Raw genomic sequence first — 144,179 nt, 5'->3', positions numbered from 1 at the left:
AAGTTTGATCAGCCTCATTACCCAAGGAGCATAGAACTTTAAACCAAACAGATCTGAGCCTGATGCAGCTAGTTGGCGTATGAATAAATCCTGTGCGTTGAAGCATTTGCCATGAAGGATACAGAATATCAGAGTCTTCATTGCACCCTCGATCTTGGCATTTGGAGAGTGTCCTTTAATGGGCCAGAGAGTCCGCCGGATAATGTGATAGATGGTCCTGGGCAGGTACTCAAGGTCTTCAACGAAGAACTCTGTGGGATAAGGAGCATCGTGGGGCAATGAGTTCATCATGGAGAGCATCTGACTCATATTCGGTTCAGGCCTCTGAAATATGCTCTCAATAGCTTCAGTGTGTAGCCGACAGCCTTGCTCGAAGAATTCGCCTGGAGTGGGCAGGCCAGTGAGCTCAATGATATCAAATGCATTGGCTTCGTGATGAACATTGCCGGTCATCCACTCTAGGACCCAAGTCTTCGGATCTCTGTTGTATCCTTTGATGTGCAGTGTGGCATAGAATTGTAGCAGGAGCTCTTCGTTCCAATGCTCTTCAACAGTAACAAACTGTAGCAGACCCACTTGTTTGAAGCAATCCAACGCTTCCTCTAGACAGGGCAGACCAGCAATAGCTTCAACATCAAGGCGCTTGTGCGGGAAAATGCGACCTTGGTTGTACAGTATCCAAGAGTAGTAGCTGCGCTGAGGATAGCTCCAGAACCTATCTGATGAAATCCTTTCCCTTGAATAGGGGTTCTTGGAGCTATTGAAGAAAGTATTATCTGCCCTGAAGCCATTGATGTTGAAGGAGCCAGGTGCTGATGCAGGACCTGGAAACCTTGGCAGTCTTGGGATTGGCTTCTGGAACTGAGGCCTGTGCTCAACATGATAGTTGAATTGGGGACCGGCAGCAGACTCAGGAACAGAAGCGGTGGGTTCAGTGGCTTCGCTGTCTTCAGAAGCTTTTGCTGGGGAGGGCTCCACATTAGCTTCATTGTTGGTTGTGGTAGCCTCAAGATTTTCATCCTCCGCTTGACTAGCAGGAGGGTCTGTCACAAGCACGTTCTCCTGGAGAACTGCTTCTTGGTGGAGCAGAGGAGTGGGCTCTTGTGGTACTTCTTCTGCGGCTGATGCAGCCGGAATGTCTTCAGCATAGACTTGAGGCCTTGGACCTTTGCGAAGCCTGCAGAACGCAGACGACGCCTGTGGGGTTGGAGTGGGCTGGGCCTCATAGTCTTCTTCCTCTTGAGGGCGATCCGCCCATGAAGCATCCTGTGCAATTGGCGTCAGTGGACGACCAATGCTGATGAGTTCGCTGTGTTCTAACTGAGGAAGGGCTGCATCATCTTCTACATTGTCACGATGACCAATGTCTTCAGCAGCGATGGGATCAGCTGCTGGAATATCTTCAGCTTCAGGAGCCTCTGTGGAAGCAGGCTCATGAACCGTCAGTTGACGTTCTGCGTCAGGGTGAACCATAGAGATGGGTTCAACTATCAAGGGCTCTGTGGGAGCAGCCCGAGCTTTCTTGATCTTTCTCTTTTTCTTGCTGGGGGCAGTAGGAGAGGCTTCAGAGCTTTTCCTCTTCCTGGCTTCAGGCTCAGCAGTTCTTGTCTTCTTGAGCTCTGAAGCTGTTGACCGGCTCTTTGGCTTCGAGCCAGTCGTTGCAGTTGGGAAGACAAGCGGAACTGCTTCCTGCCTTGGTGCCTCTGGTTCAGCTGGAACAGTCTTCTTCTTTTTCTTTGCGGCCATCTTGGGGTCGATGCCAGGACGCCCAAGTGCCTTGCGCTTCTCAGCCTCATTGTAGGCTTGCACACATCTGTCAGCCAGAGACTTCATCCGCTCACGTGAACCCTGAGCTTCTGCACGCTTCTTCAGAAAGTTTTCCTTTAGCTCATGCAACATGATCTTGAAGCTCTTCACTTCTTGCACGCTGAGCTTGGCCATATTCTTCTTGAACTGAGCCTTTTCATGATCAATTTTCTGCTTCAGTTCAACAATGCGCTGGGCAATGGCAAGTTATGAAGCAATAGCACCTTGGAAGGCGACGCTTAGGCCAACGGGCAGCTGTAGATCATCAAAGCTGATGTTTGGTGTGGCAAACCACTCGTCAATGAAGTTGTGGATGATGGCGACATCAAAGAGAGGCAGATTGTTGAAGATTTCTGCTTCTTCTTTGCTCTTGATGAGTTGCTCAAGAGCGTCATCTCCAAGATCTTCATCACTTGATAGATCAATGACTTCACTGCGCAGGATGGCAGCAACTGTGAGCTCTTTGCCAGTGTGAGACGGAGGCATCTTGTCCTTCTGGTGCCTTGAGACGCGTGATAAGTCTTCAGACTGCACACTGTCTTCAGGAGGTGCAGTCGCCAATAGCTTCGCCTTTGAGATTTTTGGAGAAGGGGCTGGCTTTGAAGCTTTTGGCTTCTTCAACTGCTTAGGCTTCGGCACTGCAGGCGCTTCATCAGACTCAGTGTCAGCTGCAGGCTCATCCACTGCAGTCCCTTGAACCAAGATGTAGGTGATGAGGCCTTCAAGGTTGGCATACGGACCGATGACATTGGGTTCTGCTTCTCGTGTGCCATCTGCCCTTGGTGCTGAGGGACCAGGGTTGAAGTCTAACCCAAATTTCTTCTTGTTCTGCTTCGCTGAGTTTTGGGCAAACTGGAAGTTGCGCTTGAACAGATTGTCGTCACGACACCAGAGTAGTGACGACGGATGTGCATCATCAGGCTGTGGCCCACGAACCATGCATGGATAGAAGCTTTGGCCAATAGCATCATCTCTGGACCTGGGTACAAGGTTCTTGAATAAGATGTCTCCCCACGGTCTTTTGATGGCACTCTTCTTAGCATACTCTTGGGTTGTGAAGCGGTATTTGAACCATTGTTCTGCCCAATAGCGTCGAATCCATTGGATTCGGGTCTTGCACTGACCATAATTCTCTTCAGGATCTGTTTTATACATTTCTGCTAGTTCATCAGGCAGATCTTTGGATGTTCCTCCACGTCACTGTCTGCCCCCCTTCCTTGCTGCTGTTTCTGAAGCCATAAACTTTAACTTGAAAGGCTTCAAGACGTTCAAAGGCTTTTTCTTGCTGGACCAACAGGAACTGGCTTCAGGAGAATTTATGTGATGCTGTAAGAATTCTGCAAATGAATGCAGACTATGAGAACCAAAGGATTCTCCCACGGACATGTACCTGTGACAGCATTAAGGTGCGAGGGAAGGGGAAGAGTTCATATGCATTCTCAGAAGATTTTGAAGATAAATCAGTTTAGAAGACATTGACCTCATCGTGCGAAGACATTCACTCATAGATAAGAAGTTGGTTCCAGATTTGTACGAATCCACAGATCAGTACAAGTGAGGAATCTAACTACTTTGTGAAGCACAAGTGAATATACTAGGCATGTTATGAGATGCAGTTTGAGAGAGATCTAGCTTGTGTGAACAGAAACTACTTGTGGTGGAATGTGACAGATCAATAGGATCAACGGTGCTGTAAAAAGGGAGTTTTATTTACCACACTGAGAACTGCTAGACGGAGCGAGAGATGAGGCCGAGTAGTTCACTCGTCCGTGCCCTAACTTGGCGACGGAGGAGACCTACGGCGACGGCGGAGAGGACGATGTCCGCGGTCGGCGTGAAGACGGCGTCGGAGAGGTTGCGGCAGCGAAGCGCTTCGTCGCCGGCGTCGTCGAGAGCTAGCGGTGGCGCTAGGGTTCGTGCGAGGGTGGAAGAAGAGATAGTTACCGCTGTGAGTGTGTATTTATAGGCACAGGGGCGGCACTGTGCTATTACTCAGGTGCCCCTGGCGATTCGCATCTGAGGAATGCGTGGCCAGTTTGCGGAAGTTTGGGGTTTGTTCCACGTCCCATGCACGCCTGGATTGTCGGGTGGTCGTTCCTGCTTCTCCGGATTTTATGTGGAGGAATGAGCATTGAAAACGGACTTTATGGTTGTCTCTATATCTTCTGCTGACAAGGACGCAGTGAAGACATTCGACAGTTTCAATAGAATGCATATGACTTAGAGAGATAGAGTTTGAGATAGAAAGCATAGAGAAGTTTGGGGTCCGATCACATTCACTTAGTTCAAAAGATTCAACACGAAGACATAGCTATAAGTGAATGTTATAGAGGACAGAACACTAGCATATATATATATATATATATCTATAGTCAACATAGTGAAGATAATCATGAAAATATGTTGAGTTCGAAGCCAAACCAAATGTGAAGACATTGCAAGGTAACGTCATGAGAGAAACACTTCAAAATAGAACGTCTGGTGGTGGCGTTACCCACCGTATAGGAAGTATTAGACCCAGACACGGCGCACAATTATCGTGGCGCTCCGAAGTCAAATTCCACATTAATGTATTCACACTTAGAATGTATGTCTTCATTGATTGAAGATATACTTCACTTCGTGTGTTGCACATCTAAGTCATCAATATGCATAAGGGTTAGGATGTGTGCCTGATCACAGGACATTTGAGGATTCCAGGATATTTAGCTCACACCGTAACTTGCAAAACCTCTTCTCATCCAAGGGCTTGGTGAAGATATCTGCCAATTGCTCTTCAGTGTTGACGTGTATGATATCAATGTCTTCCTTCACAACATGATCTCTGAGAAAGTGATGACGAATTTCAATGTGCTTTGTCTTCGAGTGCTGAACTGGGTTGTTGGCAATCTTGATGGCGCTTTCGTTGTCGCAGTAAAGTGGCACTTGCTTCAGATGAATGCCATAGTCCTTGAGTGTTTGCTTCATCCACAAAAGCTGAGCGCAGCAAGATCCAGCAGCAATGTATTCCGATTCAGTAGTGGAGAGAGATACACAGTTTTGCTTCTTTGAAGACCAACATACAAGTGATCGTCCCAGAAAGTGACATGTGCCTGATGTAGACTTGCGATCAACTTTGTCACCAGCATAATCAGCATCCGAGAATCCAACCAAATCAAACTCTGAGCCCTTTGGATACCATAATCCTAGAGTTGGGGTGTGAGCCAAATATCGAAGAATTTGCTTCACAGCTAAGTGATGCGACTCCTTTGGTGCCGCTTGAAATCGAGCACACATGCAAACACTAAGCATAATATCTGGCCTAGATGCACATAAATAAAGTAAAGAACCAATCATGGAGCGGTATACCTTTTGATCGAACTCTTTACCATTGTCGTCAGGACCCAGATGATGTTTGGCTGGCATTGGTGTTGTGAAGCCTTTGCAGTCTTGCATACCAAACTTCTTCATGCAATCTTTGAGATACTTCTCTTGAGATATGAAGATGCCACTGCGTTGTTGTCGTATTTGAAGACCAAGGAAGAACTTCAGCTCCCCCATCATGGACATCTGATATTGCTCTTGCATCATATATCCAAACTCTTCACTGTACTTCTGATTGGTGCAGCCGAAGATAATGTCATCCACATATATTTGGCACACAAACAATTCACCATCATATGTCTTCGTGAAAAGAGTGGGATCCAGGGAACCAGGTATGAAGCCTTTGCTCTTCAGGAAGTATTTGAGTGTGTCATACCAGGCCCTAGGGGCTTGTTTGAGGCCATACATTGCCTTGTTGAGCTTGTATACCATGTCAGGATGTTTTGGATTTTCAAAGCCAGGCGGTTGTGCAACATACACTTCTTCTTCAATCTTGCCATTGAGAAAGGCACTCTTCACATCCATTTGATATAGAAGTATGTTATGATGATTTGCATAGGCCAGCAGTATGCGTATGGCTTCAAGCCTAGCCACAGGAGCAAATGTTTCATCGAAGTCAATGCCTTCCACTTGAGTATATCCTTGAGCAACGAGACGAGCTTTGTTTCTGACAACTTGACCATGCTCATCTTGCTTGTTGCGGTATATCCATTTGGTGCCTATTATATTGTGCTTCCGTGGATCAGGACGCTTAACCAGTTCCCATACATTATTTAGCTCAAACTGTTGAAGCTCTTCTTGCATAGCTTGAATCCATTCAGGTTCCATGAAGGCTTCTTCAACTTTCTTGGGTTCTGCAATTGAGACAAATGCGAAGTGCCCACAGAAATTTGCCAGCTGAGTTGCCCTTGAACGAGTGAGTGGACCAGGTGCATTGATGCTGTCAATTATTCTGTCAATCTGCACTTCATTGGCAACACGAGGATGTACAGGGCGAAGACTTTGCTCTTGCTGATCTGTGTCGTTGTTGGGAGGAATGTCTTCAGGCTGAGCATTGTCTTCATGTTGATCAGGTGCTGAGATGATAAGTTCTTCTTCAGGATGAGCTTCAGAAGGTATAATCCCTCCAGTTCCCATTAGCTTGATTGATTCACTAGCTGGAATTTCATCTAGCACATTTGGCAGTTGCTCTCTTTGTGAACCATTTGTCTCATCGAACCGCACATCCACTGTTTCAACCACTTTGTAATGAAAGAGATTGAAGACTCTGTAGGAGTGCGAATCCTTTCCATATCCAAGCATAAAACCCTCATGTGCTTTTGGTGCAAACTTTGAGGTGTGGTGTGGGTCCCTGATCCAGCACCTTGCGCCAAATACTCTGAAGTAATTGACATTTGGCTTCTTGCCAGTTAGGAGTTCATAAGATGTCTTGTTCAGAAGCTTGTGAAGATAAACACGATTGATTGTATGGCATGCAGTTTCAATGGCTTCAGTCCAGAATTTTCTTGGAGTCTTGTATTCATCTAGCATTGTTCTGGCCATCTCAATGAGTGTTCTGTTCTTGCGTTCGACGACGCCATTCTGCTGTGGCGTGTACGGAGCTGAGAATTCATGTGTGATGCCCAAGGTATCAAGATATGTATCAAGGCCAGTGTTCTTGAATTCAGTGCCATTGTCACTTCTGATGTGCTTTATCTTGGCGCCGTAATTGTTCATAGCTCGATTGGCGAAGCGTCTGAAGACATCCTGCACTTCAGTCTTGTAAAGGATTATGTGCACCCAAGTATATCTAGAGTAATCATCAACAATGACAAAGCCATAGAGGCAAGCAGTAGTAGTAAAAGTTGAGTAGTGAGTGGGACCAAAAAGATCCATGTGAAGCAGTTCGAAGGGTCGAGTAGTGGTCATGATTGTCTTCGAGGGATGTTTTGCCCTCGTCATCTTCCCTGCTTCACAGGCACCGCATAAGTGATCTTTCTTGAACTTGATGCCCTCGATGCCTATGACATGTTTCTTCTTCGCAAGGGTGTGAAGGTTCCTCATGCCAGCATGCCCAAGCCTCCGATGCCAAAGCCAGCATTCTGAAGCTTTTGCAAGAAGACATACTGCAAGTTGTGGCCCTGCTGAGAAATCTACCACATACAAATCATCTTTCCAATACCCTTCAAACACTAGAGACTTGTCAGATTCCATTAGTACAAGGCAACGATATTTTCCAAATATTACGACCATGTTCAAATCGCAAAGCATTGAGACAGACATTAAGTTGAAACCAAGGGATTCAACAAGCATGACTTTATCCATGTGTTGATACTTTGAGATTGCAACTCTACCTAGACCCAATACCTTACTTTTACCAGTGTCAGCAAATGTGATGTGGCTCTTGTCGGATGGACGTAAGGTTGAGTCCATAAGGAGGCTTCTTTTGTCAGTCATGTGATTTGTACACCCACTGTCAATAATCCATTCTGAAGACTTTGAAGACGCTGGTGTCGTACCCTACAATGCAGTTAGGGGGATAGGCTTCACGAAGAGAATTGTGAAGCAAAAACATTTGACAAACCAGTGGGTTATGAAAACTTAGATCCAGATTAGGACTAATAGGGAGAGTAGCATGCTATTCAGGAACGAAGTACATAATGATGCCATTCGGGCATTTTATCTTGCGCCCTACAAGATTTTTAAGGTCCCCAGCAATAGTGTCAGAAGATTTTGGTTTTCTGCTGGAGACCTTTCCCTGCAAAAGAGCGTTAAGCTTTCTTAACCACCCACATCTTCAAGGGTGGCTTAGAAGCAATAAGTCTAAGTGCAGCATCTGAGAATTTTGGTTTTGGAGCCCTAGCAAACAGTCTAGCAGGCGGACAATAGTACTCATAAGAATAGGCAGAATAGTTTTTGGTCATATGAACATGACGGTTTGATGAACCACTCTCATATTCATATGCCTGAGTATGGTTTCCCTGCAAAACATTTGCGTTAGTGCGACTCAGGTGAGTCCTCTGTCTATATGAAGCCTTTAGACCGTATGAAGCCTTTGGTCTGAGGTTTGTCTTCTTCATGTGAGGTGTCATGAAGACATTCACAGGAAGATTTTCCAGACACTTTTTCGGAACCCAGATCTTCTTCATAGGCGGTCCATTCCTACAGTTAGTACCAATGTACCTGGCAAACACTACACCATTCTGATTTTTAAACAGTACATAGTTTGCATCAAAGGATTCATCAATGATAATGGGGTTAGCACGGGTGAAGCCAGATAAATTGGATGGATCTGCTGAAGGTTCCTTTGCAGCAACCCACTTGGTTTTGGGGTACTGCTCAGGTTTCCAGTAAGAGCCATCTGCATTTATTTTCCTTACGAACCCAACACCCTATTTCCTAGGGTTTCGGTTCAGAATATGCTTCTTGAGGACATCACATAATGTCTGATGTCCTTTAAGACTTTGTACATCCCTGTTTCAAGCAATGTCTTCAACCTAGCATTCTCATCAGCAATAGCAGTGGTATCCTCAGCAGAGGGGTTAGTTACCACATCAACAGTTGAAGATATTGCAACAGCAGTAGCAGTGGAACATTCAGCAACAGAAGTAGCATTATCACGCTCAATGCATTTAAGACATGGTGGTTCAAATCCTTCCTGAGCGGAACTGATCTGTTCGGCGCGAAGTGACTCGTTTTCCTTTTGAAAATCTTCATGAGCCGCTCTCAATTTCTCAAGTTCTTGCTTCCTTTGAAGATAATCATAGGAAAGCTTTTCATGAGTTGTTGAGAGAGTGTCATGACGATCTTCAAGTTCCTGATACTTAACGTGAAGATTTTTTATGTCTTCAATTAAGGATTCAGATCGAGTCATTTCAGCACCCAACAGATCATCGCTTCTGTCTAACAGTTTTTGAATATGTTCCATGGCTTTCTGTTGTTCAGTTGCAATTTTAGCAAGTGTTTTGTAACTGGGTTTTGAATCACAATCAGAGTCATCGTCACTAGATGTTTGATAGTGAGTAGTGCGTTTGTTTACCTTGGCACCGCGTGCCATGAAGCAGTAGGTAGGAGTGGAGTAGTCCTTGTCATTTGCATCGGTGTCGGTGATGAAATCATTGTCTTCAGTGTTGAAGATGGACTTGGCGACGTATGTTGTAGCCAGACTTGCAATGCCAGAATCAGACTCCTCCTCAGATTCCACGTCTGCCTCCTCAGAAGCGGACTCCTCCTCTGAATCCATTTCCTTGCCAACAAACGCACGTGCCTTGCCAGATGAGCTCTTCTTGTGTGATGAAGACTTTGAGGAAGACTTGGAAGAAGACTTTGTGTATTTCTTTTTCTTCTTGTCATCTGAGTCATATTCCTTGCTCTTCTTCTTCTTTCTATTCTCATTGTCCCACTGTGGACACTCAGAGATGAAGTGTCCAGTTTTCTTGCACTTGTGGCATGTTTTCTTCTTGTAGTCATGAGCTGAAGCTTCATCATTCCTTGAGCTTGATCGTGAAGACTTTCCGAAGCCTTTCTTCTTGGTGAATTTTTGGAACTTCTTCACTAGCATTGCAAGTTCCCTTCCAATGTCTTCAGGATCATCAGAACTGCTGTCAGATTCTTCTTCAGATGATGAAACAGCTTTTGCCTTCAAGGCACGAGTTCGCCCATAGTTTGGACCGTAGATATCTCTTTTCTCAGAAAGCTGAAACTCATGTGTGTTGAGCCTCTCAAGTATGTCAGATGGATCGAGTGTCTTGAAATCAGGATGTTCTTGAATCATCAGGGCTAGGATGTCAAATGAACTATCAAGTGATCTCAGCAGCGTCTTGACGACTTCGTGTTTGGTAATCTCAGTGGCGCCGAGGGCTTGAAGCTCATTTGTGATGTCAGTGAGCCGATCAAATGCGTGCTGGACATTCTCATTGTCATTTCGCTTGAAGCGGTTGAAGAGGTTGTGAAGAACGCTGATTCTCTGATCTCTCTGGGTTGAGATGCCTTCATTGACCTTGGAGAGCCAGTCCCAGACCAGCTTGGATGTCTTCAAAGCACTCACACGGCCATACTGTCCCTTGGTCAAATGACCACAGATGATGTTCTTAGCAGTAGAGTCCAGTTGAACGAATTTCTTGACATCAGCAGCAGTGACACCTTCTCCAGCCTTGGGAACGCCGTTCTCGACGACATACCATAGGTCGACGTCAATGGCTTCAAGATGCATACGCATCTTATTCTTCCAGTAGGGATATTCAGTTCCATCAAAGACGGGGCACGCAGCGGAGACTTTGATTATCCTTGCAGTCGACATAGCTAAAACTCCAGGTGGTTAAACCGAATCACACAGAACAAGGGAGCACCTAGCTCTGATACCAATTGAAAGTGCGTTATATCGACTAGAGGGGGGGGGTGAATAGGCGATTTTTATGAAAGTCTTCAAAACATGGAAGTTATGGAGACAAACAGTAGAGATATGCCTATCACTATGCAGCGGAAGTTAGATTACACTAGGCAAGCCATGGTCAAGTATTCAATAGAGTGAAAGCACAATGACAAGTAGCTACAGTGTAATAAGGATCAGGTAGGAAGAAGTTATGAAGCCAAACAAATCATACAGTTACGTTGTGAAGACAAAAGATATAGCAAGCATGCAATGGCTTCACAATGAGTAACAGTAAGTAAAAGGAAGTGAAGATGAAACCAGTGACTCGTTGAAGACAATGATGTGTTGGACCAGTTCCAGTTGCTGTGACAACTGTACGTCTGGTTGGAGCGGCTAGGTATTTAAACCTTAGGACACACAGTCCCAGACACACAGTCCTGAACACGCAGCTCAGGACACCAAGTCCTCACCGTATTCTCCTTGAGCTAAGGTCACATAGTCCTCGCCCAATCACTCTGGTAAGTCTTCAAGGTAGACTCCCAAACCTTCACAGACTTCGTTCACTGGCAATCCACAATGTCTCTTGGATGCTCAGAACGCGACGCCTAACCGTCTGGAGGATGCACAGTCCTCAAGTGTAATAAGTCTTCAGATCACTCAGACAAGAAGACTTAAGTGATGCCCAATTTACTCTGGCTCTGGGTGGTTAGGGCTTTCTCCTCGCAAGGAATTTTCTCTCAAAGGCTTCGAGGTGGGTTGCTCTCAAACGACAAAATCCGTGCACTAAAATCTGAGCAGCCAACCGTTTATGGTTGTAAGGGGGTGGGCTATTTATAGCCACTTGGCAACCCGACCTGATTTGTCCGAAATGACCCTGGGTCACTAAGGAACTGACACGTGTCCCAACGGTTAGATTTCAAACTCACATGGCAACTTTACTTGGGCTACAAGCAAAGCTGACTTGTCCGGCTCTGGACAAGATTCGCTCTCATTGTCTTCACTCGAAGACATAGGTTTTTGGTTTAGGCATCACTTCAGTCATTCTGACTGGTTCTCCTGGACCCCACTTAACAGTACGGTGGTTCCTATGACTCAACACAAAAGAAAAAGAACTAAGAAAGATCTAAGTCTTCGAGCTCCATTGGCTTCATATCGTGTCTTCTCTTGTCATAGTCTTCAATGTGAATATCTTCATATACCACCTTTGACTTCAATGTCTTCATACAATTTTAGGGGTCATCTCTGGTAGTAAAACCGAATCAATGAGGGACTTCTACCTGTGTTATCCTGCAATTCTCACAAACACATTAGTCCCTCAACTAGGTTTGTCGTCAATACTCCAAAACCAACTAGGGGTGGCACTAGATGCACTTACAAGTACGGTGATTGAGAAGGTCCGGTCCGCCAAAAGCGGATTGACCGAAGCCTGTGCCAGCCTCCTAACGGGCTTTGAGGTAAGTAATAAAATTGTATGAAAGTATCACACTATAGACAGTAGCCCCTGATGTCTGTTTGGTGTTCGGAAAGAAAGGCCGAACAGAGGATCAAATAACATTCATAGGAGTCTAACAGAAAATGTCTATGTGAATAAGCAGGCGTCGCTGCTGGCCGCTGCCGCTCGTACTGTGGAGGTCACCGGACTGAAGTGGGACCTGGAGCGGACCGAGGGAGAGATTGGCCTCGCAAAGAGGTAGCTCGAGGAGAACAAAGGTACAACATACCCCGTCTGTATATTTATAAAGAAAAAATGGTTTATACTAATAGAAGCGTCATGAACTTTAATAGGGGCCACGACCGAAGTGGCGGCCCTTAAGAAGGCGGTAACCGAGGCCGAAGACAAAGCGGCCAAGGAGCGTGTCGAGTGCGAGAAGCAAGAAGCCCGGGTCAACGAGGTCCAGCAAGAGCTCCAGGATTTCATCAAAAAATACGAGTCCTTGGAGCGTGACTCTAAGACACAAGAGTCCGAGCTTGCTAAGGCCCTCCAGGGCATGCGAGACGCCAAAACCGAAGCCCAAAAGGCCCTCCAGGAGATTATGCAAAGCAAGCATGTGAAGGAGACTTTCCTTTTACTTACCTGAATTTGGAGCTCTCCAGGAGCCTTCGCAGATCTACCGCGCAGCATATCTGATGCCGCAGAGTTCTACCGAGCCGAGGAAGGGAGCTCGACGGAGAAGTTGTTCTGGTCTCAGTATATTGGGACCGAACATTCGATGCCCTTGAGCGACCAGCTGAAGCAACTGGTCGAACTGCACAAGGCGGCCGAACTGGCCATGAAGGACCTCATAGTCTGGCTGTGGCCTGCCGAGCCTTTGCCCAGTATCTACTTCGGCCTCGTGAAGCGGCTTGGGAATGCCTGCCCGCGGCTTGAAGTCATAAAGCGGTCAGTTTGTATTGAAGGTGCGCAGATGGCCTTCGTCCGTGCAAAAGTGCACTGGGCGAAGATGGATGCCGAGAAGCTGATGACGAAGGGGCCACCGAATGGCAAGGAGCACCGCCACCCCGAAAAGTATTTTGACAGTGTCCTGAAGGGCTCCCGCCTTCTGGCAGAGCAATGTGCTAAGGATGTAATATTTGAGTGAATGTACTCATTTGATCCTATAATATGAAAACAAATTGATTTGCGCAATATAACACTTGTTGATTTAAAATTTTACCTTCTGTGCGGCCGTTTATAAAATTTGAGAGTTGGCCAGTCGTCGGCTTCAGCCCCCATGTAATTAGTACCGGGGTGTTCGTGATAAATCTAAACACTCTTTATCCAAATTTTTGGTCCTTTAAGGAGGTGTTTAGCGCAACGAACAAGGCAATTGGACTATACAACTTTATCACTCTCATTTAGCCATAGAAGTTCTATAATTTTAAATTTTGGCATAGCCCCTAGTATTCGGAAGGCCGAACTTGGGGCGCTATACATGCCTAAATCGGACAAGGCCGATTCCTCGCCCAAAGCAGAAAAAATCTTTAAGGATTTGAGACCTCTCGAACAGTGACCAGCTCTCACCACATCATGACAGTCAGTTTTCGGCTTTCTCTACTGAGGTGCTCGTCAGGAAGAACCGGGACACAATCGCAGTAGTTCTCCCTGTGCCACCTTAGCCGATGTAGCGGAACGTAAGGCAGCAAAACATGGGAGCCGGGCAAACCCAACTATTAACCCAAGACATGATTCGGAGCTGATGCATATAATGCTATAAGTTCGGGGTGCCGCACTGTCGAAAGTGTTCGGACTTTTCTTGTCGTGTTATGGGGTACACTGAAGCCCCTAGCGAGCTGAACGTACCAAAATGTACAGGTGCAATTTGTAATAAATAAGCAGTAAAGGGAAAAAGATAAAGAAATGTAATAATAAGCCGACGATGTATGTTATTTTCCATTGTTATTTGAATAATACGTCAAGGCATATGTATACAAGTAGTGAGATAAGCAAAATAGGACTATTTGACATGTCCTAACCAAGAGCGAGCTGCGTGTGGGTATGTAAAATAGGTATAGCGATCATTATCAGAGACCACCTGGGGATTCCCTTGTACGTCAAAGCTCCTTGCCTCCTTGGTGTTTCCGTCCCGTGATGGGTCCGATAATCAGGCTATCGGAAGAGCCTCCAGAAAATAGGGACCTGAAAGAAAGAAAAAGGGGGAAGGTGTACGGGTCCTGGGGAGGTTGAGCCGCATTGTGGACCGCATTGTAGCCGTGCCTCCACCTATGCCCATGGTATTTTAAGTGCTTAATTATGTACGCGCGGCACAAATTTCACCGCTTGACTGGGACTAGGACGGAGGCCGGATTGCTAGGCGAGCTCTGGACATGTCAGACGATCCTGTTGTAGAGTACTTCGGACTCGCTTGGCGGTGTCCGGGGGTTTTATTGCCGAATTGGAGGTCTGCCTAAGAAGGCTTCTCTGTACTTCTGCTGCGAGGGCCGCAGTGTGCTCCTCTGTACGGAGGGAGCACTCTGTGTTTCCATTGACTATTATGACACCGCAAGGTCCGGGCATCTTGAGCTTGAGATAGGCGTAGTGTGGCACCACATTGAATCGAGCAAATGCGGTTCGTCCTAGTAGTGCATGATAACCACTACGGAAGGGAACGACATCGAAGATTAACTCCTCGCTTCGGAAGTTGTCCGGGGATCCAAAGACTACTTCCAGTGTGATTGAGCCCGTGCAACAGGCCTCTACACCTGGTATGACACCTTTAAATGTGGTTTTGGTGGGTTTGATCCTTGAGGGATTGATGCCCATTTACGCACTGTATCCTGATAGAGCAGGTTCAGGCTGCCGCCACCATCCATAAGGACTCGTGTGAGGTGGAATCCGTCAATGATGGGGTCGAGGACCAGCACGGCCGAACCGCCATGACGGATACTGGCCAGATGGCCCCTACGATCGAAAGTGATCGGACAAGAAGACCATGGGTTGAACTTTGGGGCGACTGGCTCCATCACGTAGACGTCCCTTAGTGCACGCTTCCGCTCCCACTTGGGGATATGGATGGCGTATATCATATTTACTGTTTTCACTTGGGGAGGAAATTTCTTCTGTCCTCCTGTGTTCGGCAGCCGGGGCTCCTCGTCGTCATCACTATGCGACCCCTTTTCCTTGTTTTCGGCATTCAACTTGCCGGCCTGTTTGAACACCCAACATTCTCTGTTGGTGTGGTTGGCTGGTTTATCGGGGGTGCCGTGAATTTGACACGAGCAATCGAGTATGCGGTCCATACTGGATGGGCCCGGATTGTTTCTTTGAATGCCTTTTTCTGCTGACCGGGCATAGAGCCACTGAATCCGGCATTGACGATCATGTCTTCGGCGTTATCGCCATTGTTGCAACGTTTATGTCTGTTGCGTCAAGGCTTGCCGTTGCTATCTCTGGAATCTGAGGTGCCAAGATTTCTTGGTGTGCTGTTGCTGCGAGCCAGCCAGCTATCCTCGCCCGCACAAAAGCGGGTCATGAGTGTCGTGAGGGTTGCCATGGACTTCGGCTTCTCTTGGCCGAGGTGTCGAGCAAGCCACTCGTCACGGATGTTATGCTTAAAGGCCGCTAGGGTTTCGGCATCCGGACAGTCGACAATTTGGTTCTTTTTAGTTAGGAACCGAGTCCAGAATTTCCTGGCGGACCCTCCGAGTTGTTGGGTTATGTGACTTAAATCATCAGCATCCGGTGGTCGCACATAAGTGCCCTGGAAGTTATCCAGGAATGCGTCTTCCAGGTTCTCCCAAGTCCCAATGGAATTTGCCGGCAAACTATTCAGCCAATGCCGAGCCGGTCCCTTGAGTTTTTGTGGGAGGTACTTGATGGCATGTAGATCATCCCCGTGGGCCATGTGAATGTGGAGAAGGAAATTTTCTATCCATACCGCGAGGTCTATAGTCCCATCGTAGGGCTCGATATTCACGGGCTTAAAGCCTTTTGGGAATTCATGCTCCATTACTTCCTCGGTGAAGCATAGGGGGTGTGCGGCGCCTCTATGCCGGGCTACATCACGACGTAGTTCAACTGAGTCTAGTCCGTTGTATTCGGCCCGGCCGTATTTGTATTTAGTATATCCGGCGTGGCGGTCATCGACACGCGTTGGGGCGCGCCCCCGTGATCCGTAGATCGATCTTGACTGTCCTGCTTTGTTTTCCAATTCGTCTCGCAAGTCATGCGTGTAGCCCCGGGCCATCAAGTTTTTATTTGTTTGGCGATGGGGTGCGGGGTGGTGTTCAGGCGGATACACCGCTTTGTATCGGCCATGAGGTGGCCGGTCAGCCGCATCCTGTGCTGGTAGTGTAGGCTCTAGTGCCTCCTCCTCAAATTGAGGTAACAACCTGCGCTTCGGGTAACTTTTGGTTGGGTGCTCGAGTCCGTATTCCTCGACTGCCAGGACCTCAGTCCATCTATCAGTTAGCAGATCTTGATCAGCTTGAAACTGCTGCTGCTTTTTCTTCAGGCTTTTTGCAGTGGCTATAAGCTGGCGCTTGAAGCGCTCCTGCTCGATGGGATCCTCAGGCATGATAAATTCTTCGTCGAAGAGGCTCACCTCGTCTTCGGAGAGGGGCATGTAATTGTCATCCCCTGAGTCTCCCTCCATTGCCTGTTTATCAGGGCTAGCTTGCCCATCCTCCCGTCCGACTTGCTCGAAGCTTGGCCGTGCAGGATTGTTTTCGTCTTTGGCATCATCTGGAATGCTATTATCTCTTGTGCCGGTACCGCTATTTTTGCTATGACGGGGCTTAGAGCGCCGGCGCTGATGCCGGCGCTTAGATTGCTTTTCAAGGGGGTTATCCTCCGTTGCCTCATCGCCATTGATTTCTTTGGGTGTGTCCACCATATACACACACACACATGTGATGAGGTGGCTGTCCAGCGCCCTTTGGGTGGTGCTTCCTGTTCTTCTCCGGCATCGTCGTCCATACCGTCGATGTCTTCGGAGTTGAAATCAAGCATGTTGGTTAAGTCGTCGACAGTGGCTATTAAGTGGGTGCTGGGCGGGGAACGAATTTCTTCGTCGTCCGCTTCCCACTCAAGCCGGACATAGTTCGGCCAAGAGTCTCCTGACAAGGAGAGAGATTTTAATGAATTTGGCATGTCACCCAAGGGCGAGTGCTAACAGATATCCACGGAGCTAAACTCCATCACCGGTGCCCAGTCAGGTCCGATGGGCACGGATGCACGCGGTTCGGAGCCCCTGGTCGGAGACGAGGACGAGGGTCCGAAGACACAGATCTCCTTGGAGGCGAAGTCTGTGTTTGGCTCTATCACCGATGAGTGTGCGACCTCCGTGGCGGGGTCTATCCACCCGTCCTCGGATGGCACGATCTGCTCCGGATCTAAGGCCAGGGCAGCTGCAGGTGCGTTCTCCTGAGCACCGTCCAACGGCAGATCTAAGCCATGCTCATCGTGACTGTACGACGCACCTGTCATGGGCTTGAATCCATCGAAGATCAAGTCTCCGCGGATGTCGGTAGTGTAGTTTAGGATTCCAAACCTGACCTGATGGCCAGGGGCGTAGCTATCGATCTGCTCTAGATGGCCAAGCGAGTTGGCCCGCAGTGTGAAGCCACCGAATATGAAGATCTGTCCGGGGAGGAAAACCTCACCCTGGATTGCATCGTTGTGGATGATCGAAGGAGCCATCAAGCCTTATGGTGACGACACAGTGGAACTCTTAATGAAAGCACCAATGTCAGTGTCAAAACCGGCGGATCTCGGGTAGGGGGTCCCGAACCTGGGTAAACATTGTGTCCCCCGCCTCTTGTTACCATTAGCCTTAGACACACAGTTCGGGACCCCCTACCCGAGATCCGCCGGTTTTGACACCAACAATCCCCTCTTTCGTCTTCGTCCATTGGTAACTTTACTTGATGCTATATTTTTATTTACCACATGATATGTGTTTTGCTTGGAGCGTCTTGTATGATTTGAGTCTTTGATTTTTAGCTTACCACAATCATCCTTGCTGTACACCCCTTTTGGAGAGACACACATGAACCGGAATTTATTAGAATACTCTATGTGCTTCACTTATATCTTTTGAGCTAGATAATTTTGCTCTAGTGCTTCACTTCTATCTTTTTAGAGCACGGTGGTGGTTTTATTTTATAGAAATTATTGATCTCTCATGCTTCACTTACATTATTTTGAGAGTGTTTTAGAACAGCATGGTAATTTGCTTTGGTTATAAAATTGGTCCTAATATGATGAGCATCCAAGATAGGTATAATAAAAAGTATCATATAGAGTACATTAAACACTATGATAAATTTGATACTTGATAATTGTTTTGAGATATAAAGGTGGTAATGTTAGAGTCATTCTAGTTGGGTAATTATGAAATTGAAAAATACTTGTGTTAAAGTTGGAAAGACCCGTAGCATGCATGTATGGTGAACGTTGTGTGACAAATTTGAAGCATGGGGTGTTTCTTTGATTGTCTTCCTTATGAGTGGCGGTCGGGGATGAGCGATGGTCTTTTCCTACCAATCTATCCCCCTAGGGGCATGCGTAGTAGTACTTTGCTTTGAGGGCTAATAAACTTTTGCAATAAGTATATGAGTTCTTTATGACTAATGTGAGTCCATGGATTATACGCACTCTTACCCTTCCACAATTTGCTAGCCTCTACGGTACCGTGCATTGCCCTTTCTCACCTTGAGAGTTGGTGCAAACTTCGCCGGTGCATCCAAACCCCGTGATACGATACACTCTATCACACATAAACCTCCTTATATCTTCCTCAAAACAGCCACCATACGTACCTATTATGGCATTTCCATAGCCATTCCGAGATATATTGCCATGCAACTTTCTACCATTCCGTTTATTATGACACGCTCCATCATTGTCATATTGCTTTTTGCATGATCATGCAGTTGACATCGTATTTGTGGCAAAACCACCTTTATAATTCTTTCGTACATGTCGCTCTTGATTCATTGCATATCCCGGTACAACGCCGGAGGCATTCACATAGAGTCATATTTTTTCCTAAGTATTGAGTTGTAATTATCGAGTTGTAAATAAATAGAAGTGTGATGATTTCCATTATTAGAGCATTGTCCCATGTGAGGAAAGGATGATGGAAGCAATGATTCCCCCACAAGTCGGGATGAGTCTCCAGACTTTATGAAAAATAAAAGAGGCTAAAGAAGCCCAAAGAAAAAAAAGAGGTCAAAGAAGCCCACCAAAAAAATGAGAGAAAAAGAGAGAAGGGACAATGTTACTATCCTTTTTCCACACTTGTGCTTCAAAGTAGCACCATGATCTTCATGATAGAGAGCCTCCTATGTTGTCACTTTCATATACTAGTGGGAATTTTTCATTATAGAACTTGGCTTGTATATTCCAATGATGGGCTTCCTCAAAATGCCCTAGGTCTTCGTGAGCAAGCCAGTTGGATGCACACCCACTTCGTTTCTTTTTGACGAGCTTTCATACATTTATAGCTCTAGTGCATCCGTTGCATGGCAATCCCTACTCCTCATATTGACATCAATTGATGGGCATCTCCATAGCCCGTTGATTAGCCGCGTCAATGTGAGACTTTCTACCTTTTTGTCTTCTCACATAATCCCTATCATCATACTCTACTCCACCCATAGTGCTATGTCCATGGCTTACGCTCATGTATTGCGTGAGGGTTCAAAAGGCTTAAGCGCGTTAAAAAGTATGAACCAATTGCTCAGCTTGTCATTGGGGTTGTGCATGATGGGAGCATTTTGTGTAACGAAAATGAAGCATGGCCAAACTATATGATTTTGTAGGGATAAGCTTTCTTTGGCTATGTTATTTTGATAAGACATGATTACTTTGTTAGTATGCTTGAAGTATTACTATTTTTATGTCAATATTAAACTTTTATCTTGAATATTTTGGATCTGAACATTCATTCCACAATAAAGAAAATTACATTGAGAATTATGCTAGATAGCATTCCACATCAAAAATTCTGTTTTTATCATTTACGTACTCGAGGACGAGCAGGAATTAAGCTTGGGGATGCTTGATACGTCTCCAACGTATCTATAATTTTTTATTGTTCCATGCTATTATATTACCTATTTTGGATGTTTAATGGGCTTTACTATACACTTTTATATTATTTTTGGGACTAACCTATTAACCGGATGCCAAGTCCAAATTGCTGTTTTTTTACCTATTTCAGTGTTTCCCAAAAAAGGAATATCAAACGGAGTCCAAATGGAATGAAACCTTTGGATGAGTTATTTTTGGAACAAACGCAATCTAGGAGACTGGGAGTGGATGTCAAGAAAGAAACGAGGCGGCCACGAGGTAGGAGGGCATGCCGAAGGGGGTAGGTGCGCCCCCACCCACGTGGGCCCCTCGTGGCTCCCCTGACCGACTTCCTTCACCTATATATACTCATATACCCTGAAAACATCCAGGACCACCACGAAACCCTATTTCCACCGCCGCAACCTTCTATACCAGTGAGATCCCATCTTGGGGCCTTTTCCGGCGCTCCGCTGGAGGGGGAATCGATCACGGAGGGCTTCTACATCAACACCATAGCCTCTCCGATGAAGTGTGAGTAGTTTACCACAGACCTTCGGGTCCATAGTTATTAGCTAGGTGGCATCTTCTCTCTCTTTGGATCTCAATACAAAGTTCTCCTCGGTCTTCTTGGAGATCTATTCGATGTAATTCTTTTGCGGTGTGTTTGCCGAGATCCAATGAATTGTGGGTTAACGATCAAGATTATCTATGAACAATATTTGAAACTCCTCTGAATTCTTTTATGTATGATTTGCTATCTTTGCAAGTCTCTTCGAATTATCCATTTGGTTTGGCCTACTAGATTGATCTTTCTTGCAATGGGAGAAGTGCTTAGCTTTGGGTTCAATCTTGCGGTGTCCTTTCCCAGTAACAGCAGGGGCAGCAAGGCACGCATTGTATTGTTGCCATCGAGGATAAAAAGATGAGGTTTATATCATATTGCTTGATTTTATCCCTCTACATCATGTCATCTTGCCTAATGCGTTACTCTGTTCCTATGAACTTAGGTGGTGTTTGGTTCTCTAGTCCTAGGACTTTTTCTAGTCCCAACTAAAAAGTTTCTAGTCCCTAAAAAAGTCCCTCTCTGTTTGTTTCCATAGACCAAAAAGTCCCTAGTCCTTTCCTAGAGGTTATTAAATGACCATGTTGCCCCTAGTATATAGAAAAATAACAATCAAACAACACTATGGGGTGGCGGGCCAATAGGTGCATGAAAGGGCATTGTTGGAAAAGTCCCAAAAAGTCCCAAAAAGACTCTCCTTGAGAGTCTTCTTCATTTAGTCCCAAATGCCTAGTTTAGTCCCTAAAGAGTCCCTCCCGTTTGGTAAAAACATCTCTAAGAGGGACTTTTTCTAGTCCCTACACAAAAAAGTCCCTGGAAACAAACAACCCCTTAATACTCTAGATGCATGCTAGATACAGTCGATGTGTGGAGTAATAGTAGTAGATGCAGAATCGTTTCAATCTACTTTTCGCATACGTGATGCCTATATACATGATCATGCCTAGACATTCTCATAATTATGCACTTTTCTATCAATTACTCGATAGTAATTTGTTCACCCGCCGTAATACTTATGCTATCTTGAGAGAGCCACTAGTGAAACCTATGGCCCCCGGGTCTATTTTCCATCATATAATTTTCTGATCTATTTTATTTTGCAATCTTTACTTTCCAATTTATATCATAAAAATACCAAAAAAATTTATCTTATTATCTCTATCAGATCTCACTTTTGCAAGTGGCCGTGAAGGGATTGACAACCACTTTATCATGTTGGTTGCAAGGTTCTTATTTGTTTGTGTAGGTACGAGGGATTTGCGTGTAGCCTCCTACTGGATTGATACCTTGGTTCTCAAAAACTGAGGGAAATACTTACGCTACTTTGCTGCATCACCCTTTCCTCTTCAAGGGAAAACCAACGCATGCTCAAGAGGTAGCATTCCCCAACAAGGGTGACACAGAACTAGCTCCAGTTCATCAATGTAACGTAGGCATGTATTCCGAATATAGTCATACGTGCTTATGGAAAAGAACTTGCATGACATCTTTTGTCCTACCCTCCCGTGGCAGCGGGGTCCTATTGGAAACTAAGGGATATTAAGGCCTCCTTTTAATAGAGTACCAGACCAAAGCATTTGCACTTAGTGAATACATGAGCTCCTCAAACTACGGTCATCACCGGGAGTGGTCCTGATTATTGTCACTTCGGGATTGCCGGATCATAACACATAATAGGTGACTATTGACTTGCAAGATAGGATCAAGAACTCATATATATTCATGAAAACATAATAGGTTCAGATCTGAAATCATGGCACTCGGGCCCTAGTGACAAGCATTAAGCATGGCAAAGTCATAGCAACATCAATCTTAGAACATAATGGATACTAGGGATCAAACCCTAACAAAACTAACTCGATTACATGGTAAATCTCATCCAACCCATCACTGTCCAGCAAGCCTACGATGGGATTACTCACGCACGGCGGTAAGCATCATGAAATTGGTGATGGAGGATGGTTGATGATGACGATGTCGATGGATTCCCCTCTCCGGAGCCCCGAATAGACTCCAGATCAGCCCTCCTGAGGAAGATTAGGGCTTGGCGGCGGCTCCATATCGTAAAACACGATGAATCCTTCTCTCTAATTTTTTTCTCCCCGAACGTGAATATATGGAGTTGGAGTTGAGTTCGGTGGAGGTCCAGGGGGCCACGAGACAGGGGGCGCGCCCCAGGGGGGTGGGCGCACCCTGCACCCTCATGGACAGGGTGTGGGCCCCCTTACGCTGATTCTTTCGCCAATATTTTTTATTATTTCCAAAACGCGTCTCCGTGGATTTTCAGGTCATTCTGAGAACTTTTATTTCTGCACAAAAATAACACCATGGCAATTCTGCTGAAAATAGCGTCAGTTCGGATTAGTTCCATTCAAATCATGCAAGTTAGAGTCCAAAACAAGGGCAGAAATGTTTGGATAAGTAGATACGTTGGAGACGTATCAACTCCCCCAAGCTTAAACCTTTGCTTTTCCTCAAGCAATTCAGTTGAGAACTAACAGTGATAAAGAAAAACTTTTACAAACTCTATTTGATCTTGTTGTTGCAAATATGTAAAGCCAGCATTCAAGTTTTTAGCAAAGATTATGAACTAACCATATTCACAATAACACTTAGGTCTCACGTTTACTCATATCAATGGCATAATCAACTAGCGAGAAATAATAATAAATCTCGGATGACAACACTTTCTCAAAACAATCATAATATGATATAACAAGATGGTATCTCGCTAGCCCTTTCTGATACCGCAAACATAAATGCAGAGCACCCCTGAAGATCAAGGACTGACTAGACATTGTAATTCATGGCAAAAAAGATCCAGTCACAATCATACTCAATGTAAATTAATAGCAATGCATGCAAATGACAGCAGTGCTCTCCAACTAGTGCTTTTTAATAAGAGGATGAAGACTCAACATAAAAGTAAATAGATAGGCCCTTTGCGGAGGGAAGCGGGGATTTGCAGAGGTGCCAGAGCTCGAGTTTTGGAATAGAGATAAATAATATTTTGAGTGGCATACTTTCATTGTCAACATAATAACCGAGACATCTCGATATCTTCCATGCTACACACATTATAGGCGGTTCCCAAACATAATGGTAAAATTTATACTCCCCCACCACCAACGAGCATCAATCCATGGCTGGCCTGAAGCAACGGGTGCCGTCCAACTAACAACAATCCTGGAGGAGTTTTGTTTGTATTTATTTTGAGTTGATTTGTTCATGGGACTGGGCATCCCGGTTACCGGCCATTTTCTCATGAATGATGAGCGGAGTCCACTCATCGTGAGAATAACACACCTAGCATGGAAGATATAGACAACCCTAGTTGATACATGAGCTATCCGAGCATACAAAACAGAATTTCATTTGAAGGTTTAGAGGTTGGCACATACAAATTTGCTTGGAACGACAGGTAAATACCGCATATAGGAAGGTATGGTGGACTCATATGGAATAACTTTGGGGCTTATGGAAGTGGATGCACAAGCAGTATTCCCACTTAGTACAAGTGAAGGCTATAAAGAGACTGGGAAGCGACCAACTAGAGAGCGACAACAGTCATGAACATGCATTAAGATTAACCAACAATGAGTGCAAGCATGAGTAGGATATAAATCACCATGAACATAAATATCGTGAGGCTATGTTGATTTTGTTTCAACTACATGTGTGAACATGTGCCAAGTCAAGCCACTCGAATCATTCAAAGGAGGATACCACCCTATCATACCACATCACAACCATTTTAATAGCATGTTGGAACGCAAGGTAAACCATTATAAACTCCTAGCTAATTAAGCAAGGCATGAACAACTATAATCTATAATTGTCATTGCAAACATGTTTCATTCATAATAAGCTGAATCAGAAACGATGAACTAATCATATTTACAAAAATAAGATAGGTCGAGTTCATACCAGCTTCTCTCATCTCAATCATTTCATCATATATCCTCATTATTGCCTTTCACTTGCACGACCGAACGGTGTGGATAATAATAATAGTGCACATGCATTGGACTAAGCTGGAATCTGCAAACATTTAATTCAAAGGATAAGATAAGGTAATATGGGCTCTTGGTTAGATCGACAATAACGCATATGAGAGCCACTCAACATATTCATCGTGGTCTTCTCTCTCGACCCCCAAAGAAAAGAAAAGAAATAAAACTATTTACACGGGAAAGCTCCCAATAAGCAAAAGAAGAACAGGAAATCTTTTTGGGTTTTCTTTTAATATTACTACCACAAGCATGGAAAGTAAACTAGCTGAAGGCTACAACTAATTTTTTTAGTTTTTCTTAAGGTTTTTCAAACACACAAGAAGAAAGCAGGAAAAGAAAATAAACTAGCATGGATAGTACAATGAAAAAGTATGAACACCCACAACTGGAATGAGTGTGTGAACATGAATGTAATGTCAGTGAGAAATACGTACTCCCCCAAGCTTAGGCTTTTGGCCTAAGTTGGTCTATGGCCACGGCTGGCCTGGCGGATATCCAAAGTCGTAGTTGGGGTTGTACTGAGATGCAACCGCTTTTGCCTGCAGAGCTGCTGCTTGAAGGCGAGCTGCCTCCATCCTCCTCTCATATTCATTCGCCTCCTCCATGGTTATAAAATATCTCCTTTTTGCCTGAAAGTTAAAGAAAGTAGGAGCAGGGAGAGTAACATGGACAGTACGCCTTCTGTCAAAGATTAGTCGGTACCGGAGGAATTGATCGTTCCTCTCAAGAAACTGATGGCGAACCATAGCACTATAGTCTAGATAAGCAGGTGGCAACTCAATATCATTTCCATTTATGGGTACACCAATATAATTAGCTACACGAGTTGCATAAATTCCACCAAACAAATCTCCACTTTTACCATTAAGGTGTAACCTCCATGCAACAATGGCCCCCAAGTTATATTGTTTATCACCTAATACGCACTCTTGAGGACGCTAAGATCTAGAACGCACATGTGACAAACCTCATCTTTACCATTAATGCACCTACCTATAAAGAGAGCAAAGTAATGTATGGAAGGGAAAAATGAATGCTCCTTATGGTAGCTTGTGCGATTTCTCTAGTTTCTCCCATAGTGATACTAGCAAGAAAGTCTTTATATTCAGATTTGCGAGGTTCACTAACATTGCCCCACTGCGGGATTTTACAAGCAGTATTAAAATCTTCAAGGTCCATGGTATATGATTTATCATAGAGATCAAATAAAACATTGTGAGAGTTGCGCGTGGATGAAAAGATAAACCTCCTCACAAAGGAATCAGTGAGGTAGTAGTACTATCGGCAGTTATCTGATACGAAGTCCTCAAGATCAGCATTACGTACATACACATCAAATTCATCCTTGAAGCCTGCTTGGACCATAAACTCTTCCGAAGGCCATTCACAAGGCCGCACTTGAGCTTCCCTTGGTGGTTCAGAGTCCGGCTCCCGTATCGCGAGCCTTGGTTCCTGCTTCCTTGGAGAACCACCTTGGTACATTTTCCTAAACATTTTTCTTCCTCTGAAAAATTTCTGAAATTTTTAGTAACTCAAAATAAAAGTGAACCAAACTCAACCAGATTGATAGCAATTGCTCCCACAAGTGCCTAGAGGCTATATCATGCATTAAAACTACTTTGGACCATATAAATTTGACATGCAAGCTCAAGAACAGGGTCACCTCAGAAGCAAAAAATTGCAATTAATAAAGCACCAGAATAAAAACTAATTAGACTATTGGAGGAGTCACATACCGAAGAACAATCCCCCAAAGCAGTTTTGTGAATGGAGCTTTGAGCAAGGAGATCGAAAATGGCAACAAAACGAGCTAGAACACGGGTTTTAGCCGTGGGATGATTTTTTCTGGAGGAAGACAAAGTGTGTGGGTGCTAGAATAAGTGGAGGGGGCCCACATGGGGCCCAATAGGCAGGGGCGCACGCCCTGTGCCCTCGTGGCCAAATGGTGGGTCCCCCTGGTGTGTTCTAAGTGCCAGAAATTCTTAAATATTCTACAAAAAATCATAATCCATTTCCAGGGCATTTGGAGAACTATTATTTTTGGGGTATTTTTTTATTGCATGGATAATTCATAAAACAGACAGAAATACTATTTTTTACTTTTTTATTCTAAATAACAGAAAGTAGAAGGAGGGTACAAAGAGTTGTGCTTTCTAACATCATCCATCTCATGCTCATCAAAAGGAATCCACTAACAAGGTTGATCAAGTCTTGTTAACAAACTTCTTCCGAATAACATGAAACCGGAGAATTTTCGAATAGCACTAGGTTACCTCAATGGGGATATGCATGTTCCCAACAATAATAATACCATATTCCTTTTTGACATTAGGAAGAGGGAATTCAAAACCTCCAATAGTAATAGTTGAGATTTTTCCAATAGAATTGATACTATGAACTTGAGGTTGTTTCTACGGAAAGTGTACCGTATGCTCATTACCATTAACAGGAAAAGTGACATTGCCTTTGTTGCAATCAATAAAAGCCCCTGCAGTATTCAAAAAGGGTCTACCAAGGATAATCAACATATTGTCGTCCTCGGGAATATCAAGGATAACAAAGTCTGTTAAAATAGTAACGTTTGCAACCACAACAGGCACATCCTCACAAATACCGACGGGTGTAGCAGTTGATTTATCGGCCGTTTGCAAAGAGATTTCAGTAGGTGTCAACTTATTCAAATCAAGTCTATGATATAAAGAGAGAGGCATAACACTAACACCGGCTCCAAGATCACATAAAATAGTTTTAACATAGTTTCTTTTAATGGAGCATGGTATAGTAGGTACTCCTGGATCTCCAAGTTTCTTTGGTATTCCACCCTTAAAGGTATAACTAGCAAGCATGTCAGAAATTTCAGCTTCCGGTATCTTTCTTTTATTTCTAATAATATCTTTCATATACTTAGCATAAGGATTCATTTTAAGCATATCAGTCAAACGCATACGCAAAAAGATAGGTCTAATCATTTCAGCAAAGCGCTCAAAATCCTCATCATCCTTTTTCTTGGATGGCTTAGGAGGAAAAGGCATGGGTTTCTGAACCCATGGTTCTCTTTCTTTACCGTGCTTCCTAGCAACGAAGTCTCTGTTATCATAACGTCGATTCTTTGATTGTGGGTTATTAAGATCAATAGCAGGTACATTTTCTACATCATTATTATTACTAGGTTGAGCATCAACATGAACATCATCCTTAACATTATCACTAGGTTCATGTTCATTAACAGATTGTGTTTCAGCATCAGAAATAGAAATATCATTGGGATTCTCAGGGGTGTCAACAACAGGTTCACTAGAAGCATGCAAAGTCCTATCATTTTTCTTTTTCTTTTCTTAGATGGACTAGGTGCATCAATATTAGTTCTCTGAGAATCTTGCTCAACTCTCTTAGGGTGTCCCTCAGGATACAAAGGTTCCTAGGTCATTCTACCACCTCTAGTCATAACTCTAACAACATTATCATTGTTCTTATTATTTAATTCATTGAGCAAATCATCTTGTGCCTTAAGTACTTGTTCTACTTGAGTGGTAACCATGGATGCATGTTTACTAATAAGCTTAAGGTCACCTTTAACTCTAGACATATAATCACTCAAGTGTTCAACCATATAAGCATTACGTTTCAATTGTCTGCCAATATAATCATTGAAGTTTTCTTGTTTAACAATGAAATTATCGAACTCATCCAAGCATTGGCTAGCAGACTTATTACGAGGAATATCACCTTCATAAAATCTATAAAGATAAATTACCTTTACTACCCGTGTCGGGTTATCAAGACCATGTATTTATTCAATAGGTGGTAAATTCTTAACATCTTCAGCTTTAATACCTTTTTCTTTCATAGATTTCTTTGCCTATTGCATATCTTCAGGACTGAGAAATAGAATACCCCTTTTCTTCCGAGTTGGTTTAGGAGTTGGTTCAGGAAGTGTCCAATCATTATCATTACTCAATATATTATTCAATAGCAATTCAGCTTGCTCAACAGTTCTTTCCCTGACAACACAACCAACACAACTATCCAGGTGGTCTCTTGAAGCATCTGTTAGTCCATTATAAAAGATATCAAGTATTTCATTTTTCTTGAGAGGATGATCAGGCAAAGCATTAAGTAATCGGAGAAGCCTCCCCCAAGCTTGTGGGAGACTCTCTTCTTCAATTTGCACAAAATTATATATTTCCCTTAAGGCAGCTTGTTTCTTATGAGCGGGAAAATATTTTGTAGAGAAGTAATAAATCATATCCTGGGGACTACGCACACAACCAGGAGCAAGAGAATTAAATCATATCTTAGCATCACCCTTTAATGAGAAAGGAAACAATTTAAGGATGTAATAGTAGCGAATTGTTTCCTCATGAGTAAATAGGGTGGCTATATCATTCAATTTAGTAAGATGTGCCACAACAGTTTCAGATTAATAGCCATAAAAAGGATCAGATTCAACCAAAGTTATTAACTCAGGATCGACAGAGAATTTATAATCCTTATCAGAAACACAAATAGGTGAAGTAGCAAAAGCAGGGTCATATTTCATTCTAGCATTGAAAGACTTTTCTTTCATCTTAGCTAATAGTTTCTTAAGATCATATCTATCATTGCAAGCAAGAAAGTCTCTAGCAGTTTCTTCATCCATCAGGCGATTCATATCTAGGGGGAGAATCTTCATCATCACTTTAATCAATATTATCAGTTTCAATAATTTCATTCTCTCTAACCCTAGCAAGTTGTTCATCAAGAAATTCACCTACTGGAACAGTATTATCAAGCAGAGAAGTAGTTTCATCATAAGCATCATGCATAGCAGAAGTGGCATCATCAATAACATGCGACTGCTACCTCTTGAGCATGCATTGTTTTTTCCTTTGAAGAGGAAAGGGTGATGCAGCAAAGTAGTGTAAGTATTTCCCTCAGTTTTTGAGAACCAAGGTATCAATCCAGTAGGAGGCTCCTCAAAAGTCCCATGCACCTACACAAACAAACAAGAACCTCGCAACCAACGCGATAAAGGGGTTGTCAATCCCTTCACGGTAACTTGCGAAAGTGAGATCTGATAGAGATAATATGATAAGATAAATATTTTTGGTATTTTTATGATATAGATGGAAAAGTAAAGATGCAAATAAAAGTAGATGGGAAACTTATGTGATAAAAGATAGACCCGGGGGCCATAGGTTTCACTAGTGGCTTCTCTCAAGATAGCATAAGTATTACGGTGGGTGAACAAATTATTGTCGAGCAATTGATAGAAAAGTGCATAGTTATGAGAGTATCTAGGCATGATCATGTATATAGGCATCACGTCCGCAACAAGTAGATCGAAATGATTCTGCATCTACTACTATTACTCCACACATCGACCGACTCCTGCCTGCATCTAGAGTATTAAGTTCATGAAGAACAGAGTAACACATTAAGAAAGATGACATGATGTAGAGGGATAAACTCATGCAATATGATATAAACCCCATCTTCTTATCCTCGATGGCAACAATACAATACGTGCCTTGCTGCCCCTGCTGTCACTAGGAAAAGACATCGCAAGATTGAACCCAAACCTAAGCACTTCTCCCATTGTAAGAATGATCAATCCAGTAGGCCAAACCAAACTGATAATTCGAAGAGACTTGCAAAGATAACCAATCACACATAAAAGAATTCAGAGAAGATTAAATTATTTCTCATAGATAAACTTGATCATAAACCCACAATTCATTGGATCTCGACAAGCACACCACAAAAAGAGTTACATCGGATAGATCTCCAAGAAGATCGAGGAGAACTTTGTATTGAGATTCAAAGAGAGAGAAGAAGCCATATATCTGATAACTATGGACCCGAAGGTCTGTGGTAAACTACTCACAACTCATCGGAGAGGCCTTGGAGATGATGTAGAGTCCCTCCGTGGTCGATTCCCCCTCCGGTGGAGCGCCGACGAAGGCTCCAAGATGGGATCTCGCGGATACAGAAGGTTGCGGCGGTGGAATTAGGTTTTCGTGATGCTCCTGGATGTTCTCGGGGTACGTGGATATATATAGGAGGAAGAAGTAGGTCGGTGGAGCCACGAGGGGCCCACAAGGCAGGGGGCGCGCCCACCCCCTTAGGGCGAGCCGGGCACCCTCGTGGCCGCCTCGTTCGCTGCTTGACATCCACTCCAAGTTTCCTGGATTGCATTTGTTCCGAAAAGATCGCTCCCAGAGGTTTCATTCCGTTTGGACTCCATTTGATATTCCTTTTCTTCGAAACACTGAAATAGAAAAAAACAACAATTCGGGCTGGGCCTCTGGTTAGTAGTGAAAGTGCTAGTGATCGACTAGAGGGGGGTGAATAGGCGATTTTTATGAAAGTCTTCAAAACATGGAAGTTTCGAAGACAAACGATAGAAATAAACCTATTACCATGCAGCGGAAGGTAGACTACACTAGGCAAGCTATAGTCAAGTATTCAATGGAGTGAAAAGCACAATGACTAATAGCAGCTAGGCAGTAAAGATCAGGTAGGAAGATATTGTGAAGCCAATCAGAACAATAAGTCACTCAGTGAAGACAAAAGACAATGCAATCATACAATGACTTCACGAGGACCAACAGTAAGTAAAGTGAAGGGAAGGATGAAACCAGTGACTCGTTAAAGACAATGATTTGTTGGACCAGTTCCAGTTGCTGTGACAACTATACGTCTGGTTAGGGAGGTTGAGATTCAACTTAGAAGACCTCGTCTTCACCTTATTCCCCTTGAGCTAAGGACACCCAGTCCTCACCCAATCACTCTGGTAAGCCTTCAAGGTAGACTCCCAAATCTTCACAGACTTCGTTCACCGGTGATCCACAATGACTCTTGGATGCTTAGAACGCGACGCCTAACCGGCTGGAGGATTCACAGTCCTCAAGTGTAATAAGTCTTCAGATCACACAGACAGGAAGACTTCAGTGATGCCTAACACTCTTTGGCTCTGGGTGGTTAGGGCTTTATCCTCGCAAGGAATTCTCTCTCAAAGGCTTTGAGGTGGGTTGCTCTCAAACGACAAAAGCCGTACACTAACTCTGAGCAGCCAACCGTTTATGGTTGTAGGGGGTGGGCTATTTATAGCAACTAGGCAACCCGACCTGATTTGTCCGAAATGACCCTCGGTCACTAAGGAATTGACACATGTTCCAACGGTCAGATTTCAAACACACACGGCAACTTTACTTGGGCTACAAGCAAAGCTGACTTATCCAACTCTGGACAAGATTTGCTCTCATAGTCTTCACTCGAAGACATAGGATTTTGGTTAAGCATCACTTCAGTCATTCTGACTGGTTCACTTGGACCCCACTTAATAGTATGGTGGTTCCTATGACTCAACATAGAAAAACACAGAATGACGAAACTGCTAAGTCTTCGCGCTCCATAGTCTTCACGCGATGTCTTCTCTTGTCATAGTCTTCAATGTGAATGTCTTCACATACCACCTTTGACTTCAATGTCTTCATACATTTTTAGGGGTCATCTCTGGTAGGAAAACCGAATCAATGAGGGACTTCTACCTGTGTTATCCTGCAATTCTCACAAACACATTAGTCCCTCCACTAGGTTTGTCGTCAATACTCCAAAACCAACTAGGGGTGGCACTAGATGCACTTACAATCTCCCCCTTTTTGGTGATTGATGACAAACTAGTTGAAGTTTTCAAGGGGAATAAAATATGTGAAATTGTAAAGGATAGGGGATTGTCTTCATAAGTGGCAAAGGCTCCCCCTGAAGATGTGCATATAAGTAATTTGCTTTTGGTATGCAAGTGCACATGGCAGATTGTACTTGTGGAGATCCTCTTCAACTTATGATGACAATTCATCATGCATGAAAAGTATGTGAAGATAATGACATGTATAATGAAAAATGGACATCTGCAGAATGACCTAAGTGCGGAAGTTATCATCGCACACGCGGAATTTATCATCGCATCACAGAATAGCAAATAAGTAGCAGACGACCATCTAGTTTAAGTGTTACAACTCAAAGAACAAAATGTATCAGAAAGCGAGAGTTGTAAACACTAGGCAAAATATAAAACCACTGCCTATATGGACCCGCTTGAAGACTATCAAACTCATATGCTTCTCCCCCTTTTGTCAGTAAGGACCAAAAAGGTTTGAAGACATAGAGCACCTACTCGTTCCCTTGAGGAGTTGGTGAAACAACAGGGTCGTCGGTGTTGGTTGGCGGTGCAGACGAACTTGGTGCAGTGTTGATTCGCGCTGAAGGTGGAGGAGGTGAAGTTGCATCATCTTGGTCATCGATGACTCTGGCATTTACGGTCGCAGCTAAGGACGAGTATTCAGAGTCTTCAAGGGAGGGAGTCCGACGCAAGTGAGCATTTCTGGGAGGAGTGGAGTCAAACTTGAAGCGTTCGGTGAAGCCATCGTCGTGCAGATCAGCTTCAGCACTCAGTAGGGTCAAACTCTTTCACGACCTCCGACAGGTTTCATGAGTGACAAAGGCATTCTTGGTGGTAAGATTGCGAATGCGGTTGACATCCACCAAGAGGCTTTGCATCTGACGCTTAAGCCAGTCATGATGTTTGTCCTGTTTCTGATGCAGTGCGACGAGAAGCTCTCAGTCATTGAGGACACGAGATCGTCTTTGAGGCCTTTGCGCAATGGTGCTACCAGTGACATCATTTTGAGCACGAGGGACACGTGTGTTTCCAGCAAGGGGATAAACACGTGAAACTGCTGGAATCCCTTCAATGGGCTGGGTGAATCTTTGGTGATCAGCATTGTGAAGATAAATGGGATCTTTAGCAGGTTCTAGGTAAATGGCTTCAACTGACATATCAACCTCGGGCAAGAATATAAGATGATTGCGCGTAGACGGCTGATAGTTGAAGGCGGAGTGATGCTTTATCAGACGCATAACCCATGGAGCATAGAATTTCAACCCAAAGATGTCAGAGCCAGACGCAGCCAACTGCCTGATGAAGAAGTCTTGAGCATTGAAGCTGATGCCATTGAAGATATAGAAAACCAAAGTCTTCATTGCTCCTTCAAGCTTCACTGCAGATGAGTGTCCTTTGACAGGCCATAGTCTTCCTGATGATGTGGTAAATGGTGTGAGGCAAGTACTCTAGGTCTTCAACAAAGAACTCAGATGGGTATTCAGCGTCGTGAGGCAGAGGCTTCATCATGCTCAGCATTTGACTCATGTTGGGTTCTTGCTTTTGAAATATGCTTTCCAAGGCATTTTGATGTTGTTGACAACCTGGTTCATAGTATTCACCAGGAGTGGGCAGGCCTGTGAGCTCAATGATATCAAGAGCTTTAGCTTCATGATGGACATTGCCTGTCATCCACTCAAGGACCCAAATCTTTGGATCCTTGTTGTAGCCTCGAATATGAAGAGTGGCATAGAATTGAAGCAGCAGTTCTTCGTTCCAGTGCTCCTTGTCAGTGACGAACAGCAACAGACCAGCATCTCTGAAACAGTCCAATGCTTCTTCAAGGCAGGGCAGTCCAGCTATAGCTTCAGAGTCGAGGCGCATATGCGGAAATATGCGCCCTTGATTGTATAGGACACAGGAATAGTAGCTGCGCTGCTGATAGCTCCAGAACCGATTTGAGGAAATGCGCGGTCTTGTATAAGGGTTCTTGGAGCTGTTGAAGAAGGTATTATGTGCCACGAAGCCATTTGCATTGAAGACCCCAGGTGAAGTGGCAGTGCCTGGGAATCATGGAAGTCTTGGCTTGGGCTTTTGGACTTGAGGCCTGTGCTCGACGTGGTACTCAAATTGTGGACCAGCAGCAGGCAGAGGAGTCAGAATGGGCCATCGAACCATAACCGGCTGACCACGATCAAATGCCAGCTCCATTGTGTGAGGTCTGGGAGGGGGAACAGGGGCATTGGCATTGTCTTCATGGGCTTCAGGGGCCACATGTGCTTCAGGTGCTTGGACCTCAGGTGCTGCAGTATTGACTTCAGGTGTTGCATTGACTTCTGGGGCCTCATTGGCTTCTGGCGCCGTATTGGCTTCAACCATGACAACGTCATTGGCGTCAGCAGTGATGTTGGTGGCCGCCTCAGGGTTGTTAACCTCCACTTCAGAAGCTGGAGGGTCGGTCACATTCTCCTCGAGAACAACATCTTGGTGAGACGAGGGTGTAGCAACTCTTGTAACTCTTGGGGCTTCTTCTTCATCTTCTTCTTCATCGGCTGATGCAGCCGGAATATCTTCAGCCATTTTGGCTTTGGATTCAAACACGTGCATTGTGGGAGTGACTTGGGGCCTTGGTCCTTTGTGAAGCCTGCGTAATGCGGGCGACGCTTGTGGAGATGGAGTGTGCTGGGCCACAAAGTCATCATCATGTTGCACCGGTGGGGTAACTTGCGGTTGGGGAGAGCTTGGAGCGTCTTGTCTCTGTGGGTGATCAACCCACGATGCATCCTGAGCAGTTGGCGTCAGAGGACGACCAATGCTGATGAGTTCGCTGTGCGTGAGCACAGGCGATGATACTAATTGGTGCTCGATCTGAGGAAGGACTTCATCATCTTCACATTGTCATGGTGACCAATGTCTTCAGCAGCGGTGGGGTCAACTGCTGGAATGTCTTCAGCTTCAGGAGCCTCTGTGGAAGCAGGCTCATGAACTATCATCCATCGTTCTTGATGCGAAGAGTTAGGACGAGCAATCGAGATGGGCTCAACAACAAGGGGCTCTGTGGGAGCAGCCCGATCTTTCTTGGTTTTGCGCTTCTTCTTGGAGGGAGCGACATCAGAAGCTTCAGGATTTTTCCTCTTTCTGGCTTCAGCCTCGGCAGCCCTTGTCTTCTTTAGTTCTGAAGCAACTGTGGGGACCTTAGGCTTCGAGCCTGTCATACTGGCAGGGAAGATAATGGGATGTTCTTCCTGCCTTGTTGCTTCGGGTTCGGCCACAGCTGGCTTCTTCTTCTTCGGCTTGGTCGCCATCCTGGGGTCGATGCCAGGACGCCCAAGTGCCTTGCGCTTTTCAACTTCATTGTAGGCTTACACACACTTGTCAGCCAGACTCTTCATGCGCTCACGAGAACCTCTAGCTTCTTCACGTTTCTTGAGAAAGGCTTCCTTGAGCTCGTGCAGCATAATCTTGAAGTTTTTGACATCTTGCACGCTGAGCTTTGCCATGTGCTTCTTGAACTGAGCTTTCTCATAGTCGATCTTTTGCTTCAGTTCAACGATGCACTGAGCTAGAGCTAGCTCAGAAGCAATGGCGCCAGTGAAAGCAACGCTGAGGCCAATTGGAGGTTGCAGATCATCAAAGCTGAGATTGGGGGTTTCAAACCACTCATCAATGAAGTTGTGGAGGATTGCCACGTCAAAGAGAGGCAAATCATTGAAGATTTCTGCTTCTTCCTTGCTCTTAATCAGTTGCTCAAGAGCGTCATCTGCAAGATCTTCATCACTGGACAGATCAATGTGTTCGTCTCGCAGTATGGCAGCAGGGGTCAATGCCTGATCAGTATTCCTTTTCATCTCAGTCTTCTTGGAGATACGTGATAGATCTTCAGACTGCACACTATCTTCAGGAGGTGCAGTAGCCAGTGGCTTCGCCCATAAGATTTTTGGTGTTGAGGCAGACTTCGAAGCTTTAGGCTTCTTCAGCTTCGTTGGCTTCGGTGGTGCAGGTGCTTTGTCAGATTCAGCATCATCACCAGGTTGATCCACGACTGCCCCTTGAACCATAATGTGAGTGATGAGACCTTCCAGGTTGTAGAAGGGACCTAGGTTGAAGTCTAATCCCCGCGACTTCTTGTTTTCTTTGGCCGAATTCTTGGCAAACTGGAAGTTGCGCTTGAACAAATTGTCGTCACGACACCATAGCAATGACGATGGATCTGCATCTGCAGGCTGTGGTCCTCGGACCATACAAGGATAGAAGCCTTGTTCAATGGCTTCAGCTCTGGACCTAGGTTGAAGATTTTTGTATAGGATGTCTCCCCATGGTCGCTTGATGGCATTCTTCTCAGCATATTCCTGGGTCACAAACCTGTACTTGAACCATTGCTCGGCCCAGTATCTTCGAATCCATTGGATTCGTGTCTTGCGCTGACCATAGCTTTCTTCGGGGTCAGTTTTGTACAGTTCATAAAGATCTCCGGGCAGGTCCGTTGATGTACCCCCATGGTGCTGTCTGCCGCCCTTTCTTGTAGGTTTCTCTGGTGCCATGAAGTTTAAACTGAAAGGCTTCAACACGTTCAAAGGCTTCAAAGGCTTCCGCTTGCTAGCTAAACAGGACTGGCTTCGGGAGAGTTAATGTGATGCTGTAAGAATTCTGCAAACGAATGCAGACTATGAGAACCAAGGGATTCTCCCACGGACATGTACCTGTGACAGTATTAAGGTGCGAGGGAAGGGGAAGAGGTCATATGCATTCTCAAAAGATTTTGAAGATAAATCAGTTTAGAAGACATTGACCTCATAGTGCGAAGACATTCACTCATAGATAGAGAGTTGGTTCCAGATTTGTATGAATCAACGAATAAGTACAAGTGAGGAATCTAACTTCTTTGTGAAGCATAAGTGAACATACTAGGCATATTATGAGATGTAGTATGAAATAGATTCAACTTGTGTGAATAGAAACTGCTTGTGGTAGAACGTGATGAATCTATAGGATCAAAGGGGGCCGTAAAAAGGAAGTTTTATTTACCACACGAAGAACTGCTAGACGGAGTGGGAGAGGAGGCCGAGAAGTTCGATCGTCCGTGCCCTAACTTGGCGACGGAGGACACCTACGGTGATGGCGGAGAGGACGATGTCTGCGGCCGGCGTGAAGATGGCGTCGGTGAGGTCGCGGCAGCTAAGCGCTTCGTCGCCGGCGTCGTCGAGGGCTAGCGGTGGCGCTAGGGTTTGTGCAGGAGTGGAAGAAGGGATAATGACTGTGGTGAGGCGTGTATTTATAGGGATAGGGATGGCACAGAGTTATTACACAAGTGCCCCTAGCGATTCACATCTGAAGGACATGTGGCTATCATGCAACACATCGGAGGTTGTTCCACGTTCCCACACATGCCTGGATTGTCGGGTGGTCGTTCCCACTTCTCCGGGCTTCAGGTGAAAGGATTTAGCATTGAAAACGGATTAATGTTTGTCTCTGTGTCTTCTGCTGACATGGATGTAGAGAAGACATTTGACAGTGTCAATAGAGTGCATATGATTTGGATAGATAGACTTAGGAAAGAAGCATAGAGGGGGGTTAGGGTCCGATCACATTCACTTAGTTCAAAAGATTTGTTAAGAAACCATAGCTATAAGTGAATGCTGTAGAGGACAGAAACCAAATCAGTATATACCAGAAGACAATCATATCAACTTAGTGAAGATAATCAAGTGAAGATAATCATTAAGACAAGTTGAAATTGAAGACAAACCAAATGTGAAGACACAGCAAATGTAACGCCATGGGTAAAACACTTCAAACAGAAGAATTTGGTGGTGGCGTTACCGACCGTATATGAAGTATTAGACCCAAACACAGCGCACAATTATCGTGGCGCTCCGAAGTCAAATTCCACATAAATGTATTCACATTCAGAATGTAAGTCTTCATTGATTGAAGATATACTTTACTTCGTGTGTTGCACATCTAAGTCATCAACATGCATAAGTGTTAGGATGTGTGCCTGATCACAGGACATTTGAGGATTCCAAGATATTTAGCTCACACCGTAACTTGCAAAACCTCTTCTCATCCAAGGGCTTGGTGAAGATATCAGCCAATTGCTCTTCAGTGTTGACGTGTATGATATCAATATCTTCCTTCATAACATGATCTCTGAGAAAGTGATGATGAATTTCAATGTGCTCTGTCTTCGAGTGCTGAACTGGGTTGTTGGCAATCTTGATGGCGCTTTCGTTGTCGCAGTAGAGTGGCACTTGCTTCAGATGAATGCCATAGTCTTTAAGTGTTTGCTTCATCCATAGAAGCTGAGCGCAGCAAGATCCGGCAGCAATGTATTCAGATTCAGCAGTGGAGAGAGATACACAGTTCTGCTTCTTTGAAGACCAACATACAAGTGATCGTCCCAGAAAATGACATGTGCCTGATGTAGACTTGCGATCCACCTTGTCACCAACATAATCAGCATCCGAGAATCCAACTAGATCAAACTTTGAGCCCTTTGGATACCATAATCCTAGTGTTGGGGTGTGAGCCAAATATCTGAGAATTTGCTTCACAGCTAAGTGATGCGATTCCTTTGTTGCCGCTTGGAACCAGGCACACATGCAAACACTAAGCATGATATCTGGCCTAGATGCACATAAATAAAGCAGGGAACCAATGATGGAGCGATATACCTTTTGATCGAACTCTTTACCATTGTCGTTAGGACCCAGATGATGTTTGGCTGGCATTGGCGTCGTGAAGCCTTTGCAATCTTGCATTCCAAATTTCTTCAGGAAATCTTTGAGGTATTTCTCTTGAGATATAAAGATGCCGTTGCGTTGCTGACGTATTTGAAGACCAAGGAAGAACTTCAGCTCACCCATCATGGACATCGGATATTGCTCTTGCATCATATATCCAAACTCATCAGTGTATTTCTGATTGGTGCAACCGAAGATAATGTCATCCACATATATTTGGCACACAAACAGTTCACCATCATATGTCTTTGGGAAGAGAGTGGGGTCGAGGGAACCAGGTTTGAATCCTTTGCTCTTCAGGAAGTCTTTGAGTGTGTCATACCAAGCCCTAGGGGCTTGTTTTAGGCAATACAGTGCCTTGTTGAGCTTGTACACCATGTCAGGATGTTTTGGATCTTCAAAGCCAGGCGGTTGTGCAACATACACTTCTTCGTCCATCTTGCCATTGAGAAAAGCGCTCTTCATATCCATTTGATGCAGAAGAATGTTATGATGATTTGCATAGGCCAGCAATATGCGTATGGCTTCAAGTCTAGCCACATGAGCAAATGTTTCATCGAAGTCAATCCCTTCAACTTGAGTGTATCCTTGAGCAACGAGACGAGCTTTGTTTCTGACAACTTGACCATGCTCATCTTGCTTGTTGCGATATATCCATTTGGTGCCTATTATATTGTGCTTGCGAGGATCAGGACGCTTAACCAGTTCCCATACATTATTCAGCTCAAACTGTTGAAGCTCTTCTTGCATAGCTTGAATCCATTCAGGTTCCATGAAGGCTTCATCAACTTTCTTGGGTTCAGATATTGAGACGAATGCAAAGTGCCCACAGAAATTTGCTAGCTGTGTTGCCCTTGAACGAGTGAGTGGACCTGGTGCATTGATGCTATCAATTATTCTCTCAATTTGTACTTCATTTGCAACACGAGGATGTACAGGACGAAGATTTTGCTCTTGGTGATCATTGTCATCGTTAGAAGGATTGTCTTCAGGCTGAGCATTGTCTTCAGGTTGATCAGGTGCGGAGATGATAAGTTCCTCTTCAGGCTGAGCTTCAGATGGTATGATTTCTCCAGTTCCCATAAGTTTAATTGATTCACTGGATGGAACTTCATCTAGCACATTTGGCAGGTGCTCTCTTTGCGAGCCGTTAGTCTCATCGAACCGCACATCCACAGTTTCAACCACTTTATAGTGAAAGAGGTTGAAGACTCTGTAGGAGTGTGAATCCTTTCCATATCCAAGCATAAAACCTTCATGTGCTTTCGGTGCAAATTTTGAAGTGTGATGTGGATCCTTGATCCAGCACCTGGTGCCAAATACTCTGAAGTAACTGACATTTGGCTTCTTGCCAGTAAGGAGCTCATAGGATGTCTTGTTCAGAAGCTTGTGAAGATAAACACGGTTGATGATATGGCAGGCAGTATCAATGGCTTCAGGCCAGAACTTTCATGGAGTCTTGTATTCATCAAGCATCATCCGGGCCATCTCAATAAGTGTTCTGTTCTTGCGTTCCACGACGCCATTCTGCTGCGGTGTGTATGGAGCTGAGAATTCATGTGTGATGTGCAAAGTATCAAGATACGTATCTAGGCCAATGTTCTTGAATTCAGTGCCATTGTCACTTCTAATGTGCTTTATCTTGACGCCATAGTTGTTCATGGCTCGATTGGCGAAGCATCTGAAGACATCCTGCACTTCAGTCTTGTAGAGGATTATATGCACCCAAGTATATCTTGAATAATCATCAACAATGACAAAGCCATAGAGACAAGCAGTAGTAGTAAGAGTTGAGTAATGAGTGGGACCGAAAAGTTCCATGTGGAGCAGTTCGAAGGGTTGAGTCGTTGTCATGATTGTCTTCGAGGGATGCTTGGCCGTCGTCATCTTTCCTGCTTCACAGGCACCGCATAAGTGATCCTTCTTGAACTTGACGCCCTCGATGCCTATGACATGCTTCTTTCTTGCAAGAGCGTGCAAGTTCCTCATGCCAGCATGCCCTAGCCTCCGATGCCAGAGCCAGCATTATGAAGCTTTTGCTAGAAGACATACGGCAAGTTGTGGTCCTGCTGAGAAATTTACCACGTACAGATCATCTTTCCGATACCCTTCAAACACTAGAGACTTGTCAGATTCCATTAGAACAAGGCAACGATATTTTCCAAACATCAAAATCATGTTTAAATCGCAAAGCATTGAGGCAGACATTAAGTTGAAACCAAGGGATTCAACAAGCATGACTTTATCCATGTGTTGATCCTTTGAGATTGCAATTCTACCTAGACCCAATACCTTACTTTTACGAGTGTCAGCAAATGTGATGTGACTTTTGTCAGATGGACGTAAGGTTGAGTCCATAAGAAGGCTTCGCTTGCCAGTCATGTGATTTGTACACCCACTATCAATAATCCATTCTGAAGCAGCTGGTGTCGTACCCTACAGTGCAGTTAGGGGGATAGGCTTCACAAAGAGAGTTGTGAAGCAAAAACATTTGACGAGCAAGTGGATTATGAAAGCTTAGATCGAGGTTAGGACTGATAGGGCAAGTAGCAAGCGACTCAGGAACAAAATACATAATAAGACCATTTGGGCATTTGATCTTGCGCCCTACAAGATGTTTAAGATCCCCAGCAATAGCTTCAGACAATTTTGGTTTTCGGCTGGAGACCTTTCCCTGCAAAAGAGAGTTAAGCTTTCTTAGCCACCCACATCTTCAAGGGTGGCTTCGAAGCAATGAGTCTAAGTGCAGCATATGAGAACTTTGGCTTTGGAGCCCTAGCAAAAAGTCTTGCAGGTGGACAATAGTACTCATAAGAATAAGCAGAATAGTTCTTGGTCTTATGAACTTGGCGATTTGATGAAACACGCTCATATTCATAGGCCTGGGTATGGCTTCCCTGCAAAATATTGGCGTTAGTGCGACTCAGGTGAGTCCTCTGTCTATATGAAGCCTTTGGATCGTATGAGGCATGTGGTCTGGGGTTTGTCTTCTTCACTTGTGGTGTCATGACGACATTCACAAGAAGATTCTCCAAACACCTTTTCAGCACCCAGACCTTCTTCATAGGCGGCCCATTCCTACAGTTAGTACCAATATACCTGGCAAACACTTCACCATTCTGATTCTTAAATAGTTTATAATTTGCGTCAAAGGATTCATCAATAACAATGGGATTAGCACAAGTGAAGCCACATAAGGTGGATGGATCCACTGAAGGTCCCTTTGCAGCAACCCATGTGGTTTTGGGGTACTGCTCAGGTTTCCAGTAAGAGCCATCAGCATTCATTTTCCTTTCGAACCCAACACCCTCTTTCCCAGGGTTTCGGTTCAGGATCTGCCTTTTGAGGACATCACAGAGTGTCTGATGCCCTTTGAGACTTTTGAACATCCCTGTTTCAAGCAATGTCTTCAACCTAGCATTCTCATCAGCAATAGCAGTGGCATCCTCAGCAGAGGGGTTAGTTGGCACATCAGCAGTTGAAGATATTGCAATAGTAGCAGAAGTAGAACAACCAGCAACAGAAGTAGCGTTGTCACGCTCAATACATTTAAGACATGGTGGTTCAAATCCTTCCTGAGTGGAAGTGATCTGTTTGGCGTGAAGTGACTCGTTTTCCTTTTGAAGATCTTCATGAGCCGCTCTCAATTTTTCAAGGTCTTGCTTCCTTTGAAGATAATCATAGGATAGCTTTTCATGAGTTGTTGAGAGCGTTTCATGACGACTTTCAAGTTCCTCATACTTAACATGAAGATTTTTTATGTCTTCAATTAAGGACTAAGATCGAGTCATTTCAGCGTCTAACAGGTCATCGCTTTTGTCTAATAGTTTTTGAATATGTTCCATAGATTTCTGTTGTTCAGTTGCAATTTTAGCAAGTGTTTTGTAGTTGGGTTTGGAACCACAATCAGAGTTATCTTCACTTGATGTTTGATAGTGAGTGGCGCGTGAGTTTACCTTGGCACCACGTGCCATGAAGCAGTAGGTGGGAGTGAAGTTGTCCTTGTCATTAGCATCGGCGTTGGTGACATTGTCTTCAGTGGTGAAGATGGACTTGGCAACGTAGGCTGTAGCCAGACATGCCATGCCAGAATCGGACTCCTCCTTAGACTCCACCTCCGCCTCCTCAGAAGCAGACTCCTCCTCTAATCCATTTCCTTGCCGACAAACGCACGAGCCTTGCCAGATGAGCTCTTCTTGTGTGATGAAGACTTTGAAGAAGACTTGGAGGAAGACTTTGACTATCTCTTCTTCTTCTTCTTGTCGTCAGAATCATACTCCTTGCTCTTCTTTTTCTTCTTGTTCTCATTGTCCCACTGCGGACACTCAGAGATGTAGTGGCCAGGTTTCTTGCACTTGTGGCATGTTCTCTTCTTGTAGTCATGAGCAGAAGCTTCATCATTCCTTGAGCTTGATCGTGAGGACTTTCTGAAGACTTTCTTCTTGGTGAATTTTTGGAACTTCTTCACAAGCATAGCAAGCTCCTTTCCAATGTCTTCAGGATCATCAGAACTGCTGTCAGATTCTTCTTCAAATGAGGAGACATCTTTTGCCTTCAAGGCACGAGTTCGCCCATAATTGGGACCGTAGATGTCTCTTTTCTCAGAAAGCTGAAACTCATGTGTGTTGAGCCTCTCAAGTATGTTAGACGGATCGAGTGTCTTGAAGTCAGGACGTTCTTGAATCATTAGGGCTAGGGTGTCAAACGAGCTGTCAAGTGATCTGAGGAGTGTCTTGACGACTTCATGCTTGGTGATCTCAGTAGCGCCGAGGGCTTGAAGCTCATTTGTGATGTCAGTCAGTCGACCAAACGTGAGCTGGACATTCTCATTGTAATTTCTCTTGAAGAGGTTGCGAAGGACACTGATTCTCTGATCTCTCTGGGTTGAGACGCCTTCGTTGACCTTGGAGAGCTAGTCCTAGACTAGCTTAGATGTTTCCAAAGCACTCACATGGCCATACTATCCTTTGGTCAGATGACCACAGATGATGTTCTTGGCAGTGAAGTCCAGTTGAACGAACTTCTTGACATCAGCAGCGGTGACACCTTCACTAGCCTTGGGAACGCCATTCTTGACGACATACCATAGGTCGACATCAATGGCTTCAATATGCATGCGCATCTTATTCTTCCAGTAGGGATATTCCGTTCCATCGAAGACTGGGCATGCAGCGGAGACTTTGATTATCCCTGCAGTCGACATAGCTAAAACTCTAGGTCGTTAAACCGAATCACACAGAACAAGGGAGCACCTTGCTCGATACCAATTGAAAGTGCTAGTGATCGACTAGAGGGGGGTGAATAGGCGATTTTTATGGAAGTCTTCAAAACATGGAAGTTTCAAAGACAAACGATAGAAATAAACCTATTACCATGCAGCGGAAGGTAGACTACACTAGGCAAGCCATAGTCAAGTATTCAATGGAGTGAAAAGCACAATGACTAATAGCAGCTAGGCAGTAAAGATCAGGTAGGAAGATATTGTGAAGCCAATCAGAACAAGCAGTCACTCAGTGAAGACAAAAGATAATGCAATCATACAATGACTTCACGAGGACCAATAGTAAGTAAAGGGAAGGGAAGGATGATACCAGTGACTTGTTGAAGACAATGATTTGTTGGACCAGTTCCAGTTGCTGTGACACCTGTACGTCTGGTTAGGGAGGTTGAGATTCAACGCAGAAGACCTCGTCTTCACCTTATTCCCCTTGAGCTAAGGACACCCAGTCCTCGCCCAAACACTCTGGTAAGTCTTCAAGGTAGACTCCCAAACCTTCACAGACTTCGTTCACCGGTGATCCACAATGACTCTTGGATGCTCAGAACGCGACGCCTAACCGGCTGGAGGATTCACATTCCTCAAGTGTAATAAGTCTTCAGATCACACAGACAGGAAGACTTCAGTGATGCCTAACACTCTTTGGCTCTGGGTGGTTAGGGCTTTATCCTCGCAAGGAATTCTCTCTCAAAGGCTTCGAGGTGGGTTGCTCTCAAACGACAAAAGCCGTACACTAACTCTGAGCAGCCAACCATTTATGGTTGTAGGGGGTGGGCTATTTATAGCCACTAGGCAACCCGACCTGATTTGTCCGAAATGACCCTCGGTCACTAAGGAACTGACACGTGTTCCAACGGTCAGATTTCAAACACACACGGCAACTTTACTTGGGCTACAAGCAAAGCTGACTTATCCAACTCTGGACAAGATTTGCTCTCATAGTCTTCACTCGAAGACATAGGATTTTGGTTAAGCATCGCTTCAGTCATTCTGACTGGTTCACTTGGACCCCACTTAACAGTACGGTGGATCCTATGACTCAACAAAGAAAAACACAGAACGACGAAACTGCTAAGTCTTCGCGCTCCATAGTCTTCACGCGATGTCTTCTCTTGTCATAGTCTTCAATGTGAATGTCTTCACATACCACCTTTGACTTCAATGTCTTCATACATTTTTAGGGGTCATCTCTGGTAGGAAAACCGAATCAATGAGGGACTTCTACCTGTGTTATCCTGCAATTCTCACAAACACATTAGTCCCTCAACTAGGTTTGTCGTCAATACTCCAAAACCATCTAGGGGTCGCACTAGATGCACTTACAAGTAGGTTAGTCGCAAAAATGATATAAAAGTGTAAAGTAAAGCTCATAAACATCCAAAACAGGTAATATAATAGCATGGAACAATAAAAAATTATAGATACATTGGAGACGTATCAAGCATCCCCAAGCTTAATTCCTGCTCGTCCTTGAGTAGGTAAATGATAAAAATAGAATTTTTGATGTGGAATGCTACCTAGCATATTTCTCAATGTAATTTTCTTTATTGTTGCATGAATGTTCAGATCCAAATGATTCAAAATAAAAGTTCATATTGACATAAAAGATAGTAATACTTCAAGCATACTAACTAAGCAATCATGTCTTATCAAAATAACATGGCTAAAGAAAGTTCATCCCTACAAAAACATATAGTTAGGCTATGTTTCATTTTCATCACACAAAATACTCCCATCATGCACAACCCTGGTTTCAGCCAAGCAATTGGTTCATACTTTTTAACGTGCTTCAGCTTTTTTTTCAACTCTCACGCAATACATGAGCGTGAGCCATGGATATAGCACTATGGGTGGAATAGAATATGATGATGGAGGTTGTGTGGAGAAGACAAAAAAAGGAGAAAGTCTCACATTAACGAGGCTAATCAACGAGCTATGGAGATGCCCATCAATCGATGTCAACATGAGGAGTAGGGATTGCCATGCAACAGATGCACTAGAGCTATAAATGTATGAAAGCTCAACAAAAGAAACTAAGTGGGTGTGCATCCAACTTTCTTGCTCACGAAGACCTAGGGCATCTTGAGGAAGCCCATCGTTGGAATATACAAGCCAAGTTCTATAAAGAAAATTTCCCACTAGTATATGAAAGTGACAACATAAGAGACTCTCTATATGAATAACATGGTGCTACTTTGAAGCACAAGTGTGGAAAAGGATAGTAACATTGTCCCCCTTTTTATTTTATTCTTTTTTGGGGCCTTTTTTATTTGGCCTTTCTTTTTTTGGGCCTTTCTTTTTTTATAAGGGACAATGCTCTAATAATGATGATCATCACACTTTTATTTATTTTCAACACATGAATTACAACTCAAAACTAGAACAAGATATGACTCTATATGAATGCCTCCGGCGGTGTACCGGGATGGGCTATGAATCAAGAGTGACATGTATGAAAAATTATTCAAGGTGGCTTTGCCACAAATACGATCTCAACTACATGATCATGCAAGGCAATATGACGATGATGATGCATGTCATGATAAACAGAACGGTGGAAAGTTGCATGTCAATATATCTTGGAATGGCTATGGGAATGGCATAATAGGTAGGTATGGTGGCTGTTTTGAGGAAGATATAAGGAGGTTTATGTGTGATAGAGCGTATCGTATCACGGGGTTTGGATGCACCGGCGAAGTTTGCACCAACTCTCAAGGTGAGAAAGGGCAATGCACGGTACCGAAGAGGCTAGCAATGATGGAAAGGTAAGAGTGCGTATAATCCATGTTCTCACATTAGTCATAAAGAACTCATATACTTATTGCAAAAGTTTTATTAGCCCTCGAAGCAAAGTACTACTATGCATGCTCCTAGGAGGGAGGTTGGTAGGAGTTAACCATCACGCGCCCCCGACCTCCACACATAAGGTAGGCATTTAAAAGAGCATCCCATGCAACAAATTTGTTAACAAACTTTTAGCATACGTGCATGCTACGGGACTTGCCAACTTCAACACAAGTATTCTTCAAATTCACAATTACCCAACTAGCATGACTCTAATATTACCACCTCTATATCTCAAAACAATTATCAAGCATCAAATTGATCATAGCATCCAATTCACTTCCTATGATAGTTTTTATTATACCCAACTTGGATGCTCATCATTCTAGGACCAATTTTATAGCCATAGCAAATACCATGCTATTCTAAAAGACTCTCAAAATAATATAAGTAAAGCATGAGAGATCAACAATTTCTATAAAATCAAGCCACCGCCGTGCTCTAAAAAGTATAAGTGAAGCACTAGAGCAAAACTATCTAGCTCAAAAGATATAAGTGAAGCACATAGAGTATTCTAATGAATTCCAAATCATGTGTGTCTCTCCCAAAGGGTGTGTACATCAAGGATGATTGTGGTAAACTAAAATGCAAAGACGCATATCATACAAGACACTCCAAGCAAAACATATATCATGTGGCGAATAAAAATATCACTACAAAAAAAGACACATCCGTGACATTTTGGAATGAAACTTTTTTTTGTCATACATATGACACTTCTATGACAATAATTGTGACAAAACCCGGTATCATCATAGATGTGGTGGGCTCCTACTTCTATAACAAAAAATCATGACAGAAAATGGGCTTTTCGTCCTGGGTGGGCCGGAGACGCAGCTGCATGACATTCTTTGGGACGTCCATGACGAAAAAAAAACCATGGTAGAAGCGAGGGCGAGGAAAATTTCGGGGAGTTCCCGGTTACGGTGGGCGGTAGGGGGCCGAGCGATGCACATTTCTCTCGTACACGTACGCGCGTGTGTGCGAGGCGTTGGCTCTAACTAAACCTGAGCGAGGCATTGGGCTCTAACTGAACCCGAGCGATTGCACTTCAGGCTACACGTTACTGAACCCGATCGATCGATGGCTGTTAACTGAACCCAATTGAGCGATTCCTTCGCTACTACTGCTAACTGAAGCCGATCGATTGGATGAACAGTGAGCGTTGCGGGGGGGGGGTGTGGATGAACAGTGAGCGGTGGGGGTGGATGCAGGACCCCGTGGCGTTGCCTCTGGATGAACAGGACGACCCCGTGGAGGGCTGGATGAACAGTAGACGATGGAGGGGTGGTTGAACAGTAGCCGGTGGAGTAGCGCGCGGTGGAGGCTGGATGAGCATGAGCCCGTGGAGGCTGGAGGAGGTCGACTGTAGCCCGTGGAGGCTGGAGGAGGTCGATGGTGGAGATGAACAGTATCCCGTGGAGTCCTGTTTTGCGGTGCGCCACACCCCTCCCGATGAACAGGACCCCTGTTTCGACCGTAGCGCTCCAACACAAGTCCGTTTCGTCCGTTTTGCGGTACGCCACACCCCTCCCGATCAACAGGACCCCCGTTTCGACCGTAGCGCTCCAACACAAGTCCGTTTCGTCCGTTTTGCGGTACGCCGCACCCCTCCCAATCAACAGGACCCCCGTTCGACCGTAGGAGGTCCGTTTCCTCCGTTTTGCGGTACGCCAGACCCCTCCCGATGAACAGGATCCCGTTTCGAACGTGGCCGGTCGAACATAAGGCCGTTTCCTCCGTTCTACGGTACGCCAGGCCTTGTTTCCATCGCCTGTTCCGTCCAAGCCCTCCCGATGAACACGACGACACATTCCGTTCTGACCCAGCCGGTTGGCTGCCACGCTTTCCGTTTCCTCCCGATGAACATGACGCATTCCGTTGCCTCCCCATGAACACGACGCATTCCGTTGCCTCCCATGAACACGACGACGACGCTGTTTCTCCGTTCTGACCCAGCCATGTACACGAGCCCTGGCTGTACGTATGCGCGAGTAGGCATTCGAGACCCCGCCCGTATGTACACATACGTGGCCGTATTTTATTTCTTGCACACTAGCCGCTGTAGTACGTGTACATGCTACGTGTGTGCCTCTACTATGACACGTGCGCGCCTCTACATCCACCAGTATATATGTACGTACATGTTCACGACCAGAATGACAATGCTACGTACGCTTCGACCAGGTGGGTCCCGACTGTCAGGCACTTCCTTGCGTGCGAAGATGTAGCTGGTGGGTCCCAGCAGTCAGGGGGGGCGAATCGTTTTGTTTTTTTGCCCAGACGCACTTCCTTGCGTGCGAAGGTGTAGCTGGTGGGTCCCAGCAGTCAGGGGGAAACGTTTTTTTCACGAAATACGGTGGCCCGTCCGGTGGAACCCCGTTGTCAGGTGGAGGAATAATTATTTTGCGCATAATAAGGAGGCACTTCCTTGCGGCTGTCGTGGACCCAGCTGTCAGCCTCGCCATGTACAGTACTCTTCCGATGGAAGTCGGTCGTTGACCACATTGACCACGCCGCTCCGAGAGCACCACGGCGGTGGACGACGGCGATGCCTAGGAAGGGACGACGCAGAGCCAGGGAAGACGCAGCAGTGGATGCCCACGCGAATAGGAGTACGAGGGTTCACTGGTTCGGCTGCGGTGTGAGGCTTCCATCGCCGCAGAATAACAGGGGGTGTGGGCGAGTAGAGGGATGGCCTGGCCAGCGGTGGGAGTAGTAGGGGGCGGTGAGGCCTCCGCCGCATCGCAGCCGGCCACGGGAGGCAGGAGAAAGAGGCACGACCGGCGTTGGTTTGGGCGGCTGGAGCAAGAAGACCAGAGGTTGAAGAAGCACTACAGCCGTTGGATGGATATCGTATGGTCACCGGAGCTAGAATCGTGCATATTGACTAAGTTGACAAAGCCCTCCATCCCCGTCAACTTAGTAGGCCCACAAGTCAGCCTGCCACTATACTGGGTCCCAGCTAACAGGGAGAGTATTCATTTTTTTGTGCGTAATAAGGAGGCACTTCCTTGCGTGCGAAGATATAGCTGGTGGGTCCGAGCTGTCAGCGGCGGTAATGTTTTTTTCGCAAAATACAGAGGCCCTTTCGGTGGGTCCCTGATGTCAGGTGGAGGAATCATTATTTTGCGTGTAATAAGGAGGCATTTCCTTGCGTGCGGCCGTGGACCCAGCTGTCGGCCTCTCCATGTATAGTCCACTTCAGATGCATGTCGGTCGTTGACCACGTTGACCAGGCCGCGCCAAGAGCACCAGGGCGGTGGACGAAGGCGAGGCCTAGGAAGGGAACGACACGAAGGTAGGGAAGACTCGGCAGTTGTTTCCCACGCGGAGGGGAGTACGAATGTACGAGGGTTTACTGGTTCGTTTGTCGTCGCCGGAGAATAACAGCAGGTGTGGGTGAGTAGAAGGATGGCTAGGCCAGCGATGGGAGTACGGTGGGGCGGTGAGGCCTGCGCGGCACCACAGCCGACCGCGGGGAGGAGGGAGCAGGAAGTCCTGCTGGCGCTTGTTTGAGCGGATGGAGAAGGAAGAGCAGAGATTGAAGAAGCACGACGGCTGTTGGATGGACATCCAACAGTCACTGCTTGTGCGTCAACCTTTTTTAGGAAAGCCTCAAATCTGTGGAAAACAGCATACAACCCATCTGTCATTATTTCTAATAATTTACAGCCCATTTGCTAATTCTTAAGGTTTTTTTGGAGCTGATATTCTTTTTGTTAGCAATACAGCCCATATTGTGGCCACGGTAAAAAAATTATACGAAATTTTGCATATTTCGGTGCGGTCCGAACTGTTTTTAATCCCAAAATTTTGACTCACATTCAAACTGATTTTAAAAATAAATGTATATCAATATAAAATCCAACAAATTCTCCATGCATAAAAATTAATGTAATTTAAAATCTCAAAATGAAAAAAAAGATATTTGAAACTAATTGCCGGTTTGATGTGTTTTAAAAATGTACAGCTCATTTCTCATTACTGATGGCCATTTTCTCGGCCAGCCAAATGAAAGCTCTCCTCGTCTTGAAAGATTTGCAGCCCAACAGGCCTGACAAACCGACTTACTTGGCAAATCACAAAAAAACTGGGCTGTGGTCGTGGACCCAGCTGTCAGCCTCTCCACGTACAATACTCTTCCGATGGAAGTCGTTCCATGACCATGTTGACCACGTCGCGCGGAGAGCACCACGGCGGTGGACGACGGCGAGGCCTAGGAAGGGGACGACGCGGAGCCGGGGAAGACGCGGCAGTGGAAGCCCGCACGGAGAGGAGTACGAGGGTTCACTGGTTCGGCTGCGGTGTGAGGCTGCCGTCGCCGCAGGGCCTGGCTAGCGGTGGGAATAGTAGGGGGCGGTGACGCCTCCGCGGCAGCACATTCGGACATGGGAGGCAGGAGCATGCGGCACGACCGGCGCTGCTCTAGGCGGCTGGAACAAGAAGACCAGAGGTTGAAGAAGCACTACTGCCGTTGGATGGACATCGTACGGTCACTGGAGCTAGAATCGTTCCTATTGACTAAGTTGACAAATCCCTTCGTACCCGTCAACTTAGTAGGCCCACAAGTCAACCTCCCACCAAGTTGGGTCCTAGCTAGCCGGGGGAGTATTCATTTTTTTGTGCCTAATAAGGAGGCACTTCCGGTGGGTCCGAGCTGACAGCGGGGGGAACGTTTTTTTCGCGAAATACGGTGGCCCGTCCGGTGGGTCCCAGCAGTCAGGGAGAAACGTTTTTTCGCAAAATACTGGTGGCCCGTCCGGTGGGTCCCCGCTGTCATGTGGAGGAATAATTATTTTCCGCGTAATAAGGAGGCACTTCCTTGTGGCTGCCGTGGACCCAGCTGTCAGCCTCTCCACGTACAGTACTCTTCCGATGGAACTCGGTCATTGACCACATTGACCATGCCGCGCCGAGAGCACCACGGCGGTGGGCGATGGCGAGGCCTAGGAAGGGGACGACACGGAGCCGGGGAAGACGCGGCAGTGGATGCCCATGCGGAGAGGAGTACGAGCGTTCACTGGTTCAACTGCGGTGTGAGACTGCCGTCGCCGCAGAATAACAGGGGGTGTGGGTGAGTGGAGGGATGGCCTAGCCAGTGGTGAGAGTAGTATGGGGGCGGTGAGGCCTCCGCGGTAGCACAGCCGGCCACGGGAGACAGGAGCCGGCGGCACGACCGGCGCTGCTTTGGGCGACTGGAGCAAGAAGACCAGAGGTTGAAGAAGCACTATGGTCGTTGGATGGACATCATATGGTCACTGGAGTATTGACTATGTTGACAAAGCCCTCCTTCCCTGTTAGCTTAGTAGGCCCACAAGTCAGCCCAACAATATGGTGGGTCCCAGCTAGCAGGGGGTATTCATTTTTTTGGGCGTAATAAGGAGGCACTTTCTTGCGTGCGAAGATATAGCTGGTGGGTCCGACCTGTCAGCGGGTGGGGAGGGGACGTTTTTTCACGAAATACAGAGGCCCTTCCTGTGGGTCCTAGCTGTCAGGTGGAGGAATCATTATTTTGCGCGTAATAAGGAGGCATTTCCTTGCGTGCGGCCATGGACCCAGCTGTCAGCCTCTCCACGTACAGTCCACTTCCGATGGATGTCCTTCATTGACCATGTTGACCAAGCCGCACCGAGAGAACCAGGGCGGTGGACGACGGCGAGGCCTAGGAAGGGAACGACACGGAGCTAGGGAATACTCGGCAGTTGTTTCCCACACGGAGGAGTACGAGGGTTTACTGGTTCGTCTGCCGTCCCCGGAGAATAACATCATGTGTGGGTGAGTAGAGGGATGGCTAGGCCAGCGATGGGAGTACGGTGGGGCCGTGAGGCCTGCGCGGCAGCATAGCCGGCCGCGGGAGGAGGGAGCAGGCAGTCCCGCCGGCGCTTGTTTGAGCGGCTGGAGCATGAAGAGCAGAGATTGAAGAAGCACGACAGTCGTTGGATGGACATCCAACAATCACTGCTCTCGTGTGTTGACTAAGTTGACATGGCGTTGCGTGTGCGTCAACCTTTTTTATGAAAGCATACGCGTCAACCTGTAGTAGGCGCACAAGTCAGCCTCAAATCTATGGAAAACAGCATACAACCCATCTTCCATTATTTCTAATAATGTACAACCCATTTGCTAATTCTTAAGAATTTTTTTGGAGCCCATCTTCTTTTTGTTAGCATTACACCCCATATTGTGGCCACGGTTAAAAAGTATACGAAATTTTGCATATTTCGTGCGGTCAACTGTTTTTAATCCAGAAATATCGATTCACATTCAAACTATTTTGAAAATAATTTTTATAAATATAAAATCCAAATAATTGTCCACGCATAAAAATCAATGGAATTTAAATTCTTGTAATGAAAAAAATTGAAACTAATTCCTGGTTTGATGTGTTTTAAAAATGTATAGCCCATTTCTGGGCAAACCGAATGAAACTCTCCTCGTCTTGAAAGATTTGCAGCCCAGCAGGGCCGATAAAGGAAGTAGGCCTTGTTTGGGTATTTCTTTAAAAAATAGAAGTGGGCTAGCCATTTTCAGCAATAAAAAAACACAATTGGGCTCATGATGTGGTAAACATAAATAAAACCCTGGCTAGACGGGCCACATCACCCGCACAGCCCCGTTGTTACCCTGATCTGTCGTTAAAACTAGTATAAATAACAACTGCTTGTTCCTCAAAAAAATAACTGCGCGACTTGCTGGGTCCCTGGTGTCAGTCATTCGTAGTGTAATTCTCTCATTTATTGACTACGTTGACAATGGTGTGAGCCCCAGATGTCCAACCATTAGGAGGAACCATATTTTTGGGCTTGTAATATAGAGGCACTTGCTTGCGTACTGCCATGACGCTGGTGGGTCCCTACTATCATCCTCTCCACGTACAGTCATCTCCTTGTTCCTCTCGGTTGTTGACGACGTTGACAACGCAAGAGGGCGGCGCACCGCGTACGGCGAGCGAACCAAGGCCACAAGGCGGAGGACGACGGCGAGGCCTCGGACAGACCGAACAGGAGCCGTGGAAGATGCGCCGGTCCAGTCGCAGGCGGAGGGGAGTACGAGGGTTGACTTGTTCGGGCGCGGGTGCATGTTGGGGCTGACGTTGCCGGAGAATAACAGGACGTGTGGGGGAATAGAGGGAGGGACTGGCCAACGTAGGAGGGTACGTACGATAGGGCGGCGGAGGCGCAACCAGCCATGGGAGGCGGGAGTAGGCGGAGCTGACGGGGTGGTTTGGTTTGGGCGGCTGGAGGAAGAAGAAGACAAGAGATAGAAGATACACGACAGATGTTGGATGTCAATCCAACGGCTGGTAGGCAGAATCGTTTGTTAACGGCTAGTAAGTGGACACCACTTTGGATAGGCTATTTCCTCATGGGTCCCAAATGTCAGAATCGAAATCTATCACGGTCATGCAGCCTTTCCTATGAAAATTTACAGCCCATTTGATGTGCTAGTTCGAAATAAGTTTGTGGGTGCTGGTGGGGGCTAATCACTTGGCTTCTGTAATGCACAGTGAGCTCAAGCAGCCGGCGAGAGTGATGTTATTTCCCTTGGTTGGGATTTGTTACAATATTTCACTCTAAATTAAACGAAGGGCAAGCCATTGCCTTGTTTCAAAGAAAATATGACAGTCACAACTGATTTGAAAAGGGCAGGAACATCTAACTCCAGCTTACAAACTGTACAAAAGCACGAGGGTTAATTATCCATCAGGTTTACAAAAAAACCAGATTGAAAAGGGCAACAACATCTAACTCCAGCACTATTTTTGACGGTTACAATCAAATGGATCGGTCAAGTCCATAGAATGAACATCCTGGGTCGTAAAATTTACTGGATTATGACCACAATATGTTGTAAATAGAAGCCCGACACGTTCAGAAGCTCTTTTGCCCACCTGAAACTCCTTTTTTTGCTCTTCGACATACCCATCCGTCAAAACCATGCCGCTAATAAACTTAAGCCTGATGGACAATAGTAACCTCGCATTCAGCAGGAAGAATGTGACAAATCTAGTGTTTGCACGGTTGGCTACATATCGTTCTAGCGTTATTGTCTTCAATCGAATCTCATGGGAAGTGAGAAAATCCCGATGCTTATGAATCCACCGATTCGTTATAACTTTCTTACCCCGTCCTGTTGCCTAAATAGACATGAAGATTGAAAACAGTTAAGGTCTAAAAGAAAAGTGTCGAAAGGGCAACAGCTGAACGGTTAATTCTAGTACACTATATGCGGGCTTCCAATGTGCATGAAATTATCACCTTTATATACAACTTCTCCAAACATGGAAAGCATTGCAGCAAGCCAATAATCTTGTTCAGATCAAAACTATTCATTTGGATATATAAGATCTTGACAGAATCTAGCACCATTGATAGGCCTTCCATGGATAAACTCTTCATTGAGCATAGAACATAATATTAGTACCAAATGTGTACTCCAAGATGATATATAACTTATGCGCAGAAATTTGAAATGCAGATTATGGTTACAAGTGTAGATGATAATATAAAGTACCTGAAGAACTGTGGAGCCAAACACCATATTGAAATGAGCACAGAGATCATCTATTACACCCAAGGTCTCCAGTTTAGGCGCGGAGAGGACGGTTATTTGCAACGGTGAATAACTAGAATCAAGGATCAACCTTTGAAGTGAAGGGGCATGTTGGATGATGAGCTGCCTTCCGTCAAAAGAAATTCCAATTCTTACAAGGTTAGGCGACTTTATTTGGAGACAACCGATTCTAACTGTGAAAACAAGCACCAAGCACTCCAGCGCAGGGCAACTGGAGTGGATGATGTTGTGCAATGAGGCCTCCGATATACGAACCCGCACAAGTGAACGTTTCTTGAGAAATGGGAGTCGAAGGTTTAGTACTAGATTGTCTGGTAGGTAGCACAGCACAAAGGTGGCGGTGTGGAGAGAGGAGGGAAACCGCGAGATGGACATCGATGCTCAGGGCACAAGTTCATGGTGTTCGGTATGTGGTATGTGATTTCCAGGGGAATAGTAGAACTCAAGCAGCTGTAGTTCTGTGAATTCACGGGATTTCAGCCAGGCGTCCACCGTGCAGGGCATGGTATGCTTGCTCAGGTAGCATGACGGGATGCAGAGGCTTTGAATGGAGCCCTGGTGGGAGGAGATGATGGCTCTGGGGATTTCAAAATCATTGAAGAGAGATAGCTGACGACAGTTGAGATTAAGGGGCATGGAGCACCATAGAGGGCGCCACCGAATTGAGAGGACTTGGGTGCGGCAGCAATCCTTGGTGGGGAGAAGCGAGATGATCTCCCCAAGGACGGCGTCTGGGAGATCGCTGATGCGGTCCATCTGAGATTCTATGGGTTCCTGGGATCCGGTGGGGGCGGGGTCACCGCTTCTCCCCGCGTTGCCGGGTGCGGGATCTACAACAGGCGTCGCCGCTGGTGGGAGCCTCATCTTCTTGGCGCTGGGGTCAGCCGACTCCATTTTCCTCGAGGGCGTCACGTCGCGCTCATGTATTTGAGCAGAGTAACAAATGACGAGCCTAGTTGTAGTGCGAGCAAAAGGGGAGCTGGGGGTTTTTTGTAGGAGTGAGGAAGAAGGGGAGCTGGGGTTTTCTGTAGGAGTGAGGTGAGGAATTTGGGGGTACGAGTGGAGCGAACTGACATGAGGTGGGTGGGAGCGAGGAGGAAGAAGAGCACCCAGGTTTGGGGTGTGTGTGCTGGGTGTGGGTAGCGCCTCTCATTCAGTAAATATATGGGATTTTGAATTGATTTTACTATTTACTAGTGTGGATGGGCTGTTTTGTCTTGGTCCCAGAGAAACAATTACTACTAGTACAGTGGAGATACTCTATAGCTACCCAGAAAAACAATTACTACTAGTACAGTGGAGACACTCTACCACTTTTGGCTCCTCCTAGGTCATTGAAACGTCTCCCTCTACTGAATGCCATTATACTTTTGTTCACAGACATGCGGGCCATGCAGCTCGTGGGCCCAAATGCCATCCACCAAATTAGAAGGCAGTATGCAGGCGGAGAGTCACCCGGTCGTAGCGCGGCAGTAATGAGCCGTCGTATCACAAAACCCCACCTCCCCGCAGTCTAAGTTTGACGAACGAAGCAACCATCATTTCACTCGTCGCTGAATCCCCTTCTCCCTCACCGTCTTCAAGAAAGGCAACACTCACATCTAACACTATTCTTCTCTCCCGACGAAGGGAAGGTAAGCGGATCCGTGATGTTGGTATATTTTCGTTTAGAGAAAAAAGAACTTTTGCAAAGCAGTAACCGATCCTCACTCTCTTTTTTGGTTCATTGTCATTGCGATTGTGTTTTCCTTTCAGTGGTCTCGTAGTATTCGTCAGTTTCATGATGGACCAAGGAGAACCAGGAAAAGATCTGCCGATATTGGAGCAGACGCGGGAGGCTGATCCCCATGAGACAAAGAGCTCCAAGAAGATGGAGGCAGCCACAGAGCCGACCCCAGATACGCTCACGGCCACTACTGAGATGGTCAACGCCCCGTTTGAGGTTACAGCCGCCGTGGCACTGCAGGAGCAGTTTTCCCCTTCGAGGATGTGTCCCCCCCCCCCCGCTGAGCTGCCCAATGTGATTTTCTTCTTTGCCGATCTCAATTGTGGTTTTTCATCTAAGTATGTGGTGATTAATAATGCAAAATTTTATTAGCTTCGATGCCATGCTATACATAGTGGTTTAAATAACTTGTGTTTCTTATACTGAAAAGTAATTCAGAATTTGTTTTTGTTTCAGTTAGAGCCCTAATGCAGACACGGATTGCGTGGTTGTATATGTCACTCGCTATGAGGCGGATGACCTGAATATACGCACTGGGAAAACAGAGTTCTTAGGCTGTTGGATCCTGGAAGCCATTTGCGGTTATACCAATGAAGAGTTGTATTCCAGCCTCACTATTGTCAAGCGTGTTGTCCAGGGTGTATTGAAGCACAAGAAGTTCAAAGCTACTCCTTCGTTTGTGCGGCATACTATTCTTGTCAAGCTTATGCAGGAAGATGACATGGCATGCCTCCACAAACAAGTTTATCAGTGGCAAGGCCACAAGGTTGTCTTCATGAAGGTTCACAGGATTGAGCTGCTGCAGGACGTCCTCGATGATGTTCATGGCAAGGTCCGTCTTGTGTCCAGCCCAAATTAGATCGAGGCATGAAATAGTTGCCCCAGCTAATGTTTAATAGTAGTTTGGATTGTTTTTAATTATCCAAACCTTGCCTGTTATCGACCCCTCTGGGGCTAGTATTCTGTTTGAATCTGTCTATGGGAACTGCTGCTACTTTTGTGTGCCCGTGAATCATGTGAGAACCATCATAATTGTTGCCGAAACAGATGCATCCTCACTAGTTTTTTCATGAATATGGCATGGTAAGACATAAGTTGTCACGGTTTATCATACGAGCAGTGTGTGTTTTGATGAAATAGAGCACTTGATTGAGAACTGTGCGCCGACGTATACATAAGTACTTGTAAACACTGTTGGTGCTACCCCACTTGTAAGCAGTTGTGCAAAACACGGCACATTGGCTTAGCTCGCTTCAACACTAGGCTATCGACCAGCTAACAATCAACAATCTGTGGTCTGACATATAAGCAACTATGTATCTTGTTATAGTGGTTCATGCAGTTAACTGAGGCCACGATGTAATAAATTCCAAACGTTCACACGCTAGTCCAGTGCTCATGTGGAACACTCACATTCAACTCGTCTTCATAAAAAAACTTGAAAAGCATAAGTTAAGCAATTTTATACATCTCAATGATTCATAGAACATAACAAACATATACTAGTTCACAGCAAAAGACAAAGTTGTGAGAAGGTTTACAAATCAGGAAAAAACAAGCACGGCTTCTCTGAGCAAAGGGCCTCCCGGCAGGCTTAAATTTCCTGGAGTTCACTCTAGTTTTTTCTTGTTGCCACCATCCAGGGTTAGGTTCTCTCATTCCAGAATAACCAATTATAATTGTGGTCTCAGCTGGAATGCTGACTGAACCATGCAGCGTACTGACCAGGTGAAATTCTTGTGCATTCCACTAAATTTAAGCACCGCTATTTGCAGAAATAAGCAGACCACAATGCCTCTTGTCCGCGCACCTGTCCAAAAAACCGCCGTGCAGCCATGCCAACTAGTCCTCGGTCCATGGATGAACTGGTAGAAAGTGCATTCCGGACTAGGATGCAGTTGTTTTCACTCGTCCCTGCACTGCAATCAGGAAGTAAAACGTATGAATCAGCTTCTTTTAGATTGCGTTGGTCATTCTACCTTAGTTACTACCAATGTAGGGATACCTTGAAGACGGGAGGTTAGACGACGGCAACGAGGGATAGCCATCTCATTTTGCGCAGTTGTACTAAAACTGAGGTGTGTGCTTTTGATTGCGCGGATAGAAACGATACGGAGACAGACATCCCGAAACGATATGGAGACAGACATCCCTGTTTGCGCAAATACGAAATACGGTTATTTAAACAATGACAGATATTTGCAGTGGTGTATGATTAATAGCAGCATCTATTGCGTTATAATCAGCACTAGATTGACAGTATGAAGAGTCCTTAAGTAAGTAGCATCACATCACATCAACAATGCCACTAGATTAACATGCAGAACAATAGCATTAGTATTACTGTCATGAGAGTAGAACATGGTCAGTAAATGTGCAATCAAATTTGTGCAGTTCCACTGGGATGCAGCAATGTTAGCGGTGTGAGATTTAAGTGTAACTGCAAAAACACAATTCATGGGAAATAAAGCAAGACGGAAGCACTTCATAAAATGGTGGCGGCATTGCTTCAATTTATCGACGGCACTAGACCATTACTTATAGTGACATTAGGTGGCATTGCTTAATGCTTCATGTGATTTTACATTAACGGTAGCGATATGGGCGTAGGGACAACAGGTATCTACTACTTTCCCCCGTTTCCTCTTAGAACCAAGTCCTAGATTCATGCTACAGCTTTCCCACTTTCTTCCCTGTTTGAACCAACGCTTAGAGTCGACTGTATGAACTAGCTTTACCTCTAATAATAGTAGAAGTCTAGGTGGCTTTGGAACAGCGGACGGAAGTAGAAAAGGATCCACACGAAGGGAGCTGGGGCAGTAGAGCAAGGCAGGTTTCAAAGGAATATATACCCGAGGGTTGTCGGCATGTGGCAAAGACGGCGTCGGGAGGCCGCCTCTTGGCCACAATACCGCAGGGAGGAAGAAGGGGTCGGAGGCCCTCCCGATCCGGCGCTCTCTCGGAGAGAACGGCACGGCCGACGATCGGGACGCGTGGGCAGCCGTTGGTCTCCTCCCTCGCCGCCGCCGACAGCATGAACGATGCACCTACACCCTTGCCCCAGTCGAGGTTGTCCGGCCGGATTTATGACTAGCCGTGAGCTGAGAGAGAGTGTGGCCACCTATGTCTTGCTTAGATTTGGAGAGCATGAGAGAGTGAACGAGAGGTATCCTAGTAAAGCAAGCGCTAAGGCTCCTGCTTTTATATATGGTGGAGTGATTTTATTGTACCAACTTAAAAAAAATGCGCTCCTACGTGTACCGGCGAGTGTGTGTGAGAGAACTAGTGCGTGCGTGCACCGCTTCTCTTCGTGAGAGTACAATATACTATGCCCAAAGAACGTTCACCGCAAGAGTAATAGTATAAGTGTGTGATGTGTGAGATAAAATAAAATGTGCACGACATCTTTTGTTTTTTAGAAGTTTTGGGGGTAGGGTGTGAAGAGCACATATGTGCGTGACGTCTACCTGCAAATAGACGGTGGGTGCGACGTGCGAGTCTGCGAGAGGACTCGGGAGAGTCGTGACTCGTGAGGGTGCGTGTGCGTGAGAGAGAGGGGGGCACATATCAATGCAATGCATGTGTCCGTAAATCATTATCCGACAAACGTTCGCCACAAGCCTTTTCCTGACGAACGCTGTAAGAACCGTTAGATCGGCATCCGACAATGACAGTTTTTCCATGTCATTTAACAGAACAACCACTCCTCCTACACACAAATCTTCCACGTGAGTGTTAGCAACTGCCGTATGCTCCCTCCGTTCCGAAATGCAGTGCATATAGCTTTATTGAAAATTCGAACCTCGCAAACTTTTACCGAGTTTTCGTGTACCAAATTGCACATGTAGAATACCCTGTATATATCATTTCATTCATCTTCGAGAGGTAACTACAAAGATGGGTGAGGAGTCTACAAAGAAAGACCATTGTATCACCCACAGCAATTTCAACTATCCTTTCGTGTCGAGGAATATCATAGGAACTCTATATGATATGATTTTTATAGGATTTTTTCCTTTAGAGCCAATTGGTTCATAGGAATAGATTCATATACTCCACATTACAAAGGAAATAAACATGATATCATTTCTATAGGTTTAGAGCCACTTGGTTCATATGAATGGATTCCTATACTCCCTTAATTTCAAAGGAAAATAAACATTAGCGTATATTCAATAGAAAAGTTCCTATGATATGAACCAAATTACATCTCTTTTCTAATCCCTCCTCATAGGAATTGAGATACATGTCATCTCTAGATTCAATAGAAAAGTTCCTATGATGTGAACCAAATGACATCTCTTTTCCAATCCCTACTCATAGGAATTGATATGCTTCATGTCATCTATTTCCCTACAACTTCCATGTATACATCTTCTATTCCTAAATAGATAGTACAACCCACTAGTAGCTTTTTTCCAAAACATGCAACTATGGCACAAGAACTATATAGTGTGTCAATAACTTTGAAAGATGGTCGCTGGATGAAGCTAATCCGACAGTGCAGAGATAGGCAAATCCAAGCACTACTAGCCGTTGTATATCATCAACATTCCACCAGATCTGCCACATGTACAATTTAGAAGACTCCATGGTTGAACTTAAGCATAATGTGCACAAACCTCGAAACACAAGCACTTCTCCTTTGTTCTAGAATCTTCTGTATCATAATTGATTATTTTTTTTAAATGAATTGCCATTATTTGTTTTTTACTTTATGATTTACAATGCACAACCCCATGAATCTTAACATTTTTATAAAACTAATTGATTTTGAATGAGATGAACTATAAGAACTAAACGAACATCTACATCATGCATATATGACTCAAAGCTTTACGTGCTATAGTGTGTATTTATTCATAATTTGGTTTCGAAATCTCATGCGTTCAATACATGTGTACCTTACTAGTTTTGAGTAGAGTAGCAAATTTCACGCGGCCCTGGGTATATCAAAATGCAGGGCCCATGCATCATTGCCTTTCGGTCGAACCTACACCCAAAATTTTTTGTACGTACTATATCTCCACTGGTCCATGAACCCAAAATGCTGCCTCGTTCCCGTAAAACCAAGCGGCCCACACATATTTAAGGTGTCGACTCGAACCCGTTTACTACGACGTGGCCCCGCACGCGTAGTACTCCTACAAACCCTACCGCCACACTCATCATCGGTTTTCTTCAAGAGGACGAGGGAGAAGCCAATTTTTAGTGGAGGCGCTTTCAAAAAAAGGATCTGTAGTGGAGACCCCTACCCTAGGGTGCCCTAGGTAGCTGCCGCACGCATCGTTGTTTTCTCTTTTCTTTATGCTCTTGCGCCCTAGAGTGAAATGATGGTTGCTTCGTCCATCCAGCTTAACGTGGGAAAGGTGGGGCTTTGTGATTTGACCCCTCATCGCTCATTTTCTACTACTGTGGCGCTACGACCGGGGTGCTTCCAATTCCAACCGCTGCTCCGAACTATAATTTGGTGCATCGCAAGTGGAACAAGACTGTGGATGAGCCACATGTCGGCCAAAGGGGTCCTGTTAAGTGTGTCGCCATTTCGTGTGCGGACTGACCCTGCTTGAGTTGCTACGCCAACATGACAGGGGCAGCCTACCACTTGGTTTTGCTCCTTGGTGAATCCCGGCTATATTGATCTAAAAAGATACGTGCTAAACTACCCTCTCCGTCTCAGTTTTTTATTTTTAGGCGTCTCGGTTTATAGGGCCTGCACGTAGTTCTAGGTCATCCATTTCACTAACTAAATATGAGTTACTATGTCACAAAAAGTATATCATTGGATTCTTAAGCGGATGTAGTTGTATTTAAAAGTCGAGGGCGGGGCTTTTCCTGTGCGGTAGGCGGGGCAGTTCCGCCTAGTCAGTTCGACAGAGACATGAGAAGACGAGGGAGTAGGCTGCTGCAAACGTAGGGATGTGTGATTTGACAGCGAGTTACTGTTGGACAGGTGGGGGCCCGTGATTTGACTTGCCATTATCATTTTAACTGCGGCGCTACGACCAGCATGAGTCTCCCGATTCCTGACCACCTCCATACAGGTGCCTCTCCCAATGCTCCACCATGTAGTAGAGGCTGGCTCTTGCATGAGAGCCCACTTCTCCACTTTTTCCTTGCCTCTCTTTCCTCCACATATGCAAAAATTCCATGTAAAGCGCACTATTGTACTTACTTGCTCCTACAGGTGCTAAGCTTGCCACATAGGCATAAAGTCTAATGTGGCAAGTTAATCAAGAAGAGAGAGACTAGTTTGGTGACCCAAGGAAGAAATGGTGCTAAGCGTGTGTACCTAGGTGAAAAGACAATTTTGAGTCTATAGATAATTAAATGAAGCAAACTTAGCAACAAAAAACTAATAGGCACACCATTTCATTGGAAGAGGTCACTCCTTGGCAAATGCAATAAATACTAGTACTCCCTGTCTCCCATAATATAAGAACGTTTTTGGCACTACACTAGTGTCAAAAACGTTCTAATATTATGGGACGGAGGGAGTATGAAGAAAGAGATAGAGAGACTAAGTGATGACTAAGTGGGACGGAGGGAGTAAAAAAAATACACTTATAGCCAACCTTGTTGCAGTATGAGTGACTAAGTGATGACTATGTATGACATGCCAACATCAGATAGCCTAACCCACCATGTTAAATCTCCAAGGGCGCGACTGCGCGAGCGACACGACGATCGTGGTAGGCGTGACCATGATACGGGCTGCTGGCAGCCCTTGGATCTGAGATCAAACGGTCGCATGCTAAGTTGCTGAAAATTTGCAGAATAACCCTCCAGGATAGGATATTCACCCATAGGTCTAGAATCACGCCATGCAACCATTCGATCTCAGATCCAAGGGCTTTCAGAAGCCCGTATCATGGGAGAATGGAAAGCCACTACCCTGCCGTTCGCATGCTGGCAGTTCGCTCCTACTCGTTCCTGCACGTCCTTCAATACTACGGCGGTTCGCTCCTAGTCGTCCCGTCCATTCACATTACGGCATTTCCACTAATCCTAACCCTCCTCCCAAATCCATGGCGTCCCAAATCTCCATGATCGGCGGTGAGTACAAGGTTAGAACCATCACTGCCGATGAGTTCGACGTCATCTACACCCATTCTTCAGCGACGGTGAAAGGATGCCTTTCTCGCTTCAGACGCATGTTCGAAAACTCAGATGATGAGTGGGTCGCTGGGCTAGATGTTGATTACACCATAGCCCTGGGATGAGAGAAGGATCTAAAGGATGAAGAGAGGAAGAAGCCCGCCGTGATCCAGGTTTGCGTACATAACGTTTGCTTGGTCTACCACATATGCCATGCCGACGTTGAGTGCCAGGATTTTAAGAACTTCCTCAAGGACAAAATAGTGAAATTCGTTACTGTAGACTTTAAGAACGACAAAGAAGTCCTGGGTTGGATAGGCCTCGTTGTAGGCAACCCCTTCGACCTCCAGAAGAATTGGCTGCTGCCCTCTCGTCATCCTTCAATGCTGACCCTGGCAGGAGCCATGGTTCATCCTTCATACCGTAAACTGGAGAAACCTCATTACACGTTTCATCGTCATGCATGGTAGCGGAATGTACTAGATATAGACCACATCCACTACGCTGCAATGGATGGCTACCTTTGTTTCAATATCTACAAGGATTGGATGAAGAGCAAGAGCCAAGTGTGCGGTTCAAGCAAAGAAGTATCGGCCAAGAGGAAGAGGGATAAGGACGATGTCAAGGACGTGGACGAGGACTCCGAGTGAGTAAGGTGTCAGTATCATTGCTCATGGTGGTTCTAATGCAGCGTCTACCAGATTAGTTGCATAGTTTAATTTCAGGTCTGCTTAGTTTAATTTGAGGGGTGTGTTGTGCTGAGCCCCCAACAGAATATGTTATGTTTCCTCTCGTTACTTTAACTCTTCAGTATGTACATACTACTAGTACTTCTTTAATAGAATTTAGCACCCCAATTAAGCACGTACTAGCTTTTTTAATAGTACTATATGCATAATTTTGTGATGATCGCTCTCTATATGTACCACCTTTTTTTTAATTTCAATTTTTGCTCCATGGCACAATCCGTCGATAGTACTACTATACAAAAGGGTACTGTTCATCACATATATAGCCAGTTAAATTCTCAACCTAGAACGATGTGCATGCCATGTAGTAAACTGATACGGAGGAAGTATAGTAAAAATGAGGTGATTTTACCGAGCGATAGGCGGGGGACCATGGCCTGTCATGCGGTCCCACGTGTCATGATGTACCAAGGCGATGTGCGTGTCCCTCTTGAGGCAGAAGCAATACTACGTGGTTTGAGATAATGGCGAACCGAAGTGTGAAATAATGGTTGCTTCGTCCGTCTAGGAAGGTGCGGCATTGTGATTTGACGTCTCATTGCTCATTACTACTACTGGGCCGGTACGAGTGGGGTGCATCCCCTGCTATTCTGCACTGTTATTTGGTGCTTGACAAGTTGACCCGGTTGCTATATGTCCCACATGTCGGTGACAGGAAGTATAGAATTCATGAAAGGGAGCGTCGACGGAGGAGTATACTACAGAATTCATGAAAGGGAGCGACTTAGTTTTGGAAAAATCTGTTTTTACGGAGTAAGTACTGATGTCTACTACACAACCTTCTTCTTGTAGACGTTGTTGGGCCTCCAAGCGCAGAGGTTTGTAGGACAATAGCAATTTTCCCTCAAGTGGATGACCTAAGGTTTATCAATCCGTGGGAGGCGTAGGATGAAGATGGTCTCTCTCAAGCAACCCTGCAACCAAATAACAAAGAGTCTCTTGTGTCCCCAACACACCAATACAATGGTAAATTGTATAGGTGCACTAGTTCGGTGAAGGGATGGTGATACAAGTGCAATATGGATAGTAGATATAGGTTTTTGTAATCTGAAATTATAAAAACAGCAAGGTAACTAATGGTAAAAGTGAGCATAAACGGTATTGCAATGATAGGAAACAAGGCCTAGGGTTCATACTTTCACTAGTGCAAGTCCTCTCAATAATAATAACATAATTGGATCATATAACTATCCCTCAACATGCAACAAAGAGTCACTCCAAAGTCACTAATAGCGGAGAACAAACGAAGAGATTATGGTAGGGTACGAAACCACCTCAAAGTTATTCTTTCCAATCAATCTGTTGGGCTATTCCTATAAGTGTCACAAACAGCCCTAGAGTTCGTACTAGAATAACACCTTAAGACACAAATCAACCAAAACCCTAATGTCACCTAGATACTCCAATGTCACCTCAAGTATCCGTGGGTATGATTATATGATATGCATCACACAATCTCAGATTCATCTATTCAACCAACACATAGAACCTCAAAGAGTGCCCCAAAGTTTCTACCGGAGAATCATGACGAAAACGTGTGCCAACCCCTATGCATAGGTTCATGGGCGGAACCCGCAAGTTGATCACCAAAACATACATCAAGTGAATCACATGATATCCCATTGTCACCACAGATACGCACGGCAAGACATACATCAAGTGTTCTCAAATCTTTAAAGACTCAATCTGATAAGATAACTTCAAAGGGGAAAACTCAATCCATTACAAGAGAGTAGAGGGGGAGAAGAAACATAAGATCCAACTATAATAGCAAAGCTCGTGATATATCAAGATCGTGCCAAATCAAGAACACGAGAGAGAGAGATCAAACACATAGCTACTGGTACATACCTTCAGCCCCGAGGGTGAACTACTCCCTCCTCGTCACGGAGAGCGCCGGGATGATGAAGATGGCCACCGGAGAAGGATTCCCCCTCTGGCAGGGTGCCGGAATGGGTCTAGATTGGTTTTCGGTGGCTACAGAGGCTTATGGCGGAAGAACTCCCGATCTATTCTGCTCCCGGTCGTTTTAGGGTATATGTGTATATATAGGATGAAGAGATACGTTAGGGGAGCCATGAGGGGCCCACGAGGGTGGAGGGCGCGCCCCCCTACCTCGTGGCTCCCTCGTTTCTTTCCTGACGTGCACTCCAAGTCCATCAGGTTGCTTTCCTTCCAAAAAAAACTTCTCCAGAAGGTTTCATTCCGTTTCGACTCTGTTTGATATTCCTTTTCTTCGAAACACTAAAACAAGGGAAAACAGGAACTGGCACCGGGCTCTGGGTCAATAGGTTAGTCCCAAAAATAATATAAAAGTGGATAATAAAGCCCAATAATTTCCAAAACAGTAGATAATATAGCATGGAGCAATCAAAAAATATAGATACGTTGGAGACGTATCAGCATCCCCAAGCTTAATTCCTGCTCGTCCTCGAGTAGGTAAATGGTAAAAACAGAATTTTTGATGCGGAGTGCTACTTGGCATAATTTCAATGTAATTCTTCTTAATTGTGGTTTGAATATTCAGATCAGAAGGGTTCAAGATAAAATTTCATATTGACATAAAAGTAATAATACTTCAAGCATACTAACTAAGAAATCATGTCTTCTCAAAATAACACGGCCAAAGAAAGTTCGTCCCTACAAAATCATATAGTTTAGTCATGTTCCATTTTCGTCACACAAGAATGCTCTCATCATGCACAACCCCAATGACAAGCCTAGAAATTGTTTCATACTTTAGTAATCTCAAACCTATAAACTTTCACGCAATATATGAGCACGAGCCAGGGACATAGCACTATGGGTGGAATATAATATGATGATGGGGGTTATGTGGAGAAGACAAAAAAGGAGAAAGTCTCACATCAACGAGGCTAATCAATGGGCTATGGAGATGCCCATCTGTTGATGTTAATGCAAGGATTAGGGATTGCCATGCAATGGATGCACTAGAGCTATAAATGTATGAAAGCTCAACAAAAGAAACTAAGTGGGTGTGCATCCAACTTGCTTGCTCAAGAAAACCTAGGGTTCTTGAGGAGGCCCATTGTTGGAATATACAAGCCAAGTTCTATAATGAAAAATTCCCACCAGTATATGAAAGTGACAAAACAAGAGACTCTCTATCATGAAGACTATGGTGCTACTTTGAAGCACACGTGTGGCAAAGGATAGTAGCATTGTCCCTTCTCTCTTTTTCTCTCTTTTTTGGGGCCTTCTCTTTTTTTTAATTTTTTTATTTCTTGTCCGGAGTCTCATCCCGACTTGTGGGGGAATCATAGTCTCCATCATCCTTTCCTCACATGGGACAATGCTCTAATAATGATGATCATCACACTTCTATTTACTTACAACTCAAGGATTACAACTCAATACTTAGAACAAAATATGACTCTATATGAATGCCTCCAGCGGTGTACCGGGATGTGCAATGATTCATGAGTGACATGTATGAAAGAATTATGAATGGTGATTTGCCACAAATACTATGTAAACTACATGATCATGCTAAGCAATATGACAATGATGAACGTGTCATGATAAACGGAATGGTGGAAAGTTGCATGGCAATATATCTCGGAATGGCTATGGAAATGCCATAATAGGTAGGTATGGTGGCTGTTTTGAGGAAGATATAAGGAGGTTTATGTGTGAAAGAGCGTATCATATCACGGGGTTTGGATGCACCGGCGAAGTTTGCACCAACTCTCAATGTGAGAAAGGGCAATGCACGGTACCGAAGAGGCTAGCAAGGATGGAAGGGTAAGAGTGTGTATAATCCATGGACTCAACATTAGTCATAAAGAACTCACATACTTATTGCAAAAATCTACAAGTCATCAAAAACCTCGGCACTACACGCATGCTCCTAGGGGGATAGATTGGTTGGAAAAGACCATCGCTCGTCCCCGACCGCCACTCATAAGGAGGACAATCAGATAACACCTCATGTTTCAAATTTGTTACATAACGTTTACCATACGTGCATGCTACGGGACTAACAAACTTCGACACAAGCATTTCTCAATTTCACAACTACTCAACTAGCATGACTTTGATATTATTTCCTCCATATCTCAAAACAATCATCAAGAATCAAACTTCTCTTAGTATTCAAAACACTCATAAGAAAATTTTACTAATCTTGAATACCTAGCATATTAGGATTAAGCACATTACCATGCTGTTCTAAAGACTCTCAAAATGATATAAGTGAAGCATGAGAGTTCATTAATTCTTATTAAATAAAACCACTACCGTGCTCTAGAAAGATATAAGTGAAGCACTAGAGCAACAACAAACTACTCCGAAAGATATAAGTGAAGATCAATGAGTGGTCGAATAATTATGCAACTATGTGAAGACTCTCTAAAATTTAATAATTTCAGATCTTGGTATTTTATTCAAACAGCAAGCAAAACTAGAGAAAATAAAATGACGCTCCAAGCAAAACACATATCATGTGGTAAATAAAAATATAGCTCCAAGTAAAGTTACCGATGAACGAAGACGAAAGAGGGGATGCCCTCAGGGGCATCCCCAAGCTTAGGCTCTTGGTTGTCCTTGAATATTACCTTGGGCTTCCTTTGGCATCCCCAATATTAGGCTCTTGCCACTCCTTGTTCCATAGTCCATCGAATCTTTACCCAAACTTGAAAACTTCACAACACAAAACTTAACAGAAAACTGGTAAGCTCCGTTAGTATAAGAAAATAAAACATCACTTCAAGGTACTGTAATGAACTCATTATTTATTTATATTGGTGTTAAACCTACTATTCCAACTTCTCTATGGTTTATAAACTCTTTTACTAGCCATAGATTCATCAAAATAAGTAAACAACACATGAAAAACAGAATCTGTCAAAAACAGAACAGTCTGTAGTAATCTGGATCAAACGTATAGTTATGTAACTCATAAAATTCTCAAATAAATTTCTGGACCTGAGGAATTTATTTATTAATCATATTCAAAAAGAATTAACTAAATATCACTTTCTAAATAAAAATGGCAGCAATTCTCATGAGTGTTAAAGTTTCTGTTTTTTTACAGCATGATCATAAAGACTTCACCGAAGTCTTCCCAAAGGTTCTACTTGGAACAAACACTAATTAAAACATAAAACCACATATAAACAGAGGATAGATGAATTATTTATTACTAAACAGGAGCAAAATGCAAGGAACAAAAATAAAATTGGGTTGCCTCCCAACAAGCGCTATCATTTAACGCCCCTAGTTAGGCATGATGATTTCAATGATGCTCACATAAAAGATAAGAATTGTAACATAAAAAGAGCATCATGAAGAATATTACTAGCACATTTAAGTCTAACCCACTTCCTATGCATAGGGATTTTGTGAGCAAACAACTTATGGGAACAATAATCAACTAGCATAGGAAGGCAAAACAAGCATAACTTCAAAACTTTAAGCACATAGAGAGGAAACTTGATATTATTGCAATTCCTACAAGCATATATTCCTCCCTCATAATAATTTTCAGTAGCATCATGAATGAATTCACCAATATAACTAGCACCTAAAGCATTCTTTCCATGATCTACAAGCATAGAAAATTTACTACTCTCTACATAAGCAAAATTCTTCTCATGAATAATAGTGGGAGCAAACTCAACAAAATAATTATCATGTGAGTCACAATACAATTGAAAACTAAAATCATGATGACAATTTTTCTGGTTATAATTATTCTTTATAGCATACATGTCATCACAATAATCATCATAGATAGCAACTTTATTCTCATAATCAATTGGATCCTCTTCCGAAATAGTGGATTCATCACTAAATAAAGTCATGACCTCTCCAAATCCACTTTCATAATTATCACAATAAGATTCAACATCCTCAAAAATAGTGGGATCATTACTTCCTAAAGTTTACACTCTTCCAAACTCACTTTCATAAATATAATCATCATAGATAGGAGGCATGCTATCATCATAATAAATTTCCTCATCAAAACTTGGGGGACTAAAAATATCATCTTCATCAAACATAGCTTCCCCAAGCTTGTGGCTTTGCATATCATTAGCATCATAGATATTCAAGGAATTCATACTAACAACATTGAAATCATGCTCATCATTCAAATACTTAGTGCCAAACATTCTAATGCATTCTTCTTCTAGCACTTGAGAACAATTATCAGAATCCTTATTTTCATGATAAATATTAAAAAGATGAAGCATATGAGGTACCCTTAATTCCATATTTTTTGTAATTTTCTTTTTATAAAGTAAACTAGTGATAAAACAAGAAACTAAAAGACTCGATTGCAAGATCTAAAGATATACCTTCAAGCACTCACCTCCCCGGCAACGGCGCCAGAAAAGAGCTTGATGTCTACTAGACAACCTTCTTCTTGTAGACGTTGTTGGGCCTCCAAGTGCAGAGGTTTGTAGGACCGTAGAAAATTTCCCTCAAGTGGATGACCTAAGGTTTATCAATCCGTGGGAGGTGTAGGATGAAGATGGTCTCTCTCAAGCAACCCTGCAACCAAATAACAAAGAGTCTCTTGTGTCCCCAACACACCCAATACAATGGTAAATTGTATAGGTGCACTAGTTCGGCGAAGAGATGGTGATACAAGTGCAATATGGATAGTAGATATAGGTTTTTGTAATCTGAAATTATAAAAACAGCAAGGTAACTAATGGTAAAAGTGAGCATAAATGGTATTGCAATGATAGGAAACAAGGCCTAGGGTTCATACTTTCACTAGTGCAAGTCCTCTCAACAATAATAACATAATTGGATCATATAACTATCGCTCAACATGCAACAAAGAGTCACTCCAAAGTCACTAATAGCGGAGAACAAACGAAGAGATTATGGTAGGGTACGAAACCACCTCAAAGTTATTCTTTCCAATCAATCCGTTGGGCTATTCCTATAAGTGTCACAAACAGCCCTAGAGTTCGTACTAGAATAACACCTTAAGACACAAATCAACCAAAACCCTAATGTCACCTAGATACTCCAATGTAACTTCAAGTATCCGTGGGTATGATTATACGATATGCATCACACAATCTCAGATTCATCTATTCAACCAACACATAGAACCTCAAAGAGTGCCCCAAAGTTTCTACCGGAGAATCATGACGAAAACGTGTGCCAACCCCTATGCATAGGTTCATGGGCGGAACCCGCAAGTTGATCACCAAAACATACATCAAGTGAATCACGTGATATCCCATTGTCACCACAGATACGCACGGCAATACATACATCAAGTGTTCTCAAATCTTTAAAGACTCAATCCGATAAGGTAACTTCAAAGGGGAAAACTCAATCCATTACAAGAGAGTAGAGGGGGAGAAGAAACATAAGATCCAACTATAATAGCAAAGCTCGCGATACATCAAGATCGTGCCAAATCAAGAACACGAGAGAGAGAGAGGGATCAAACACATAGCTACTGGTACATACCCTTAGCCCCGAGGGTGAACTACTCCCTCCTCGTCATGGAGAGCGCCGGGATGATGAAGATGGCCACTGGAGAAGGATTCCCCCTCGGGCAGGGTGCCGGAATGGGTCTAGATTGGTTTTCAGTGGCTACGGAGGCTTCTGGCGGTGGAACTCCCGATCTATTATGCTCCCCGATCGTTTTTGGGTATATGTGTATATATAGGAGGAAGAGATATGTCAGGGGAGCCACGAGGGGCCCACGAGGGTGGAGGGCGCGCCCTAGGGGGGTGGACGCGCCCCCCCTACCTCGTGGCTCCCTTGTTTCTTTCCTAACGTGCACTCCAAGTCCATCAGGTTGCTTTCCTTCCAAAAATAACTTCTCCAGAAGGTTTCATTCCATTTCGACTCTGTTTGATATTCCTTTTCTTCGAAACACTGAAACAAGGGAAAAAACAGGAACTGGCACTGGGCTCTGGGTCAATAGGTTAGTCCCAAAAATAATATAAAAGTGGATAATAAAGCCCAATAATGTCCAAAACAGTAGATAATATAGCATGGAGCAATCAAACATTATAGATACGTTGGAGACGTATCACGCACCCACTAGGGTTTATAGGGCTCATATAAAAAACATTCGTTTTTCCGGTTGATAAGTCTCAATTCTACTATACTAATAGTAGTACATTACATGTTGGATTTCGAGGTGCGTTAGATCATCCGACGCAAGCAGTGTCAAGAGGAAACTAACCAATTCATGTAGAAGTTCATGGAAATTTAGTGGTCATTCATGCATTCGTTCTAATTAATGCCTCGGTAAACATAACTTCTTGAGAAAAACGAGCGTACTAATTACTTGTGCAAACTACAAAATTAATTCGACCACTCACCGTCTACCTTGGTTGGAGAGATTTTGAAATTGAGCCATAAACTGGAAAGGAGGGAGTAGTAACTTTTGTCTCGATTACTATTTGTGGCCTTGTATAGATGCAAAATGTATTTTTTTATAGTGGCCTTGTATAAGTAAATGGAGGGAGTAGTAACCAAGGTACGTAGTAGGGACGAGGAGTAAACGGAGGGAGTAGTAAAATTTTCTCCTCGTGCTGCGAGCCACCACGCGCGTGGGCGAGGGAGCGGGCGTAAGGCGTACAGTAGTAGGAGTACTACTACTACTACTCGTAAGCAAGCTTCACCTCATCCTGCGAGCCACCACGCCCGTGGGCGGGGGAGACGGCGTACTAAGAAAGCTTCTCCTTGTTCTGCAAGTTGACGGGACACATCAAAAGTACTCCAGTGTATAGAGCCTTGCCTCTAAGGTAGTCCCCACATGGTTTGCCTCTTTTTTTAACATAACACGTCAAGTCGCAATTTGTTTGTTCACCCGTGGTAGACGATCCTCCCTCCACCAAGTGGACAACCAGTACACGTGTCAAATTACCACGTGGGCTGCCTTTTCGTACAGAAATGAGCTCCACCGTGTACCTGCTCGGGTGTGGTTGGGAAAGAGACGGGAGTACGTGCGCCGTGCGTGCACCTCTTCTCTTCGTGATCGTCCCCCACCTACGTGGGTGTGTGTGAGAGAGATACAAACCTAGACATAATGCGCCGTCCATCCCCATGCCTTCACCCAGTCCGACCTCCAGTCACCACCACGCCCCACTCCTCCTCACTTTATCTCTCATCTTTCTCCCTCCATTTTTATATACAAGGGGCCACTACCAAAATTACAATTTGCAGATATACAAGGCCACTAAAACTAATCGATGCAATATTAATGGTGTTTTCCTCGTGGTAGTAGCAAAGGAGGACATTAATTATCCCTTGCATGCATGCGGGAGTTTGTAAAAAATGCATCTTGATGTTCTGTGCAATGCACGGGCATCTTGCTAGTCCATGAAAACAACACATGTCAAAATTCCATGGTGAACGAGGGATTTGAATCTGTTGGGAGGGGCTATTTGGATCTTGCCCGGGGTAGCCAAAATATTGGCGACCCTTTTGTCCACCGGTGCCTTTGCCACCGATGAACGAGGAATGGCTCGGGTGCTCATGCTATCATGCATCCTCCAGCGCGCACGTTGGAGATGAGCTCTCATGAGCTGTGTTTTTTCTCCCACAACACCGCCCGAGCCGCCCGCAGACCAACCGGCGAACCGCAAATTACTCCATCCAACCGTAGCCGCACACATTATGACAACAACTCAACCAACCGGACGAAATTCACGCAAACACGTAGACAAACTGATATTTCATATAAACAACGACGGAGATCATATAAAATACTGGATTTTCATACAAACATGAAGGATTTCATTACATTCAAATGAACTATGCAGTGCTAGTTCTGGACAGCACAGTTATATAATACCTGGCCTAAATGGTCGCCCGCCGATCGATTTGTGTTCCTCATGTCCGGCAGCACGATCACCGGACTGCCGGGAGCCCCAGAGGTATATGCTTCAGCGCAAAGGACGGCTCGCTTCCCCACTGCCCAACTGATATCATTGGGTAGTGCCGAAGATGATGGTGGCCGGCACCGGTCGAGTTCATCACCGGCCACTACTTCGCCATGGCCGGCATCGGCTCGAGTTCATCCTAACATTCCCCTCTTTCGTGGAGCCCATGTGGGGCCGACGAAGGTCCTCACAACAAAAGGATCCGACAAGACACCTGCTATGTACGCCGGCGTCGCCTCCATGGTGGCCTTCATGGGACCCAAGCGGCGGCGGCCTCCCTTGTTCTACTTCTCCTCGATGATGGCGGCGGACGCGAAGGCGCTGGCCACCGACTCGTCGCTCTCCACACACCCGGCTTCTGTCGCTGCTTGCATGGCGCGGCCGCCGGCATGGGAGTCTCGGCCACAAAAACGGGAGATGCGGTACGAGGCGGCGGCGTGGATGGCAGCAACGACGCCTGTGCGCCGCTCCTCGTCGAGCAGGCCTGGAGCGGCGAGTTGCTGAACCGCATGCCGGCTTGGGGCTGCAACTGGCTCCGTCGAGCGAGGGGAGGGAGGTGGATCAGCGAGCTGCATAGCTCGTATCCGGTGGGCTACCCAGCCAGCTTGGATGCAGAATAACTACTCTTCCTAAGCCATTGTAAGAGTGGCCAAAATGGTGGAGGAGATAGGGGAGCGGCGGAGGTGTGCGATTCTTGGCCGGCGTTTGGCCTCGTTTAAATAGGAGATTAAATAGATGGCGGACGGCAGGAGCTCGGCCGGTGTTGTGTTTAATGCCGACCCGGTCATGAACAGACGTGTGTCCAGAGTGGGTTTCTCGGCTTCCACATGGGCGGGTTTCATGGAGGCATTTGAATGCGGCACGGAGGCGTGTTCAGCCGGGCGTGCAGCGAGTGGCGCCCTCGACTCTGACCTAGGACACCGCATCGTTCTTCCACTGACGTGTGGTTTCTTTGGGTGCATGGCCTGCATGTCAATGACCCAACGCAGGCAGTGCACAGCAGAGGTGTTGGAAATATTCCCTAGAGGCAATAATAAAATGGTTATTGTTATATTTCCTTTTTCATGACAATTGTCTATTGTTCATGCTATAATTGTGTTATCCGGAAATCGTAATACATGTGTGAATACATAGACCACAACATGTCCCTAGTGAGCCTCTAGTTGACTAGCTCGTTGATCAATAGATGGTTACGGTTTCCTGACCATGGACATTGGATGTCATTGATAACGGGATCACATCGTTAGGAGAATGATGTGATGGACAAGACCCAATCCTAAGCATAGCACAAGATCGTGTAGTTCGTCTGCTAAAGCTTTTCTAATGTCAAGTATCTTTTCCTTAGACAATAAGATTGTACAACTCCCAGATACTATAGAATGCTTTGGGTGTTCCAAACATCGAAATGTAACTAGGTGGCTATAAAGGTGCACTACGGGTATCTTCGAAAGTGTCTATTGGGTTGGCACGAATCGAGGCTGGGATTTGTCACTCCGTATGACGGAGAGGTATCTCTGGGCCCACTCGGTAAGACATCATCATAATGAGATCAGTGTGACTAAGGGGTTGGTCACGGGATGATGTGTTACGGAACGAGTAAAGAGACTTGCCGTAATGAGATTGAACAAGGTATCGGTATACCGACGATCGAATCTCGGGCAAGTGCTATACCGGTAGACAAAGGGAATCGTATACGAGATTGATTGAATCCTTAACATCATGGTTCATTCGATGAGATCATCGTGGAACATGTGGGAGCCAACATGGGTATCCAGATCCCGCTGTTGGTTATTGGCTAGAGAGATGTCTTGGTCATGTCTGCATGATTCCCGAACCCGTAGGGTCTACACACTTAAAGTTCGATGACGCTAGGGTTATAGGGAAGGTTTGTACGTGGTTACCGAATGTTGTTCGAAGTCCCGGATGAGATCCCAGACATAACGAGGAGTTCCGGAATGGTCCGGAGACAAAGATTTATATATGGGAAGTCCTTATTCGGTCGACGGAAGTGTTCGGGGGTCTATCGGTATTGTACCGGGACCACCGAAAGGGTTATGGGGGTCCGCCGGGAGGGTCCACCTGCCCAGGGGGGCCCTATGGGCTGAATATGGAAGTGGAACCAGCCCCTAGGTGGGCTGGGTGCCAAACCCCCTAGGGCCCATGCACCTAGGGTTTGGGGGAACCCTAAAGGGGGCGCTCCCCTTGGCTTGGGGGGCAAGCCTTTCCCCTTGGTCGCCGCTCCCCTCTAGATCCATCTGGAGGGGGTCGGCCCCCTCTCCCTTGCCCTTATAAATAGAGGGGAGGTGGGAGGGCACCCACACCACATCCAAGGTGCAACCCTCTCCCTCCCCAACACCTCCTCCTCCTCCCGCGACGCTTGGCGAAGCCCTGCTGGAGTACCACGCTTCTCCAACACCACCACGCCGTCGTGCTGCTGCTGGACGGAGTCTTCCCCAACCTCTCCCTCTCTCCTTGCTGGATCAAGGTGTGGGAGACGTCATCGGGCTGCACGTGTGTTGAACGCGGAGGCGCCTTTGTTCGGCGCTTTGATCGGAATCAACCGCGATCTGAATCACCTCGAGTACGACTCCCTCATCCGCATTCTTGTAACGCTTCTGTGTCGCGATCTTCAAGGGTATGAAGATGCACCCCCCTCTCACTCTCGTTGCTAGTTTCTCCATAGATTGATCTTGGTGATGTGTAGAAAATTTTAAATTTCTACAACGATCCCCAATAGTGGTATCAGAGCTAGGTCTATGCACGAGTGGAACACAAGTTGTTGTGGGCGTCGATTTTGTCAATTTACTTGCCGTTACTAGTCTTATCTTGATTCGGCGGCATCGTGGGATGAAGCAGCCCAGACCGACCTTACACGTACACTTACATGAGACAAGTTCCACCGACTGACATGCACTAGTTGCATAAGGTGGCTAGCGGGTGTCTGTCTCTCCCACTTTAGTCGGATCGGATTCGATGAAAAGGGTCCTTATGAAGGCTAAATAGAAATTGACATATCACATTGTGGTTTTGGCGTAGGTAAGAAAAGTTCTTGCTAAGAAACCTATAGCAGCCACGTAAAAATTTGCAACAACAATTAGAGGACGTCTAACTTTTTTTTGCAGCATGTGTCGTGTGATGTGATATGGCCAAAAGGATGTGATGAATGATATATGTGACGTATGAGATTGATCATGTTCTTGTAATAGGAATTATGACTTGCATGTCGATGAGTATGACAACCGGCAGGAGCCATAGGAGTTGTCTTAATTTATTGTATGACCTGCGTGTCAATGAAAATGCCATGTAATTACTTTACTTTATTGCTAACTGTTAGCTATAGTAGTAGAAGTAATAGTTGGAGAGACAACTTCATGAAGACATGATGATGGAGATCATGATGATGGAGGTCATGGTGTCATGCCGGTGACGATGATGATCATGGCGCCCCGAAGATGGAGATCAAAAGGAGCAAAATGATATTGGCCATATCATGTCACCATTTGATTGCATGTGATGTTTATCATGTTTTTACATCTTATTTGCTTAGAACGATGGTAGCATAAATAAGATGATCCCTCATTAAGATATCGAGAATTGTGTTCCCCCTAACTGTGCACCTTTGCTAAGGTCCGTTGTTCCGAAGCACCACGTGATGATCGGGTGTGATAGGTTCTAACGTTCGCATACAACGGGTGTAAGCCAGATTTACACACGCAATACACTTAGGTTGACTTGACAAGCCTAGCATGTACATACATGGCCTCGGAACACGGAAGACCGAAAGGTCGAACATGAGTCGTATAGAAGATACGATCAACATGAAGATGTTCACTGGTGATGACTAGTCCGTCTCACATGATGATCGGACACGGCCTAGTTGACTCGGATCATGTATCACTTAGATGACTAGAGGGATGTCTATCTGAGTGGGAGTTCATTAAATAATTTGATTAGATGAACTTAATTATCATGAACATACTCTAAAATCTTTGCAATATGTCTTGTAGATCAAATGGCCCATGCTAATGTTGCCCTCAACTTCAACGCATTCCTAGAGAAAACCAAGCTGAAAGACGATGGCAGCAACTACACGGACTGGGTCCGTAACCTGAGGATTATCCTCATAGCTGCGAAGAAAGCATATGTCCTTGATGCACCGCTAGGTGAAGCACCTGTTTTCCCAGCAACTCAAGACGTTATGAACGCCTGGCAGTCGCATAGTGATGATTACTCCCTGGTTCAGTGCGGCATGCTTTACAGCTTAGAACCGGGGCTCCAAAAGCGTTTTGAGCAACACTGAGCATATGAGATGTTCCAAGAGCTGAAAATGGTTTTCCAAGCTCATTCCTGGGTCGAGAGATATGAAGTCTCCGACAAGTTCTACAGTTGTAAGATGGAGGAGAATAGTTCCGTCAGCGAGCACATACTCAAAATGTCTGGGTTGCACAACCGCTTGTCTCAGCTGGGAGTTAATCTCCCGGATGATGTGGTCGTTGACAGAATCCTTCAATCGCTCCCACCTAGCTACAAGAGCTTTGTGATGAACTTCAATATGCAGGGGATGGAAAAGACCATTCCTGAGGTATATTCAATGCTGAAATCAGCGGAGGTGGAGATCAAAAAGGAACATCAAGTGTTGATGGTGAATAAAACCACTAAGTTCAAGAAAGGCAAGGGTAAAAAGAACTTCAAGAAGGACGGCAAGGGAGTTGCCGCGCCCGGTAAGCAAGCTGCCGGGAAGAAGCCAAAGAATGGACCCAAGCCTGAGACTGAGTGCTTTTATTGCAAGGGAAACAGTCACTGGAAGCGGAACTGCCCCAAGTACTTAGCGGATAAGAAGGCCGGCAATGCCAAAGGTATATGTGATATACATGTTATTGATGTGTACCTAACCAGCGCTCGTAGTAGCTCCTGGGTATTTGATACCGGTGCGGTTGCTCATATTTGTAACTCAAAACAGGAGCTGCGGAATAAGCGGAGACTGGCGAAGGACGAGGTGACGATGCTTGTCGGGAATGGTTCCAAGGTCGATGTGATTGCCGTCGGCACGCTACCTCTACATTTACCTACGGGATTAGTTTTAAACCTCAATAATTGTTATTTAGTACCAGCTTTGAGCATGAACCTTGTATCTGGATCTCCTTTAATGCGAGATGGCTACTCATTTAAATCTGAGAATAATGGTTGTTCTATTTATATGAGAGACATGTTTTATGGTCATGCCCCGCTGGTCAATGGTTTATTCTTATTTAATCTCGAATGTGATGTTACGCATATTCATAGTGTGAATGCCAAAAGATGTAAGGTTGATAATGATAGTCCCACATACTTGTGGCACTGCCGCTGAGAGAGTCCTGGATTAGGGGGTCTCCGGACAGCCGGACTATATCCTTTGGCCGGACTGTTGGGTTATGAAGATACGAGATTGAAGACTTCGTCCCGTGTCCGGATGGGACTCTACTTGGCACTACTAGGAAAAGGCCTACTAATGGCGCAACGGTTTTGCCTACTAATGGTGCACTACCTTTGCGCCATTAGTATCACGCCACTAGAATTTTTTACTAATGGCGCACCACTGGTGCGGCATTAGTATCTGGTATGCTAATGGTGCACCAGGAAGTACGCCATTAGTATGTAACACCATGCGCCATTAGTATGCCTCCCGGGGGGCCATATGTAACCATCTCCTTTGTCATACTAATGGCGCACTCTGTCTTGATGCGCCATTAGTATCCTTTGGCATACTAATGGCGCACCTTGTGGTGATACGCCATTAGTATGAATATTTGTTTTTTTTTACTTTTCTGATTTTTGCACAGGTTACAAAATATATTAGTTGACAGAATATAGACAGTAGCACACAGCAACAGCAGATTCATCGAATACAATAGAAGATTAGTCTCCGAATACAATTCATCATATTAGTCTCCAAATTCAAAAGACCGAACAAAGATAAAACATTACAAGTCTCGAGACCGCGAGTATCGAGTTTGTCGGAAGTAATACTAATCCTAAAAAGTCCTACTAATCATCATCATACAACTTCTACTCGTTATTCATAACAAGTCATACGATCATCATCTTGATAGTCATCGAACCAACCCTACTTAATTGTTCTTAGCACATGATCATCAGTATTAGGCAGGACCTAAATACCCTATTTAAGCTAAAATAGCATAAAACAATATAGACCCTGACTCTCCATTATGGAGAATGGAGAACATCCTGTCTCCAATTCTTGCGCTTTGCTTCCTTTTGCTTCCAAGAAGCTCCTTACGACTGTCCATACATTTTTTCCATCCTTTGATTTTCATGTCTCCACTTCTTTTAGAAATCTCGTATGGACAGTTGAGATTCGTAGGACGACCTGGCTGTATGTTCAAAACATTAACACTACCTTTCTGATACATCATATGAGGCACACAATTCTCTAGGATTATCTATTGAAAAACATAGTAATAACTTCATAGTTAGCAATGATGTACTAGTTTTAGAAGTATGCAAAAGATGCACGGATGTCATAATAGTAAAAATCTTACCAGGGTATCTCCATGGTAGTTACCGTAGTTGAACACATGCACTAGTGGCACGTATTTACCATAATGTTGAGGAGTTTGATTGTGGATAGTGTAATTCTCAATGTCAGTACAAAATCCGACCAGATGATTTTTCTCCTTGTAAGTTGTTAATTCGGAGCCATCGGTGTAGTGGGTTTTGTCTACCATCTCCCGCACATTCTTTAAACAATAAAAATAAGCTGTCAATGGAAATAAGCTGTCAACAATTTTGAAATAAACAATATAAATTAGCTAATAACTATGTTTGAGAAACTCACATAGCGGTAGAACTGGAGGCGTATCAACAAGGACCCAAATGTCCATATTGTCTAGGTTGATGTCAGGATTACCAAGATCCATGGTGATAAGCATACCCTCATCAAAACCATACATCTTGCAAAATGCTTCCCAATTTTTGCAACAAAATGGGTTACGCTCTCAGAATTATATAGATTTACTTCAAAGTCCACATCGTGATGAGTCCTTAGGTGAATTTTCTTTGTTTCAGAAATTTCATGCTCTTCAAAATCCATCCTCTCCAAGACATAGCGTCTTGCATGGCATGGGATAAGCTATACTCGAATTGTAAAAGATGAAAATTACACGTTGAAATAGTTGAAGTCATGCTTAATTATGAAAATAACACTTGTCATCGTTGTGTACCATTTCAACTTCGAAGGTCTCCTCAAGTTTAATGCTGAAGCGCCGATCATCGTCTAGGTGAGGCATGTCGCACAGACCTTGATTGTCATGGCACCAGTCGCACTCCGCCGGGAGACTTTCCTCGTCCGATGATGATGACGACATATCCTACGTTCATAATTCAAAACTACATCATTTAGGGTTTGTCGACACCGAGGCATCCTAAAAGCTAAGCTTTTATCATTTAGGGTTTGTCGACGCTGAGGCACCCTAAAAGCCTAAGCTTTCATCATTTAGGTTCTTATCGACACCGAGGCACCCTAAAAGCCAAGGTTTTATCATTTAGGGTTTGTCGACGTCGAGGCACCCTAAAAGCCTAAGCTTTCATCATTTAGGTTTTGTCGACGCCGATGCATGAATTAGTCGCAAGTACCCCATATGTCCTATTTTTAGCAAAGTCATGCTAAAATTCACGAAAAATTTCGGCATGACCTTTGCTAAAAATAGGACATATGGAGTTCCCGAATTTGCCGGAAGAGAAGTTAATCGACATTCCGGCAAACTCAAGGGCCTCTCGGGGTACCTGCAAATTCATCACGACACAATGGCCGGAGACAAAACCCAGCAAACTAGCAAGATGATCATCATCTTTAAAAGACATTACTTGTCCAATACAGAAGAAGGAACAATTTATTTGTGACATAGTTGGCCCATACAGAAGAAGCAACACCCTGCACTAGCCTAAAAACAAGTGAAGTTTCACCCATATAAGAGCAACTTTATAAAAACAGAGAAGTTGCTATGTTTTTTCTACTGCTAGGAAAAACATCACTCATTGGAAATGAAAATCTCAGTACCAGCATTTTGAACTTTGAAATGAAATACAGTAGTAGTATTAGTAGTATATGGAGTAGTATCTTGTCTAGTAGTAGTATTAGTTGTATATGGAGTAGCAAGTTTTGCCTCAAAGACCGCAAAAGCTATGTTTTTTCTCAATTCAGATAGCTAAGTGGAAAACCACGTCAAGTCCTGTTTTAATACTCTATTTCTCAATGCATGCAATTGGTTTCATCTGGACTACATCATAGAACCACCAATAAAGGACACTGAAAAAATATATAGAGATGCCTACGGTTCCCATCCTTGAGTAGCATGATTAGAGATGAGTAGATCTCCTAAAGGTGTCGTAAGCACCTGCTGTTACTCTTGGAAGCAATGCAAACATGTAAAAGTTATTACTGTTGACAATACTACTCAAATATCCAACTATCAGGACACAAGGCATGATAATCCATCTAATCTAATGAAATCTGAACTCAACTTGATCATGGTTCATGCCCTCAGACACATCAGCACCTCAAGAATGCCATGACAAAAATGAAAAGGACCAAGACAATCACCACACAAGTGAAGAGAGAACTCGGGGCCTCTTTGACAAAAATGAAAAGGACCAGTGAGATGAAAAAACTAAGGTAAGGGGGGACATCAAAACGCAGAAGTGCATAACACAAGCTCACCGACATAGACACACATAACAGCCGCACAACAGCATAGACATTAAACATGTGCAGAGATCACAATCAACAGAGGCATAACAGTAGAAATTACATGTGTAGATTGCTCTATTCAACAAACTTCCTATCAGTCCAACAATGTTTCTGAATCTAAACTTTTTCAGTTAACATAACCTAAACCTGACAGTGTTCAGTTAACAGAAGGGGGGAGGGGAACCGGTGCAGCTCACCGAGAGGAAGATGATGGCGAGCTCGTGCGGGGATCGACGGTGAGGTCGCGGTGGCCGGAGGTGGAAGAAGGCACAGACGCCCTAGACGGTGGAGGCGTCAGTGTCGTAGAGGTGCCGGAGACCTTGCCCTGCGAAACAGAGAAGGGGCCGTCAGCCCCGACGCAGGCGGGGGGCAAGGGGAGGAGGAGGGGGGGAAGGGGAGGAGGAGGGGGGGAAGGGGAGGAGGAGGGTCGGGGGGGCGTACGGTGTTGCGTCGCTGCTCGGCGCCGACGGCGAGGAGGAAGGCGAAGACGTTGAGGGTAGGGGCGGCGGGGGTGGGGCGCGGGGGCGGTGGGGGCGGCGGGGGTGGAGGCACGGGGCGCGTGGGCGGCGGGGGTGGAGTCCGGCGGGGGTCGGGGCGGCGGCGTCGTGGGTCTGGCGAGGGAGAGAGGGATGAAAGGGGATCTCTAGCGAGGGAGAGGGAGGACTTAGCTATAGGGGGAAGCTTACTAATGGCGCACCACCCGTCGGTGCGCCATTAGAAATCTTTTTTTTAGATAGCAATGGCGCACCCACCGCCGGTGCGCCGTTAGAAATATATTTTTAGATAGCAATGGCGCACCACCAGGCTGGTGCGCCATTAGTATATGTATTATTATTATTTTTTAATAAATGAATATGAATATGAAACAGTAATATTTTTTTATAAAAACAGTAATAATTGTTGTTTAACAACAATTGTAGTCTACAATTTTTCATAATTATTTTTTAGAAAATGAATATGAAACAGTAATAATTTTTTATAAAAACAGTAATAATTTTTTAAAAAATATCATCAAATTTGTTATTTGAAAATATCATCGGCGGCGGCGGTGGAGCGGGGGAGGGTGAGGGGGGTCGTCGGCGGCGGTGGAGCGGGGGAGGGTGCGGTGGGTCGTCGGCGGCGGTGGAGCGGGGGAGGGTGCGGGGGGTCGTCGGCGGCGGTGGAGCGGGGGGAGGGTGCGGGGGGGTGCTCGGCGGTGAGGGGGATCTGGCGAGGGGGATAGCTATCGAGAGGGAGGGGGATCGAGATCGAGTGTCCTCATGAATATTCAATATTTTTTCATATGGAATATGAAAAAATATCATCAAATTTGAAAAAATATTCATGAATTCAAAAAGTGCCCATGAAATTTAAAAATATTCATGATATCAAAAAGTAAAAAAAAGTGCCCATTACTAGTTTAAACTAGTAATGGCGCACTATGCAATGGTGCGCCATTAGTAGTTTTGCAAAAAAGTAAAAAAAATATAGTAGTGGCGCACTCTACGGCTGGTGCGCCATTAGTAGTTCTAACTACTAATGGCGCACTCTGCCCGGATGCACCATTAGTATGTTTGAAAAAATGAAAAAAAAAACATTTTGTTACTAGTGGCGCACCGTGTGCCTGGTGTGCCATTAGTGTCTTCCACACTAATGGCGCACCAACAGATGGTGCGCCATTAGTATATAGTAATGGCGCACCACATGTCTGGTGCGCCATTAGTGTCATTTCCATCTATAGCCCTTTTCCTAGTAGTGTGGCGTGGAAGGCAAGCTAGCCAATACGGATATGTATATCTCCTCCTTTGTAACCGACCTTGTGTAACCCTAGCCCCCTTCGGTGTCTACATAAACCGGAGGGTTTTAGTCTGTAGGACAACATACAATCATACCATAGGCTAGCTTCTAGGGTTTAGCCTCTCTGATCTCGTGGTAGATCTACTCTTGTACTACTCATACTATCAAAAATAATCAAGCAGGACGTAGGGTTTTACCTCCATCAAGAGGGCCCGAACCTGGGTAAAACATCGTGTCCCCTGCCTCTTGTTACCATCCTCCTTAGACGCACAGTTCGGGACCCCCTACCCGAGATCCGCCGGTTTTGACACCGACATTGGTGCTTTCATTGAGAGTTCCTCTGTGTCGTCATCATTAGGCTTGATGGCTCCTTCGATCATCGATAGCGATGCAGTCCAGGGTGAGACTTTTCTCCTCGGACAGATCTTTGTATTCGGCGGCTTCGCACTGCAGGCCAACTCGCTTGGCCATCTGGAGCAGATCGAAAGTTACGCCCCTGGCCATCAGGTCAGGTTTGGAAGCTTAAACTACACGGCCAATATCCGAGGAGACTTGATCTTCAATGGATTCAAGCCCCTGCCGAGTGCGCCACACGGTCACGATGAGCATGATTTAGCTCTACCATCGGACAGTGTTCAGGAGATCGCACAGGCAACCGCTCCGACCCTCAATTCGGAGCCAATTGCGCCATCCATGGACGGGTGGATAGACCCCGCCACGGAGGCCGTATCCTCAGCGGTGATCGAGCCAAGTATTGACCTTACCCTTCACGAGAGTCGTGATGCCAAACTACCAGATTCTTCCCCGACCATGGACTCCGAACCACCTGCGCCCGTGACTATCGAATCCGATTGGGCACCGATCATGGAGTTTACCTCCGCGGATATCTTTCAGCACTCGCCCTTCGGCGACATACTGAACTCATTAAGGTCTCTCTCCCTGTCAGGAGTGTCCTGGCCGAACTATGTCTGGCGGGATTGGGATGTGGATGACGAAGAAATTCGCCGGCCACCCACCACCCACTTAGTAGCCACTGTCGATGATTTGACCGACATGCTCGACTTCGACTCCGAAGACATTGACGGCATGGACGATGATGCAGGAGACGAACAAGAACCACTGCCCACAGGGCACTGGACAACCACCTCATCATATGATATATATATATATATATGGTGGACACACCCAAAGAAGGCAATGGCGACGGGACAGCGGAGGATGACCCCTCCAAGAAGCAACCCAAGCGCCGATGTCAGCGGCGCCGCTCTAAGTCTCACCAAGGCAAAAGCGGTGATACCGGCACAAGAGATAATAGCACTCCGGACAGTGTCAAAGATAACAACAACCCCCTCCAACAAGATTTAGAGCAGGAGGATGGAGAAGCCAGCCCTCCCGAGAGAGCGGCAGATGGAGACACAGAGGATGATAATTACATGTCTCCCTCCGAAGACGAGGCAAGCCTCGAGGATGATGAATTTGTCGTGCTTGAGGATCCCGTCGAACAAGAGCGCTTCAAGCGCCGGCTTATAGCCACGGCAAATAGCCTTAAGAAAAAGCAACAGCAGCTTCAAGCTGATCAAGATTTGCTAGCTGACAGATGGACTGAAGTCCTTGCGGTCGAGGAATATAAACTCGAACGCCCCTCCAAGAGTTACCCAAAGTGCAGGTTGCTACCCTGACTGGAGGAGGAAGCACCAAAACCTACATCTCCAGTGTATGACACGGCTGACCAGCCACCTCGTGGCCGCGACAGAGAGGCATTTCAGCCAAAAGCTCAGCCCGCACCCCGACGCCATTCAAATAAAAATGTCAAGGCATGGGGAAATACGCCAGACCTGCGAGACGTATTGGAGGACAAAGCAAGACACGCAAGATCGATCTACGGATCACGAGGGCGCGCCACTATGTGAGACGATAACCATCACGCCGGATACAGTAAAAGTAAATCTGGTCGGGCCGAACACAGCGGACAAGACTCATTTGAGCTGCTTCGCGATATAGCCTAGTACAGAGGCGCTGCACACCCCCTATGCTTCACAGACGAAGTAATGGATCACCAAATCCCAGAGGGTTTCAAACCCGTAAATATTGAATCATACGACGGCACCACAGATCCTGCGGTATGGATTGAGGACTTCCTCCTGCACATCCACATGGCCCGCGGTGATGATCTACACGCCATCAAATACCTCCCACTTAAACTCAAAGGATCAGCTCGGCATTGGCTCAACGGCCTGCCAGCAGAATCCATTGGCTGTTGGGTAGATCTGGAAGCCGCATTCCTCGACAACTTCCAGGGCACTTACGTGCGACCGCCAGATGCCGATGACTTGAGCCACATAATTCATCAGCCAGAGGAATCGTCCAGGCAATTCTGGACACGGTTCCTGACAAAGAAAAATCAAATCGCCGACTGTCCGGATGCAGAGGACCTAGCAGCTTTTAAGCACAACATCCACGACAAGTGGCTCGCCCGGCACCTTGGCCAGGAAAAGCCGAAATCTATGGCAGCCCTCACGACACTCATGACCCGCTTTTGCGCGGGAGAAGACAACTGGCTAGCTCGCAGCAATAATATATCAAAGAACCATGGTACTTCGGATACCAAGGATAGCAATGGCAGGTCACGTTGCAACAAACATAAGTGCCGCATTAATAACGACAATACCGAGGATAGGGCAATCAATGCCGGATTCAAAGGCTCTAAACCCGGTCAGCGGAAAAAGCCATTCAAAAGAAGCACTCCGGGCCTGTCCAGTTTGGACCGTATACTCAATCGCTCGTGCCAAATACACGGCACCCCCGACAAGCCAGCCAACCACACCAACAGGGATTGTTGGGTGTTCAAGCAGGCCGGCAAGTTAAATGCCGAAGAAAAAGATAAGGGGTTACATAGTGATGACGAGGAGGAGCCCCGGCCGCCGAACACCGGAGGACAGAAGAGGTTCCCCCCACAAGTGCAGACGGTGAACATGATATACGCAACCCACATCCCCAAGAGGAAGCGGAAGCGTGCGTTAAGGGACGTATATGCGTTGGAGCCAGTCGCCCCAAAGTTCAACCCATGGTCCTACTGTCCGATCACCTTCGATCGCAGGGACCACCCCACTAGTATCTGTCATGGCGGATTCGTTGCACTAGTCCTAGACCCAATCATCGACGGATTCCACCTCACTCAAGTCCTTATGGACGGCGGCAGCAGCCTGGACCTGCTTTATCAGGACAGAGTGCACAAAATGGGTATAGACCCTTCAAGGATCAAACCCACAAAAACGACCTTCAAAGGTGTCATGCCAGGTGTAGAGGCCCATTGCACAGGCTCAGTCACACTGGAAGTGGTCTTCGGATCATCGGATAACTTATGGAGCAAGGAGGTAATCTTCGATATAGTCTCGTTCTGCAGTGGCTATCATGCACTGCTCGGGCGAACCGCATTTGCGAGATTCAACGCGGTACCGCACTATGCATATCTCAAGCTCAAGATGCCAGGACGTCGGGGGGTCATCACAGTCAATGGAAACACAGAGCCCTCTCTCCGCACGGAGGAGCACACTGCGGCCCTCGCAACAGAAGCGCAAAGCAGCCTCTTAAGGCAATCCACCAGTTCGGCGATTAAAGACACGGACACCTTCAAGCACGCCCGGAGTAATCGGCAACAAGACCGCCTGGCACGTTCCGAGCTCGCATAGCAATGCGGCCCCCACCACAGTCCCAGCCAAACGGCAAAGTCCGTGCCACGCGTACATAATTACGCATTGAAAATACCATGGGCATAGATGGGGGGCACGACTACGGCACGTCCCAAAACGCGGCTCAACCGCACTAGGGGCTTCCCGCCTTACTATTTTTTCTCTCTTTCAGGACTTTACTCTCTGGAAACCCCGTCCGGCAGTATGATTTCCAGACACACGATACAACAACCAAGGAGGCAGAAAGCTATGTCGCATCATGGAATTCCCAGGTGGTCTCTGATAACGAGCGAAATACCTGCTTTAAATACCATTCGTCATCTTGCCCTTGGAGGGGACATATCAAATAGTCCTACTTTTTGCTTATCGCACTACTTGTATCACTCTGCTTCGACGCACCTTTTTGAATAAACAATCCATAGCACTAGACTATTATCGCATTCTCTATTGTTCTTTTATATATTTCTATATGTTCATTCAAGACATTCAGCACCCGTACACTCTGGTACGGCAAATACGCCAGGGGCTTAAGCGTACCCCATAATACGGCATGAGAAGTCTGAACACTTTTGACAGTGCGGCACCCCAAACTTATAGCATTATATGCATCAGCTCCGAATCATGTATTGGGTCAATAGTTGGGTTTGCCCGGCTCCCATGTTTTGGTACCTTACGTTCCGCTATATCGGCTAAGGTAGCACTGGGAGAACTACTGCGATTGTGCCCCGGTTCAGCTGGGCTAAGAACCTCAATAGAGAAAGCTAAAACTGACTATCATGATAAGGTGAGAGCTGGTCGCTGTTCGAGAGGTCTCGAGTCCCTAAAGACTTATGCCACTTAGAGCGAGGAGTTGTCTTTGTCCGGCTTAAGGAGTGTATAACGCCTCGAATTCAGCCTTCCGAATACTAGGGACTTCGCCAAAATTTAAAATTGTAGACTTCCATGGCTAAGTGAGAGTGATGAAGCATTATAGTTTGATTGCCTCGTTCGTTGTGCTGAGCACCTCCCTCGAAGGACCCAACAATGGGAAAAAGAGTGCTCAGGTTTATCCCGAACACCCTAGCACTCGTGGCATGGGGGCAGAAGCCGACGACTGGCCATCTCTCAGATTTGATAAACAGCCGCACAGAAGGTAATATTTTAAATTCCAACAAGCGTTGCATAGCGCATATGAACAAGTTTTCATAATACAGGATCACACGAGCAAGTTCATTCTAAAATTACATCCTTCGCACACTCGTCCGCCGCAAGACGGGCACCCTTCAGGACACCCTCATAATACATTTCGGGGTGGCGATGCTCCTTGCCCTGCGGCGGCCCCTCCTTCACCAGCTTCTCGGCGTCCATCTTGGCCCAGTGCACCTTTACGCGGGCAAAAGCCCGGCGGGCACCTTCGATACAGACGGACCGCTTGATGACTTCCAGCCGTGGGCAGGCATCCACAAGCCGCCTCACCAGGCCAAAGTAGCTGTTGGGAAGGGAGTCGCCAGGCCACATCCGGACTATAAAGCCCTTCATGGCCTGTTCGGCCGCCTTGTACAGCTCGACCAGTTGCTTCAGCTGGTCGCTCATAGGCATCGGGTGTTCGGTCCCAGTATACTAAGACCAGAACAACTTCTCCGTCGAGCTTCCCACCTCGGCCTGGTAATATTTCGCGGCATCCAACACGCTGCGGGGCAAATCTGCGAATGCTCCTGGAGAGCTCCGGACTCGGGTACGTAACAAGTAATTTACTTTCACATGATTGCTTTGCATATTGAATGCCTTACCCGCCACTATCTTCTTCATCACCTCAATCTCCTGGAGGGCCTTTTGGGCTTCGGCCTTGGCATGCTTTGTGGTCTCTAGGGCCGTGGCAAGCTCGGACTCTCGCGTCTTCGAGTCAAGCTCCAAAGCCTTGTGCTTCGTCACGAGAGCCTGGAGCTCTTGCTGCACCTCGCCCACCCGTGCCTCTTGTTTTTCTCACTCGGTGCGCTCCTTGGCCGCTTTGTTTTCGGCCTCGGACAGCGCTTGCTTCAGGGTCGACACTTCGGTCATGGCCCCTGGCACATTCATGATGATCCTGTCATTTCGCAACCACATTTTCCTTTTTACATAGACAAGGTATTACTTACCTCTATTCTCCTCGAGCTGCCTCTTAGCAAGGCCGAGCTCTTTCTCGGACCGCTCGAGGTCCTGCTTCAGTGCGGTGACCTCCGCAGTCAGTGCGGCAGAGGTCAGCAGCGAAGCCTGCATACGCATACAGACATACTTATATTAGACTCCTGCAGATATTATTTGATCCTCTATTCGGCTTTTCTTTGTGAACACCAAACAGAGCATCAGGGGCTACTGTCTATGCGGTAATACTTTCCTATATTTTAAATACTTACCTCAAAGCCTGTTAGAAGGTTGGCACAGGCTTCAGTTAGTCCGCTCTTGGCGGACTGAACCTTCTTGATCACCGCACTCATAATAGTGCGGTGCTCTTCGTCGATGGAAGCGCCGCAAAGCGCTCCCAGCAGGTTGTCCGGTGCCTCTAGATGGACAGAGGTCACCAGCACGAGCGGCTTGCCCCTTTTTGAAGGGGGCCGCCTGCCCGAGTCCGGAACCACTGGAGGTTCCGACGGGGTGTTAGGCTGAGGGACGAACTTGGAGCCCCTGGAAGCCTTGCTCCCTTTGCTCCTGGAGTCCGGACGGTCGCCTTGAGGCGCCTCCGGGACTATCTCCCCCCGTCTCGGTGCCCCTTGAGACAATACCTCGACATTGTCCGTAGGGCGAGGAGAGGAGGCGGATGGAAGTGGATCGCTATCCATATCCGACGAGTCCAAGGAACCGTCCGATGAGGATATGTCGATACGGGCTCAGGGTGGTCTGCATGATCATATTCGGCATTAGGAGAAGCAGTGCAATAAAAGTATGCTATGAGTTATTCTAGTATCCGAATACTTATGACTTCCCCAGGGGCTTGGCCCTGAGGCCACTCGTCTTCACCGTCGGCGGCGGTGGTGGAGCAGTCCGGAAGGAGAGCCCTTCCCTTCTTGGACCCTTCGGCCTCCCCGGTTGGGGCGGCCTTCCTTTTCTTGTCTCCCCCGGCTGGAGGGGGAGCATCTTCATCTTCCTCCTTGTTTTCATGGCAGGAGTGCGTCGCAGAGTTATCGGACGATGAGTCCGATACCACCTGGCGCCGGGAACTCCTTCGGGTTCCCTTGGCCTTCTTCTTGGCCTTCTCCGGCACCTCATAACGAGCCGGAGTCTGCATCTCTGTCAGGAGAGCGTCCGCAGGATCTTCGGGTAGAGGAGCCGGACAGTTGATCTGTTCTGATGCCTCCACCCAGTCCTGTCAAAGGCATGGGAGCTCAGACCCCGCACATGTTTAAGCTATGGGAAATAAATACCCTACCAGATGTACAGAACTTACCGGATTCGCAGGACGTTTCGCGCTAAGCCCGCGGTCCTCGGTAAGAGAAGGGGGGACCTCGGTGCCCTTGAACAGCACCTTCCAGACGTCCTTATGCGTTGTGTCGAAGAGCTCGTGTAGAGTCTGGTGCTGGTCCGGGTCGAGCTCCCATAAATTGAAAGCTCATTGTTGACACGGGAGGATCCGGTGGAAGAGCATGACCTGGACTATGTTAACAAGCTTAAGTTTCTTGCTTATCATGTTCCGGATACACTTCTGGAGTCCGTCTAGCTCCACCGATGAACCCCAGGACAGGCCCTTCTCCTTCCAGGAAGTGAGCCGCATGGGGATTCCGGATCGAAACTCGGGGGCCGCCACCCATTTGGTGTCGCGCGGCTCGGTGATGTAGAACCACCCCGATTGCCACCCCTTTATGGTCTCCACGAAGGAGCCCTCGAGCCACGTAACGTTGGGCATTTTGCCCACCATGGCTCTGCCGCATTCCGCTTGTTGGCCACCTACTACCTTCGGCTTGATATTAAAGGTCTTCAGCCACAGGCCGAAGTGGGGCCGGATGCGGAGGAAAGCCTTGCACACGACGATAAACGCCGAGATGTTGAGGATGAAATTCGGGGCCAGATCATGAAAGTCCAGCCCATAATAGAACATAAGACCGCGAACGAATGGATGGAGGGGAAACCCCAGTCCGCGGACGAAATGGGGGAGGAAAACCACCCTTTCGTGAGGTTCTGGGGTAGGGCCGATCTGCCCTGCGGCTGGCAGCCGGTGCGCGATATCCGCGGCTAAGTATCCCGCCCTGTGCAGTTTTTTTATGTCTCTCTCCATGACGGAGGAGACCATCCACTTGCCTCCCGCTCCGGACATGTTTGGAGAGGGTTGAGGAGAAGGATGTGGACTTGGGCGCTGGAGCTCGAGTGCGCAAGAATGGATGAGCAAGGAGGAAGAAGGCGTGGGTAGAAAAGGATGAACCCTTATCCCTTTATAAGGGCGGAAGAAACTATGCGCCCCCACCAGCCTGGTAAAACTCGCTTATCCCCTGAGCGCCGTAATTGATGGTGTGGTTGGGTTACCCACGTCCGTATTGACGGGAATCCCATAATAAGGGGACACGATCTCTGCTTCGACAAGACGTGCCAAGGAAACCGCCTCGCGAAACACGCTGAGATAGGTTATGAAAAATGATTCGAATAAAGACCTGGCTGTGGTGTGATGTTACACTATGGGGTATGCCAGCAGATTAGATTTGTGTAAATGTTATTCCCTCTACGGTGGTATGTGGAACTTATTTTGCGAGGTCGGACACTATCCTTGTATTCAAACTCTTCCATGGTGTATTCGGAGGAGGAACCCACCTTGAAATGCCGAAGACAACACTGCGCCGGACTCATCGTCATTGAAGCCTGGTTCAGGGGCTACTAAGGGAGTCCTGGATTAGGGGGTCTCCAGACAGCCGGACTATTGGACTATGAAGATACGAGATTAAAGACTTCGTCCCGTGTCCGGATGGGACTCTACTTGGCGTGGAAGGCAAGCTAGGCAATACGGATATGTATATCTCCTCCTTTGTAACCGACCTTGTGTAACCCTAGCCCCCTCCGGTGTTTATATAAACCGGAGGGTTTTAGTCCGTAGGACAACATACAATCATACCATAGGCTAGCTTCTAGGGTTTAGCCTCTCTGATCTCGTGGTAGATCTACTCTTGTACTACTCATACTATCAAGAATAATCAAGCAGGACGTAGGGTTTTACCTCCATCAAGAGGGCCCGAACCTGGGTAAAACATCGTGTCCCCTGCCTCCTATTACCATCCGCCTTAGACGCACAGTTCGGGAGCCCCTACCCGAGATCCGCCGGTTTTGACACCGACAGCCGCCTTGGTCACATTGGTGTCAAACGCATGAAGAAACTCCATGCAGATGGACTTTTAGAGTCTCTTGATTATGAATCATTTGACACGTGCGAACCATGCCTCATGGGCAAAATGACCAAGACTCCGTTCTCCGGAATAATGGAGCGAGCAACCAACTTATTGGAAATCATACATACTGATGTGTGTGGTCCAATGAGCGTTGAGGCTCGCGGTGGCTATCTTTATGTTCTCACCCTCACTGATGACTTGAGACCTTTGAAAAGTTCAAGGAATTTCAGAGTGAGGTTGAGAATCAACATGACAGGAAAATCAAGTTCTTACGATCAGATCGTGGGGGAGAATTTGAGTCACGAATTTGGCACGCACTTAAGGAAATGTGGAATTGTTTCACAACTCACGCCGCCTGGAACACCTCAACGTAATGGTGTGTCCGAACGTCGTAATCGCACTCTATTGGATATGGTGCGATCTATGATGTCTCTTATCGATCTACCGCTATCATTTTGGGGTTATGCTATAGAGACTACCGCATTCACTTTAAATAGGGCTCCGTCAAAATCCGTTGAGATGACACCGTATGAATTGTGGTTTGGGAAGAAACCTAAGCTGTCATTTCTGAAAGTTTGGGGATGCGATGCTTATGTCAAGAAACATGCTTATGTCAAGAAACATGCTTATGTCAAGAAACTTCAACCTGAAAAGCTCGAACCCAAATCAGAAAAATGCGTCTTAATAGGATACCCTAAGGAAACTATTGGGTATACCTTCTACCTCAGATCCGAAGGCAAGATCTTCTCTAGAGAAAGAGTTTCTCTCGAAAGAAGTAAGTGGGAGGAAAGTAGAACTTGATGAAGTATTGCCTCTTGAACCGGAAAGTGGCGCAGCTCAAGAAAATGTTTCTGTGGTACCTGCACCGACTTGAGAGGAAGTTAATGATGATGATCAGGAAACTTCAGATCAAGTTGCTACTGAACTTCATAGGTCCACAAGGACACGTTCCGCACCAGAGTGGTACGGCAACCCTGTCCTGGAAATCATGTTGTTAGACAATGGTGAACCTTTGAACTATTAAGAAGCGGTGGCGGGCCCGGATTTCGACAAATGGCTTGAAGCCATGAAATCCGAGATAGGATCCATGTATGAAAACAAAGTATGGACTTTGACTGACTTGCTCGATGATCGGCGAGCCATAGAAAATAAATGGATCTTTAAGAAGAAGACAGACGCGGATGGTAATGTGACCATCTATAAGGCTCCGCTTGTCGCTAAGGGTTATCGACAAGTTTAATGGGTTGACTATGATGAGACTTTCTCACCCGTAGCGAAGCTGAAGTCTGTCCGAATCATGTTAGCAATTGCCGGATTCTATGATTATGAGATGTGGCAAATGGACGTCAAAACGGCATTCCCTAATGGTTTCCTTAAGGAAGAATTGTATATGATGCAGCCAGAAGGTTTTGTCGATCCTAAGAATGCTGACAAGGTGTGCAAGCTCCAACGCTCAATCTATGGGCTGGTGCAATCATCTCGGAGTTGGAACATTCGATTTGATGAGATGATCAAAGCGTTTGGGTTTATGCAAACTTATGGAGAAGCCTGTGTTTACAAGAAAGTGAGTGGGAGCTCTGTAGCATTTCTCATATTAATATGTGGATGACATACTATTGATGGGAAATGATATAGAACTCTTGGAAAGCATAAAGGCCTACTTGAATAAGTGTTTTTCAATGAAGGACGTTGGAGAAGCTGCTTGCATATTAGGCATCAAGATCTATAGAGATATATCGAGACGCCTCATTGGTCTTTCACAAAGCACGTACCTTGACAAGATATTGAAGAAGTTCAATATGGATCAGTCCAAGAAGGGGTTCTTGCGTGTATTGCAAGGTGTGAGATTGAGCACGGCTCACTGCCCGACCACGGCAGAAGATAGAGAAAAGATGAATGTCATCCCCTATGCCTCGGCCATAGGGTCTATTATGTATGCCATGCTGTGTACCAGACCTGATGTAAACCTTGCCGTAAGTTTGGTAGGAAGGTACCGAAGTAATACCGGCATGGAACACTGGACAGCAGTCAAGAATATCCTGAAGTACCTGAAAAGGACTAAGGATATGTTTCTCGTTTATGGAGGTGACGAAGAGCTCGTCATAAAGGGTTACGTCGATGCTACCTTCGACACAGATCTAGATGACTCCAAGTCACAAACCGGATACATGTATATTTTGAATGGTGGGGCAGTCAGCTGGTGCAGTTGCAAGCAAAGCGTCGTGGCGGGATCTACATGTGAAGCGGAGTACATGGCAGCCTCGGAGGCAGCACATGAAGCAATCGGGATGAAGGAGTTCATTACCGACATAGGAGTTATTCCCAATGCATCGGGCCCGATGACTCTCTCCTGTGACAACACTGGAGCTATTGCCCTTGCCAAAGAGCCCAGGTTTCACAAGAAGACCAGGCATATCAAGCGTCGCTTCAACTCCATTCGTGAAAATGTTCAAAATGGAGACATGGATATTTTTAAAGTGCATACAGACCTGAATGTCGCAGATCCGTTGACTAAACCTCTTCCTCGAGCAAAACATGATCAACACCAGAACTCTATGGGTGTTCGATTCATCACAATGTAACTAGATTATTGACTCTAGTGCAAGTGGGAGACTGTTGGAAAATGCCCTAGAGGCAATAATAAAATGGTTATTATTATATTTCCTTGTTCATGATAATTGTCTATTGTTCATGCTATAATTGTGTTATCCGAAAATTGTAATACATGTGTGAATACATAGACCACAACATGTCCCTAGTGAGCCTCTAGTTGACTAGCTCGTTGATCAATAGATGGTTACGGTTTCCTGACCATGGACATTGGATGTCATTGATAACATGATCACATCATTAGGAGAATGATGTGATGGACAAGACCCAATCCTAAGCATAGCACAAGATCTTGTAGTTCGTCTGCTAAAGCTTTTCTAATGTCAAGTATCTTTCCTTAGACCATGAGATTGTGCAACTCCCGGATACTGTAGGAATGCTTTTGGTGTGCCAAACGTCATAACATAACTGGGTGGCTATAAAGGTGCACTACGGGTATCTCCGAAAGTGTTTGTTGGGTTGGCACGAATCTAGACTAGGATTTGTCACTCCGTATGACGGAGAGGTATCTATAGGCCCACTTGGTAAGACATCATCGTAATGAGCTCAGTGTGACTAAGGGGTTGGTCACGGGATGATGTGTTACGGAACGAGTAAAGAGACTTGCTATAACGAGATTGAACAAGGTATCGGTATACCGACGATCGAATCTCGGGCAAGTGCTATACATGTAGACAGAGGGAATCATATACGGGATTGATTGAATACTTGACATCATGGTTCATCTGTTGAGATCATCATGGAACATGTGGGAGCCAACATGGGTATCCAGATCCCGCTGTTGGTTATTGGCCAGAGAGATGTCTTGGTCATGTCTGCATGATTCCCGAACCCATAGGGTCTACACACTTAAGGTTCGATGACGCTAGGGTTATATGGAAGGTTTGTACATGGTTACCGAATGTTGTTCGGAGTCCTGTATGAGATCCCGGATGTAACGAGGAGTTCCAGAATGGTCCGGAGACAAAGATTTATATATGGGAAGTCCTTATTCGGTCGACGGAAGTGTTGGGGGGTTTATCGGTATTGTACCGGGACCACCGAAAGGGTTCCGGGGGTCCACCGGGAGGGTCCACCTGCCCCGAAGGCCCTATGGGATGAATATGGAAGGGGAACCAGCCCCTAGGTGGGCTGGCGCCAAACCCCCTAGGGCCCATGTGCCTAGGGTTTGGGGGAACCCTAAAGGGGGCGCCCCCTGGCTTGGGGGGCAAGCCTTTCCCCTTGGCCGCCGCCCCCCTCTAGATCCATCTGGAGGGGGTCGGCCCCCCTCTCCCTTGCCCCTATAAATAGAGGGGAGGTGGGAGGGCAGCCGCACCACATCCAAGGCGCAGCCCTCTCCCTTCCCAACACCTCCTCCTCCTCCTGCGACGCTTGGCGAAGCCCTGCCGGAGTACCACGCTTCTCCAACACCACCACGCTGTCGTGCTGCTGCTGGACGGAGTCTTCCCCAACCTCTCCCTCTCTCCTTGCTGGATCAAGGCGTGGAGACATCATCGGGCTGCACGTGTGTTGAATACGGAGGCGCCGTTGTTCGGCGCTTTGATCGGAATCAACCGTGATCTGAATCGCCACGAGCACGACTCCCTCATCCGCGTTCTTGTAATGCTTCCGTGTCGCGATCTTCAAGGGTATGAAGATGCACTCCCCTCTCACTCTTGTTGCTAGTTTCTCCATAGATTGATCTTGGTCATGTGTAGAAAATTTTAAATTTCTGCAACGATCCCCAACAAGAGGAACCTTTGGTGGGCCAGGGCGGTCAGAAGCGGGCATTTCATAAACCAATGATTGTTCATTGAGTGTGACGTCATCTTTTTCATGTAGATAAGCCTACTATGTTGATAGCCTGTCTGATACGTTGTGATTCATAAAGACCGCTACAAACATCAATGTTCTACGTATCGCAGATAAGATTGATTAATACCCGTAACAATCCATGTCCTTAACAAAGGGTGCATGCACGTATAGGTTGAGTGTGTGTATTGCATCGTGTCATGTGTGCATGAAGGCGTGCGAGTGTTGCGTGTGTGCAAGGGTAAGTTTTAGTGTTGCATGCATGGGTGCGTACGTGCGTGTGTTTGTGAGTGCATGTGTACGTGTCAGTGTTGCACACCAGCATGCGTGCATGTGTATGTTATGTGTACGTGTGAGTGTTGCACGCCTGCATGCATGCATGTCTTGCGTGCGTGTGTCGGATTTCGGGTTCCGGCAGACCCTTTAGGTTCGAACACTGGGGTGCGCGTGGAGATTTCGCCTCCTACCTACCTGCACCCCCCCCCCCCGCCATGCTAGGATCTAAACTACGGAAAGAACAATGCAAGAGACACAAGGTTTATACTGGTTCGGGCCACCGTTGTGGTGTAATGCCCTACTCCAGTGTGTGGTGTGGTGGATTTCCTCTTGGGCTGATGATGATGAACAATACAAGGAAGAACAGCCTCGCGAGGGTCTGTTCTTGGCTGGGGCGATGAACTGCTGGGAGGAGTTCAGTCACCTTTCTCTCTCTCTCTGCTTTCAACCAACCGACCGAACGAGCCTGAGCCCGAGATCCCCTTGCTCTGTGGGTGGCTGGTCCTATTTATAGTGGCCCTGGTCCTCTTCCCAAATATCGAGCGGGAAGGGAGCCAACAATGGCAGGCTAATTTGAAGGGGGACAGCAAGTATCAGCTATCCTGACAAAAGTGGTCTTCGTCTGCGCAAAGCTCTGGTGATGACGCCGTCTTGGGCTCCATGGTGACCTCCATCTCTTAGTCCTCCTGGTCTTGGTCTCGTTGCACCGAAATGGCAACCTTTTCCTGATGCCTCGGTACTCCGCGGCTGCGCTTGCCCCCTTTGCACCAAAGAGGAAAGGAGGACGCTGAGTGGGCTGGCACCCGCCTGGCGCCCTGAGTCGTCATGGCTTGCGTCACGGGCACCTCGCGAGGTACCCCGCCTTGATCTCTCCGCCTCCTCGTGAGCCAGCCTGACGAGGCCGTGCCAGTGGAAGCTCCATGTCATCCACCCCGCGAGGCTTGGCCCCTCGCGAGGGTCTTGGGTTTGTGTTGGTGAAGATGGGCCGTGCTGGGCCCCCCTTTGAGCCACGCCGCAGGCCGCAGGCAGGCAAGTCTGGGGACCCCCGTTCCCAGAACGCCGACAGCATGCATGTGTACGTGCGGGGTGAGGCTACACGTCAGTCGACTGACTTTTTCATCTCTGGTCATTAGATTTTCCAGCCGTTGGATACGAAATCAAGGGCCTCCAGTTTATCATCAAACTCCACCCCCTGAGCCGCCAGCCACCACCGGCTGAATCGCCAGGCCCCGCCGCCCGCGGCCGGCCCACGCCACCACGCTGGCCCGCCCTCCCCGAAACCACTCCCCACCGCCGCTCCGCTGCCGCACCGGCCATCCCTCTACCCCCCCTCGCGCCGAGCTTTTTCTCCGGCGATCCCCACCCCACCGCCCAATCAACGCCCTCCCCCCAACCACCGGCGACTGCCAACCAGAGGTCTCAAGACTTTGAATACCCACCGACCACTAATTTATTACCATTTCTGTCCTTCATATACACGCTGACGGGTGGGCCCTATGGTAATGTGCGCTGCTCAATGTGGACCGTTTGACTGGTCAATTGATTGTGTTATCAACAAATTACGGAGCTGTATGGTGAGCCAGTGACCGTATGATCACCCTAAAATGTACTCCTATTTTATTGACACAATACATACTCAAAATACCATTTCTTTCTTTCATATACGGGCTGACAGATGGGCCCCACGGTTACGCGCCCTGATGGTGCAACACTAGTTGCACCGCGTGGAACGTTTGACTGGTCAATTGATTGTGTCATTAACAAAATATGGAGTTTTACGGGTGATCCAATGACCGTATAATCATGACATGTATTTGTTTAACACGGTACAGACGCAAGGGCTCATATATACGTGCAAGCACTCACGGCTATAAGCGCACACACGCGAACCCTACCCCTATGAGCACCTTCGAGAGAGTGGGCCAGCATATATGATCTTGAGATTTTATGAAGTCACCATAGGTGCCTCGTAGTCGAGTGGAACGTCTCCTCCCACTAAACGTACATCACCGGAAAATACTAAAATTAACACAAGATAAATGCGAGCACCAGGACTTTAACCTTGGTGGGCTCGAGAAACCACTGTCCTCCTAACCATCCAACCACATGTTGGTTAGCACGACAAAATGTATGTGGTCACCATGATGAGCTTATTCTGAAGTCCAGTGACCATATCGTGCTTTCTCTTCAAATACAATGACCGTAAGTGTCGTCAACAAAATACGGAGCACGCATCAAATGCAAAGTCCGTCAGTGTCATCAACAAAATATGGAGACGCATCATGAGCTAGATACCGTTGTACTATTGTATATGCTTATTTTCTTAGTGGCTGATTGCGTGTGTGGTGTGGTGGGCACATCATTTCTAGTTGAGGTGGGTCAACATGAAGACTCATGGGTCGGTTCCATCCTGCACCACATATAGGTTGGACCGAGACGTGTTATACGAAGACCCATGTGGAGGACTCGGCGTACAACACGAAGCTACTAGAGTAGCGGAGGACTCTATCCCCACTGGTGATAAGCCGACTATATATGATTTGTAACCCTGGGCCCCTAGTATGTTATACAAACTTGGGGGCTAGTTCGTCGATAGTATACACACACGCACAATGCCTGGTATTCACGTGTACTTTGTACACACCCCTATCACTAATATACAGTACCAGGAGTAGGCTCTTTCTTCAACTGCAAGGGTCCAATCCGAACTAGGGTAAAACTTTGCCTCGTATTACCATCCAGCCTAACAGCTAGGGATATCCTACCAAATGATATGGTGAAATCATATCTGCCAACTACTAAGAGAGAGGTGTGTCGGGGGGCAATGTGTGCGAGAGAGGCCTAAAGATAATGTGCGTGTGGGAGACACGTAGGCACATATATGTGCATATAGAGGGCTAGTAGAGACCGTGCGTGTGTATATATGCATGTGAGAGAAATAGTGTTTTCCAACTGAGATTAGTGAAAAGAGTGGTACATAGTGGTCAGAAAGAGAGAGAGAAACAGAGAGAGCATGTGTGTGAGACACCCCGACACCCTGAGAGAGATTGTGAGCATGTGTGAAAGAGAAATGCCGATGCATATAAAGTGTGTGCACTTATGCATTAGATAGAGAGAGATATAACGCGTTTGTGAGAATGGGCCGAGGCATAATGCATCTACGTGCAAAAGGCGGTTCTACGCATTGAATTAAAATATAAATGGCATTATTATTTTTGGATGAGATCATGAATTTTGCAAATTGCGTATGGACGAAAATCAGTCTATCAGACACCCATACTCTATTGCATTCTAGCATGTGCATGTGTTTATTTCATATTATCGATCCATAGAGTGAGAGTGGTTTGAAATACAGGCAATGGATGCTTTTGCAATTCATATATAAACATTAATTAGTGCACTCCATGTTGTTAGTGTGAAGCACTTTATACATTTTTCACTTGCATGGATACATTCCAAATTGCTAGCTATGAAATAGAATACATGTCGAATTCAACATAAAGGGGGTTTCGAAGATTCGAATTCATAGGAAGTTCATTCATCTATTTGAACCCGAGATAATGGCATTTGTAAATCAGATGTAAAATGGGGCATCAATCTTTGTTGTGAGTTTGAACATGCTATATATATTCATACGCATATCTAACTTTGCAACCAAGGAGATTATATCTGGAACCATGCATGAACTGAGGTAAGTTGCATATTTTTTAATATATACTCGTGTACAATGTATATTCAAATGTACCCCCTCCATTCCAAAATAATCGTAGCTTTAGGATTTTCAAGAGTAAAGATTTGTGAAGTTTGACAAATCCTGAAAGTTCAATTCAAGAGAACTGAAAACGTTAATGCTTCTGCTCCCAAATACTGAACGAAGCACCAAATAGGCCTCTGGTCACCCGAAACCGCGCAAGACTAATGTTTGGTGGTAGGAAATTACTATCCTGACTCTGGCCCGTGTAGCCTATCGGCCCGATGTCCAAAGGTCTAAACCAGGGTAGGTTTGTAACTTCACCAAGACGCGGTCTCAACCACCTCCGAGAAGCATTCATATGCCGTGGGCGCCTAAACACCCATTCGCTCGGCCAAAATCTATCCCGCCCACATTTGGGACACCTGACATGACTGTCCTACCCCCAACCCGCAATATGTCCGAAATTTTTGATGGGGGCAAAGTTTGTAAATTTCCCCAAATTTCAAACAAGCGCGTCTCAAACCGAAACATTGTTCCCCCTTAGTTCCCCGCCTCCCTTCGTTTCCCCATTCATACTCCGTGGGCGCGAAAACGCCCTCTCCACCAGCCGCAAAACCCCAGCCTCCTCCGTCCTCCACCCCATAGCGGCCAATCCACCACCGCCCTCCTCCATCACATCGGAGCCGGTACCCCGACGTCATCGTCCAACGCAACCACAACCTCAATGCCCTCAAGGACTTAGCAGCTGAAGTCGAGGCAGAGCTGCCTCCATGACGCCGACGTGCGCCGTACCAGAACCACTCCGACCACGCCGTCCTGCACCTCACTGTTGCGGCTCCACTGTCGCAACCGTCCACCGCACCGGAGCTGTTCCCGCTACGCCATCATTCGCCGCCTCGGATTTGCTTCCGCGCCGCTGACAGACGGCCACCGCACCACACTCAACAACTTGGCCATGGGTTCGTCCAAGGTTGCACCGTCCTCCACAACTTCTGGTTTCCGGCGAACAACAAGAAGATCGTTGGAAAAACAGAGGAGGACACAACACTGCCAGCAGAAAGAGGTACTCCTCTTCCCTTATTCATGCAAATCTTACGTCTCCACTCACACCGTATTCATCCCACGAAAGAAACTAGTTGAGCGCTTCTTACTGCATCTTCTTCGTGATACTAAATGCACAAGGTTTCCTCCCTTTTACTATTTCACCTTTGCTAGAGGTCAGTAGCCTGCCTGGATTTCCATTCAGGGTCAGTCGAACCGCAATTAAAAGAAGCAGCACCCGCTTAGGCGTGCGGAGCACCTAGTCCGCTTGTTCCCTGAGGAAGCAGCGCATCGGTGTCTATCATAGGGGTGTGGGGCGCAGGAGCTGCTTGCGCCCGATCTGGAGGTCGGCGGGGCTTGAATGGATGGCCGGGGGGCGGTCCAAGCACGGTGGTGCAGTGAGATCGAGGGGAGGGCGCAAGCAGGGGAGGAATACTGGGCCGGTGGTCACTGGCGTTTAGAGGAAGATCGTCAACACTGACTGGCTGGAGTTAGATGAAGGCGATCTGCCCGTTCTTTGTACATCGGACGGTGCAGAAAAAATGGACTAACCTATTTGCTTTCAGTCGACTGTTATTTTCATAGAATCCTGTAGTAATTTAGTGTGCCATGCATGTTGTAGAGCTATCATATGTCTCCCATCATTTATTTCTGACCGACCTGCTATCTGCTACCTTTACACTGTACTAATTGTGCACACACTTCACCCATACTCACACTATTGTTTTTTATGCATGGGTATTTCAGACTCTGACGCAGTGTTGATGAATGCAGAAAAGAAAAGACAGAAGTCGCTCCAGTGTAATTCGAAGATAAGCACTAAGTGTTTCAGCGCTCTAATGGGTGCAGTGTCAGCAGTTGGAGACAGTAAACGTAGCTCTGCAGTTGATGATCTCAATTGCCACACACAACCATCCCAGGTGCTTGCTTTAACTTCACGCTGTCAAATGTGGTTGCATGTTGCATATGGTGTCTAGCTTGTATTGCTTCCAATTTGGTTAAATTGCATCTGCTTACTTTACACATTATACCTTTGATAATGACATGCCTTCCTGTTTTTGATACATACTACATATGTCTATTAACCATGTTCGTACATCAAACTAATGCTCTTTTGTATCCCTCGTCAATCACTTATGATGAGACAGTCACCCGAATGGGTTACTGTGAGACGCCCTACTCGTTTAAAGAGTACAGTGTCATCCTCCCCACATGATTCTCAAGAAACAGCAAGGCTAAATGAAGATAGTCAACGTAGCTCTCTAGTTGATCACCGCAATTCCCCCACACCACCATCGCAGGTGCTTGCTCTTACTTGGCAGTGTGTTATGTGGTTGCATGTTGCATATGGTGTCTACCTTGCAATGCTTCTAATTAGGGTAAATTGCATCTGCTTAGTTAACACATTATACTTGTGAATATGACTTGCCTTCCTGTTTTTGGTACATACTACGTCTTTCTATTAACCATGTTCTTACATCAAACTACTTTTCTTGTGTATCCCTCATCAATGCTCCTAATTTGTTAAATTGCATCTCCTTAGCTTACACATTATACAGGTGAATATGACACGCCTTCCTGTTTTTGGTACATACTACATCTTCCTATCACACCATGTTCTTACATCAAACTACTGTTCTTGTGTATCCTGCATCTATCGCTTATGATGAGACAGTCACGCGTGTGGGTCAATATGAGACGCAATACTCTTATAAAGAATGCAATTTCATCCTCTCCACATGATTCTCAAGAAACAGCAAGCCTAAATGAAGATATTGAACGTAGCTCTGTACTTGAAGACCGCACTTCCCCTACACCACCATCACATGTGCTTGCTCTAACTTCGCAGTGTGATATGTGGTTGCATGTTGCATACGGTGTCTAGCTTGTAATGCTTCTAATTAGGGTAAATTGCATCTTCTTAGTTTACACACTATACCTGTGAATATGACATGCCTTCCTATTTTTGGTACACACTACATCTATGTGTTAACCTTGTTCTTACATGAAACTACCTCTCTTCTGTATCCTGCATCAATCACTTACGATGAGTCACCTTTATTCGTTGCATATTGCATATTATTTCTAGCCTGTTGCCATGTATTGCTTCTAATTTGGTCAAATACATTTGTTAGGGCACCCTTTTAATTTGGCAGAGTGATATTGGTTTCATCTTTCATATGGTTTCTAGCTTGCATCAATTCTAACAAGTTCAAGCACCCTGTGCTTAGTTTACACTTTATACATCATACATGTCAATATGTCACGCCGTCCTGTTTTTCATACATATTCCATCCTCCCATCATGCGGCTGCCTTACATGAAAGTATTGTTCGTCAGTATCATGCATCAATGAGTTCTGAAGAGCAAATTTTATTCCTTTTTCTTGTGGGTTTGACTTGACAAGGCAAAATCAAGAAAGAGGAAGGAAAAGAGTAAGGAAGGCGATAATGGTGGTCCTCTGCAGCAACGTAAACGGAGCATCTGTACCAATTCTCCTTGTACTGATAGTGCATTACAAGGTCCAAGTCTCCGCTCCCCTACTCCACCATCTAAGGTGCTTGCTCTAACTTGGCAGTGTGATATCTGGTTGCATGTTGCATATGGTGCTAGCTCGTATTGCTCCTAATTAGTGTAAACTGCATCTGCTTAGCTTACACATGATACATGTGAATATGACACGCTTTCCTGTTTTTGGTACATATTATATCTGTCTATCACACCATGTTCTTACATGAAACTACTCTTCTTGTGTATCCTGCATCAGTCACTTATGATGGGACACCTTTAAGTTGGCAGTGTGATATTGGTTTGCATCTTGAATATGATTTCTAGCATGTATTGCTTCTAGTTTGATGAACGCCACCTATGACCAGACAGTTTTAACTTGGTAGAGTGATATTGATTGCACCTTCCATATGGTGTCTTGTAGTGTTTCTAATTTGTTGAAGTGCCTTCTGCTTAGTTACCACATCATAGGTGTGAATATGTCAAGCCGTCCATTTTTCGTACATATTCCATCCTCGTGTCATGAGTTTTCCTTTCATCAGAGTAGTGTTCGTCAGTATCATGCATGAATGAGTTCTGAAGAGCGAATTATATTCCTTTTTCTTGTCGGTATGACCTCACAATGCAAAATCAATAAAGCTGAAGGAAATTGGCAAGGCATTGGATGATGGTGGTCCTTCCGAGCAACTGAAATGGAGGTTCTCTATAGATTCTACTCCGCCATCCTCCCAACAAGATTCGCAAGACAAGGCAAGGCTAGATAGTCAACGTAGCTGTGTAGATGATGAGCACATCTCCCCTACTCCACCATCACAGGTGCTTGCTCTAACTTGGCACTATTATATGTGGTTGCATGTTGCGTATGATGTCTAGCTTGTATTGCTTCTAACTTTGTTGAATTGCATCTGCTTACTTTACACATAATGCCTGTGAATATGACATGTGTTCCTGTTTATACATCAGACTACTATTCTTGCATATCCCGCATCAGTCACTTATGATAAGGCACCTTTAAGTCTCCACTGTGATATTGGTTGTGTCTTGCATATGATTTCTAGCATGTACTGCTTCTAATTTGTTGAAACGCCATACAGTTTGAACTTGGCAGAGTGATATTGGTGTCTAGCTTGCAGTGCTTCTAATTTGTGGAAATGCCTTCTGCTTAGTTACCACATCATAGGTGTGAATATGTCACACCACCCTGTTTTTCATACATATTCCATCCTCGCATCATGTGTTTGCCTTTCATCCGAGTAGTGTTCGCCAGTATCATGCACGAATGAGTTCTGAAGAGTGAATTTTATTCCTTTTTCTTATCGGTTTGACTTCACAATGCAAAATCATTATAGCTGAAGGAAATTAGTCCGGCAGTGGATGATGGTGGTCCTTCGGATCAAGTCAAACAGGGAGTCTCTACAGATTCTACTCCGCCATCCTCCCAACAAGATCCGCAAGACAACACAAGGCTGGACAATCAACGTAGCTGTGTAGATGATGAGCACATCTCCCCTACTCCACCATCACAGGTGCTTGCTCTAACTTGGCACTATTATATGTGGTTGCATGTTGCGTATGATGTCTAGCTTGTATTGATTCTAACTTGAATTGCATCTGCTTACTTTACACATAATGCCTGTGAATATGACACGTGTTCCTGTTTCTAGAACATACGTGTAAATGATGAGCACATCTCCCCTACTCCACCATCACATGTTCTTGCTCTTACTTGTTATATGTGGTTGCGTTTTCCGTATGATGTCTAGTTTGTATTGCTTCTGATTATGTTGAATTGCATCGGCGTAGCTTACAACTTATACCTGCAACGATCACTTACCCATAAGACACATTTAACTTGGGACTGTGATGTAGGTTGCATCTTGCATTGTCTTCTAGCTTGTACTGCTTCTAATTTGTTGAAGTGGCACTTACGACGAGACACTTTTTACCTGATAGAGTGATATTGGTTGCATGTTCATATGGTGCCTAGCTTTCATTTCTTCTAATTTTGTTGAAATGCCTTCTGCTTACTGTTTTTTCATACATATTCCATCCTCCTATCGTACGTGTGAATATGACACGCTGTATTTTTTTGTATATATTCCATCCTCCTATCCTGCGCTTGCCTTACATCAAAGTAGTGTTCGTCTGTATCATGCATTAACCGGTTATGCAGGGCTAATTTTACTCATTTTCTTGTGGTTTTGACTTCATAAGGCAATATCAGAAAATAGGAAGGAAAAGAGTAAGTTAGGGGATGTTGGTGGTCCTTCGCACCGACGCAAATAGAGACTCTCTAGATTTGCCACTCCTACTGCTAATGAAGTTGAAGTCCCAAGTCTACATGATGATTTCATCTCCCGTACTCCACCATCGCAGGTGCTTGCTCTAAGTTGATAGTGTGATAATTGGTTTCATGTTGCATATGTTGTCTAGCCTGTATTTCTTCTATTTTGATTAAATTGCACCTGCTGAGTTTATATGTTTGCATATGACATGGCTTTCTGTGTCTAGAATACATTGCATCTATCTATCATACCATGTTCTTACATCAAAGTATTGTTGTTGTGTATCCCGCATCAGTCACTCATGATTGGATGCTTTTAACATGGCAGTTTGATAGTGGTTGCATCTTGCATTAATTTCTACGTTGTACTGCTTCTAATTTTTCAAATTGCCACTTATGACAAGACACTTTTAACTTGGCAAAGTAATATTGGTTGAATCTTTCATATGGTGTCTAGCTTGCATTACTTCTATTTTCTTGAAAATCCTTCTGCTTAGTTTGCACATCGTAGCTGTGAATATGTCATGCCGTCCTGTTTTCTTACATATTCCATCCTCATACGGTTGTCTTACATCAAAGTATTGCTTGTCTGTTTCATGCATCAATGAGTTCTGAAGAGTCATTTTATTCTTTTGTGTTGTGGGTACAGCTTGACATGGCAAAGTCAAAAAAGAGCAAGGAAAATAATATAGTAGGGAGTGTTGTTACTCGTCGGGTGAAACAGAAAAGGATCTGTCGTCGAGATTCTGCTGGTACTTATAGTGCAGTAGAAGGTCCAAGTCCACCGGCTAAATCTACAAACATAGTATCACCTGCTCCACCAGCTGCAGCATCCGCTTCAACTGTACCAGCATCTCAACTAGTTACTCATTCGTTTGCTCCGGAACTGGCCAGTTCCCAAGCTGCCTTCACACCTAACACTACTTCCGAAGCATTGTTGACACAACAGGACTTGGCAAGATCAGATGAACCTCATGAGAATCAACACCAAGACGGTACCTGACCGAGTCAAGTTGCAGTTGCATGCTCCTTTATATGTACTCTCACAGTTTGATGTACACTAACACTTTCCATATTCGTTGTTGAACTAGCACTACGGCGCAAGAGGAAACAAACATCAGGGATAATGCTTGACAGATTAACAAAATCTAAAGGAGGAAGAATGGAGATCCATTTTGAGGCAGGTTTAAAAAGGCCATGTGATGCTACAGAGTCAGCCAAGTTAGTATCAGAGGCAGCCGTTGTCGTCAGGTGTCATGCACGTATCCTCCCAATGTGGATCCAGTAGAGGAATGAGAAAGACAATACCCAGTTTAACACCTTCATTGACCATTTATCTGTAAGTAATGTTATTCATCGCAATTAGTAATATTGTCTTGCTCTGTCCCATACTTTCTAGCTTCCTCCTAATAAGACTCACATTCTTTTTTCAATAGATGAGGTTCAAGTTGGATCCGAAAGATGATGCAACTAAACAAGCATGCACTCATGTTTTTCAGTCTGCTCTGTGACAGTATCGGTACCACCTTAGAAAATCTCACTTTGAAGGCAAGGCTAACAATGAAATTGCCCAAACATCTCCAGTGGAATATATTACAGATGAAGACTGGACAGCCCTCGTTAAACACTGGTCTGATCCAAAGTATCAGGTAGGCTATATGTATTTGATCAGACCACATATTGAACTTGTATTTATGTATTTGCCTTACAAGTGTATCTTCTTCTAGGCTAACTGTTTGAAGAACAAAACCAACCGTTCTAAAGTGAAATTCCAACAGACAACAGGATCTCGTAGCTATATTGCACACTGCAAGGCTCTTGTAAATAGCTGTTACTTCCTTATTTTTTGTGTGCCATATTGTCGTTTCTATATTGACTTGTTCCAAATACAGAGGAAAGCCCGTGCGGACCAAAAAGAACCTGAACCGAATGTAGTGCAAATCTTCAAGGATTGTCACACCAGCAAGATGAAGGGCATGAGCACACCAGTTCAAGCCGCTGTTGTAAGTCCTTACTCCTCCTGCCTTGAACTGATTGGTACTATGATGTGTTCATTTAACTACTTGGTTTGCAACCAATGTCAGTTACTCTGTTCACTTTTATACACATTTGTCTTAACGTATCATTTCATCTGACATGGTTTAAAAGAGATGAAGTATATTCTTTTGGTCTTGATCTGTAACCTAGTTGTTATGTTCAGCTGCGCACACAATGATAAAATAGCCTATTTGTTTTATATCTGTTTGCCCATGATATGAACGATGTCATACTGTGTTCATCCTACTTTAAACCATGTCTCTTTATCCTTAGATGTCAACAAATGTGAGGAAATAGACAATACAGTAGGCATGCTACATGGACATATGTTCCGAAAGTGATTTTATTATGTAGTTGGCACTACAATACATGCTAATGTATTACAGTAGTTCACCAAAATGAGTTATGTATAAACATTTAACCTACTTTGTTTGTTTTTGTCTCATTAGTAACTTATCTGGTACACTAATCTACAAGTTCAAACTTTTAGGAAGCTATGGAACAAATGATTGAACAGCCACAACCACCTGAAGGTGACGAGGCTACCGCGGGCACAATGTCACCTCTTGTTGCAGTGCGTCAGTATCTCTCCACTAACAGCGCAAAAAGCACCTTCCTGCGTAATTCTGGGTTGGTTGTCAAGGTAACCTCGTCCAAATCGCCTACTGAACAAAATCTTCCTGCTAGACAGAGTGGTATATCTGTGCTCCAGACACAAGTCCAATCCCTAATGGACGTTGTTTCGGAAACAAGAATAGTGGTTGAGAAATGTCGTCAAGATATGAATGGTTTTGAAACCAAACTATCAGACATTCACTTCCTTGTTCAAGAGCAATGGCGGAAAAAAGGTGGAGACCGTGCTGCTCCATCAGATTCTACAGCCTGAAACATTAGCACTCAGGTCAAATGATTTGTGCTTCTATACATCTGATGGTGCTTTTATCTGGAAGGACTATAAACTTTATGCTAGCATGCCTTTTGTTGTATGGTTGGAATTTATTTTGTTGTGATAGAGCATTTATGATGCTGCCACAGGCTGCAGTAATTATGACGCTATTTTTGTATAGTGTAGGTTTATCTTAGTAATCTATTCAGCCAAAAGCTTCGTAGGATCCCAACATGCCAACATTCGTCGGGCCCATTCCAATTGGGCTCAAAACGATTACGGGCCGAAATTGGCATGTAGCCCACTAAAAATATCTGGGCCTAAATCAGCATAAGCTTTCATATTTTTCTGGTAGGCCTGTGCCCATAGTGGGCCTTTAACAGGCCTAAACATAATTTGGGCCCTCAGTAAAAATAGGCCATTTACAGGTGTAAATATCTCGAGCCCATAAAAAACATGGGCCTTTAATAGACCAAAAGTGAGATTAGGCCCTGATTGTGCCAAATAACCCACTGGTCTTAGCAGGCCGAAATGGAGGCCCATTTACGATGCAGATATTTGACAGGCCGAAATTTGGACGGGCCGTAAATGCGCCGACCTAATGCATGGGCCTTTAACAGGCCAGAACTTCGGTCGGGCTAGATTATCGTCATTTTTATATGGCCCGTTAATGGGCCCGATATGACATTGGGCCACATATGGCCCATGGTTTTCGGCCGGCGTTAACAGGCCGAAAATGACAACAGACCGAAAGTGGCCCAAATCTATAGTGGGCCTCTAACAGGCCGAATGTCAGACATGGCCAAATATGACCCAAATCCTTCACGGTCGTTTATGGGCCGAAAGTTTTGATGGCCTGTAAATGGGCCCAAATGAAGCCGGACCTTTAACAGGCCGGAAATACACCGGGCTGTAATTCGGCCCAATTACTTAGCAGACTGTTAACAGGCCAGAAGGGACCATGGGCCGCGTTGATGACAAGTTTAGGACAGACTGTTGACGGGCCGATTTGACAGAGAATGTTGGGCCTTTAGCAGGGCCGGCCAATTGTGCTCTGCAGAATCTTGTGGGCCTTTTGCTGGGCCGGCCCATTGTGGTCCACAAAATCTTATGGGCCTTTAGCTAGGCCAGCCCATTATGGTCTGCAAAATTGTGTGGGCCTTTAGCTGGGCCGGCCCATTATGGTCCGCTAAATTTTGTGGGCCTTTAGTTGGGCCGGCCCATTATGGTCCGCTAAATCTTATGGGCCTTCGGTTGGGCCGGCCCATTTAAACTTTGTGGGCCACTTTTGGGCCGGTCCACGTGTCAACATATCATAGGCCCATCTCAACCGTTGGATGAGTGACACCTGTGTCAACGCGGAGCTGACGCGTGGATCCGTCAGCCAATGAGAATTTTACACGTGGAAAATCGGCATTGGTCGTGGCTGTTAGCGGGTTATCGGATCCACAAAACGGACCCGATAGGTTAATGGCGGTTAACGGTGTCCCGTTACGGTGGATGCCACGTGTCGGTCACCCTTGACGAAAGCACTTCTGTGACGCGCGATTTATCATCATGGAAGTGGACACTTCTCTGATGATAATTTTGGTAATGTCATGGAACACTTCTACGACAGCACAGGTATGACTATCTTGATTCTGTCATAAAATCGTCATGGATGTACATGCATGATAGAAAACGTGACCTATTGTGACAAACACGTATCATCACGGAAGTGTATTTTTTGTAGTGTATAGCTCCAAGTAAAGTTACCGATAGACGAAGACGAAAGAGGGGATGCCTTCCGGGGCATCCCCAAGCTTAGGCTTTTGGTTGTTCTTGAATATCTTGGGGTACCATGGGCATCCCCAAGCTTAGAGCATCTCCAGCCGTTGGCCCCCCAGGAGGGGCTAAAAATCGCCCCCTGGGGGCGCACCGACGCTAAACCACGCACTGGGGGCGTGATGCCCCCAGTGGCGGCGCCCATGTTTTTTTTGAAAAAAAGTCAAATACGGCGCAAACACGACTCAAATTTAACGCAAACATCGGCGAGTTCGTTCAAATTTAAACATATTTTACAAAAAAACTAGCACGGGTTGCCCCCGCCGTCTCCATCGCCGCTCCTCGCCGTCTACCTCGCCGCTCGCCGCCCGCCTTTGCAGTTATACATGCCGAGGAGGCGGTAGAACCGCGTGTAGTCGCCGTCGTCGTCGTCGTCGTTGTCTTCGCCGCCGCCATCCCCGCCGCTGTCCCTGCTGCATCCCTCCACCGGTTGGCGCGGCGGGTTGGACGGTCCGGGGGCGTCGTCGTCGTCGCTGTCGAGGACCATGATGCCGTGCTCGTCCTCGCGCCCACGCTTGCGGGCGGCGATCTCCTCTAGGGCCCGGGTCTACCGGGTCATCTCCGTTCGGAGGTAGTCGTCCCGCGCCCACCGCAGGGCTTCCTCGTCGGAGAAGCCGCGCCGGGCTATCTCCTCGTACTCCGGGGGGAGGCCGGGCTCCGGCTTGGGCTCGACGAGGACGAAGCGGCCGGTGGGGGGGGCGGAGTCACCGATGCAGACGCCGGAGCTGCGGGTGCATGCGCTGACAGGCGTGTCCTGGGGCTCCGGCTTGACGGGGCGGAGGTAGGGAGAGCCCGAAGAGCGGCCGGACGAGGAGGAGGACGCCTCGGGCCGCTCCATGCGCCTCGGCGTCCAGGAGCTTCCACGACGGCGTGAGAAGGACTGGGAGCGGGGTACTCGAGGCGCGGCGTGTTGCCTCCCTCGATGTACTCAAGGACGGCCTCCAACATGCGGCCGGGCACGCCCCACCACCGGCGCCGGCCATCGGAGTTGAGCCTGCCGGAGGGCATGGCGCCGTTGGTGGCCTCGAGCTTCTCGGCGTGACGACGGCGGAAGTAGGGCTCCCAGAGCGGGCTGTCGGGGACGTAACGTGGCCCCTCCCTCGCCGCCCGCGGCAGGGACGTGCAGATACATGCGATCTCCGCATGCCGCGCTGCCCCAGTGGGTGGTGGTGGCACTGGCACGCTGCCAGCGCTGATCCTCCAAGCCCCGGGCACCCGCATGTCCGGCGGGACCGGGTACTTGGCCTCGAAAAGGAGGCGAGCCTCGTCCTCATGAAGATGGCGGCCCCCGAAACCATTCGCGGCCGCGCCGTCGCCTGGAAAGCGCTCAGCCATACTTCTGAACTGGAGACGGCGAGAGGAGGAAGGGGGAGAAATGGGCGCGTCGGTGGTGGAGTGTCTGTGCGTGCCTCCGGCGCGCTGGTGGTCGGCTTATATAGGCGGAGGCACCGCGTGGTAGGCTTGGCCAGCGCATTACGCGTGGCTTGATGGCGTGGCGGCCGAGGGGACGCGCGTCGCCCGGCCTTCACTGCGCCGCCCGTGAGGCATCAATGGAGGCTGACCGACGCGGCAGCGCGCGCAACGCGCAGCTTTGGCATTGATTCGCCGCGGGAAACGAGGCGATGAGGACGACGAAGCGGCGAGAAGAGAATCGAGTTGGGCGCCCCCGAGCGACCCCCAGCGCGCCGGGTTTGGGTTGGGTCCGCCGGCGCCAATTTCGGCCTGAGCCGGCGAAAACTGGGCCCTTGGGGGCGCGACTGGGCCGATTTTTTGCCGCCAGTGGCCGAAAAATCTCCTGGGGGCCTTCTTGGGGGCGCGGCTGGAGATGCTCTTAGGCTCTTGCCACTCCTTATTCCATAGTCCATCAAATCTTTACCCAAAACTTGAAAACTTCACAACACAACACTGAACAGGAAATCTCATGAGCTCCGTTAGTGCAAGAAAGAAAAACCACCACATAAGGTACTGTAATGAACTCATTCTTTATTTATATTGGTGTTAAACCTACTGTATTCCAACTTCTCTATGGTTCAAACCCTCTGATACCAGCCATAGATGCATCAAAATAAGCAAACAACACACAAAAAACAGAATCTGTCAAAAACAGAACAGTCTGTAGAAATCTGTAACTTTCGAATACTTATGGAACTCTAAAACTCCTACCAAAATAGTACGTCCTAGGAAATTTGTCTATTGATCTACTGCAAAAATAATCAACTCAAAATCACGTTTCAGTGATTTATTGGATTTTTTGTCATGAGTGCAGAAGTTTCTGTTTTTAGCAGAATCAAATTAACTATCACCGTAGGTTATCCTATAGGTTCTACTTGGCACAAACACTAATTAAAACATAAAACCACATCTAAACAGAAACTGGATGAATTATTTATTACTAAACAGAAGCAAAAGGCAAGAAACAAAAATAAAATTGGGTTGCCTCCAAACAAGCGCTATCGTTTAACGCCCCTAGCTAGGCATAAAAGCGAGAATAGATATAAGTATTGCCATCTTTGGCATTCAATTCATAAGTGACACACATGATAGATTCATAAGGTAATTTGACTTTCTTTCTTGGAAAGTGTTCCATGCCTTTCCTTAATGGAAATTGGAATCTAATATTCCCTTCCTTCATATCAATAATTGCACCAATCGTTCTTAGGAAAGGTCTACCAAGAATAATAGGACATGAAAGATTGTAATCTATATCTAGAACGATGGAGTATACGGGCACATAATTCCTATTTGCAACAATAAGAACATCATTGATCCTTCCCATAGGTTTCTTAATGGTGGAATCTGCAAGGTGCAAGTTTAAAGAGCAATCATCAAAGTCATGGAAACCTAGCACATCACATAAAGTTTTCGGAATCACGGAAACACTAGCACCCAAATCACATAAAGCATAGCATTCATGATCTTTCATTTTAATTTTTATAGTAGGTTCCCACTCATCATAAAGTTTTCAAGGTATAGAAACTTCCAATTCAAGTTTTTTCTCATAAGATTGCATCAAAGCATCAACATGATGTTTGGTAAAAGCTTTATTTTGACTATAAGCATGTGGAGAATTCAACATGAATTGCAACAAGGAAATACAATCTATTAAATAACAATTATCATAATTAAATTCCTTGAAATCCATAATAGTGGGTTCATTGCTATGTAAAGTTTTGACCTCTCCAATCCCACTTTTACCAAATTTAGCATCAAGATCTAAAAACTTCGAATCATTGGGACACCTTTTAACTAAAGTTGACTCATCTCCAGTCCCATCATTATCAAGATTCATATTGAAAAACAAAGATTTAATAGGGGACACATCAATAACTTTTAGATCCTCATTATTATTTTCATGGAAACTAGAAGAACATGCTCTTACAAAGCAATCTTTATTAGCACGCATCCTAGGGGTTCTTTCTTTGCACTCATCAATGGAAATTCTCATGGCTTTGAGAGACTCATTGATATCATGCTTAGGTGGAATAGATCTAAGTTTCAAAGAATCAACATCAAGAGAGAGTCTATCAACGTTCCTAGCTAATTCATCAACTTTAAGAAATTTGTCTTCAAGCAAAGCATTGAAATTCTTTTGAGAGATCATAAATTCTTTAACACTATTCTCAAAATCAGAGGGCATCTTATTAAAATTTCCATAAGAGTTGTTGTAGGAATTACCATAATTATTAGATGAGTTACTAGGAAACTGCCTAGGATTAATGTTTCCTCTATACGCGTTGTTACCAAAATTATTCCTACCAACAAAATTCACATACATAGATTCATTATTATTCTCAATCGAAGTAGACAAGGGCATATCATTAGGATCAATAGGAGCACTCTTAGTATCAAACAATTTCATAAGTTCATCCATCTTTCCACTCAAAACATTCATCTCTTCTATAGCATGCACTTTTTTACTAGTAGATATTTTGGTGTGCCATTGAGAATAATTAACCATAATATTATCAAGGAGTTTAGTAGCTTCTCCTAAAGTGATTTCCATAAAAGTGCCTCTCGCGGCCGAATCTAAAAGATTTCTAGAAGCAAAATTCAATCAGGCATAAAAAATTTGTATGATCATCCATAAATTTAAACCATGTGTAGGACAGTTGCGAATCATTAATTTCATTCTTTCCCAAGATTGGGCAACATGCTCATGATCAAGTTGTTTAAAATTCATAATATCGTTTCTAAGAGAGATAATATTAGCGGGAGGAAAATATTTAGAAATAAAAGCATCTTTGCACTTATTCCATGAATCAATACTATTTTTAGGCAAAGACGAAAACCAAGTTTTAGCACGATCTCTAAGTGAAAACGGAAATAACTTCAATTTAACAATATCATTATCCGTATCTTTCTTCTTTTGCATATCACACAAATCAATAAAGTTGTTTAGATGAGTAGCGGCATCTTCACTAGGAAGGCCGGAGAATAGATCTTTCATAACAAGATTCAACAAAGCAGCATTGATTTCACAAGATTCAGCATCATTAAGAGGAGCAATAGGAGTGCTAAGGAAATCATTATTATTGGTATTGGAAAAGTCACACAATTTGGTATTAACTTGCGCCATCGTGACAAGCAATCCAACACACAAGCACACAAAAGGCAAGCGAAAGAGAAAGAGGAGAACGAGAAAGAGAGAGCGAATAAAACGACAAGGGTGAAGTGGGGGAGAGGAAAACGAGAGGCAAATGGCAAATAATGTAATGCGAGGGAGATGAGTTTGTGATGGGTACTTAGTATGTCTTGACTTGAGCGAAGACCTCCCCGGCAACGGCGCCAGAAATCCTTCTTGCTACCTCTTGAGCATGCGTTGGTTTTTCCCTTGAAGATAAAAGGGTGATGCAGCAAAGTAGCGTAAGTATTTCCCTCAGTTTTTGAGAACCAAGGTATCAATCCAGTAGGAGGCTCCTCAAAAGTCCCTCGTACCTACACAAACAAACAAGAACCTCGCAACCAATGTGATAAAGGGGTTGTCAATCCCTTCACGGTAACTTGCAAAAGTGAGATCTGATAGAGATAATATGATAAGATAAATATGTTTGGTATTTTTATGATATAGATGGAAAAGTAAAGGTGCAAATAAAAGTAGATGGGAAACTTATGTGATAAAAGATAGACCCGGGGGCCATAGGTTTCACTAGTGGCTTCTCTCAAGATAGCATAAGTATCACAGTGGGTGCACAAATTACTGTTGAGCAATTGATAGAAAAGTGCATAGTTATGAGAGTATCTAGGCATGATCATGTATATAGGCATCACGTCCGCAACAAGTAGATCAAAACGATTCTGCATCTACTACTATTACTCCACACATCGACCAACTCCTGCCTGCATCTAGAGAATTAAGTTCATGAAGAACAGAGTAACGCATTAAGAAAGGTGACATGATGTAGAGGTACAAACTCATGTAATATGATATAAAACCCATCTTTTTATCCTCGATGGCAACAATACAATACGTGCCTTGCTGCCCCTGCTGTCACTGGGAAAGGACACCGCAAGATTGAACCCAAAGCTAAGCACTTCTCCCATTGCAAGAAAGATCAATCTAGTAGGCCAAACCAAACTGATAATTCGAAGAGACTTGCAAAGATAACCAATCACACATAAAAAGAATTCAGAGAAGATTCAATTATTTCTCATAGATAAACTTGATCATATACCCACAATTCATCGGATCTCGACAAACACACTGCAAGAAGAGTTACATCGAATAGATCTCCAAGAAGATCGAGGAGAACTTTGTATTGAGATTCAAAGAGAGAGAAGAAGCCATCTAGCTAATAACTATGGAGCCGAAGGTATGTGGTAAACTACTCACAACTCATTGGAGAGGCCTTGGAGATGATGTAGAGGCCCTCCATCGTCGATTCCCCCTACGGCGGAGCGCCGGCGAAGGCTCCAAGATGGGATCTCGCGGATACAGAAGGTTGCAGCGGTGGAATTAGGTTTTCGTGCTGCTCTTGGATGTTCTCGGGGTACGTGGATATATAGAGGAGGAAGAAGTAGGTCGGTGGAGCCACGAGGGGCCCACGAGCCAGGGGGCGCGCCGCCCCTTAGGGCGCGCCGGGCACCCTCGTGGCCGCCTCATTCGCTGCTTGACGTCCACTCCAAGTCTCCTGGATTGCGTTTGTTCCAAAAATATCGCTCCCAAAGGTTTCAGTCCGTTTGGACTCCGTTTGATATTCCTTTTCTTCGAAACACTAAAATAGGCAAAAAAAACAACAATTCGGGTTGGGCCTCCAGTTAGTAGGTTAGTCCCAAAAATGATATAAAAGTGTAAAGTAAAGCCCATAAACATCTGAGGGAGTCCTGGATTAGGGGGTCTCTGGACAGCCGGACTATATCCTTTGGCCAGACTATTGGACTATGAAGATACAAGATTGAAGACTTCGTCCCGTGTCCGGATAGGACTCTCCTTGGCGTGGAAGGCAAGCTTGGCAATACGGATATGTAGATCTCCTCCCTTGTAACCGACTCCGTGTAACCCTAGCCCCCTCCGGTGTCTATATAAACCGGAGGGTTTAGTCCGTAGGACAAGAACAATCATACCATAGGCTAGCTTCTAGGGTTTAGCCTCTACGATCTCGTGGTAGATCAAATCTTGTAATACCCATATCATCAAGATCAATCAAGCAGGACGTAGGGTATTACCTCCATCAAGAGGGCCCAAACCTGGGTAAACATCGTGTCCCCCGCCTCCTGTTACCATCCGTCGTAGACGCATAGTTCGAGACCCCCTACCCGAGATCCGCCGGTTTTGACACCGACATTGGTGGTTTCATTGAGAGTTCCACTGTGCCGTCGGCGTAAGGCTTGATGGCTCCTTCGATCATCGATAACAATGCGGTCCAGGGTGAGGTTTTCCTCCCCGGACAGATCTTCGTATCCAGCGGCTTCGCACTGCGGGCCAACTCGCTTGGCCATCTGGAGCAGATCGAGAGCTACGCCGCTGGCCATCAGGTCAGGTTCGGAAACTTAAACTACACTGCCGACATCCGTGGAGACTTGATCTTCGACGGATTCGAGCCCATGTCAGGTGCGCCGCACAGTCATGACGAGCATGATTTAGCTCTGCCGTCAGACAGTGCTCAGGAGATCACACCTGCAACTACTCCGGCCTTCAATCCGGAGCGAATTGCGCCATTCGAGGACGGGCGGATAGACCCCGCCATGGAGGCCGCACTCTCAGTGGCGATAGATCCGGATACTGACTTCACCTCTTACGAGAGCCGTGTTGCCGAACCACTGGGTTCATCTCCGGCCACGGACTCCGAGCCGCCTACGTCCGTGCCTATCGAATCCGATTGGGCACCGATCATGGAGTTCACCTCCGCAGATATCTTTCAGCACTCACCTTTCGGCGACGTGCTTAATTCATTAAGGTCCCTCTCCTTGTCAGGAGAACCTTGGCCGAACTATGACCGGCCAGAATGGGATGCGGACGACGAAGAAATTCGCTCCCCACCCACCACTCACTTAGTAGCCATCGTCGACGAGTTAACCGACATGCTTGACTTCGACTCCGAAGACATCGACGGTATGGAAGACGATGCAGGAGACGAACAGGAACCACCTTCCACAGGGCACTGGACCATGACCTCATCATATGATATATACATGGTGGACACCCCCAAAGAAGGCAATGGCGACGAGACAGCGGAGGATGACCCCTCCAAGAAGCAACCCAAGCGCCGACGTCGGCGGCGCCGCTCTAAGTCCCGCCATAGCAAAAGTAGTGATACCGGCACAAGAGACAATAACACTCCGGATAGTGCCGAAGATGACAACAATCCCCTCCAGCACGATTTAGAGCGGGAGGGTGAACAAGCTAGCCCTCCAGAGCGGGCAGCAGATGGAGAATCAGAGGAGGACAATTACATGTCTCTCACCGAAGATGAGGTGAGCCTCGGCGACGAAGAATTTATCGTGTCTAAGGATCCCGTCGATCAGGAGCGCTTCAAGCGCCGGCTTATAGCCACAGCAAATAGCTTGAAGAAAAAGCAACAACAGCTTCGAGCTGATCAAGATTTGCTAGCAGACAGATGGACCGAAGTCCTTGCGGTCTAGGACTACAAACTCGAGCACCCAACCAAGAGTTATCCAAAGCGCAGGTTGCTACCTCACCTCGAGGAGGAAGCATTGAAACCCACATCACCAGCGTATGATGCGGCTGATGGGCCACATCATGGCTGAGACAGAGAGGCATTTCAGCCCAAAGTCCAGCCCGCACCCCGCCGCCAATCAAACAAAAATACAAAGGCTCGGGGCAACACGCGGGACCTGTGAGACGTATTGGAAAACAAGGCAAAACATGCAAGATCGATCTACGGATCACGGGGGCGCGCACCAACACGCGACGATGATCGTCACGCCGGATACACTAAAAGCAAATCCGGCCGAGCCGAACACGGCAGAGAGGCGCCGCACACCCCTTATGCTTCACTGATGAAGTAATGGATCACGAATTCCCAGAAGGGTTTAAACCCATAAACATCGAATCATACGATGGCACTACAGACCCCGCGGTATGGATAGAAGACTTCTTCCTCCACATTCACATGTCCCGCGGGGATGACCTACACGCCATCAAGTATCTCCCGCTAAAACTCAAAGGGCTGGCTCAGCATTGGCTCAATAGCTTGCCGGCAAACTCCATTGGAAGTTGGGAGAACCTGGCAGAGGCATTCCTGGACAATTTCCAGGGCACTTATGTGCGACTGCCGGACACTGACGATCTAAGTCATATAACTCAGCAGCCAGGGGAATCAGCTAGGAAATTCTGGACCCGGGTCCTAACCAAGAAGAACCAAATTGTCGATTGTCCGGATGCAGAGGCCTTAGCGGCATTTAAGCATAATATCTGTGACGAATGGCTCACCCGGCACCTCGGCCAAGAGAAGCCAAAATCCATGGCAGCCCTCACGACACTTATGACCCGCCTTTGTGCGGGCGAAGATAGTTGGTTGGCTCGTAGTACCAATACAGCAAGCAAAACTGGCATATCAGAAGCCAGGGATAGCAACGGCAAACCACGACGCAACAAACACAAGTGCCGCAAATATGGTGAAAACGCCGAAAATATGGCAGTTAATGCCGGGTTCAGGGGCTCAAAGTCCGGTCAGCGGAAAGGGCCACCCAAAAATAAAAATCCGGGTCCATCCAGTCTGGACCGCATACTCGATCGCCAATGACAAATTCATGGCACCCCAGAAACGCTAGCCACCCATACCAACAGAGAATGCTGGGTCTTCAAACAAGCCGGCAAGGCAGGCGCCAAAGACGAAGAGGAGTCTCAAAGCGACGATAGCGATGAAGAGCCCAGATCACCGAACACGGGAGGGCAAAAGGCTCCATCGCCCGCGAGGTAATCTTTGAATCACCAGAAAATTACCGTATCGAAGAGTTAATCTTCGAAATCGCCCCTTTCTGCAGTGACTATTAAGCACTGCTTGGGCGAACCGCGTTCGCTAGATTCAACACGGTGCCGCAGTATGCCTACCGTAAGCTCAAGATGCACGGTCCACGTGACGTCATCACGGTTCATGGCAAGGCTGAACCTTCCTTCGGCACCAACATATACACCACTACCTTAGCAGCAGAAACAACAAGCAGCACCTTGCAGCCGAACCTAGAGTCCACGTCTAGGCTCCCTGACACCGTCAAGGGGCTCCGAACTACTTCGCTGAAGGATACCCCGGCTCGTCCAGAGCTCAGCTAAACACTCCGGCGAAGGCCACGATAGGCCGAACTCAACGGTTCAACCGCCCTCCGGCACGTAAACATTTCTTATATTTCCTTCGCAGGTTCACCTTTGCACCGACTAGGACGGACTCCATGGAGGCAGCTTGAACGCGTCAGGGAATCCTTAGACACTCCCCGCAGTGACCGTCCGGCCATATTACGGATCCGCACTCAACCTCTTCCCCCTGATCACAGTAGGTTTTGATACCACAACCCTTTCTTATCACATTACTCGTACCCATATGCATAGACGTATTATTCAAATACAACATGTGGATTTGTATGACGTTTACCTGCTGATTATTTCTTATCGAAATAATTTTGTCAAGTAGCATCCGTATACAGCGATATGCCTTAAATATGCCAGGGGCTTCGTTTTTCCCGTAACACGGCAATAAAAGTCTGAACACCTTCATGGAAGTTCGGCACCCCGAACCAATAGCATTATATGCATCAGCGCTGAATCATGTCTTGGGTTAATAGTTGGGTTTGCCCGGCTCCCATGTTTTGGTATCTTACGTTCCGCTATATCGGCTAAGGTAGCACTAGGAGAACTACTGTGATTGTGTCCCGGTTCTTCCGGACGAGCACCTCAGTAGAGAAAGCTGAAAACTGATTGTCATGATACGGCGAGGGTTGGTCAGCTGTTCGAGCGGTCACAAAATATTTAAGGATTTCTCCTGCATAATGCCATAACCAATGCAGCGTGCGATGGATCGGTTTTTTCTCCGATCAGGTGCTTATAGAGCCCCTAGTACGGTCTTCCGAACACAAGGGGTTGCGCCGACCATACTAAAGCTCCTATGGCTAAGTGAGAGTGATAAAGCCCTATAGTCCGATTGCCTGGTTCGTTGTGCTGAGCACCTCCTTCGGAGGACCCAAAACTGGGATAAAGAGTGCTCAGGTTTATCCCAAACACCCCCGTACTTCTTACGTGGGGGCAGAAGCTGACGACTGGCCAACTCTTAGGTTTAACATAAAAAGGACGCACAGGAGGGTAAACTTATATAACAGGCGACATATCAATGACCTTGTTCAAACATTACAAAGGACAACATGATTGGCACTCACGGAAATATAATGTCCTTGGTGCATAGCTCCGCTGCAAGGTAGGATCCTTTCAGGACACTTTTATAATATAATTCAGGCTTGCGGTGCTCCCTCCCCTCTGGCAGTCCTCCGGTCACCAGCTTTTCGGCATCCATCTTCCCCCAGTGCACCTTTGCGCAGGCGAAGGCCATTCACACTCCTTCTATACAGACCAACCGCTTGATGACATCAAGTCGAGGGCAAGCGCTTACAAGCCGCCTCACGAGCCCGAAGTACCTGCTTGGAATTGGCTCGGCAGGCCATAGCCGGATAACCATATCCTTCATGGCTAGTTCCGCCACCTTATGCAGTTCGATCAGTTGTTTCAGTTGATCGACCAAACGCACCGGATAATTCGGCGCCAAATACTGCGACCAGAAGAGCTTATCCGGGGTGTTCCTTTCTTCGGCTCGGTAGAATTGGGCGGCATCTGATATGCTGCAAGGTAGCTCGGCAAATACACCTGAGAAGTCCGGATTCAAAGTCAGAAACATAATTTTCCCTTCAAATACTTGCTTTACATGGGAAAAGCCTTACCTGCCGCGATCTTTCTCGCCTCTTGGATCCCTTGCAGGGTGCTTTGGGTTTCCCCCCGCGCATCGCTCGTGGCTTGACGCGCCTTGGTGAGTCCGGACTCTTTCTCTGTTAAACTCTGCTCCAAGGTCTCGCATTTACTTACGGCCCCTTGCAGCACCTGCTCAGCTTTAATAACTCTGGCCTCGTGTTTCTCACGAAGAGTCCACTCTGTGGCCGCCTTTTCCGCGGCCTCGGCAACGGCCCTTTTGAGGGCCTCGACTTCGGTCATAACCCCTAGCACAAATTACGCGGCTTATTTCATAGTGAACATTTATTTCACAATAAATGCGCGCAACGCTTGTGCATACCTTGTTTATCCCTCAACTGCATTTTCAATTGGCCAATTTCTTCTATGGCCCGCTCCAGACTTTGATTCAGTTCGTAGATCTCTGCAGTACGAGAGGCAGCGGCCGCTACAGGTATCTGCTTGAAACAGAAGAGAAATCAATGTTATTCAATGAGTCTTCCTATGATCATCAATTCGATCCCCTGTCTGGTTCTTTCTTTCACCGAACAGTGTATCAGGGGCTACTATCTATACTATGACACTCTTCGACAACTCATAAAACATACCTCAAAGCCTCTTATAAGGCTGATACAGGCTTCGTTCAGTCCACTCTCAGTTGACTGAATCTTCTCAATCACCGCACCCATAAGGGCATGGTGTTCATCAACGATGGAGGCGTCTCGTAACGCCACCCACAAGGCATCTGACACTTCTGGATGGACAGAGGTTGCCGGCGGAACATGCATGCCCTCTCCAGCCGAAGGAGGCTGCCTTCTTGATTCTGGAGCTGTATAGGTCTCTGGAATCGCATCCGGTGGGGAACCGAACTCAGGATCGCCCCTGCCGTCAGACCCATGGGAATCTTTTCCCCCACGTGCCCGGCCCCTGCGGTTCGACCTCCAGGCGCCGCCTTCACGGTTTCTTCCTTTCCTCCTTGGCCGGGGTCCTTCTGGGACGAAGCCTCGGTGTTATGCACCTGTTTGGGAGAAGGAGCCTTTGGGGGCATCCCGCTCTCCATAGCATTTGAGCTAAGCAGGTCCTCTGATGAGGATTGATTGGTGCGGGACCTCGACGGACTACAAAAAATATATGGCTTAGGTTAAAATACTAAGCCACGATGAGTCCGGACACTTAAACGTACTCGGATTTTATGTACTTATGAGTTCACCAGGGGCTGGGCCCTGGGATTCCATGTCGGGCCGCTGTCGGCGGCAGCAGGGGACTCCTCTAGAAGAGGAGCCTTTCCCCTTTTGGGAAGTTTGACCTCCAAGGGTGCGGAGGCCGTCCTTTTCCTTCTTCCCTCCGCAGGGGATTCATTTTACTCCTCCGCTTTGTCCTCCTCGAAGGCGGAAAGGGCATCAGAGCCTTCGGGTATTGTGTCCGAAGTGCCACGGTGACGAAGCCCGCCCCAGGTCTTTTTGGCCTCCTTCTCGGCCGTCTTCTTCGGCACCTTGTAAGGCGCTGAGACCAGCATCTTCGTCAGAAGTGGGATGGACGGACAATGGATCTGCTCCGCCTTCTTCATCCAGCTCTGGGAGAGTTGAATAACACGCGTTAAGCGCTTCCTTTGGGTCATGCGGATAGAAAAGTTTGATAAACTCAGCGAACTTGCAGGGCGGGACAATTGTACCCGCAGTCCTCAGCGGAGTCCGGCCATGATTTGCTGGACTTGAAAAGCACCTTCCAAATGTCCTTGTGCGAGGAGTCGAAGAACCCTCGCAAGGTTTGGTGTCTGGCCGGATCGAATTCCCATAGATTGAAGTCCGGTGTTGACAAGGAAGTATCCGGCGGACTAACATCACCTGGACTATGTTGACAAGATCAATGTTCTTATCTCCCATATCTTTAACGCACGTCTGGAGCACCGACAGTTCGTCGGACGAGGACCAGTCCAGGCCTTTCTTAACCCAGGATGTAAGCCGCAAAGGGGCACCGGATCGAAACTCGAGAGAGGCGGCCCATTCCTTGCCGCACAGCTCAGTGATGTAAAACCACTGCTGTTGCCACTCCTTGACAGAATCATTAAAGGTTCCCGTTGGCCATATGACGTCAGGCATCTTGCTCACCATAGTGCCCCCGCACTTGGCATGCTCGCCACCCACCACCTTGGGCTTCACATTAAAAACCTTCAGCCATAAACCGAAGTGCGGCGAAATGCGGAGAAAAGCCTCGCACACGACAATGAATGTCAATATGTTGAGGAAGGAATTAGGGGACAGATCGTGAAGATCGATCCCATAATAATACATGATGCCCCGGACAAACGGGTGGAGGGGAAACTCTAGCCCGCAGAAAAAGCGAGGGAGCAATACAACCCTCTCGTGGGGTTCCGGAGTGGGGACGATCTGTCCCTCCGTCGGGAGACGGTTGCTGATTTTCTTGGGCAGATACCCGGCCTCCCGAAGCTTTTTGATATCTTTATCTCGGACAGTAGAGGCCATCCATTTGCCTCCTGCTCCAGATCCGGACATCTTTGGAAGACCTTTTGTGGGCAGAGAAGGTGAACGCTGGGGCGCTGGAGCCTCAGCGGAGGGGAATGAATCGGGAAGAAGGCGTGGGTGAAAAGAGTAAATCCTTGTCCCTTTATAAGGGCGGAAGAGGCGATGCATCTCCCCACTCACCTGGTAAAACCTCTTATTCCCCAAGCGTCGTAATTGATGGCGCGGTTGGGTTACCCACATCCGTATTGATGAGAATCCCGTGATAGGGGGACACGATCTCTGCTTCGACAAGACGTATCAAGAAAACCGCCTCACGATATGTGCAGTGCTGGTTGAGAAAAACGGTTCGGATAATGACCGGGACATGACATGATGTCATGTTGCCAAATGTGTCAGCAGATTAGATTTGTAGAAATATTATTCTCTCTACGGTGACATGTGGAACTTATTTTGCAGAGCCGGACACTATCCTTGTGTTCAAAATCTTCTATGGAGTATTCGGAGGAAGAACCTGCCTTGCAATGCCGAAGACAAATCTGCGCGCCGGACTCATCGTCATTGAAGCCTGGTTCAGGGGCTACTGAGGGAGTCCTGGATTAGGGGGTGTCTGGACAGCCGGACTATATCCTTTGGCCGGACTGTTGGACTATGAAGATACAAGATTGAAGACTTTGTCCCATGTCCGGATAGGAAACTCCTTGGCGTGGAAGGCAAGCTTGGCAATACGGATATGTAGATATCCTCTCTTGTAACCGACTCTGTGTAACCCTAGCCCCCTCCAGTGTCTATATAAACCGGAGGGTTTAGTCCGTAGGACAAGAACAATCATACCATAGGCTAGCTTCTAGGGTTTAGCCTCTACGATCTCGTGGTAGATCAACTCTTGTAATAATCATATCATCAAGATCAATCAAGCAGGACGTAGGCTATTACCTCCATCAAGAGGGCCCGGACCTGGGTAAACATCGTGTCCCCCGCCTCCTGTTACCATCCGCCTTAGACGCATAGTTCGGGACCCCCTACCCAAGATCCGCCTGTTTTGACACCGACAACATCCAAAACAGGTAATATAATAGCATGGAACAATCAAAAATTATAGATAGGTTGGAGACGTATCAGCGACATATCAGAATTAATAGCAGGTGCAGGTGTAGGTGTCGCAAATTTACTCATAAGAGAAGGTGAGTCAACTACAGAGCTAGATAGAAGTTCCTTACCTCCCCTCGTAGTTGAGGGAAAATCTTGGTTCTTTCATCTTTCAAATTCCTCATAGTGATCAACAGATATAAATCCCAAGTGACTCAAAGAATAGAGCTATGCTCCCTGAAAACGGCGCCAGAAAAGAGTCTTGATAACCCACAAGTATAGGGGATCGCAACAGTTTTCGAGGGTAGATTATTCAACCCAAATTTATTGATTCAACACGACGGGAGCCAAAGAATATGCTCAAGTATTAGCAGCTAAGTTGTCAATTCAACCACACCTGAAAGACTTAATATCTGCAGCAAAGTATTTAGTAGCAAAGTAGTATGGCGGTAAAAGTAACAGTGGCAAAAGTAAGAGTAGCAGTTTTGTAGCAATCGTAACAGTGACAACGGAGAAGTAACTAAGCAAAGCACAATATGTAAAAGCTCGTAGGCAATGGATAAATGATGGATAATTATGTCAGATGCAATTCATCACGCAACAATTATAACATAGGTTGACACAGAACTAGCTCCAGTTCATCAATGTAATATAGGCATGTATTCCTAATATAGTCATACGTGCTTATGGAAAAGAACTTGCATGACATCTTTTGTCCTACCCTCTCGTGGCAGCAGGGTCCTATTGGAAACTAAGGGATATTAAGGCCTCCTTTTAATAGATTACTGGACCAAAGCATTAGCACTTAGTGAATACATGAACTCCTCAAACTACGGTCATCACCGGGAGTGGTCCCGATTATTGTCACTTCGGGGTTGCCGGATCATAACACATAGTAGGTGACTATTGAGTTGCAAGATAGGATCAAGAACTCACATATATTCATGAAAACATAATAGGTTCAGATCTTAAATCATGGCACTCGGGCCCTAGTGACAAGCATTAAGCATGGCAAAGTCATCGCAACATCGATCTTAGAACATAGTGGATACTAGGGATCAAACCCTAACAAAACTAACTCGATTACATGGTAATCTCATCCAACCCATCACCGTCCAGCAAACCTACGATGGTATTACTCACGCACAGCGGTGAGCATCATGAAATTGGTGATGGATGATGGTTGATGATGACGATGGCGACGGATTCCCCTCTCCGGAGCCCCGAACGGACTCCAGATCAGCCCTCCCGAAGAATATTAGGGCTTGGCGGCGGCTCCGTATCATAAAACGCGACGAATCCTTCTCTCTAATTTTTTTTCTCCCCGAACATGAATATATGGAGTTGGAGTTGAGGTCGGTGGAGGTCTAGGGGGGCCATGAGGCAGGGGGCGCCCCAGGGGGTGAGCGCGCTCTGCACCCTAGTGGATAGGGTGTGGGCCCCCTTATGCTGATTGTTTCGCCAATATTTTTTATTAATTCCAAAACGTGTCTCCGTGGATTTTTAGGTCATTCCGAGAACTTTTATTTCTGCACAAAAATAACACCATGGAAATTATGCTGAAAACAACGTCAGTCTGGGTTAGTTCCATCCAAATCATGCAAGTTAGAGTCCAAAACAAGGGCAAAACTGTTTGGAAAAGTAGATACGTTGGAGACGTATCAAGCATAGATAGTCTTTAAGGATATAGCTCAAAAAGTCTCATAAAACCAGATCAAATAAACACAGATACCAAATTTATCAGAGAAAATCTATCGAAACTCGATGTAATTCTCACCCTTTTGTCAACTAGTGTCAAAAAGGTGACGAAGAACATGAGTGCAAAAGAGGTGAAATTGATTCACTCTGAGGCATCTCCAGAAGAACTGGCCAAAGCGGTTTCGAATTCGGAAGTGGCTGGTATATCTTCATCGTCAGCAGCAGCAGATGCTCCTTCACGACTGGCTTAAGGGCGAGAAGATGAAGGCGCACTAGAATCAGCTTGTTGATTCTTGTGAGACAACACATTTCCTTCAGCTGGTTTCTCAGTTGGTGAGGTAGCTTCTGATTCGTTGAGCAACTTGCGCAGCTGAAACCGAAGTAAATCAGTTGTTGGCTCACGAGCTACCAGAGGTGGAGTGATATGATCTTGAAAGTCTTTAGCAGAGAAACCTTGATCAATATACTTATAGAGTTCTTTAAGACCGGAGTTGCTAAGCTATTTCTTGGAGAAGAACTTTCGAAGCAATTTCCACGGTTGTTGATCACATTTAGTTTCGTAGCCTGATGTTCTTTCGGCGATCCTCGGCCATATGCTGCAACAGCAGCTGTTGAGTACGCAAACTCACTTCAAGATGTGAAGGAGGTTTGAGTAGTTGGTTGTCGATCACGCTGAGGGAGCCGTGGCCCATCGAAAGTATTGTGATAATCCGGAGGGCTTGACAATGGTACTTTGCCCGAAGAAAAATCTTCCATGACTCACAGCGTATCACGTACAGGAGGAATGAAGCTTTTGTGAATGATTTTTGCCAAATATTCGGTGTGCATTGCATAATCAACCACTTTCTGAATCCAAGGCACAAAGACTTTAATGGTTTTTAGATGCTGAGCAGAGTCCATCAGTATACGCAAAAACATGTCTTAGACATCAAAGATATATCCTTGGGAGATAGCATGAATTGTGTTTCGAAGAACATCACATATAACATTGTCGGAATTCATCCCGGCCAGAGGACAAATGGTATAAGTGAGCATGTGGTATAGAGTCAGATTGTCAAAAGTCAAATGCTCGGGCAAGGGAGGACCATTGTAGTCACAAATTTTCTCTTGGTCCATGGTGCAATGAAAATGTTCATCAGAAATGGTATCAATGTTGTGTACTCGAATTTTAGCCTTGCCATGCTCGAGCCGAGGAAAATGTAAGTGTGAGACAAAGTCTATTGTAGAGCATTTTATACGTTCCCCTTCGGTCATCCATTCCATGATCCACTTGGTGCTATCAGATTCATCACCAGAGATGTACAAAGTGGCATAGAATTGAAGAATTATTTCTCTGTTCCATGGATGCTGAAATGCAAAGACATGTGTGAGGCCAAAATCTTTGATATCTTGCAATACTTGATTAAAGCAGGCAATGTTCTTCATAGCAGTGATATTCGGGAACCCATGATCAAATATCTTGCGGCTATCATATAGGATCCGAGAGTAAAATATAGCATGTTCTTGAGTCCATAACCGAGGAGATTCAGAGGTGCGAGGCTTGTTGTATGGACTCTCTTGAAAGAAAAGAGGATGAGTTTTCCGATTGTAAAGTGTCCCTTTAACACCAACACCAATAGAGAAAAAAGGCAGGTGTTCACGAGGATATGGATATTTGAGATCATCTTCAACGGAAATCACTTCATCGCCATAAACTACAGACTCTGAATGATGAGCAAAACTAGATTTCACTGTAGAAGGATCAACATCTGAAGTTCTTTTTGCAGTGTTGAGTGAAATTCACAATGGAGAGGGGGAAGACACTTTAGCAGGTGACACTAAAGCTTTATCAGGCACTGGGGACTGATGGGGATGTTCTTCGGCATACGGTTGAGATGCGGAGGGAGGAACTGATTCATTTGGTTCGACATGAGCTGGACAAGCTTCGTGCTCATACTGAGGAATTTCACCTTCTTCTGATACATTTGGCTAAGAAGGATTTGCTTCATGAATAGGGGAGGCCACAGGCACTGGTTCAGTTGGCCTTGGTGTAGTAGGAGCATTTGTGACTTGATCATTCACTGGCGAGGGAATGACATGCTTCGGAGTGTTTTCCTTCTGTGGCATGGCATCAAGAGAGTTTTCTTTCGTAGGATGAGGAAGAGGGTTCTTCTTTGCAATTTTCTTTTTCTTCTTCTGTTTCCGCTAAGCAGATTCATCAACATGCCCTTTGACAAGATCATTGTAGCCAGTTGCTTGAGCTTGATGACCGAGACAGATCTTTCGAACAGTATGATCCTGATCTGAAGGGAATCCCAACCTTCTACTCCGAAGGATAGTCAAAACTCGATCGACATCCACATTGTTCAAGTTGCTTGATGACAAACTTGGAAGTTGTAGCTTTCATTCGGTTGTCAAGCTCATTGAGTTGGGCAGTGAGGTTATTGATCTCACCATAATCTTCTCTCATTTCTTGAACCAGAGCAGAATCTTGAGTAACGACTTCAGGAGGGATCGGCAAAGATGCTACTTCTCCATCGAATAAGTTTTCCACAAATTTGTCAAGGTGCTCCATAATGAACACTTGATTGAAATAATGAGGGGCATCAGAGTGGTCATCAGTCCGTGCAACTGGAGCAGGTTGCACTAGATTTTGCTTGGTTGGAGGCATAGAAGCCAATGGTTGAGTCAAGGTGGGAGCAAATTGAGTAGCCTTTTCTTTCAGAGCATTAGCTCGTGGAGCACTTTGCTCGATTGAAGGAGCTGTGGTTTTCTTCACCTTTTGGCTTTGGAATTTCCTCTCCTGGCTGAGCTATGCTTACTGGGGCATCAACAACCAAATCTTGCAAGTCAATCGCCTCAGGATGAGGGGTAGTATCCACATGATCCACCATAGTGACAGTGGTACGACGTGTTTTTCTCTTCAAAGTGATCTTCTTCGGAGGTGCTATTGGGACTACAGGAGCTCGAAAATCAGGCAGTATGGTGGAAGTAGTGATGTTCACTTGTTCGGAAAGAGTTGCATCAACTTCTTCCCTTGTTAGAGGAGGATCATCTTTGTTGGAGGATTTACTTTCATCATTTCTACCAACCGATGCAGTCGGCCTCTTCTTCGGTGCGCTCTTTTTCTTCAAAGCAGCAGAGCTGGGATCATGTTTGCGCTTCGAATGTCCTTCTGATTTTCCTTCAGCCTTTTTCTTTTCGATGTCAGATTTGATAAGACGACGATTTTCTTCTTCTCAAGCTTTATCCTTTTCTGCCTTTTTAGCTCTCTTCTTAGCATTCTTCTAGCATTTAGCCAGCTCGTCAGGATAGGATGCAGGAGTCTTGAGAGATGACTCATCAGCATCAGGAGGTGGCGGAGGTCTCTCTTGGGGATCACTTGCACGTAGGAATCTGATTTCACGACAATCACCCCATGGAGTATGGAAGGCAAAGTTCTTCGCAAACCGGGGATGAACCGGTTTATAGTGGAACCACTTGCGTACCCAGTGGCGCCGAATCCTTTGTAAGTGCATATCTTTGTCATTCTTGGATTCTCCTTCAATGGTGTCATAATCACTGTGAGATACCATTTCAGCATTGTTTGTGTATGGTTTTTTGCCTCCTCTCCTTTTCTTAGGAGCATTTTCTTCTTGCTCAGCTGGATTTTGTTCGGATCTCTTTCTTTTGCTGGTCAATGGGCCTACCATTGGGCCCTTGGCATTTGGAGCCTTTGACTCATTTGTTGTGCCATGACTGCCTCTTCATCACCGGCCATACTCAATGGTCGAGCATAATCATCAACAGATTGCATATTCCTGTGAATGAGAATAGATTCGAGGAAAAAGGGGACAGTGTTACAGATGCTCACAACGAATATTTTTTGAACAACGACATTTTGAGGAAGAATTAGATGCAGACTTTCAGAAATGTTTTGAATGAAAGAAATGTATAGGACGAGCTAGTGGATCCAAAGAATATACTAGTCAACGTGCTAGGCATTCCATTCGAGTGAGACATAACACAAACCCTAGATCAGAACTGTTTTGGATGCAAGGGATAGCTACAAACCACATCTGCACTAGTAAAGTAAGTCCCTAGATCTAAGATATGCGGTAGAATCAGTGAAAATTAACCGCAGACGAAGTCGAACGAGAAGGACAGAGGCCCGAGTTCGAACTGCACATACCCTAGCTTGGTGGTGTGCAGTAGCTACGGAGGTGCGGGGAAGAAGATGGCCCGTGGCAGCGAAGAAAGACTCCGGTGACCTCCAGCAGTTAAGCAGCAAAGGGGTCATCAGCGTCGAGCTCAAGGTGGAGCGTTATGGCAAGGGTTTCGGAGGAGATGGTGGTGAGGAGAAAGAGAAGTGAACAAGGAAGATGGGGCGGTGCAGTTTTTATATGCGAAAGGAAATAACCGCACGCTGTGAATCCGATCGAACGGCCTCTATTTAGAGACTATTGTGATTCGGCGGACATGATTGGATGGTAGTTGATGGATTGCACGTGGCAACCATCATAAAGATCGTGGTCCTGACTTCGGAGGGAAACAAATTTTGGATAGCTTTCGCCAAACAGATTAATGTTCAAACGGAATCTTAATCGTGGTCAAGGACACCATATAAAGATTTTTTCGAGTAAAATTGAGCATTTATAATGGAACAACATAGACTGGAAGAGAAATAACAGAGGGAAAATAGGGTCCTAGGAATTTCACTCAGTCAGAGAAATATAAGCACCCGAACAAATGGCTATGAGAGAAATGCATTCGGACTAACACAAAAACTTTCGATCAAAAATAAATCCAATGAAAGAAAATTGTGGTGGCGTGACCCTCTGTATAAGAACCGTATGACCCCGAGCATCGCACAATTATTGTGGCACCCAGTTAGTCTAGTTCTTCATTAATGTATTCACTCTCAGAAAGCAAATTTCACTTTGTCAAAAAATTTGAACTCTTCGAGTGTTTTGCACCCATTCCTTCTAAGATGTGGAAGTGTTAGCACGGGTGCCGAGTCCATCTTACTGCATGTTCGTGAAGTCCAAGATATTAGGCTCACACCGTAACACACAGAATCTCTTCTCATCGAGAGGCTTGGTGAAAATATCAGTGAGATTGTCTTCGGTCTTGACATGATTGATGATAACATTTTCACGAGCAACATGATTGCGAATGAAATGATGCCTGATGGCAATATGCTTCATGCCAGAATGCTGCATAGGATTATGTGCAATTTTGATAGCACTCTCATTGTCACAATATAGAGGAATATGCTTAACCTTGATGCCATAATCCTTCAGAGTCTGCTTCATCCACAATAACTGAGCGCAACAAGCGTCGGCAGCAATATATTCGGCCTTAGCCGTGGAAACAGATACACAATTCTGCTTCCTTGATGACCAACAAACCAATTATCTACCAAGGAAATGGCATGTCCCCGAAGTAGATTTCCTACCAACCAATTCACCAGCCCAATGTGAGTCTGAATATCCAACGAGATCAAACTGTGCCCCCTTAGGATACCATAAATCTAAGGTGGGGTGTGAGCAAATTATCTCAGAATGCGCTTGACCGCTTGGTGATGCGATTATTTTGGTGCAACTTGATAGCGGGCACACATGCAAACACTCAACATAATGTCAGTTCTGGATGCACAAAGATAAAGAAGAGACAAGCCTTCTGATCATAATCCTTACCCTACACATCTGCATCCAACTTACCATTCGTGGGCATAGGAGTTTTGTAGCCCTTTATTTTGGAATCCTGCATTTTGAAATTCTTCAAGCATTCTTTCAGGTATTTCTCATGAGTTATGAAAATTCCATTTGCCTGTTGGCGAATTTGTAGTCCGAGAAAGAACTTGAGTTCACCCATCATTGACATTTGATATTTACCGATCATCATTTTCCCGAACTCTAAGCTTCAAGCATTGTTAGTACAGCCGAAGATAATATCATCCACATAGCCTTGACATACGAATAGATCATCATCAATAGCACGAGTGAAAAGTGTGGGATCAGTGGATGCTGGCTTGAACCCTTTGTCAGGCAAAAACTTCTTCAAGGTGTCATACCAAGATCGAGGGGCTTGCTTCAGCCCATATAAAGCTTTCTTCAACCTAAAAACTTTGTCAGGTAACTCAGAGTGTTCAAAGCCAGGTGGCTGTCTAACATATACTTCCTCATCAATTTCACCATTGAGGAAAGCACTCTTCACATCCATTTGATAAAGCAGGATATCATTGTAATTTGCATAAGCGAGAAGGATATGAATTGCCTCAAAGCGTGCAACAGGAGCATATATTTCACCAAAATCAATGCCTTCTACCTGTGTGTACCCTTGAGCAACAAGATGTGCTTTGTTTCTCACTGCAATGCCACTTTCATCTTGCTTATTATGGAAAATTCATTTTGTGTCGATGATATTGTGCTTCTTGGGATTTGGTTTGTCAACTAGTTCCCATAAATCATTCAGTTCGAATTGCACCAACTCCTCTTGCATGGCATTCATCCAATCTGGATCATTCATGGCTTCTTCATACTTGGTAGGTTCTGCCAATGAAACAAAGGGGAAAGTGCCACAGTAGTTAGCCAAACGAGTACGTGAACGAGTTGTGGGTCGATAACCTGGATTCTAAAGTTCATCGGAATTAGTGAAGGCTCGACTTGATTAGCCACTCGAGGATGAGCATTTCCTTCGTGATGATCATTTCCATTTTCATCATCAGCAGCATTTGTATCATCATTCCCTTCAGGGTTGCCATTTTGATTGACATTTGGATTTTGATTCCCATTTGCATTCGGAGGAGCATTAGCTTTGACAGTGGCTTGACGAGTTCTGCTTCGAGTCACGGGGGCATCATCATCAGAGGATTCAGGTGCATTTCCTTCAACATGCTTAACGCTCCCAATAGCCATTTGCCGAATAGCATCAGAAATTGGTGGTTCATCTATCACATTTGGCAGGTGCTCCTTTTGGGAGCCATTAGATTCCTCGAATCGCACATTTACTATTTCCATAACTTTCTCGTTGTGAGAGTTATAGACATGATAAGTATGCGAGTTTGAGCCATAACCAAGAAGAAAACCTTCATGTGATTTAGGTGCAAACTTGGAAGAATGATTCATATCAAGAATGTAGCAAGGTGCACCAAAAACACGTAAATAAGAAACATTTGGTTTCTTGCCAGTGATAAGCTCATAAGAAGTTTTCTTAAGGAACTTGTGAAGATAAAGACGATAGATAACATGACAAGCAGTGTTAATAGCATCAACCCAGAAACAAATAGGAGTTTTATACTCACTGAGCATTATTCTTGCCATTTCGATGAGAGTTCTATTCTTACGTTCAACAACTTCCTTCTGTTATGGAGTGTATGCGGTAGAGAACTCATGAGCAATACCATTATCATTGAGAAATTCATCGATACAAGTATTTTTGAACTCGGTTCCATTGTCACTTCTGACATGCTTAATTCGCACATCATATTCATTCTGGGCTTTCTTGGTGAAGCTTTTGAAGATATGTTGAGTGTAGGTCTTGTCTTCGAGAAAGAATACCCAAGTGTATCGAGATAAATCATCGACAATAACCATACCATAATGACTGCCACCAAAGCTTGCATAATTTTGGTGACCGAATAAATCCATATGAAGAATTTCCAGTGGTCTTGTAGTGGTCATAACAATCTTTGATGAATGATGCTTCTTAGACAATTTTCCAACCTCACAGGCAGCACAAAGATGATCCTTGTCGAATTTCACATCAGGAATGCCACGAAGATGATTTTTCTTCACCAGGGTCTGCAAATTTCTCATACCTCCATGACCAAGTCTTCGGTGCCACAGCCAACCTTCGCTTGCTTTTGCAAGCAAACAAGTTTGGACTGAGGGACCCTTTGAGAAATCCACAATATAAAGATCAGCTTTTCTAATTCCCTCAAAGACGAAGGAATTGTCAGAGGCCATGAAGGCAATGCATTTGGATATGGAAAATAGAACTAGCATGCCTAGATCATATAGCTTGCAAACAGACATAAAGGTAATACTAAAAAGAAACGGATAGGCCCTTCACAGAGGGAAGCATAGGTTGTCATGCACTTTTTATTTTTGGATGCCCAAACTCTTAATGCAAAGGAACGTCACTTTGTATTGCCCCTTATGATAGCAATCTTTATTATGAAATTCATCACTTTTATTACTTTGCCATCACAGTTCGTACAATGATAAATTTTCCTTTACAATAAAAGATCAAACATATTTGGAGCAATTTTTATTTCTTTATGCACCGATGACAACTTACTTGAAGGAACTTATTCAATCCATCCACAGGTAGATATGGTGGACACTGACACGTCTCCAATGTATCCATAATTTATGAAGTATTCATGTTGTTATATTATCTTCATTAGATGTTTTACAATCATTTTATAGCAATTGTATATCATTTTTTGGGACTAACCTATTGACATAGTGCCCAGTGTCAGTTGTTGTTTTTTTGCTTGTTTTTTACATCGCGGAAAATCAATACCAAATGGAGTCCGAATGCAGCGGAACTTTTTGGAGATATTTTTTGACCAGAAGACATCTAGTGGGCCAAAGAAGTACCAGAGGGATGCCCCGACGGGGGCACAACCCACTGATAACCCACAAGTATAGGGGATCGCAATAGTTTCTGAGGGTAGAGTATTCAACCCAAATTTATTTATTCGACACAAGGGGGCCAAAGAATATTCTCAAGTATTAGCAGCTGAGTTGTCAATTCAACCACACCTGAAAGACTTAATATCTGCAGCAACTTATTTAGTAGCAAAGTAGTATGGAAGTAACGGTAATGGTGACAAAAGTAACAGTAGCAGTTTTGTGGCAATGGAGAAGTAACTTAGAAAAGATCAATATGTGAAAAGCTTGTAGGCAATGGATCAATGATGGATAATTATGTCGGATGCAATTCTTCATGCAATAGTTGTAACATAGGGTGACACAGAACTAGCTCTAGTTCATCAATGTAATGTAGGCATGTATTCTGAATATAGTCATACGTGCTTATGGAAAAGAACTTGCATGACATCCTTTGGCCTACCCTTCCGTGGCAGCGGGGCCCTATTGGAAAATAAGGGATATTAAGGCCTCCTTTTAAGAGAGTACCAGACGAAAGCATTAACACTTAGTGAATACACGAACTCCTCAAAATACGGTCATCACCAGGAGTGGTCCCGACTATTGTCACTTCGGGGTTGCCGGATCATAACACATAGTAGGTGACTATTGACTTGCAAGATAGGATCAAGAACTCACATATATTCATGAAAACATAATAGGTTTAGATCTGAAATCAAGGCACTCGGGCCCTAGTGACAAGCATTAAGCATGGCAATGTCATAGCAATATCAATCTTAGAACATAATGGATACTAGGGATCAAACCCTAACAAAACTAACTCGATTACATGGTAAATCTCATCCAAACCATCACCGTCCAGCAAGCCTATGATGGGATTACTCACGCATGGCGGTGAGCACCATGAAATTGGTGATGGAGGATGGCTGATGATGACGATGGCGACGGATTCCCCTCTCCGGAGCCCCGAACGGATTCCACATCAGTCCTCCTGAGGAAGAATAGGGCTTGGCGGCGGCTCCGTATCGTAAAACGTGATGAATCCTTCTCTCTGATTTTTTTCTCCTCGAACATGAATATATGGAATTGGAGTTGAGGTTGGTGGAGGTCCAGGGGGCCCACGAGGCAGGGGGCGCGCCCTGCACCCTCATGGACAGGGTGTGGGCCCCCTTACGTTGATTCTTTCACCAATATTTTTTATTAATTCCAAAATGTGTCTCCATGGATTTTAAGGTCATTCCAAGAACTTTTATTTATGCAAGTTAGATTCCAAAACATGCAAGTTAGAGTCCAAAACAAGGGCAAAAGTGTTTGGAAAAGTAGATACGTTGGAGACGTATCACCCACCTGGGCGCGTCTAGGGGCCAGGCGCACCCTGGTGGGTTGTACCCACCTCAGCGGCCTCTCGCACCGCCTCTTTGCCCTATAAATTGTCAAATATTCCAAAATCCCCCGGTGTGACCCTAGATCAGAAATTCCGCCGCCGCAAGCCTATGTATCCACGAAAACCAATCTAGACCCCGTTCTGGCACCCTGCCGGAGGGGGAGATCATCACCGGTGGCCATCTTCATCATCCCGGCGGCCACCATGATGAGGAGGGAGTAGTCCACCCTCAGGGCTGAGGATTTGTACTAGTTGCTATGTGTTTAATCTCTCTTTCTCTCTCATGTTCTTCAGATGTCACGATCTTGATGTATCGTGGGCTTTGTTAATATAGTTGGATAGTATGGTGTTTCCCCCTCTCTATCTTGTGATGAATTGAGTTTTCCCTTTGAGATTTCATTTTATTGGATTGAATACTTTTATGGATTTGAGAACACTTGATGTATGTCTTGCTATGAATACTCGTGGTTACAATGGGGTATCATATTCATTCACTTGATATGTGTTTTGACAATCAACTCACGGATTCCCGAGGTGACATTGGGGTAATCTATGCATAGGGGTTGATGCACGTTCTCGTCTTTGTTTCTCCGGTAGAAATCTTGGGGCACTCTTTGAAGTTCTTTGTGTTGGATTGAGTATTATGAATCTAAAATTGTTTGATGCACATCGGATAATGTGCATCATATGGTGTTATTTTACTACAGACTCTTGGTTAGATCAATCGAAAAGAATGGATTGGTGTTATTTTAGTACGGACTCTAGGATATATTGATCGGAAAGAATAGCTTTGAGGTGGTTTCGTACCCTACAAACAATTTCTTCTTATGCTCTCCGCTAGATAAGAACTTTGGAGTGATTCTTCATCGCACTTTGAGGGATGGTTATATGATCCAATTATATTAGCATTTATTGCACTAGCGAAAGTATGGTCCCAGGCCTTGTTTTCAAGCATTGCAATACCGTTTGTGCTCACTTTTATCATTCACTACCTTGCTATTTTTATTTATTCAGATTATAATAATATATTTCTACCATCCATATTACACTTTTATCACCATCTCTTCGCCGAACTAGTGCACCTATACAATTTGCTATTATATTGGGTGTGTTGGGGACAAAAGAGATTTCTTGTATTTGGTTGCAGGGTTGTTTGAGAGAGACCATCTTCATCCTACGCTTCCCGCGGATTGATAAACTTTAGGTCATCCACTTGAGGGAAAATTGCTACTGTCCTACAAAACTCTGCGCTTGGAGGGCCAACATGAGTCTACAGGAATAAAGTTGTGTAGTAGACATCATACACTCATGGCAAGAAAATGGGTTTAAGGGTTTTTGGATGCACAAGCACGATCTCTACTTAGTACAAATTTTTGGCTAACAAAAGACCCGAAACAAACACCACATGTTGGAGGATCCATGACAATATAACTTCTATGCATATATACACAACCATAACCGATTACTTTGTCTTCCTTGTCCAACTTCAACTATTTTGCTCAACTTTGAAAATAATTAATGGGTATTCACAATCATAGAAGATGTACAAGATAATATATTTGTATGTGAAAGTTCTCTTCCTTATACTAATCATTCATGAATTGCTTGTATGACCAATATTGTGATCACTGTTCAAGATATCTTTTGATATTCCGATAAATCGGCCGATTTATCGCTTATTGTTGTTTGGCCGATAAGATAAATCGGACGATAAGTCAGCCGATATGCCGATAAATCGGCCGATATGCCGATAAACTTGCCGATTTACCCCTTATCATGGGTCGACCGATAAGTTCCCGATAAGAGATATCCCCAACATTGATTGTGATTGTCAACCTTCAAAAGATTTCACTTTCTAAACCCAATGTGAAATAACTACTAGGCATGATATGAACATAAAATTTCAACTTCATGATATTCAATTTATTCAATAATTTACTCATAGGATAAAAGTGAAGCACAAGAGTAAATGACAAGTTACTCCAAAAAGATAGAAGTAAAGATTAAAGGAGTAGTTAAGTCAATGGGTAGCTGATGTCTACTACACAACCTTCTTCTTGTAGACATTGTTGGGCCTCCAAGTGCAGAGGTTTGTAGGGCAGTAGCAAATTTCCCTCAAGTGGATGACCTAAGGTTTATCAATCCATGGGAGGCGTAGGATGAAGATGGTCTCTCTCAAACAACCCTGCAACCAAATAACAAAGAGTCTCTTGTGTCCCCAACACACCCAATACAATGGTAAATTGTATATGTGCACTAGTTTGGCGAACAGATGGTGATACAAGTGCAATATGGATGGTAGATATGAGTATTTGTAATCTGAAAATATAAAAACAGCAAGGTAACTAATGATAAAAGTGAGCGTAAACGGTATTGTAATGGTAGGGAACAAGGCCTAAGGTTCATACTTTCACTAGTGCAAGTTCTCTCAACAATAATAACATAACTGGATCATATAACTACCCCTGAACATGCAACAAAGAGTCACTCCAAAGTCACTAATAGCGGAGAACAAACGAAGAGATTATGGTAGGGTATGAAACCACCTCAAAGTTATCCTTTTTGATCTATCTATTCAAGAGCCCGTAGTAAAATAACACAAAGCTATTATTTCCATTCGATCTATCATAGAGTTCATACTAGAATATAACCTTTAGACACAAATCAACCAAAACCCTAATGTCACCTAGATACTCCATTGTCACCTCAAAGTATCCGTGGGCATGATTATACGATATGCATCACACAATCTCAAATTCATCTATTCAACCAACACAAAGTACTTCAAAGAGTGCCCCAAAGTTTCTACCGGAGAGTCAAGACGAAAACATGTGCCAACCCCTATGCATAAGTTCACAAGGTCACTGAACTCGCAAGTTGATCACTGATACGTCTCCAACGTATCTATAATTTTTGATTGCTCCATGCTATATTATCTACTATTTTGAATGTTTATGGCTTTATTATACACTTTTATATCATTTTTGGGACTAACCTATTAACCCAGAGCCCAGTGCCAGTTTCTGTTTTTACCCTGTTTTAGGGTTTCGAAGAAAAGGAAAATCAAACGGAGTCCAATTGACCTGAAACTTCACAGAACTCATTTTTGGAAGGAAAGAAGCCCAGAAGACTTGGAGTGCACGTCGGGGGATCTGCGAGGAGGTCACGAGGCAGGGGGGCACGCCCACCCCCCTGGGCGCGTCCTCCACCCTCGTGAGCCCCTCGTGGGCCCCCTGGCGTACTTCTTCCGCCTATATATCTCCATATACCCTAAAAACATCTGAGAACACAATAGATCGGGAGTTCCGCCGCCAGAAGCCTCCGTAGCCACCGAAAGCCAATCTAGACCCGTTTCCGGCACCCAGCCGGAGGGGGCAAACCCTCTCCGGTGGCCATCTTCATCATCCCGGCGCTCTCCATGACGAGGAGGGAGTAGTTCACCCTCGGGGCTGAGGGTATGTACCAGTAGCTATGTGTTTGATCTCTCTCTCTCTCTCTCGTGTTCTTGATTTGGCACGATCTTGATGTATCGCGAGCTTTGCTATTATATTTGGATCCTATGATGTTTCTTCCCCCCTCTACTCTCTTGTAATGGATTGAGTTTCCCATTTGAAGTTATCTTATCGGATTGAGTCTTTAAAGATTTGAGAACACTTGATGTATGTCTTGCCGTGGATATCTGTGGTGACAATGGGATATCACGTGATTCACTTGATGTATCTTTTGGTGATCAACTTGCGGGTTCCGCCCATGAACCTATGCATAGGGGTTGGCACACGTTTCCGTCGTGATTCTCCGGTACAAACTTTGGGGCACTCTTTGAGGTTCTGTATGTTGGTTGAATAGATGAATCTGAGATTGTGTGATGCATATCGTATAATCATACCCACGGATACTTGAGGTGACATTGGAGTATCTAGGTGACATTAGGGTTTTGGTTGATT

Source organism: Triticum urartu, chromosome 3A (genome assembly GCF_056163025.1).
Source record: "Triticum urartu cultivar PI428250 chromosome 3A, HENAU_Tu73, whole genome shotgun sequence".
Taxonomy (NCBI): Eukaryota; Viridiplantae; Streptophyta; class Magnoliopsida; order Poales; family Poaceae; genus Triticum; species Triticum urartu.
This window is presented reverse-complemented; position numbering follows the sequence as displayed.